This window comes from Nerophis ophidion, linkage group LG23 (assembly GCF_033978795.1).
Source record: "Nerophis ophidion isolate RoL-2023_Sa linkage group LG23, RoL_Noph_v1.0, whole genome shotgun sequence".
In the NCBI taxonomy this organism is placed as follows: domain Eukaryota; kingdom Metazoa; phylum Chordata; class Actinopteri; order Syngnathiformes; family Syngnathidae; genus Nerophis; species Nerophis ophidion.
The window spans coordinates 8084873-8226799 of NC_084633.1; the positions used below are offsets into that span (position 1 = coordinate 8084873).

At 38.8% G+C, this 141927-nt stretch overlaps 13 protein-coding genes across 21 annotated transcripts in view; all 13 read right to left on the reverse strand.

Annotated features, from left to right (window-relative positions):
- Nucleotides 1-5116: 5116 nt before the first annotated feature.
- On the reverse strand, nucleotides 5117-6568 carry LOC133541680 (metalloproteinase inhibitor 2-like). The gene is made up of 5 exons (XM_061885217.1): nucleotides 6348-6568; nucleotides 6114-6193; nucleotides 5931-6033; nucleotides 5415-5527; nucleotides 5117-5347 (listed from the first exon to the last, which is right to left on the reverse strand). The coding sequence occupies exons 1-5, from the start codon at nucleotides 6472-6474 to the stop codon at nucleotides 5180-5182; spliced, it is 591 nt and encodes a 196-aa protein (XP_061741201.1). The 5' UTR covers nucleotides 6475-6568; the 3' UTR covers nucleotides 5117-5179.
- Nucleotides 6569-17420: 10852 nt separating this feature from the next.
- On the reverse strand, nucleotides 17421-18856 carry LOC133541679 (metalloproteinase inhibitor 2-like). The gene is made up of 5 exons (XM_061885216.1): nucleotides 18641-18856; nucleotides 18410-18489; nucleotides 18227-18329; nucleotides 17719-17831; nucleotides 17421-17651 (listed from the first exon to the last, which is right to left on the reverse strand). Exons 1-5 carry the CDS (start codon nucleotides 18768-18770, stop codon nucleotides 17484-17486), a joined length of 594 nt encoding a protein of 197 aa, XP_061741200.1. The 5' UTR covers nucleotides 18771-18856; the 3' UTR covers nucleotides 17421-17483.
- Nucleotides 18857-26829: 7973 nt separating this feature from the next.
- On the reverse strand, nucleotides 26830-44861 carry LOC133541682 (metalloproteinase inhibitor 2-like). 4 transcript variants are annotated; one of them, XM_061885220.1, is made up of 5 exons: nucleotides 44625-44861; nucleotides 27486-27562; nucleotides 27317-27419; nucleotides 27092-27204; nucleotides 26830-27030 (listed from the first exon to the last, which is right to left on the reverse strand). In XM_061885220.1, exons 1-5 carry the CDS (start codon nucleotides 44752-44754, stop codon nucleotides 26992-26994), a joined length of 462 nt encoding a protein of 153 aa, XP_061741204.1. In that variant the 5' UTR covers nucleotides 44755-44861; the 3' UTR covers nucleotides 26830-26991. The 4 variants fall into 4 exon arrangements, with proteins under 4 accessions (XP_061741204.1, XP_061741205.1, XP_061741206.1 ...); XM_061885221.1 differs by having other exon boundaries at nucleotides 27125-27204; nucleotides 44625-44858; XM_061885222.1 differs by lacking the exon at nucleotides 44625-44861 and adding an exon at nucleotides 30055-33288.
- LOC133541678 (metalloproteinase inhibitor 2-like) lies at nucleotides 34035-35398 on the reverse strand. Its single transcript, XM_061885215.1, has 5 exons — nucleotides 35209-35398; nucleotides 34985-35064; nucleotides 34807-34909; nucleotides 34326-34438; nucleotides 34035-34265 (listed from the first exon to the last, which is right to left on the reverse strand). Exons 1-5 carry the CDS (start codon nucleotides 35336-35338, stop codon nucleotides 34098-34100), a joined length of 594 nt encoding a protein of 197 aa, XP_061741199.1. The 5' UTR covers nucleotides 35339-35398; the 3' UTR covers nucleotides 34035-34097.
- A 4937-nt stretch (nucleotides 44862-49798) lies between the features above and the next one.
- On the reverse strand, nucleotides 49799-53782 carry LOC133541683 (metalloproteinase inhibitor 2-like). The gene is made up of 5 exons (XM_061885224.1): nucleotides 53565-53782; nucleotides 50446-50522; nucleotides 50275-50377; nucleotides 50055-50167; nucleotides 49799-49996 (listed from the first exon to the last, which is right to left on the reverse strand). Exons 1-5 carry the CDS (start codon nucleotides 53692-53694, stop codon nucleotides 49844-49846), a joined length of 576 nt encoding a protein of 191 aa, XP_061741208.1. The 5' UTR covers nucleotides 53695-53782; the 3' UTR covers nucleotides 49799-49843.
- Nucleotides 53783-59300: 5518 nt separating this feature from the next.
- On the reverse strand, nucleotides 59301-72791 carry LOC133541674 (metalloproteinase inhibitor 2-like). Its single transcript, XM_061885210.1, has 9 exons — nucleotides 72598-72791; nucleotides 70258-70340; nucleotides 70087-70189; nucleotides 69890-70002; nucleotides 63253-63409; nucleotides 59959-60041; nucleotides 59790-59892; nucleotides 59592-59704; nucleotides 59301-59525 (listed from the first exon to the last, which is right to left on the reverse strand). The coding sequence occupies exons 1-9, from the start codon at nucleotides 72722-72724 to the stop codon at nucleotides 59358-59360; spliced, it is 1050 nt and encodes a 349-aa protein (XP_061741194.1). The 5' UTR covers nucleotides 72725-72791; the 3' UTR covers nucleotides 59301-59357.
- A 3674-nt stretch (nucleotides 72792-76465) lies between these two features.
- LOC133541676 (metalloproteinase inhibitor 2-like) lies at nucleotides 76466-78019 on the reverse strand. The gene is made up of 5 exons (XM_061885212.1): nucleotides 77805-78019; nucleotides 77167-77249; nucleotides 77005-77107; nucleotides 76776-76888; nucleotides 76466-76709 (listed from the first exon to the last, which is right to left on the reverse strand). Exons 1-5 carry the CDS (start codon nucleotides 77932-77934, stop codon nucleotides 76533-76535), a joined length of 606 nt encoding a protein of 201 aa, XP_061741196.1. The 5' UTR covers nucleotides 77935-78019; the 3' UTR covers nucleotides 76466-76532.
- Nucleotides 78020-79863: 1844 nt separating this feature from the next.
- LOC133541675 (metalloproteinase inhibitor 2-like) lies at nucleotides 79864-93716 on the reverse strand. Of its 2 annotated transcripts, XR_009803947.1 has the most exons (6): nucleotides 93492-93716; nucleotides 80879-80961; nucleotides 80738-80819; nucleotides 80384-80543; nucleotides 80155-80260; nucleotides 79864-80095 (listed from the first exon to the last, which is right to left on the reverse strand). XR_009803947.1 is itself a non-coding variant. In XM_061885211.1 (5 exons), exons 1-5 carry the CDS (start codon nucleotides 93619-93621, stop codon nucleotides 91857-91859), a joined length of 606 nt encoding a protein of 201 aa, XP_061741195.1. In that variant the 5' UTR covers nucleotides 93622-93709; the 3' UTR covers nucleotides 91790-91856. The 2 variants fall into 2 exon arrangements, 1 of the variants encoding a protein (XP_061741195.1); XM_061885211.1 differs by lacking the exons at nucleotides 79864-80095; nucleotides 80155-80260; nucleotides 80384-80543; nucleotides 80738-80819; nucleotides 80879-80961 and adding exons at nucleotides 91790-92033; nucleotides 92100-92212; nucleotides 92330-92432; nucleotides 92492-92574 and having other exon boundaries at nucleotides 93492-93709.
- LOC133541681 (metalloproteinase inhibitor 2-like) lies at nucleotides 83405-85094 on the reverse strand. The gene is made up of 5 exons (XM_061885218.1): nucleotides 84866-85094; nucleotides 84109-84191; nucleotides 83947-84049; nucleotides 83715-83827; nucleotides 83405-83648 (listed from the first exon to the last, which is right to left on the reverse strand). The coding sequence occupies exons 1-5, from the start codon at nucleotides 84993-84995 to the stop codon at nucleotides 83496-83498; spliced, it is 582 nt and encodes a 193-aa protein (XP_061741202.1). The 5' UTR covers nucleotides 84996-85094; the 3' UTR covers nucleotides 83405-83495.
- LOC133541677 (metalloproteinase inhibitor 2-like) lies at nucleotides 87362-89057 on the reverse strand. The gene is made up of 5 exons (XM_061885213.1): nucleotides 88842-89057; nucleotides 88079-88161; nucleotides 87914-88016; nucleotides 87672-87784; nucleotides 87362-87605 (listed from the first exon to the last, which is right to left on the reverse strand). Exons 1-5 carry the CDS (start codon nucleotides 88969-88971, stop codon nucleotides 87429-87431), a joined length of 606 nt encoding a protein of 201 aa, XP_061741197.1. The 5' UTR covers nucleotides 88972-89057; the 3' UTR covers nucleotides 87362-87428.
- A 5610-nt stretch (nucleotides 93717-99326) lies between the features above and the next one.
- Nucleotides 99327-119745, reverse strand: LOC133541032 (metalloproteinase inhibitor 2-like). 3 transcript variants are annotated; one of them, XM_061884069.1, is made up of 6 exons: nucleotides 119626-119745; nucleotides 107780-107938; nucleotides 105047-105126; nucleotides 104862-104964; nucleotides 100386-100507; nucleotides 99327-100292 (listed from the first exon to the last, which is right to left on the reverse strand). In XM_061884069.1, exons 2-6 carry the CDS (start codon nucleotides 107904-107906, stop codon nucleotides 100104-100106), a joined length of 621 nt encoding a protein of 206 aa, XP_061740053.1. In that variant the 5' UTR covers nucleotides 107907-107938; nucleotides 119626-119745; the 3' UTR covers nucleotides 99327-100103. The 3 variants fall into 3 exon arrangements, with proteins under 3 accessions (XP_061740053.1, XP_061740055.1, XP_061740052.1); XM_061884071.1 differs by having other exon boundaries at nucleotides 119580-119695; XM_061884068.1 differs by lacking the exon at nucleotides 119626-119745 and having other exon boundaries at nucleotides 107780-108004.
- Nucleotides 119746-128458: 8713 nt separating this feature from the next.
- On the reverse strand, nucleotides 128459-138380 carry LOC133541697 (galectin-3-binding protein A-like). Its single transcript, XM_061885249.1, has 6 exons — nucleotides 138241-138380; nucleotides 136824-136934; nucleotides 136179-136382; nucleotides 130241-130375; nucleotides 129897-130170; nucleotides 128459-129824 (listed from the first exon to the last, which is right to left on the reverse strand). The coding sequence occupies exons 2-6, from the start codon at nucleotides 136924-136926 to the stop codon at nucleotides 128729-128731; spliced, it is 1812 nt and encodes a 603-aa protein (XP_061741233.1). The 5' UTR covers nucleotides 136927-136934; nucleotides 138241-138380; the 3' UTR covers nucleotides 128459-128728.
- Nucleotides 138381-138456: 76 nt separating this feature from the next.
- Nucleotides 138457-141927, reverse strand: part of cant1a (calcium activated nucleotidase 1a) — a 31170-nt gene continuing 27699 nt past the window's right edge. For all 3 annotated transcript variants that reach the window (XM_061885252.1, XM_061885253.1, XM_061885251.1), the window contains exons 3-4: nucleotides 139196-139399; nucleotides 138457-139122 (exon numbers count right to left, since the gene is read on the reverse strand). In XM_061885252.1, the coding sequence (XP_061741236.1) occupies nucleotides 138752-139122; nucleotides 139196-139399 (575 nt within the window). In that variant the 3' untranslated portion in view covers nucleotides 138457-138751. The remainder of the gene's footprint in view (nucleotides 139123-139195; nucleotides 139400-141927) is intronic.

Consider the following 141927-nt stretch of genomic DNA (forward strand, 5'->3'; position numbering starts at 1 on the left):
TTCCACTGCAACTTGGCGCCTATCTCAGCTACAATCGGGCGGAAGTTGTATCCCGCCTTCCGCCCGATTGTAGCTGAGATAAGCGCCAGCGCCCCCCGCGACCCCAAAAGGGAATAAGCGGTTGAAAATGGATGGCTGGATGGATATATTCAATTAGTGCTCATTATCTTGTTTCCACGGCAACTTGGGGTAGAAGGCTCCTTTGCCCCATTGAGCTGAGAAAGGACACAAAGACTCTGTATAGGAATGCAAAAAACAATAGACTAATAATAGTTTACCAATAGAAATTCATCACTCACATTTTTAAATATTACACATTTTTAGATACTAAAGTAACTTTTTTCGCTGCAGTGTCGTTACCTCTCTACCTTTCCATATTTCTGGAGAAATCATGATTTTTTTTCCCTTCTTTCCTGGATGATACAATGGACATGAGTTTGAACCCGTGAGGGTCAGTATTTTTTTTTTTAAAGTACCGGTAATGGAAAAATGTATGCTATTTATATGCTGAATTGTATTTCATGTTATCCATTAAACAAGGGGTTGCCAAACTACAACCCGCGGGCCGAATCGGCCCTCCAGGGTCCAAAATCCGGCCCGTGGGAAGTCCCAAATTAAAAAAATAATTATTATTATTATTTTCTTTTAATCTGTCCATATATATACACTACATACCGTGTTTCCTTGAATTGCCACAGGGCATATAGTATGCGCCTGCCTTGAATTACTGCCGGGTCAAACTCGCTTCGCAAAATAATTAGCGCATGCTTAGTATTACCGCCTGGTCAAACTCGTGACGTCACGGGTGACACTTCCCCTGTCAACATTTTCAAAATGGAGGAGGCTGATTTCAATACCGGTAATTTGAAATCGCATAAAGGGAAGAAAAGTAAGAGCTATTCAGTAGGATTTAAGGTCCAAGCTTACATCACACTCAAATTTTTACTGCATGCCTTTGGTAAGTGCCGGAGTGTGAAGAGGTTTTAAAATAATTAGCGCATGCTTACTTTTACCGCATGCCTTTGATAAGCGCAGGAGTGAGGTTTTAAGCGCCCCGGCAGCAATTCAAGGAAATACGGTAAATATATATATATGTATATATAAACTTGGGGGCCAAAATTTTAACCCAAAATCGGTCCCCCAAGTCAAAAAGTTTTGGGACCCCCGCATTAAACCATACTCAATGATATTTTCAATCCGCAAAACATTTGATAATATTGATTAAACATCCACAAAACGCCACATTGGAATTAGGGGTTGAATCACCATAAATGATTCCCGGGCGCGGCACCGCTGCTGCCCACTGCTCCCCTCACCTCCCAGGGGGTGATCAAGGGTGATGGGTCAAATGCAGGGAATCATTTCGCCACATCGTGACAATCATTGGTACTTCAACTTTAACATTTTCAAGCGGCCATTTTGAATATAACATTCTGAAAGGCTTTGGCAATTTTTATTCTGTCGTCACGGGGAGAACTTCTCCGCACTCGGCCCATATCAGCAGATCCGTCATACTGGAGGGACTGGAGGAGATGCGGATGAGGGGACAGGGCTGCGGAGCTGGCACTGAGCGCTAGGATGGAGAGGCTTCGTGATGTCTTGGCTGGGTGAGCAGGTGTCGGACACCTCAGTCACCTTGGACGTATCCTCGCTCATCCATGCGGTCTGGACACTGGCCGAGAGTGGAGTCGGCTGTCTTGGTTGCTTTGTTGGGTCTGCTCCTGTCTCTGGCCATGCTCCCTCCACCCCAGCGGACGATGGCGTGGAACACCGCAGAGGCCACCACAGTGGATATGTTTATTTTACTTTTTATTCATAGCTGTATGTAGAAGTGTCTGGTTGTATCTGCTGCTTTAATGTCTTTAATGTCCTGTGTTCTTTGATGTTTGATGTTTCCCTCTTACACACATGTAAGAGGGATGTGTTTGTTCTATGCCTATGAATTGTTTTTTTTTTCCCCTTGGCCTCAGTCTGCACCCCCTCTCCGGGGCCCTGGCTAAGACCAATTTTTTTATTTTAATCTTCTATTCCCCCCCGCCTTTGTTTACCTGTATCTCATCTTTTTTGTAAGGGGCGCTGGAAGCCGGCAGACCCGTCAGCGATCCTGTTCTGTCTCTCTGTAATGTTTGTCTGATCTTGAATGGGATTGTGCTGAAAATTTTAATTTTCCTGAAGGAACTGTCCTGACGGAATAAATAAAGTACTATCTAATCTAATACTGGATGCACGCAAAAATGGGAAAGGGATGTGCAGTTTATCATTTGCAATCCGCAATCCTTATAAGTCAAGAACATAGATGGTTTGTTTTTTTAAACATACTAAATTGTAAAAGAAAAAAAAAAAAGTCAGCTAAGTTAGGAGTCAATAGGGTCTTCTCTATTCTGCCAACAAAGTCCACTAAAAAAACCTCCAAAACCCGCCAACAGAATTTTATTTACATCTCATGACTGGAATATAAACCAATTTTTTGTGATAATGTGATTATAAGCGCTAACGTGTACAAGCTATTTTTCAGCAACGCATACACCACAAAGAGTTAACGAGCTTATGCTGCTATATTGACTTACTGGCCGGTGTCCTGCTGCTGGGGCTGCATCGCTTCTAAACTGCTGAAAGTGAATTCCAGAACGAAGTCATGCCTCTCACCTGAATGGTTGAAGGTTGTAGCCATGAACACAGAAGTTGGTCAACTTTGACATCCCACTTACACCCGCTGAGATGCCGAAAAAGACACAAAAATAAGCTTGTTGCGGCACCTTTTAACCTTTCGTGTGGATTACGAAAATGTTTTCATCTGAACAGTAATTGACTAACATCCCATCAGCCCGCATACCAGTGAGAGCAGACATGGTACAGTAAGTGATTGTTTTATAATTTGTTTGTAAATATTGCTCATTACTTGGTAATACTGCCCAAGGATGCTTCGTGTTCCACTAAAGCGGCATCTGTTTAAATCACTTTAGAACGTGTAGATCATCCCCCGTATATTCAGGCTAAAAAAGCATAAGGTTCTGGATCATCATTTGTCCCGGAGTAATGATGAAGTCTGGCGTTAACGTGTGCAGTTAAGTCTCCCTTGAGTCCAGCTAAATCAAAACGTTCATGTCATAAAACTCCATATAAGTCTTGAATACAAAATCAATATGGTTTTATAGTTTAGCTCAGGGGTCGGCATCCCACGGCTCTTTAGCGCCGCCCTAGTGGCTCTCTGGAGCTTTTTCAAAAATATATGAAAAATGGAAATGAGGGGGAAAAAAACATTTTGTTTTCATTTGTTTTCTGTAGGACAAACATGACAGAAACTTCCCTAATTGCTATAAAGCACACTGTTTGTATTAAACATGCTTCACTGATTCCAGTATTTGGCGAGCGCCATTTTGTCTTACTAATTTTGGCGGTCCTTGAACTCACTTTAGTTTGTTTACGTGCATAACTTTCTCCGACTTTCTAAGACGTGATTTATGCCACTTCTTTTTCTGTCTCATTTTGTCCACCAAACTTATAAAGTTGTGCATGAATGCACAAAAGTGAGTTTTGATGTTATCGACTTATGTGGAGTGTGTTAATCAAACATATTTGGTCACTGCATGACTAAGCTAATCGATGCTAACATACTATTTAGGCTAGCTATATGTACATATTGCAGTACTATGCCTCATTTGTAGCTATATTTGAGCTCATTTAGTTTCCTTTAAGTCCTCATAATTCAATTTATAGCTCATGACACTATATGTATGTTATATGGCTTTTAATTTTTTGCGGTTCTAGACAGTTTTGTTTTTGTATTTTTGGTCCAATATGGCTCGTTCAACATTTTGGGTTGCCGACCCCTGGTTTAGCTAAAAAAATCTTTAAGTTGGCTTTTAACAATTAATTGTCATAACGTATTTATGATTGTTTTAATGTGTGGTTTTACCTTATTTGTCCTGTAAAGCACTTTGTGCACCATTGTGATGTAAGGTGCAATACAAATTAACTTTGGAATGATTATGTAATCTGTTCCATCCATCTTACCCCACTTATCCAAAGTCAGGTCACGGGGGCAACAACCAAAGCAGAGAAGCTCAGACTCCCCTTTCCCCACCTACTTTTTTCCTTTCACAAAGCTTGAGTTGTATGTATATGTAAAGGAATCAAGTACTGTAACAGGGTTACTCGACTATATAATGAAGAGGGCCGCAGTTTTAAGAGTCTAAGGGCTCAGGAGATGGACATCGAAATGTGGATATTTCATCAGAAAGTGCCTCTGTGGGTATATTCCTTTGAGACTGTGTGTACTTATTTACAAACTATAGTTTTTACACATCACTGTCAAATTTATTTTGCCCTCACTACTCTATTCCAGCATGTGCAACTCAACAGTTAACTAGAAGAAACAGAAGCTCCAGAAATGGATTAATATTCCTTCTGAATTATTTTCCTTCCTCAGTTTATTTTACACTTTCACAAGTTCGTAAGACTGAAAACAAACATTACAAAAGTATAAAATCTACTTTGTATTTTCCATATAGAAAATAGAATTAAATGTTAATACAAACTACAGATGTTTAAACAGAACATGTAAACAGCTAAATTATCACAATCAAGTCTAAAAAGGTGGTATTATCTCCTTTCAGTGGCCAAATTCAGCACTACATGTATTGAAATCAGCTTTGATCACCATTTACTCAGCCACAAAAACATCCATGATGTGAAAGACATCAAGTGTCAAAAAAATTGCTTAGGTCAGTAAGCTCAACTAAAATACTTTAAGTACAGAGTTAAGTCAGTCATCTTCAGAAAATTAAACGTTTAAGTGTGGAAAATATGACAGCAGAAAATGCTCACATGACATTTAACACCTGTCCCCTGTTAGTTTAACTGTAAAGATGCCACAAAGTAACTTGTCAGTTTTGTGTCAATGACAAACATTTCAAAAGGATTTTACAGGTAAGGCAATACGCAGCTTCAAAGCATGCCAAGAAGTTTTACTGCTGACTAAAAATGTTTTTTTATGACAACACAATAGGTCATAGTTACATTGGTAGGATTCCTTTTTGTTGAAGCATTGCTTTTGTAACCGCTTTACTCATAAGTCATTTTAAAAAACCTCAATGTGGTAAAAAGACAGCATTGATTCAAATGATAAATTTTAATAGATCATTTTAGACATTGAAGTTTTTAGCATCATAAATGTTCATTAACCCTTAGTGGGTGAGGCAGCATCCTTGTACCAAACACAAGAACCATCACTTGTCTTGATGCAAGCACATTGTTTGTCCTGCCCTGAATCACCAAACAGCTTTTCCGTCCACAAGCACTCGGTCGGGCCGCTGATCCCACACGGGACAGAGTCACAGCGAGTGATCTGGAGGATAAAACCCCGATCAGGATTGAACACATCCTCGGAAAGGATGACCGTTAGGTTTGCTTACCTTGCAATCACAGCCCATTGAATAACGATCCACCAGGATCTTGTGGCTGCTTTTCCAGGGAACAATGTAGTCACACAACGAGATGTACAGAGACCCATCAGATCTTATCCGGCCTAAAAAAAAAAAAAAAAAAAAAAAAAAAAAAAAGGAAATATGGGTGACGAAAAAGCTTAAGAGAAATTATGCCCCACTGAGATATCCTCAGCCTATGTTAAAGTCAAAGTTTATTTATTATAGCCCTTAATCACAAGTGTCTCCACAAGTCCACTTTAACTAGGCTTTTATACCAATGTTTACATGACCTTAAATTTAAACTATAGTACGTACATTTCACACCAGCATACTCTACAATGGATATTTGCATCTCGAAGACCCAAATTCCTTCAGTTCTAATTCTAACACATTTGAACCACTCAGTCAAAACAGCGTTAGTTAAAAGTTGTGATGAACAAGTGACTCAATGTCATGCTGGAAAAATACAAGCTTTAGAAATCTACAAGCATATAAGATGCTTACCTGTGATAAAATATTCTACACCGATGGTCAGACTCACGCCACATGCTGCAGAGTTGGATGCAGTGTAGATGGTACCAAAGAGCTTCTCAGGGCCTCTGAATGTCTGGAAAATCAAAATAACCAAAAGAAAAATGTTGATTCATGCATAAACTTCATTAATTTGCATTAATGCCTCATAATCACCGCAATGTGTTGGATGTCATACTTGACGTCGTTAAATTTACCAACGCCGGTTTTTTTGGCAACCACCTTTGCCTTGATGACTAGAAAGAGAGAAAAAGAATTACAACAAACTCCCTGAGAACCAAAACCAGCTTCAGTCAGCATTCATCTGTTTGGTAAAATCATGAATAGGATTGAAATTCAAGCAAAGTCAACTGGCATCAGTCCTAAATTTAAAGGCAGGATTTCACTTACCGACATCTGAGTGGCAAAAAGCGGTCTGTGGATGCGTGAGAGGACAAGTGCAGGCGTGTGCTCCTTCTTGCAGCTGCCACATGCACAACAGCAGCAGTGGGAACACACAACACTTCATCCAACTCATCTTGGAAGAAAATGGAGCTAACAAAGAGAAGATTTTGGGGAAAGAAGTTCAGTAGGCAAATATTCTGACGGCCTGTTTAGATGCAGGTGGATGTGCAGCCTTTTATTGCTGCAGGCTCCTCCCGCACTTGCACAAGTTGGTGATTGATTTCACCTTCGCACACACCTGTCTGTGACGTTTTTAATGAAAATGTGTGCACCCAGCAAGCACTTTCTGTAAATATAACTTAAGAAAACTAGAGCACTTTGTCTTTCTGTGTAACGTGTCTGCACTAAAGCACCCAGACAATAAATGTCATTAAAAACAACACGCAGGAACCAGCGTAGTTTTTTTTACAAGTTTTTTTTTTTTTTTTTACATGTATTCAATTAGTGCTCATTATCTTGTTTCCACGGCAACTTGGGGTAGAAGGCTCCTTTGCCCCATTGAGCTGAGAAAGGACACAAAGACTCTGTGTAGGAATGCAAAAAAACAATAGACTAATAATAGTTTACCAATAGAAATTCATCACTCACATTTTTAAATATTACACATTTTTAGATACTAAAGTAACTTTTTTCGCTGCAGTGCCATTACCTCTCTACCTTTCCATATTCATCTCAGCTACAATCGGGCGGAAGTTGTACCCCGCCTTCCGCCCGATTGTAGCTGAGATAGGCGCCAGTGCCCCCCGCGACCCCAAAAGGGAATAAGCGGTAGAAAATGGATGGATGGATGGATATATTCAATTAGTGCTCATTATCTTGTTTCCACGGCAACTTGGGGTAGAAGGCTACTTTGCCCCATTGAGCTGAGAAAGGACACAAAGACTCTGTATAGGAATGCAAAAAACAATAGACTAATAATAGTTTACCGATAAAAATTAATCACTCACATTTTTAAATATTACACATTTTTAGATACTAAAGTAACTTTTTTCGCTGCAGTGTCGTTACCTCTCTACCTTTCCATATTTCTGGAGAAATCATGATATTTTTTCCCTTCTTTCCTGGATGATACAATGGACATGAGTTTGAACCCGTGAGGGTCAGTATTTTTTTTTTAAAGTACCGGTAATGGAAAAATGTATGCTATTTATATGCTGAATTGTATTTCATGTTATCCATTAAACAAGGGGTGGCCAAACTACAACCCGCGGGCCGAATCGGCCCTCCAGGGTCCAAAATCCGGCCCGTGGGAAGTCCCAAATTAAAAAAATAATAATTATTATTATTTTCTTTTAATCTGTCTATATATAAACACTACATACCGTGTTTCCTTGAATTGCCACAGGGCATATAGTATGCGCCTGCCTTGAATTACTGCCGGGTCAAACTCGCTTCGCAAAATAATTAGCGCATGCTTAGTATTACCGCCTGGTCAAACTCGTGACGTCACGGGTGACACTTCCCCTGTCAACATTTTCAAAATGGAGGAGGTTGATTTCAATACCGGTAATTTTAAATCGCATAAAGGGAAGAAAAGTAAGAGCTATTCAGTAGGATTTAAGGTCCAAGCTTACATCACACTCAATTTTTTACTGCATGCCTTTGGTAAGTGCCGGAGTGTGAAGAGGTTTTAAAATAATTAGCGCATGCTTACTTTTACTGCGATGAGGTGGCGACTTGTCCAGGGTGTACCCCGCCTTCCGCCCGATTGTAGCTGAGATAGGCGCCAGCGCCCCCCGCGACCCCAGAAGGGAGTAAGCGGTAGAAAATGGATGGATGGATGGATGCTTACTTTTACCGCATGCCTTTGATAAGCGCAGGAGTGAGGTTTTAAGCGCCCCGGCAGCAATTCAAGGAAATACGGTATATATATATATATATAAACTTGGGGGCCAAAGTTTTAACCTAAAATCGGTCCCCCAAGTCAAAAAGTTTTGGGACCCCCGCATTAAACCATACTCAATGATATTTTCAATCCGCAAAACATTTGATAATATTGATTAAACATCCACAAAACGCCACATTGGAATTAGGGGTTGAATCACCATAAATGATTCCCGGGCGTGGCACCGCTGCTGCCCACTGCTGCCCACTGCTGCCCACTGCTGCCCACTGCTCCCCTCACCTCCCAGGGGGTGATCAAGGGTGATGGGTCAAATGCAGGGAATAATTTCGCCACATCCTGACAATCATTGGTACTTCAACTTTAACATTTTCAAGCGGCCATTTTGAATATAACATTCTGAAAGGCTTTGGCAATTTTTATTCTGATGTCGTCACGGGGAGAACTTCTCCGCACTCGGCCCATATCAGCAGATCCGTCATACTGGAGGAGATGCGGATGAGGGGACAGGGCTGCGGAGCTGGCACTGAGCGCTAGGATGGAGAGGCTTCGTGATGTCTTGGCTGGGTGAGCAGGTGTCGGACACCTCAGTCACCTTGGACGTATCCTCGCTCATCCATGCGGTCTGGACACTGGCCGAGAGTGGAGTCGGCTGTCTTGGTTGCTTTGTTGGGTCTGCTCCTGTCTCTGGCCATGCTCCCTCCGCCCCAGCGGACGATGGCGTGGAACACCGCAGAGGCCACCACAGTGGATATGTTTATTTTACTTTTTATTCATAGCTGTATGTAGAAGTGTCTGGTTGTATCTGCTGCTTTAATGTCTTTAATGTCCTGTGTTCTTTGATGTTTGATGTTTCCCTCTTACACACATGTAAGAGGGATGTGTTTGTTCTATGCCTATGAATTGTTTTTTTTCCCCCTTGGCCTCAGTCTGCACCCCCTCTCCAGGGCCCTGGCTAAGACCAATTTTTTTATTTTAATCTTCTATTCCCCCCCGCCTTTGTTTACCTGTATCTCATCCTTTTTGTAAGGGGCGCTGGAAGCCGGCAGACCCGTCAGCGATCCTGTTCTGTCTCCCTGTAATGTTTGTCTGATCTTGAATGGGATTGTGCTGAAAATTTTAATTTTCCTGAAGGAACTCTCCTGACGGAATAAATAAAGTACTATCTAATCTAATACTGGATGCACGCAAAAATGGGAAAGGGATGTGCAGTTTATCATTTGCAATCCGCAATCCTTATAAGTCAAGAACATAGATGGTTTGTTTTTTTAAACATACTAAATTGTAAAAGAAAAAGAAAAAAAAGTCTAAGTTAGGAGTCAATGGGGTCTTCTCTATTCTGCCAACAAAGTCCACTAAAAAAACCTCCAAAACCCGCCAACAGAATTTTATTTACATCTCATGACTGGAATATAAACCAATTTTTTGTGATAATGTGATTATAAGCGCTAACGTGTACAAGCTATTTTTCAGCAACGCATACACCACAAAGAGTTAACGAGCTTATGCTGCTATATTGACTTACTGGCCGGTGTCCTGCTGCTGGGGCTGCATCGCTTCTAAACTGCTGAAAGTGAATTCCAGAATGAAGTCATGCCTCTCACCTGAATGGTTGAAGGTTGTAGCCATGAACACAGAAGTTGGTCAACTTTGACATCCCACTTACACCCGCTGAGATGCCGAAAAAGACACAAAAATAAGCTTGTTGCGGCACCTTTTAACCTTTCGTGTGGATTACGAAAATGTTTTCATCTGAACAGTAACTGACTAACATCCCATCAGCCCGCATACCAGTGAGAGCAGACATTGTACAGTAAGTGAGTTTATGATTTGTTTGTAAATATTGCTCATTACTTGGTAATACTGCACAAGGATGCTTAGTGTTCCACTAAAGCGGCATCTGTTTAAATCACTTTAGAACGTGTATATCATCCCCCGTATATTCAGGCTAAAAAAGCATAAGGTTCTGGATCATCATTTGTCCCAGAGTAATGAAGTCTGGCGTTAACGTGTGCAGTTAAGTCTCCCTTGAGTCCAGCTAAATCAAAACGTTCATGTCATAAAACTCCATATAAGTCTTGAATACAAAATCAATATGGTTTTATAGTTTAGCTCAGGGGTCGGCAACTCGCGGCTCTTTAGCGCCGCCCTAGTGGCTCTCTGGAGCTTTTTCAAAAATATATGAACAATGGAAATGAGGGGAAAAAAACATTTTGTTTTAATTTGTTTTCTGTAGGAGGACAAACATGACACAAACCTCCCTAATTGCTATAAAGCACACTGTTTGTATTAAACATGCTTCACTGATTCCAGTATTCGGCGAGCGCCATTTTGTCTTACTAATTTTGGCGGTCCTTGAACTCACGCTAGTTTGTTTACGTGCATAACTTTCTCCGACTTTCTAAGACGTGATTTATACCACTTCTTTTTCTGTCTCATTTTGTCCACCAAACTTACAAAGTTGTGCATGAATGCACAAAAGTGAGTTTTGATGTTATCGACTTATGTGGAGTGCTAATCAGACATATTTGGTCACTGCATGACTGTAAGCTAATCGATGCTAAGATGCTATTTAGGCTAGCTATATGTACATATTGCAGTACTATGCCTCATTTGTAGCTATATTTGAGGTCATTTACTTTCCTTTAAGTCCTCATAATTCAATTTATATCTCATGACACTATATGTATGTTATATGTTTTTGAATTTTTTGCGGCTCCAGACAGATTTGTTTTTGTATTTTTGGTCCAATATGGCTCTTTCAACATTTTGGGTTGCCGACCCCTGGTTTAGCTAAAAACATCTTTAAGTTGGCTTTTAACAATTGCCATAACGTATTTATGATTACGGTTTTAATGTGTGATTTTACCTTATTTGTCCTGTAAAGCACTTTGTGCACCATTGTGATGTAAGGTGCAATACAAATTAACTTTAGAATGATTATGTATCTGCTCCATCCATCTTCCCCCGCCTATCCAAAGTCAGGTCACGGGGGCAACAGCCAAAGCAGAGAAGCCCAGACTTCCTTTTCCCCACCTACTTTGTTCCTTTAAATAAACAAAGCTTGAGTTGTATGTATATGTAAAGGAACCAAGTCCTATAACAGGGCTATTCGACTACATATTGAAGAGGTCCGCAGTTTTAAGAGCCCAAGGGCTCAGGGGATGGACATCGAGATGTGGATATTTCATCATCAGAAAGTGCCTCTGTGGGTTATATTCCTTTGAGACTGTTTTTACTTAATTACAAACTATAGTGTTCACACATCACTGTCAAATTATTTTGCCCTCACTACTCTATTCCAGCATATGCAGCTCAACAGTTAACTGGAAGAAACAGAAGCTCCAGAAATGGACTGACGTTCCTTCTGATTTATTTTCCTTCCTCAGTTTAGTTTACACTTTCATCTAAATTCGTAATATTGAAAATAAACATTACAAAAGTATAAAATCTATTTTGTATTTTCCATATAGAAAATAGAATTAAATGTTAATACAAACTACAGATGTTTAAACAGAACATGTAAACAGCAAAATGAGACTTCCATCCATCCATTTAACGCTTATTCCCTTTTGGGGTCACGGGAGGCGCTGGCGCCTATCTCAGCTACAATCCGGCGGAAGGCGGGGTACACCCTGGACAAGTCACCACCTCATCGCAGGGCCAACACAGAGACAGACAACATTCACACATAAGGGCCAATTTAGTATTTGCCAATCAACCTATCCCCAGGTGCATGTCTTTGGAAGTGGGAGGAAGCCAGAGTACCCGGAGGGAACCCACGCATTCACGGGGAGAACATGCAAACTCCACACAGAAACATCCCGAGCCTGGATTTGAACCCAGGACTGCAGAAACTTCGTATTGTGAGGCAAACGCACTAACCCCTCTTCCACCGTGAAGCAAAACCAGATATCCGGCTTCGACAGGTGTTTCAGTTACTTTCCCCGGCTAGAAACTTATTTTGACTTCCCAGTGCGAGTGCAACGCAGCGTTCTTCGCTTAGCACGCTATATTTATTTTAAATCCTTAAAGCCCAAAAATGAGACTTATCACAATCAAATCTAAAAAAGGTGGTATCGCCTTTCAGTGGCCAAATTCAGCACTACATGTATTGAATCAGCTTTGATCACCAGTTACTCGGGCACAAAAACATGTGAAAGACATCAAGTGTCAAAAAAATTGCCTAGGTCAATAAGCTCAACTACACTGAAAAAAAATATTTTTTGGCCTTGTGATTGTTACCACGGATATTCATTTAAATTTTACAAGGATTTATTATTTCACTTTTACTTTAAAATCTCACCTTTTATTTAATGTCTTACTTGATGGTTGTCTGTAATTTTGTATCCTCACTTTTATATGTAAATTTGATCATTCATTCCAAGTAATATTTACTTAACTATTATATTGATTCTACAACCTGATACCAGAAAGTAAAATATACTTGGGTCAGGGGTGCCCACACTTTTTTTGCAGGCGAGCTACTTTTCAATTGACCAACTCGAGGGGATCTACCTCATTTATATATATCATTTATATGTATTTATTTATGAAAGAGACATTTTTGTAAACAAGTTAAATGTGTTTAATGATAATACAAGCATGTGTAACACATATAGATGTCGTTCTTTCACGAAGACAAGAATATAAATTGGTGTATTACCTGATTCTGATGACTTGCATTGATTGGAATCAGACAGTAATGACGATAACGCCCACATTTTCAAATGGAGGAGAAAAAAAGTTGTCCTTTCTGTACAATACCACATGAAAGTGGTTGGTTTTTGGCATCTAATTCATCCAGCTTCCATACACTTTACAAGAAAAACATTGGCGGCAAATTCGGTAGCTTGCTTGATTGACATTCACGGCACCCGAGGGTCTTGTGAGATGACGCTGGCTGCTGCCAGTTCATTATTATGAAAAAATGACAGAGAGGAAGGCGAGAAACACTTTTTATTTCAACAGACTTTCGCGCCGTCCCTTCCGTCAAAACTCTAAAGGCCGACTGCACATTTCCTATCCTCACAATAAAAGCCCTGCTTCATGCTGCCTGCGCTAACTAAATACAGAGTCTCGGAAAGCTGGCGTGCACAAGTGATGTGCACGCCAGCTTTCTGAGGGATCGCTTGTGCACGCCAGTTTTCCGAGACTCTGTATTTAGTTAGCGCAGGCAGCATGAAGCAGGGCTTTTATTGTGAAGATAGGAAATGTGCAGTCGGCCTTTAGAGTTTTGACGGAAGGGACGGCGCGAGAGTCTGTTGAAATAAAAAGTGTTGCTCGCCTTCCTCTCGGTCATATTTTAATAATAATGATCTTGCAGCAGCCAGCGTCATCTCACAAGACCCTCCGGTACCGTGAATGTCATTTAAGTGACGTCTTGGTGAAGATTGATGATCACTAATTTTTAGGTCTATTTTTTTTAAAAGCCTGGCTCGAGATCGACTGGTAGCTCGCGATCGACGTAATGGGCACCCCTGACTTGGGTAATAGCAGTAGACCTTGCCACCGTGTGGTCACTCAGCGCATGCGTCAGAAGATCGTTTGCACTTTTCCTCTCAGACAAGCCCAGGGGCACCAGGTGTTCACCGGAGGACAGAAGATGGCGTGGACAGTCATTTAACAAGAAAGTTAATGGATATGGAGCCACATGGGTAGGTTACATGCTTAATTAACTTTGTACGTCGCTTTTGCTTATCTGTTCTAGTCGGTTTTGGAATATGGAATACTTAACGTTAGCATTAGCTAACCCGTTTAGCCTGCCAGCTAGCTAGCTAGCTAACAACTGCAAACTTGGCATTGTGGCACCCGGCTACTTTTTTTGGATGTGTTTACGGTTGCAGAACAGGAGATTTGTATTTTCACTAAACCTGTAAGGCTTCATTTATGATATATATTTATAAATTTCTTTGTCCGACAGCATTAGCATCGATTTCTCCTGCTGTTTATTTAATTTTTTGGGCGGCAGTCCAGCAGCGGTGTCCTCTTCCCGCCTCCTGAACCGCTTATACCAACACAAAAATGGGATATTCGGGTCCGGCCCTAGTAGTCTCATGTTTATAATATATAATATGATCTGTGGCAAATATCAGTAATATCTGCTCATAAACAGTTGTTGACATGCTGTTGTAAATTTTAGAAAGTATGCTATTGGTGTCAGATTTGTGGTTATTGTGGGGGAGCGTGATTTATTTTATTTAAAAACATGTATTCCAATGAGAAAAAATGGCAAGTTTGAAACCGAATTGCAGGACCTCAAAATATATCAATTATAACTTAAACCTGTCTGGTGGGATTCGTAATTTTGGAGCAAGGTTAATTTACTATATGGTCATTTTAATGTCAAAAATATTTTAGGGGAACTTTCTGTGTCATCAGTTTTCTTCAAATAAACATTTTCTTTAATTTCTCATATTGCAACACATGGTATTTTAATGATATATCACAATATAATTTCTCAATATATTTCACAGAATATTGAAGGACGTTGACTCTCAGGAATTTGGTCTCAACAGCTTACGCAAGGTAAGATCAAATTAGTGCTGTTGAAGGTTTAGATTGAATTTTTTAATGACACCAATATGATTAAGTTACAGGTGCCTCAACATGAGATGGAGGTGTAAGATGTGTAATTTTGAATCAGACAAGCGAATAGGGTTGTTAAAACACTATAGGCTAAAACATTGAAATGGTGGCCGCAGTCAGTCCCTTGTCTTCACACTGATTGCCCTTGTTCATTCAACACATTTAATGCCCTTATTATACTGGGGAGACTACAATATTAATTGTTCTAGCAAGGTGCGTGTCTTGATCAAGTTGTGTTTTTATCTTCTGTTTCAGATCAAAGAGGAGTTCAGTAGGATAACAACAGTTCATCTAAAGCAAACCTTTTTGTCAAAACTGGACACACACACTCCCAAACTCCTGGAGATATTTAGGACAAAGGGCGGAGTTGCAGGCACGAAAATCAGACCGATGCTGGATTCACATCGCCAGGTAAAGTTACAGGGACAATAATGTCATTTGTGTCAGTCATCTTGTGTTGGGCTCATACACACTGAGCTAGCTATTATCATCTCTCTCTGTTTCTCTATCTATCTTTCTATCTCTAGCGCTCTCTATATCTCTCGCTTTCTCTCTGGCTATCTCTCTCTCAAATTAAATAAATAAATTAATATAATTTAATTACATTGCCTTTTTCCATGGCATAGTGAACTTTGTGTATCTGTTTGCCTATACATGTTTTTTGCAATACATTTGCTTCTCTGTTTTATAGCAATATGTTGAAGGCAGAAGAGATCTCATCATATGTTGCCTAATGGAGTTCCTTGGAGAGTCGGGAGAAGAGCTGATCAAAGACTGCCAGGTACATTTTGGGATTTCCTGATGATTATTCTCACCATAGTAAATGTATCTCTTCTCCACCCTGATACTATAACCTCTGTTATATTAGGCCATTAACTTAAAGTGGCAATTAATTTCAATGTGTCGCAATTTTTCAACTGGTTCTGAATCTGAAATGTTTGAAAAGCAAATGTTTTGAAAGTATGAAAAATGGTATTTCAAACAACCTTTTGGATTTTTTAGACAATCTTGTTGAAAAAAATGGTTGCCTCAGTGACCCAAGTGTACACTGACAAATTAAAGTGCAAACCTGGGTTAACCCAGACAAAAGATCAAATAAAATAAAAAAGTTACCTAAATACTCCCCCAGCACTTAACCAATGCCGTGGTCTCTGTATGTGTCGGTCATATGAACTGGCTGTTTTATCATGAATCACCTCTTGGAAACTTGAGAAAAAAATGTGTATAATATTGATTCCTGAGCACAGAATCACGTGTTATTCACAGGATGTAGGTGAAGAAGACTGTTCACGTCCTCAAGATCCTTGTCATCAGTGGAAATGCAGCACAAGAAGGCCACAATCCTGCCCATGTGTCAGTCGTCGAAGGAAAAGAGGTTCTGGATGACTGCAAAACCGTGGCAAAGGCTTGCCTTCTGCTCATGGGCTTAATCTACGCCATGAATTTGAGTTACCCACTGAAACTGAAATATACATTTGAAGTGTTTCAGAAGCTGGATGTTCTGAAAATGTTGCCCAAGGTACGGTCTTTGCGAAATAAACTTCTACTGTGAGTGTTTCCACAGTGTACATATGCTGTTCTAGCATACAGCTGTTATTTGGTGTGTGTGGAAGCAGTACATGACGCTTATTAATGTAACTTGTTGAAATATTTTGCAGTTGTGCTGAAAAGTTACAATTGAGGACATTTTATTGGGTCTTTTGCCTGTAATTGTCTGCATTATTGTGAATGTTCTAAAACAAAAATTCTTGTGTTTTGTCTGGTAATGCTGCTGGAAAATGTAATAAAGGTGCTCTTGTTTGAAAGTATGTTAACATTTCATATTTGTAGCTGTGTAAAGAGAATTTAATTACAGTAGGCCATGTTAAAAATACAACACATTCATATTACAATGGGGTAGGTGAGAGCTTAAATATTATGTAAATATTGTTCCGAATAAAGTAAAGAAAAACTAGTTAAATTATCCTGAAAATCAAGCATTTTTGTAAGGGTTTTGTAAGTAGATGCAAAAGGTAGTTTTGAGTAAAATTTACTTTTCAAGAGTACATTTTGTCTCTAAGAAAATCTCTAGTAATGTTTGAGTTTTTTTTTTTTAAATAATTATTGCTTTACTCTACTATTTCCTGAGTAAAAGTTAAAGAATTTCTGTGTGGAAATTGTTACCTAGCTTTAAGTAAATGGCACTCTAAATTTTTTTCAGTGTAAAATACATTAAGTACAGAGTTAAGTCAGTCATTTTCAGAAAATGAAAAGTTTAAGTGTAGAAAATATGACGGCAGAAAATGCTCACATGACATTTAACACGTGTCCCCTGCTAGTTTGATAACTGTAAAGATTCCACAAAGTAACTGGTCAGTTTGTTAGTTTTGTGTCAATGACAAACATTTAAAAAGGATGTCTTTACAAGTAAGGCAATACGCAGATTCCAACCATGCCAAGAATTTTTACTGCTGACTAAAGATGTTTTTTTATGACAACACAATAGGTCATAGTTACATTGGTAGGATTCCTTTTTGTTGAAGCATTGCTTTTGTAACCGCTTTACTCAGTCATTTTAAAAAACTTCAATATGGTAAAGACAGCATTGATTCAAATGTTAAATTTTAATAGATCATTTTAGACATTGAAGTTTTTAGCATCTTAAATGTTCATTAACCCTTCGTGGGTGAAGCAGCATCCTTGTACCAAACACAAGAACCATCACTTCTCTTGATGCAAGCACATTGTTTGTCCTGCCCTGAGTCTCCAAACAGATTTTCCGTCCACAAGCACTCGGTCGGGCCGCTGATCCCACACGGGACAGAGTCACAGCGAGTGATCTGGAGGATAAAACCCCGATCAGGATTGAACACATCCTCGGAAATGATGACCGTTAGGTTTGCTTACCTTGCAATCACAGCCCATTGAATAACGCTCCACCAGGATCTTGTGGCTGCTTTTCCAGGGAACAATGTAGTTACACAACGAGATGTACAGAGACCCATCAGATCTTATCCGGCCTAAAAAAAAAAAAAAAAAAAAAAAAGGAAATATGGGTGACGAAAAAGCTTAAGAGAAATTATGCCCCACTGAGATATCCTCAGCCTATGTTAAAGTCAAAGTTTATTTATTATAGCCCTTAATCACAAGTGTCTCCACAAGTCCACTTTAACTAGGCTTTTATACCAATGTTTACATGACCTTAAATTTAAACTATAGTACGTACATTTCACACCAGCATACTCTACAATGGATATTTGCATCTCGAAGACCCAAATTCCTTCAGTTCTAATTCTAACACATTTGAACCACTCAGTCAAAACAGCGTTAGTTAAAAGTTGTGATGAACAAGTGACTCAATGTCATGCTGGAACAATACAAGCTTTAGAGATCTACAACCATATAAGATGCTTACCTGTGATAAAATACTCCACACCGATGGTCAGTCTCACGCCACATGCTGCAGAGTTGGATGCAGTGTAGATGGTACCAAAGAGCTTCTCAGGGCCTCTGAATGTCTGGAAAAATCAAATAACCAAAAGAAAAATGTTGATTAATGCATAAACTTCATTAATTTGCATTAATGCCTCATAATCACCGCAATGTGTTGGATGGCATACTTGACGTCGTTAAATTTACCAATGCCGGTTTTTTTGGCAACCACCTTTGCCTTGATGACTAGAAAGGCAGAAAAAGATTAGAATGACAACAAACTCCCAAAACAAGATTCAGTCAGCCTTCATCTGTTTGGTAAAATCATGAACGTGATTCAAACTTAAGCGGAGTCAACTGGCGTCAGTCCTAAATTTAAAGGCAGGATTTCACTTACCCACATCGGATTGGCAAAATGAAGTCTGTGGATGCGTCAGAAGACAACTGCAGGCGTGTGCTCCTTCTTGCAGCTGCCACATGCACAGCAGCAGCAGAGGGAACACACAACACTTCATCCAACTCATCATGTAGCTCAAAATGTAACTAACAGAGAGAATATTTTGGGAGAAGACGTTCACCAGGCAAATATTCTGGTGTCCTTTGTTGAGAAGGGTAGGTGTGCAGCATTTTATTGCTGCAGGCTCCTCCCACACTTGCACAAGTGGATGATTGATTTCACCTTAGCACACACCTGTCTGTGACGTTTTTAATCAAAAATGTGTGTGCACCCAGCAAGCACTTTCTGTAAATATAACTTAAGAAAACTAGAGCACTTTGTCTTTCTGTGTAACGTGTCTGCACTAAAGCACCCAGACAATAAATGTCATTTAAAATATCACGCAGAACCAGAGTATTTTTCTGGTCAAGTTTCTACATATATTCAATTAGTGCTCATTATCTTGTTTCCACGGCAACTTGGGGTAGAAGGCTCCTTTGCCCCATTGAGCTGAGAAAGGACACAAAGACTCGGCATAGGAATGCAAAAAACAATTGACTAATAATAGTTTACCGATAGAAAATCATCACTCCCATTTTTAAATCTTACATATTTTTAAATAATAAAGTAACTTTTTTCACTGCAGTGCCATTACCTTTCTACTTTTCTAAATTTTCCAGAGAAATCATGATTTTTTTCTTTCTTTCCTAGATGATACAATGGACATGAGTTTGAACCTGTGAGGGTCTGTGTTTTTTTTAAGCACCGGTAATGGAAAAATAAATGCGATTCATATTTTGCATTGGGTTTTATTTTCTCCATTAAAAACCATATCCAATGATATTTGCAGCCCACAAAACGTGTGAAAATATTGTCTAAGCGGCCATTTGGAATTTTCCGCTCAAAAAAGGCTTTGTCAATTTCCGTTCTGATGATGTCATGGTGAGAATTCCTCTGCACTCGGCCCATATCAGCAGATCATTCTTACTGGATGTATACACTATAGACTTTCCCTGGTTACATGACAACAGCTGTTTCTAAGGGATGGGGGTCGTAAACTTCCGTTGCTTTGTTTTCAAAACAGTTCAAAGAAGCGGTGCCTGGAGGGGAGTTAATCCCTGCTTCCTCTCCGCTTTGTCATTCTTGGGTCAAGACAAAATCTTCATGTGGATTACAATACATCAAAGAAACCGACGCCTTCATGTCGCTTCCCATCGTACACAGTGGAGTTCTACAAGCTTTCTGCTTGGCAGGATCAAAGACAGCTTTTGTCCTCTCTCCAGGAACTCATGGCAACACAAAGTTTTGTGATAACTTAGATACAATTAATGTGACACAAATTAAAATAGGGTTCTATGGATTCTGTTCCCTTGCATCAAAATATGGATGTATTAAGATGTTATTTGACATAACATGAGTTGAGGCTGAATACAATTTTAGGAAAAAAACACGATTATTTGACTATAATTTTTCCAAGACTTAGCAAAGTGTTGTGGCTGAGATATTTGACTTAGAAGTGCAGCAACAAGCAAAAGTAGCTGCAAATGCTCAAACTGCATTCAACCCACGTCACCTAGATTGATACATTTGTGTGGCAATTTCACAGGAGCTAAAGTGTACTGGTCAGCTCATGTTTTGAGTCTATGCCAAACATTTGAAAAAAATAAAATATTAAAGGATGTTTTTCCCAGCAAGGAAGGGAAAGCAATACACTGTTTTGAACCATACCCATGCCAAGAAGTCTAATTACGACTGACTAACATCCATTGATGACATGTTTGGTTAAGACAATGCAATAAGTCATAATCTTGAGATGATTCCATTTTGTTTGTTGAAGCAGTAATTTGTTAGCGCTTAACTAAGGCCTGAAGAACGGGGTGGACTTAGCCCCCGGGAGGTTCCTGTGATGTTGCACTTGCAAGATCTTTTCACTCACAACTTTTTGGCACTGTATTAGCATTACACAACACTGAACACATCTAAATGGTTGAAAGAGGACGTGCAAAGAGGCTTCAGTCATCTTTGGTAAGCATGAGATGGCACAAACACAAAGACAGTGTTGTTGCATGGAAAAGCTAGCAGGCAACTTGCAAACAAGGAAAGGTTGCACAGATGACAGCAGTATATACCAACTGGCACAGAACTATAGAGTAGACCTGAAAACAGAGGAGGTTCTGGTGGAAAGAAACGTATCTTGTCTGGAAAACAGGGGCTGGAGGTCCACCCAAAGATATGTTGTCTGTGCACAACCTTTTTGATTCAGAATGTTTGCACTTGCAAGATAGTTCTGCTTACAACTTACTATGTTAGAATTACACAGCAAATACTGAAGACATCGAAATGGCTGAAAAGCAATATTGTTTGTTTCCTGTAATAGTAAGAATTTAAGGCCCACAGGTCACACCTGACAAGTAGGGATAGGTAATACGGACTATCTCAATATCCTGCCAAGTGAATATAAAAAAAAAAAACACCTACAAAACTCCTCCTTTTTTATTATGAGTATGTCAGGGCATCCAGTCTTCAGAACCCCCAAAACACTACTCTAAAATGACACTATGGCTATTAAATTACAGTGCCGTGTTTCCCACCCAGGCCTTCAGCGATGTCCTACTTAGTCCGACTTCAATAATTACCTTCCAAAATACCATAATTTATGTCGCTACATGACCACGGCTTGAAAAATACTATACAGAAACACACCTGCGCACTACTGGGCATTGAATTTGTACAAAAAGGGTAATTTTTGGGCGCATTTAAAAATCAATAAAACTGCATCAAACGTAGTACTGTCATAACAAAACCTGTAAAAAACTTGAATGCCAAAAATATATTTAAACTCATTTAAGTCTCACCTTAAAACTCATTTGTATACTCTAGCCTTTAGATGGACCTCCTTTTTAGACCAGTTGATCTGCCGCTTCTTTTCTTTTTCTCCTCTGTCCCCCCCTCCCTTGCGGAGAGGGTCCGGTCCGATGGCCATGGATGAAGTACTGGCTGTCCAGAGTCGGGACCCAGGATGGACCGCTCGCCTGTGTATCGGTTGGGGACATCTCTACGCTGCTGATCCGACTCCGCTTGGGATGGTTTCTTGTGGACGGGACTCTCGCTGCTGTCTTGGATCCGCTTTGAACTGAGCTCTCTGTGTTGGATCCACAATGGATTGAACTTTCACAGTATCATGTTAGATCCGCTCGACATCCATTGCTTTCGGTCCCCTGGTGGTCCTCTCCAAGGCTCTCATAGTCATCATTGTCATCGACGTCCCACTGGGTGTGAGTTTTCCTTGCCCTTATGTGGGTTCTTCCGAGGATGTCGTAGTCGTAGTGGTTTGTGCAGTCCTTTGAGACATTTGTGAATTAGGGCTATATAAATAAACATTGATTGATTGATTGATTGACAATATCACTGGTAGTTGGTGGATTAGGGAGTGGCAGGCAAACCATTATATCTGCCACCTAATCAACATTTTGCTCTGCTATTTTGTTGGTTAAAAAATTGAGTACCGTTGATTTCTCCGCTGGCCGGGTGTGGCTCCGGCGCCACTTTCTGCTTTTGTAAATCACGACTTGTGTTTGGATACTTGGGAGTGACAAGTGAGTATCCAAACAAAGTCACGTTCAACGTAAGGCTACTGTCAACTATCGCAACTGTCTTTAAAATTATTGTCCTCCGTTGGTTAAACTGCACAGCCGCCACTAATGTTGGGGCTTCAAGGCCTCCGGCAGAATTCATACAACGCTGGCAACAAGCTAGCGGAATTCTGATTGGATAAAAGCTTTAACTTAAAAGAGCAACACTGGAGCCTAATATGACAAGAAGAGAATATGATGAATACTTCTATATATACAGTATATGGAAAGTCAATTCAAAATAAAATTAACTTTTATTAATTAAAGATCGGGAAGAGCTAGACAAAGTGGCTGGGGAGAGGGAAGTCTGGGCTTCCCTGCTTAGGCTGCTGCCCCCGCGACCTTACCTCGGATAAGCGGAAGAAGATGGATGTATAATTAAAGATCATGATTTAAGTTAAGCCACACCACTATTAAAGTACATCAATTAAGTTTAAATAGCACACCTATACTGCAAAGCTGTAGTATGATTTGCTTATCATACGGTATGGAAGTTATTTTTCTGTCAGCAATATTATAAATATTAATTTTATATGACAAATCAATCAGATAGAGTTATGGTGCACTCCTGTCACATAATGGCAAATAATGATGCTTATAAGCACAACAAAATAGACCGATAGAAAATAAATAGTTGACGAATGTGCAGAAACATTCGACACACTCTTCAGAGCAGACATGGAGGCAAATGTCCCCAAAACTGCGAGAGACCCATCCATCCATTTTCTACCGCTTGTCCCTTTTGGGGTCGCTGGAGTCTATATCAGCTGCATTCGAGCGGAAGGCGGGATACACCAATGGACAACATTCACACTCACATTCACACACTGGGGCCAATTTAGTGTTGGCAATCAACCTATCCCCAGTTGCATGTTTTTGGAAGTGGGAGGAAGCCGGAGTAACCCATGCACGCAGTCACGGTGAGAACATGTAAACTCCACACAGAACGATCCCAAGCCTGGAATCGAACTCAGGACCTTGGTATTGTGAGGCACATGCACTATCACCTGTCTACTGTGCAGCGAGAGACGTGTGTCATAAACTTCTCCGCAATTCAGAAAATGTTGACTGAAATTTACACTGCAGGTTAAAGTGGCCCAAATCGGATTTTTGAGATTTTCCTTCCAGCTGACCGTTTACACTGCAAGTAAAATGTGATTTTTACCTGACTCCAGTGTAAACGTGCACAGCCCCAATGTGACCTCGACGTCACTTGCAAGCGCATTTCAATAGTAAAGGGAGGACTTAGCTATAATTGCTACAAAATAAATGTGGCAACATCTTAAAGTGTTTTACGTGAAAATTAAGTAATATAATGAATGAAGTGTAATATTTGGGAGTGTTGTAGTCTTATGGTTAAGTTGAGGAATCAGACATCAGCGCAGATCTACATGAGCTTTATTTTTCAACTCACATTTAAGCAAATGTATCATTTCCAGTCCTTCAACAAATCGCTATGCTTTCAAAATCCATCCATCCGTTTTCTACCGCTTTTTCCCTTTTGGGCCAACACAGACAGACAACATTCACACTCACATTCACACACTAGGGCCAATTTAGTGTTGCCAATCAACCTATCCCCAGGTGCATGTTTTTGGAGGTGGGAGTAAGCCAGAGGACCCGGAGAGAACGCACAGTCACAGGGAGAACATGCAAACTCCACACAAAGATCCCGAGAGCTTGAACCCAGGAATCGATATATTCATAAATAACAGCCTATGTGCGCACTTTTGACAAGTGATGCATCAAAAATTTGGTCTTAACAGAAGCCGCATGTAATATAATTTTGCTGACGATTTCTTCTTTCCGGCGCACACGAGTGATGTAGCTAGCCCAAAGCCATCAAAAATAAAAAAGTCACATTAGAAAAGATCAGATTACAATCAGATGCAGGACTACCGGATCAGATTAGAAGCACTCAAGCATTTAGATTGGCAAAAAAAAAACTGGATTGCAAAATAATGTAATTCGGTTTGCAGTGTAAACCAGTGGCGTCGCCAGACATATTTCATTGGGGCACGTGCCCCACTGTTGATCTGCAGTGCCCCAGTAAAAATTTCACCAATAAAAAAAAAAATGCTTCAGAGTTTTAAGTCTACATAACATAGACAACAGCGCACATACTACTTAGTATGGTAATTGATTGCTACTGTATTCACTCCACGAAACAGTGAGCACATGGCTACTTAATATGGTAATTTATTCACGTGTGGATGAGACTTCGGTTGAGAGAGAGAGGGAGGCGATGCGAAGCGAATCACTGCGTGAGGTAGGTAACGTTAGCCAAAAACAATTTGTTAATAACATTATTTTGATTTTGATTTGACTCAAACTGTAACTCCTAGATGGATATCAGAAAGTTATTCGCCCGCAGCAGGGAAAAAGAAGCGAGGAATGAGAGGTGTAAGTGAAGTCCTAGCTAGCTAGGCAACATCATTGTCTTAAGTTGATGCTAAGTTAGCTAACATTATTCCTTGTATCAAGACAAACATTCATTTGCTGTTCGAGCTGTCAGGGGAATTTCCAATCAATTTGAAACATAATGTTGGTTATTGTCTGCTGGTTCTGCATCAATGATTATTTGGAGTAAGCATGTGTGAGTTGAGTGCTTCTCAAATGGTTTATCTTCAGGAAGAAAAACATTTTTCCATATCAAGTCGTGAGCCAAATGTTTAAATCATTCAATCAATCAATTAATCGTTTATTTATATAGCCCTAAATCACAAATGTCTCAAAGGACTGTACAAACCATTACGACTACGACATCCTCGGGAGAACCCACAAAAGGGCAAGGAAAACTCACACCCAGTGTTTATTTCACAGGAAAATAGCACAGTAGACTTGTCTTGTTAATCGGTGTGACTTTGACTAAAATAATCTTGTTTTGTCACCAGAAAAATGGCTACAGCTAAAGCATCTGGTTTTGTTTCCAGAAAAAATGGTAACATTTCTGTATTTGTTTTCAGAAAAATGGCTGAAAATATCGGGTTTTGTTGCCCCATTTAGATTTTTAAAAAATATACTTCCATGTCTGTCCTGAATCCTCCTCAAACTTGTTAGTCGGTTTGCCTTTTGCTAAAATACTCACTAATAGTCACTAGAAAAATGGCTAAATATATCTGTTTTTGTTGCCACAATTAGATTTTTTTCTCCCTAAACTGTTTTTTTTTCATACAAACATCTGACTGCGACTCACTGAAAATGACACACAATCCACTTTTATGTCACGACCCAGCAGTTGGGAACCACTGGTCAACTGTATAACAGTTACTGTAATATTTCCATGTCTGTCCAGAGTGATTGACCACTTTGCAAAAATGAAAACGAGACCTTACAGTTTACTTCTCAGAAAATGATTCCCTGAACAGACACACAACAGTTGTTCATTTATTCTACTACTGTGGCTTTATTGTTTTGTGTACATTTTATAGTTTTGTGTATCTGAAATAGGATTAGCCACATTGCCATAAATGGAAATTAAATATTATAAAAGAACCCAGAGATTTAGGGGTCCTTTATTTTTTGTTTTACTTTTGTAGATGTTAAATTTGCAGATTATTACTGGGGGGGGGGTTGCCCACATCTGAGGTCCTCTCCAAGGTTTCTCATAGTCAGCATTGTCACTGGCGTCCCACTGGATGTGAATTCTCCCTGCCCACTGGGTGTGAGTTTTCCTTGCCCTTTTGTGGGTTCTTCCGAGGATGTTGTAGTCATAATGATTTGTGCAGTCCTTTGAGACATTTGTGATTTGGGGCTATATAAATAAACATTGATTGATTGATTGAAAAAGATTCATTACTCTTCCTTTTTACTTTTACCAGTAGCAGTTTAGAAGTCTGGAGTAAAAAAGTGCACAAGTAGGTCAAATGCATTAGTTAATTTCAGGTGGTTAATCAAAGATCCATACAACAAAATCTGATATAATTTCATAGTTTAAAGCACTATTTATGTATTTATGATAAATAAGTGCTAAAAATGTTGCTTGTGCGCTTTGCACGCTCACATGAATTATTTGTGCCCCAGGTGTGCCCCAGTACAGTATTAGGTCCAGTGACGCCCCTGGTGTAAAACCCTTTGATTGCACAGAATCCATTAATTAACCAAATGCGCCAGTACTGAGACTAGAATTGAAGCATGTTTACTTCAGTAAACACAGCAGGATGTATGACAGCATACCTCCATGCCTGCAGTCACATTGGAATCCAGACATTTGTCACGTGGCCTACACAAAATTAAAAAAAAAAAAAAAAAAGCTGAGTTGGATAACTTACCCAGCAGTGGTCATCACACTGAATTTAATTTCCTGCTCGACCTTGCTGAGGTAACAGTGAAAAGGCGGACTGGATTTTCCCACACAGTAATACAGGTGTTTCACTATTCAAATAGTGAAAAACAGTTGAATTTAAAATTCATATTCCTGCATTTAGTAAAACTGAAGTTTAGGAGGATTAAGCCCCTGTAAATTAGACCTGACACCAATGGCCATTTTAAAAACCCTCATCAGTAAAATACACACCATTTCTTTAAATAGATTTATTTGTATGACATTTTCTGCTTTGGAGTTTTTAGGGTGTTTGATGTTTATTAGGTTCCTCACTGTACCAGCAACAAGAACCATCACTTTTCTTGATGCAAGCAGATTGTTTGTCCTGCTCGTCAACTGCATTTGTCCACAAGCACTCAGTTGGGCTGCCGATCCCACACGGCACAGCGAGTGATCTGGATAATACAGCGAAGGTTAGGATTTAAATATTATTCACCATAAATGAGTTCTGCTTACCTTGCATTCACATCCCATCATAAAATGTTCTACCGGGGTATCGTGACTGCTCTTCCAGGGTACAACGTAATTACAGGATGAAACACACAGCGACCCGTCAGACTTCCGTTGGCCTGCAATTGAGAAACTTGAATTAAGTCCAACAGACTGAACTGATCATTTTACACTCTTGCAGGACGAAATATTTCAAATCATAAAACCCAAGGATGTTTTGTTTTGTTTTACCTGTGATGAAATATTCTACACCTTTGTCCAAAGTCACACCACATGCTGCAGAGGAGGATGCAGTGCAGATTGTATCATAGTACCTAATAGGACCTTTCAAGATCTGAAAAAATTTATATAAATTAGAGTTTGCATGCAATCATTGACATAATTGAGTATAATCAATAACCTTGGTCAGTTTGATGTCATACGTGACGTCGTACTCAAATTCACCAGCCGCCTCTGAAACCACCTTTGCCTTGATGGCTGGAAAGAAAATGCCAGTCAATCTGTGACTAGAATTGAAGCAAACCATAAAAGGTATCTGCTAAACAGTCATGTGAGAACTCAAATTGACGGGTAGTTTAATTTCTCTAAAGAGGAGAAAACTATATTACAGGTCAGGCTGGAAGTCTATGCAGAGAGTGGCGAGGACGGCGGAAAAGATCAGGACCCCATCCTCCCAACCAGGAAATTGCAAAAAGCCGCTGCCTGACCAGAGCTCAGAAAATCTGTAGAGACTCCTCAGGTAATAAGACGTGAAAGCATAATAATCCCCTCAGTACCGGATTAACTTGCTGGAATATAAAAAAAACATGACTGCAATGCAAAAGTGCAAAATATTTATCTGCACAGTAATCTATATCTGCACCTAATTGCTCTTTTATCCTGCACTACAACGAGCTAATGCAACAATTTTGTTATCTGTACAGAGAAGTTCAAATTTGAATGATAAAAAGGAATTCTAAGGTAAAAAAAATGCTGTTATTTTAATTAGGTTTTATTGAAGAAATGTCCCCGTTTAGACAGGAAGTCAACCAGAAATGTCAAAATATAGTCAGGCTACATTCCCCTACCAAACTTGATAAAAAACATCTACAGTAAAGCAGTCAAAAATATCTTGGCTGTATGTAAAACTAAGAGTGCATGTGCTACTTGCCAAACCCTTATCCAATTTCTCTCTTAAAACAAAAATAGTCATCATTAACACCAAGTTACCGAGCTAGCTGTGAAAATATGGTTCGCTGTAACTTATGAAAAAAAAAATCTTTAAGATGGTTTTGCCAGAATGTTTGGCACAAAGTAGATACAGTTTGAAATTGTTGAACACATTTAATTGTTTAAGTCATAGTTACAATTGCCAACTCCCCGAAAAAAAAAATCATAATCCTCTCAAAACCCCTAAAACAGATTAACTCGCTGGACAATAATATAACACTCCTAAACTGAATTTGAATGATAATAAAAGTCCAAGTTTAAACATGGATGCATACGTAAAAGTGCAATGTATTTATTTGTACAGTAAATCTATATCTGCACCTTATTATATCCTGCAAAACAACCCAATACAATGAAATTGTTTCTTGTTTGTACTGTAAAGTTGCAATTTGAAGGACAATAAAAGGAAGTCTTTAAAAAATTAAAAAAAATACAAGGACACCTTGCAGTGCTGGTCGACCTAAACTGTTTTAGCCTCTGTGTGAAAGGAGTCCATCTACAAAAGGTTGAGTGGAGGCAACTGATCCAATGTTTCACAGTTGCTTCCATTCAACCTTTGTGGAATTCTCACAATTAACCTTTTTTTAAACATTCCACTCCAACCAGAATTTAATTAGATGCACAGGTTTTGGAGTCAGATAAATACATGGCAAACTAAATAATATTTTGCTAAATTACTAAAGGTTAATAGGTGCTGAAGGAACTCTCCACTCTGTGGCTATTGTCTGTATGCTATATTGTGTTCATTTGTCATTAAATGTAACCATCACACACCATTAATAGTTGAAGCCACAGATCTTTCAGTTCAAGTTTATTTCGAACATGCATACGATACAATGTAACTCATCACACTACTCCAGTTGTTTCATTACAGCACGTTCAAAAAAGGAGTAGGAAGAAGCAGAGCTCATTTAATCCTACCCCTTTTCATAGCAATTTTATCCAATTTTCTTGTTTTCTGTAACAGAACAGTGAATAATAAACAAACCATAGTAACTAAACAATGTTCATAATTCTTATTCGCTGTACTTTGTGAACACTTGTAGTTTGAACTGAATCATATTGGTGCTTTGATTCCATAATTTAATTACACATACAGATATGCTAAAAGGTTTTAAGTGTTGTACGAGCATACAAATGTTTATTTGATCATCAAAAGGGTGCAAAGTGGATCCGTGAAAGATGACACGTACCCGACCTGCAGAACCAACTGCACTGAGTGACTAAACAAAATGCACTCCCATAATTATGCATTTTGCAACCATAGACCTCAACTTGTAGTTTAACTTTTATACACTATCTGCTGCACTGACAACACACCTGCTGTGTGTGTGTTTAAGTTTATTTGGAGCATGCATGCATACAACATGATACATCAGTTTCTCTATTCAACATGTTTAGAAAGGAGTTAGAAGAAGCAGAGCTTATTAAATCCTACACCTTTTCCTTTACATAGCAGTTGCTAAAACTTTTGTTCATTTCCTGCTCTCTATTTATTCACAATATACTCCATAAGTAATAAAAGTAAATGTTGGTTATTGTTGCGAAACTGTCAAAACTGACGTGTGACGTCACAATTGACCTTTTTCCTCTACAGGGCCCACAAAACTCAGAACATGAATACTATTGGCAGCTCAATACGGGCCGATTCCATTTTTTGTGGCATTTTGACCACATTTAAGAGCGTTCCTTGCCAACATACACGGACAATTCATGGATGCAAACATTATGTACACCCAAAATGTTAACATTGAACTTACCAACATCTGACTGGCAAAACCGCGTCTGTGGATGGTCATAAGGACACGTGCAGGCCTGTGCTCCTTCTTGCAGCTGCCACATGCACAGCAGCGCCAGGGGAACACACAACACTTCATCCAACTCATCTTGGAAGAAAATGTAGCTAACAAAGAGTACATTTGGGAGAAAGAAGTTCAGCAGGAATATATTCTGGTGTCATTTCTTAAGGGTGAATGAGCAGCCTTTTATTGCTGCAGGCTCCTTCCACACGCTTCATCACTTGCACAATTGGATGATTGATTTCACCTTTGCACACACCTGTCCGTGACCTGTTGTTGTTAAAAAAAACATTTAATGTAGCAATTTTTTCCAATAGAGTGACAATCCCTGTCAACCTTTTCCATTTTGTGTCCTTCTTTTCTTTCGTGTCTTCACAGCCCCATTTTTATTTCCATGTATTCAATATTACAAGGGTCCTCACTCAGAAGTTTTATGCAGGTTTGTGTTTGATTTACATGTTCTAAACCACACAATAAATGTACTTTTAGCAGAGTTTGTGCATCATGTGTGGGTCAGAGTGGATATCACAGTAAAAAATGACTTCATTATTCCATGAATTGATTAACGTGGACCCAGACTTAAACAAGTTTAAAAACTTATTTGGGTGTTACCATTTAGTGGTCAATTGCACGGAATATGTACTGTACTGTGCAATCTACTAATACAAGTTTCAATCAATCAATCAATTCATAGATACGTAACGTTTGAACAAATCTATTTTTTTTTTAAATGGTTTTTAAGTGGACAAGAACTGATATGATGTGAGCCATTTTTCTAAGTAATTTACCCACTCTGCCTTCATGTCCATCCCCCTAACTCAGGGGTCTCAGACACACGGCCTGCGGGCCAATTGCTGCCCGCGAGTCGTTATTTTGCGGCCCCCACCTTAATATGAAAGTTTAATGTTAGTGCGGCCCGACAGTTTTATATGAATGGCGCTTGGCAGCATTGTGTGCGGAGCTGAAAGAATCTACCAATCACGGTGTGGTATGTGGCTCTCGAGGGCCGAACATTGACGTCACTTGCGTGATGCAAGCAGAGAAACGTTTTGCTGCTTTTCCACTAGACCTGCACGCGCTCTTCCTCCCTAAGTCCCTCCCTCTCTCGCCCCCCTGCTCGCTCTCTCTAGCTCCCTCTCACCCTCAGCGCCTCTGTACACAGTCCGGGCTGGGGAGACGAGCGGTCTGGTAGCTTCCGAAGGACCGAGCGACAATACAAAACTGTTGAGCACTGGACCCCAGCGCTGATACTCCGACAGAGTCGCTGGGCAAATCGGACGTGTAAAACGTTAACCATAATTTCGTGATGTTAGCCCGTTCGGGGCTAATTGTGCTACCGTAACTGTAAACTCCACAGCCCCCCCCCACCACCACCACCACCGGGCCGGACGTAGCCCTTGAGCAGTAGTTTTCCCACCCTTGTCTTATGGAACGCTTCCAATGAAAACAAGCAAAAAAAGAGAATCAGTATCGTCAAATACGTCCCTCAAATAAAGTATCAATTGGTATAAATCTGAATTTTTCTAATCCGTTTCCTGTAACTGCTCGTAGTGATTTTTTTGTTGGTAATAACGATAAAATAAGACAAAAAAAAATGTTAGATTTTTGAGCGGCTCTTAAAAAAAGGGAGATCTGGCAATAAATCCCATCTAGGGATTCTGTGATGAAAAGGAAAATCCCGAGTTTCTTACCACTTTCCAAAGGAATTTTTCCATATCTTGAAAGGCAAAAGTATGCATAACACCAAATGTAATAAAAAGTAAAGTTGAAAAACAAGGTCTGATTTACTACCACAAACTTTTCAGGTGGTGTTTTATCAAAAAAGGAACCGTGTATTAGCCTGTGTACTTCGGGCCAGCTAGATTAAGATTTTCATGTCAAAACTCCTGCGATGAGATGGCGACTTGTCCAGGGTGTACGCCGCCTTCCGCCCGATTGTAGCTGAGATAAGCACCAGCGCCCCCCGCGACCACAAAAAGGACAAGCGGTAGAAAATGGATGGATATGGATTTAAAGTGTGATTAATCAGACATTTGTATTAATCCCAGATGTTCTAAACTCACTTGCACAATTTCAGTTACCTTCAAAGTTTCAATCAAATCTAAATAGGTATATACATATGCTATATTGTTTAGAATTGATAGAAAGTAAGGGACCAGAATAAATTGTGATTAATATGTCTAATCTGTGATGAGGTGGCAACTTGTCCAGGGTATAACCCGCCTACCACCCGAATGCAGCTGAGATATACTCCAGCGACCACCCCCCGCAACCCCAAAGGGGACAAGCGGTAGGAAATGGATGGATGTCTAATCACAAGTTTGCGACTTTAATGCACACAATGCATCCAACGCACATCCTTCGATTTCACCAACCACAGCGCTTGCTGGAAAAAGGTTTGAACACCCCTGTTGGAGAATATATACAGGTAGTAATGATATATTGAAGGAATGCTAAAAGCCACTAACCCATATTGTGCGCTGAGTTTAACACTCAGGGCAGCCACTTTGACAGCAAGTTGTCAGGAAATAGAATCAACCCGAACGTGAACTATTCATTAGCAGTACTAATTATAAATATATGCAAGGTGGGGGTCAGCCTTTGATATAACTTCAGTGCTGCCCTAGTGGCTCCCTGGAGCATTCTTGAAAAAGTATTGATGGAAAAGATACAATTTTTGTTTGGACAAACATGACTCAAATCTTCTCAATTATTAGAAAGCCCACTGTTTGTATGCTTCACTGATCAGGATTTGTTGAACATAGTTTTGTCTAATTTCAGCGGTTCTTGAACTCACCATAGTGTGCACTGACACTTTTACATGTAGAATCTTCCACTCCAGGGCTTCACGGTGGCAGAGGGGTTAGTGCATCTGCCTCACAATACGAAGTTCCTGCAGCCTTGGATTCAAATCCAGGCTCAGAATCTTTGTGTGGAGTTTGCATGTTCTCCCCTTGAATGCGTGGGTTCCCTCCGGGTACTCCGGCTTCCTCCCACTTCCAAAAACATGCACCTGGGGATAGGTTGATTGGCAACACTAAATTGGCCCTAGTGTGGGAATGTGAGTGTTGTCTGTGTTGGCCCTGCGATGAGGTGGCGACTTGTCCAGGGTGTACCCTGCCTTCCGCCCGATTGTAGCTGAGATAGGCGCCAGCGCCCCCTAAAAGGGAATAAGCGGTAGAAAATGAATGGATCTTCCACTCCTGTGTCTTTACACAATGACTTTTCACAACCAAATCAAGGTGGTATCACCATCTTTAATATATATATATATATATATATACACACACACGTCTGTTATATAAGGATTTTAAGTCACTGTTGAAACAGTTTCTGATACTGTCGATATTCAGTTTCACTACTTTTAGATTGTTCAGTGTCATGTTTGTGTGCCCTAGCAATTGCTGTGTGCTATTCTTGATTGTTGCTGGGTCAGGTTTGGTTTTGTATTTTGTTTTAATATAACAAAAAAAAAAAACCTGGTTAAATTCAGCACTACTTGTATTTAATAACCTTGAATAGCCAGAGTTACTCATCCCAAAAAAACAGTAAGTTTTAGACAAAGTCAGAAAAAAAGCTTAGGTCAGTAATCACTCATTTTAGAAATTGACAGGATTTTAGGTGTGGAAAATATAGCTTAAAACTACATGGCATTTAACACCCATCTGTTAGTTTGATACTTGTGAGGCCATTTTACAGCAGTAAAAGTTCACTGGTCAGTTTGTTGGTTTTGAGTCTATGCCAAACGTTTAAAATTATGTCTTTACATGATTTCAAAGCATGCCAAGAAGTTTTACTGCTGAAAAAAAATGTATTACGTTTGTGACAACAGGTCATAGTTACATTGGTAGGATTTTTTTTTTGTGGAAGCATTACTTTTGTAACCACTTTACTCATAAGTCATTTTAAAAAACCTCAATATGGTAGAAAGACAGCATTGATTCAAATGTTAAATTTTAATAGACCATTTTATACATTGAAGTTTTTAGCATCTTAAATCTTCATTAACCCTTCGTGGGTGAGGCAGCATCCTTGTACCAAACACAAGAACCATCACTTGTCTTGATGCAAGCACATTGTTTGTCCTGCCCTGAATCACCAAACAGCTTTTCCGTCCACAAGCACTCGGTCGGGCCGCTGATCCCACACGGGACGGAGTCACAGCGAGTGATCTGGAGGATAAAACCCCGATAAGGATTGAACACATTCTTGGAGATGACAGGTTTGCTTACCTTGCAATCACAGCCCATTGAATAACGATCCACCAGGATCTTGTGGCTGCTTTTCCAGGGAACAATGTAGTCACACAATGAGATGTACAGAGACCCGTCAGATCTTATTCGGCCTGAAAATAAAATATAGTTGACAAAAAAGCGGAACAAATTATGCCCCACTTAGATATCCTCAGCCTATGTTAAAGTTTATATAGCCCTTAATGACAAGTGTCTCAAAGAGCTGCACAAGTCCACCACTTTAACTAGGCTTTGCTACATTTTATATCAATATTTACATGACCTTAATTTAAACTATAGCATGTACATTTCACACTAGCATACTCTGCAATGGAATTTTTAATCTCTTCAGTTCTAAATTCAGACATTTGAACCACTCAGTCAAAACAGCATTACAGTTTAAGTTGTGATTAACAAGTGACTCAATGTCATACTGGAAAAATAAAACTTTAAGAGATCTACCAGCATATAAAGAGCTTACCTGTGATAAAATATTCTACACCGATGGTCAGACTCACGCCACATGCTGCAGAGTTGGATGCAGTGTAGATGGTACCAAAGAGCTTCTCAGGGCCTCTGAATGTCTGGAAAATCAAATAAAAGAAAAACCTTGATTCATGCACAAACTTCATTAATTTGTATTAATGCCTCATAATCACCGCAATGTGTTGGATGTCATACTTGACGTCGTTAAATTTACCAACGCCGGTTTTTTTTGCAACCACCTTTGCCTTGATGACTACGAAGACAAAAAAATTAGAATTACAACAAACTCCCTTGAAACCAAAACAAACCATCTGTTTGGTAAAATCATGAATGTGATTGAAATTCAAGCAAAGTCAACTGGCATCAGTCCTAAATTTAAAGGCAGGATTTCACTTACCGACATCTGAGTGGCAAAAAGCGGTCTGTGGATGCGTGAGAGGACAAGTGCAGGCGTGTGCTCCTTGTTGCAGCTGCCACATGCACAGCAGCAGCAGAGGGAACACACAACACTTCATCCAACTCATCATGGAAGAAACTGTAACTAACAAAGGGAAGTTTATGGTGTCCTTTGTTGAGGAGGGTGGATGTGCAGCCTTTTATTGCTGCAGGCTCCTCCCACACTTGCACAAGTGGATTGATTTCACCTTAGCACACACCTGTCTATGATGTTTTTAATGAAAAAATTGTTTGCACCCAGCAAGCACTTTCTGTAAATATAACTTAAGAAAATTAGAGCACTTTGTCTTTCTGTGTAACGTGTCTGCACTAAAGCACCCAGACAATAAATGTCATTAAAAACAAAACACAGGAACCAGAATATTTTTCTGGTGAAGTTTCTACATATATTCAATTAGTGCTCGGTATCTTGTTTCCACGGCAACTTGGGGTAGAAGGCTCCTTTGCCCCATTGAGCTGAGAAAGGACACAAAGACTGTATAGGAATGCAAAAAAACAATAGACTAATAAAAGTTTACTGATAGAAAATCATCACTCACATTTTTAGATAAAGAAACTTTTTTCACTGCAGTGCCGTTACCTCTCTACCTTTCCATATTTCTGGAGAAATCATGATTTTTTTTTCCTTCTTTACTGGATGATAAATGGACATGAGTTTTAACCCGTGAGGGTCTACATTTTTTTTTAAAGTACCAATTATGGAAAAATAAATGCGATTCATATGTTGAATTGTGTTTTATTTTATCCATTAAAAACCATATCCAATGATATTTCCAGTCCACAAAACCTGTGAAAATATTGTCTAAGCAGCCATTTGGAATTTTTTGTTAAAAAAAGGCTTTGTCAAAATCCGTTCTGATGACGTCACCGTGAGAATTCCTCTGCACTCGACCCATATCAGCAGATCATTCATACTGGATGTATGCACTATAGACTTTCCCTGGTTACATGGCAACAGATGTTTCTAAGGGATGGGGGTCGTAAACTTCCGTTGCTTTCTTTACAAAACAGTTCAAAGAAACGGTGCCTGGAGGGGAGTCAATCCCTGCTTCCTCTCCGCTTTGTCTTTCTTGGGTCAAGACAACTTCTTCATGTGGATTACAATACATCAAAGAAACTAACGCCTTCATGTCGCTTCCCATCGTACACAGTGGAGTTCTACAAGCTTTCTGCTTGGTAGGATCAAAGACAGCTTTTGTCCTCTCTCCAGGAACTCATGGCAACACAAAGTTTTGTGATAACTTAGATACAATTACTGTGACACAAATTAAAATAAGGTTTTATGGATTCTGTTCCCTTGAATCAAAATATGGATGTATCAAGAAGTTATTTGACATAACATGAGTTGAGGCTATATAAATTTTTAGGAAAAAAATACGATTATTTCACTATAATTTTTCCAAGACTTAGCAAAGTGTTGTGGCTGAGATATTTGACTTAGAAGTGCAGCAACAAGCAAAAGTAGCTGCAAATGCTCGAACTGCATTCAACACACGTCCCCTAGATTGATACATTCCTGTGGCAATTTCACAGGAGCTAAAGTGTACTGGTCAGCTCATGTTTTGAGTCCACGCCAAACATTTGAAAAAAATAAAATATTAAAGGATGTTTTTCCCAGCAAGGAAAGGAAAGCAATACACTGTTTTGAACCATACCCATGCCAAGAAGTCTATTTACGACTGACTAACATCCATTAATGACATGTTTGGTTAAGACAATGCAATAAGTCATAATCTTGAGATGATTCCATTTTGTTTGTTGAAGCAGTAATTTGTTAGCGCTTAACTAAGGCCTGAAGAACGGGGTGGACTTAGCCCCCGGGAGGTTCCTGTGATGTTGCACTTGCAAGATCTTTTCACTCACAACTTTTTGGCACTGTATTAGCATTACACAACACTGAACACATCTAAATGGTTGAAAGAGGACGTGCAAAGAGGCTTCAGTCATCTTTTGGTAAGCATGAGATGGCACAAACACAAAGACAATGTTGTTGCATGGAAAAGCTAGCAGGCAATTTGCAAACAAGGAAAAGTTGCACAGATGACAGCAGTATATACCAACTGGCACAGAACTATAGAGTAGACCTGAAAACAGAGGAGGTTCAGGTGGAAAGAAACTTTTCTTGTCCGGAAAACAGGGGCTGGAGGTCCACCCAAAGATATGTTGTCTGTGCACAACCTTTTTGATTCAGAATGTTTGCACTTGCAAGATAGTTCTGCTTACAACTTACTATGTTAGAATTACACAGCAAATACTGAAGACATCGAAATGGCTGAAAAGCAATATTGTTTGTTTCCTGTAATAGTAAGAATTTAAGGCCCACAGGTCACACCTGGCAAGTAGGGATAGGTAATACGGACTATCTCAATATCCTGCCAAGTGAATATATAAAGAAATAAAAAACACCTACAAAACTCCACCTTTTTTACTATGAGTATGTCAGTGCATCCAGTCTTCAGAACCCCCAAAACACTACTCTAAAATGACACTATGTCTTTTAAACTACAGTGGCGTGTTTCCCACCCAGGCCTTCAGGGGTTTCCTACTTAGTCCGACTTCAATAATTACCTTCCAAAATACCATAATTTATGTCGCTACATGACCACGGCTTGAAAAATACTATACAGAAACACGCCTGCGCACTACTGGGCATTGAATTTGTACAAAAAGGGTAATTTTTTGGCGCATCTAAAAGTCAATAAACCTGTCAAAACAAACATTGTAAACATTTTTGAATGTGAAAAATATTTTTGAACTCACAATACCGCTGGCAGTTGGTGGATTAGGGTGGAAGTTGCAGGCAAACCATTATATCTGCCACCTAATCAATGTTTTGCTCTGCTACTTTGTTGGTTAAAAAAGTGAATACCGCTGATTTCTCCTGCTGTCCGGGTGTGGCTCCGGTGTCACTTTCTGCTTTTGTAAATCACAACTTGTGATTGGGAGTGACAAGTGAGTATCCAATCACAGTCACGTTCAACGTAAGGCTACTGTCAACTATCGCAACTGTCTTTAAAATTAATGTCCTCCGTTGGTTAAATTGCACAGCCCCCAATAATGTCGGGGCTAGAACAGTGGTCCCCAACCACCGGGCCGCGAACCGATTGGTACAGGCCGCACAAGAAATAAAAGTAAAAAAAAAGAAATACAAAAATGTTTTTTTGTTTTTCTTTTAATTATTAATTCACATAAATAAACAATATATACATTATATATCAATATAGATAAATACAGTCTGCAGGGATACAGTCCGTAAGCACACATGATTGTATTTCTTTATGAAAAAAAAAAACCTCCGGTCCGTGGGACAAATTTTCAAGCGTTGACCGGTCCGCAGCTACAAAAAGGTTGGGGACCACTGGGCTAGAAGGCCTCCGGCAGAATTCAGACGGCGCTGCAACAAGCTAGCTCTCACTTAAAAGAGCAACACTGGAGCCTAATATGACATGGAGAATATGATGAATACTTCTATACATTTATGGAAAATCAACTCAAAATAAAATCAATATTTATTCATTAATGATCATGATTTATGTTAGGCCACACCACTATTAAAGTACATCAATTAAGTTTAAATAGCACACCTATACTGCAAAGCTGTAGTATGATTTGCTTATCATACGGTATGGAAGTTATTGTTCTGTCAATCTATCAATCTATCAATCAGATAGAGTTATGGTGCACTCCTGTCACATAATGGCAAATAATGATGCTCATAAGCACCCCAAAATAGACCGATAGAAAATAAATAGTTGACGAATGTGCAGAAACAGGCGACACACTCTTCAGAGCAGACATGGAGGCGAATGTCCCCAAAACTGCGAGTGACCCATCCATCCATTTTCTACCGCTTGTCCCTTTTGGGGTCGCTGGAGTCTATATCAGCTGCATTCGGAGGGAAGGCGGGGTACACAGATGGACAACATTCACACTCTCATTCACACACTGGGGCCAATATTTAGTGTTGCCAATCAACCTATCCCCAGGTGCATGTTTTTGGAAGTGGGAGGAAGCCAGAGTACCCGCAGGGAAACCACGCAGTCATGGTGAGAACAGGTAAACTTCACACAGAACGATCCCAAGACTGGAATTGAACTCAAGACCTTGGTATTGTGAGGCACATGCGCTAACCCCTGTTTACCGTGCTTTGAGAGACATGTCATAATCCATCTCCATCCAACCATCTTCTTCTGCTTATCCGAGGTCGGGTCGCGGGGGCAACAGCCTAAGCAGGGAAGCCCAGACTTCCCTCTCCCCAGCCACTTCGTCTAGCTCTTCCCGGGGGATCCCGAGGCGTTCCCAGGCCAGCCGGGAGACATAGTCTTCCCAACGTGTCCTGGGTCTTCCCCGTGGCCTCCTACCGGTTGGACGTGCCCTAAACACCTCCCTAGAGAGGCGTTCGGGTGGCATCCTGACCAGATGCCCGAACCACCTCATCTGGTTCTTCTTGATGTGAAAGAGTAGCGGCTTTACTTTGAGTTCCTCCCGGCAGCTCCTCTCTGAGCTGCCACCTTATCGTGGTAGAGGAGTTTGTGTGTCCCAATGATCCTAGGAGCTATGTTGTCTGGGGGCTTTATGCCCCCTGGTAGGGTCTCCCAAGGCAAACAGGTTCTAGGTGAGGGATCAGACAAAGAGCAGCTCGAAGACCTTTATGAAGAAGAAAAAACATGGACCCAGATTTCCCTCGCCCGGACGCGGGTCACTGGGGCCCCCCTCTGGAGCCAGGCCCGGAGGTGGGGCACGATGGCAAGCGCCTGGTGGCCGGGCCTGTTCCCATGGGGCCCGGCCAGGCACAGCCCGAAGAGGCAACGTGGGTCACCCCTCCAATGGGCTCACCACCCATAGCAGGGGCCATAGAGGTCGGGTGCAATGTGAGCTGGGCGGCAGCCAAAGGCAAAACATGTCATAATCTTCTCCGCAATTCAGAAAATGTCGACTGAAATTTACACTGCAGGCCAAAGTGGCCCAAATCTGATTTTTTTCCCAGCTGACCGTTTACACTGCAAGTAAAATCTGATTTTTACCTGACTCCAGTGTAAACGTGCACAGCCCCAATGTAACCTCGTCACTTGCAAGCACATTTCAATAGTAAAGGGAGGACTTCGCTATTACTGCTACAAAATAAATGTGGCAACATCTTAAAGTGTGTTACGTGAAAATAAATATAATGTATTAAGTGTAATATTTGGGTGTTGTAGTCTTATGGTTACGTTGAGGATTCAGACATCAGTGCAGATCTACATGAGCTTTAATTTTCAACTCACATGTAAGCAAATGCATCATTTCCAGTCCAACAAATCGCTATTCCTTCAGAATCCATCCATCAATTTTCTACCGCTTTTTCCCTTTTGGGCCAACACAGACAACATTCACACACTAGGGCCAATTTAGTGTTGCCAATCAACCTATCCCCAGGTGCATGTCTTTGGAGGTGGAAAGAAGCCGGAGGACCCGGAGAGAACGCAGTCACAGGGAGAACATGCAAATTTCAAAGATCCCAAGTCCTTAAACCCAGGAATCTATATATTCATAAATAACTTTTGCCTATCTGCGCACTTTTGACAAGTGATTCATCAAAAATCTGGTCTTAAAAACAGAATCCGCATGTAATATCCTTTTGCTGGCGAGTGATGTAGCTTCACGGTGGCAGAGGGGTTAGTGCGTCTGCCTCACAATACGAAGGTCCTGCAGTCCTGGGTTCAAATCCAGGCTCGGGATCTTTCTGTGTGGAGTTTGCATGTTCTCCCTGTGAATGCGTGGGTTCCCTCCGGGTACTCCGGCTTCCTCCCATCTCCAAAGACATGCACCTGGCAACACTAAATGGGCCCTAGTGTGTGAATGTTGTCTGTGTTGGCCCTGCGATGAGCTGGCAACTTGTCCAGGGTGTACCCCACCTTCCACCCGATTGTAGCTGAGATAGGCGCCAGCGCCCCCCGCGACCCCAAAAGGGAATAAGCGGTAGATGGACGAGTGATGTAGCTAGCCCAAAGCCATCAAAAAAAAAAAAGTCACACTAGAAAAAAAAATCAGATGCACAATTACCACCTGATGTGGCCTTAATCTGATGCCTAAAAATCAGATTTTAAGCACTCAAGCCTTTAGATTGGCAAAAAAAAAAAAATAACTGACAAAAATGTAATTTGGTTAGCGGTGTAAAACCCTTTGATTGCACAGAATCCATTAGTTAACCAAATGCACCAGTACTGAGACTAGAATTGAAGCATGTTTCAGTATACACTGCAAAATGTGTGACATCATACCTCCAGTCACATTGGAAACTAGACATTTGTCACGTGGCCTACATTAAATCATATTTGACAAAAAAAAAAAAAACACTTTGATAACTTACCCACAGTGTTCATCACACTGAACTAGCCTTAAAATCCTGCTCGACCTTGCTGAGGTAACAGTGAAAAAGTGGACTGGGTTTTCCCATACAGTAATACAGGTGTTTCACTATTCAAATAGTGAAAAGAAGTTGAATTTAAAATTCATATTTCTGCATTTAGTAAAACTGAAGTTTAGGAGGTTTATGCCCTCGTAAAATAGACCTGACACCAATGGCCATTTTGAAAACCCTCATCAGTAAAATACACACCATTTCTTTAAATAGATTTATTTGTATGACATGTTCTGCTTTGGAGTTTTTAGAGTGTTTAATGTTTATTAGGTTCCTCACTGTACCAGCAACAAGAACCATCACTTTTCTTTATGCAAGCAGATTGTTTGTCCTGCCCCTCAAATGTATTTGTCCACAAGCACTCAGTTGGGCTGCCAATCCCACACGGCACAGAGGAGCAGCGAGTGATCTGGATAATACAGCGAAGGTTAGGATTTAAATATTATTCACCATAAGTTAGTTCTGCTTACCTTGCAATCACAGCCCATCATAAAATGTTCTACCAGGGTATCGTGGCTGCTCTTCCAGGGTACAACGTAATTACAGGATGAAACACGCAGCGACCCGTCAGACTTCAGTTGGCCTGCAATTGAGAAACTTGAATTAAGTCCAACAGACTGAACTGATCATTTTATACTCTTGCAGGAATAAATATTTCACATTATAAAACCCAAATATGTTTTGTTTTACCTGTGACGAAATATTCTACACCTTTTTCCAGAGTCACACCACATGCTGCAGAGGAGGATGCAGTGCAGATGGTATCATAGTGCCTAATAGGACCTTTCAAGATCTGAAAAAAAATGTATATAAATCAAAATTTGCATGCAATCATTGACATAATTGACTAATCAATAACCTTGGTCAGTTTGATTTCATACGTGACGTCGTACTCAAATTCACCAGCCGCCTCTGAAACCACCTTTGCCTTGATGGCTGGAAAGAAAATGCCAGTCACTATGACGAGAATTGAAGTAAACAATAAAAAGGTATCTGCTAAACAGTCATGTGAAAACTCAAATTGACTGGTAGTTTAATTTCTCTAAAGAAGATAAGTAGAAAGCTATATCACAGGTCAGACTGGAAGTCTATGCAGAGAGTGGCAAGGACGGCAGAGAATATCAGGACCCCATCCTCCTAGCCAGGAAATTGCAAAAAGCCGCTGCCTGACCAGAGCTCAGGAAATCTGTAGAGACTCCTCAGGTAATAAGACTCTTGAAAGCATAATCCCCTCAGTACCGGATTAACGCGCTGGAATATAAAAAACAAACATGACTGCAATGCAAAAGTGCAATATATTTATCTGCACAGTAATCTATATCTGCACCTTATTACTCTTTTATCCTGCACTACAACAAGCTAATGCAACAATTTTGTTATCTGTACTGTGAAGTTCAAATTTGAATGATAAAAAGGAAGTCTAAAGGTGAAAACAGTGCTGTTATTTTAAATTCGGTATTATTGAAGAAATGTCCCCGTTTAGACAGGAAGTCAACCAGAAATGTCAAAATGTAGTCAGGCTACATTCCGCTACCAAACTTGATAAAAAAAAACATCTACAGTAAAGCAGTATAAAGTATCTTGGCTGTATGTAAAACTAATAGTGCATGTGTTACTTGCCAAACCCTTATCCACATTCTCTCTAAAAAAAAAAAATCGTCATTATCATTAACACCAAGTTACCGAGCTAGCTGTGAAAATATGGTTAGCTGTAACTTATGAACAAAAAAATCTTTAAGATGGTTTTGCCAGAATTTTTGGCACAAAGTAGATACAGTATGAAATTGTTGAATACATAGTTCAATTCATAGCGACAGTTAAATGATAAATGGGCTGTACTTGTATAGCGCTTTTCTACCTTCAAAGTACTCAAAGCGCTTTGACACTACTTCCACATTTACCCATTCACACACACATTCACACACTGATGGAGGGAGCTGCCATGCAAGGCCCCAAAACAGATCAACTCGCTGGACAATATTATAACACTCCTAAACTGAATTTGACTGACAAAAAAAATCCAAGTTTAAACATGGATGCATATGCAAAAGTGTGATGCATTTCTGTACAGTACATTTACTATATTTGCACCTTATTGCTCTTTTATCCTGCAAAGCAAACCAATACAATGACATTTTGTTTTTATCTGTACTGTAAAGTTGCAATTTGAATGACAATAAAAGGAAGTCTTGAAAAAAATAAAAATAAAAGACATCTTGCAGGGCTGGTCGACCTAAACTGTATGTCTGTGTGAAAGGAGTGCATCTACAAAAGGTTGAGTGGAGGTAACTGATCCAATGTTTCACAGTTGCTTCCATTCAACCTTTGTGGATTACTCACAATTAACCAATTAACCAGTACACGAAAGATGACACGTACTCAACCTGTAGGAGCAACTGCACTGAGTGACTTAACAAAACACGTTCACATAATTATGCCTAATGCAACCACAGACCAACTTGTAGTTTAACTTTAACACACTTTATCTGCTGCACTGACAACACACCTGCTCAGGGAATGTTTAAGTTTATTTGGAGCATGCATGAATACAACATGATGCTTTAGTTTCCAGTTTCTCTATTAAACATGTTCGAAAAGGAGTAGGAAGAATCAGAGCTTATTTAATCCTACCCCTTTTCCTTTACATAGCAGTTGCTAAAACTTTTCTTCATTTCCTGCTCTCAATTTATGCACAATATACTCTATAAGTAATAGAAGTTAACGTTATTGTTGCAAAACTGTCAAAACTGGTGTGTGACATCACAATTGACCTTTTTCCTCTACAGGGCCCACAAAACCCAGAACATAAATATTAAATAAACCTTGGCAGCTTAATACGGGCCGATTCCATTTTTTGTGGCATTTCGACCGAATTTAAGAGCGTTCCTTGTCAACATACACGGACAATTCATGGATGCAAACATTACGTACACCCAAAATTTTAACATTGAACTTACCAACATCTGACTGGCAAAACTGCGTCTGTGGGTGGTCATAAGGACACGTGCAGGCCTGTGCTCCTTCTTGCAGCTGCCACATGCACAGCAGCACCAGGGGGAACACACAACACTTCATCCAACTCATCATGCAGCTCAAAATGTATCCAACAAAAATAATATTTTGGGAGAAGAAGTTCAGCAGGCAAATATTCTGGTGTCTTTTCTTGAGGAGGGTGGATGTGCAGCCTTTTATTGCTGCAGGCTCCTCCCGCACTTGCACAAGTGGATGATTGATTTCACCTTAGCACACACCTGTCTGTGACATTTTTAATGAAAATGTGTGTGCACCCAGCAAGCACTTTCTGTAAATATAACTTAAGAAAACTAGAGCACTTTGTCTTTCTGTGTAACGTGTCTACACTAAAGCACCCAGACAATAAATGTCATTAAAAACAACACGCAGGAACCAGAGTATTTTTCTGGTCAAGCTTCTACATATATTCAATTAGTGCTCGTTATCTTGTTTCCACGGCAACTTGGGGTAGAAGGCTCCTTTGCCCCATTGAGCTGAGAAAGGACACAAAGACTCTGTATAGGAATGCAAAAAAACAATAGACTAATAAAAGTTTACTGATGGAAAATCATCACTCTTATTTTTAAATAGTGCACATTTTTAGATAAAGTAACTTTTTTTTACTGCAGTGCCATTCTCTGCTTTTCCATATTTCTGGAGAAATCATGATTTTTTTTTCTTCATTCCTGGATGATAAATGGACATGAGTTTGAACCCATGAGGGTCTGTATTTTTTTTTTAAGAACCAGTAATGGAAAAATAAATGCGATTCATAAGTTGAATTGGGTTTTATTTTATCCATTAAAAAACATATCCAATGATATTTCCAGTCCACAAAACGTGTGGACTGTGGATTACAATACATAAAATAAACCGACGCCTTCATGTTGCTTCCCATCGTACACAGTGGAGTTCTACAAGCCTTCTGCTTGGTGGGATCAAAGACAGCTTTTGACCTCTCGCTGGGAACTCATGGCAACACAAAGTTTTGTGATAACTTAGATACAATTAATGTGACACAAACTAAAATAGGGTTTTATGGATACTGCTCCCTTGCATCAAAATATGGATGTATTAAGAAGTTATTTTACGTAACATGAGTTGAGGCTATATACAATTTTATAGAAAAAAAAAAGATTATTTCACTATAATTTTTCCAAAACCTAGCAAAGTGTTGTGGCTGAGATATTTGACTTAGAAGTACAGCAACATGCAAAAGTAGCTGCAAATGCTCAAACTGCATTCAACACATGTTCCCTAGATTGATACATTTGTGTGGCAATTTCACAGGAGCTAAAGTGTACTGGTCAGCTCAAGTTTTGAGTCTATGCCAAACATTTGAAAAAAAATTAAATATTAAAGGATGTTTTTCCCAGCAAGGAAGGGAAAGCAATACGCGGTTTTGAACCATACCCATGCCAAGAAGTCTATTTACGACTGACTAACATCCATTAATGACATGTTTGGGTAAGACAATGCAATAAGTCATAATCTTGAGATGATTCCATTTTTTTTGTTGAAGCAGTAATTTGTTAGCGCTTAACTAAGGAGCGTCACTCAGCCTGAAGAACGGGGTGGACTTAGCCCCCGGGAGGTTCCTGTGATGTTGCACTTGCAAGATCTTTTCACTCACAACTTTTTGGCACTGTATTAGCATTACACAACACTGAACACATCTAAATGGTTGAAAGAGGACGTGCAAGGAGGCTTCAGTCCTCTTTGGTAAGCATGAGATGGCACAAACACAAAGACAGTGTTGTTGCATGGAAAAGCTAGCAGGCAACTTGCAAACAAGGAAAAGTTGCACAGATGACAGCAGTGTATACCAACTGGCACAGAACTATAGAGTAGACCTGAAAACAGAGGAGGTTCTGGTGGAAAGAAACTTTTCTTGTCTGGAAAACAGGGGCTGGAGGTCCACCCAAAGATATGTTGTCTGTGCACAACCTTTTTGATTCAGAATGTTTGCACTTGCAAAATAGTTCTGCTTACAACTTACTATGTTAGAATTACACAGCAAATACTGAAGACATCGAAATGGCTGAAAAGCAATATTGTTTGTTTCCTGTAATAGTAAGAATTTAAGGCCCACAGGTCACACCTGGCAAGTAGGGATAGGTGATACGGACTATCTCAATAACCTGCCAAGTGGAAATAAAAAGCAAACAGCTATAAAACTCCACCTTTTTTACTATGAGTATGTCAGTGCATCCAGTCTTCAGAACCCCCGAAACACTACTCTAAAATGACACTATGGCTATTAAACTACAGTGCCGTGTTTCCCACCCAGGCCTTCAGCGATGTCCTACTTAGTCCGACTTCAATAATTACCTTCCAAAATACCATAATTTATGTCGCTACATGACCACGGCTTGAGAAATACTATACAGAAACACGCCTGCGCACTACTGGGCATTGAATTTGTACAAAAAGGGTAATTTTTTGGCGCATTTAAAAATCAATAAAACTGCATCAAACGTAGTACTGTCATAACAAAAACTGTAAAAAACTTGAATGCGAAAAATATATTTAAACTCATTTAAGTCTCACCTTAAAACTCATTTGTATACTCTAGCCTTTAAATAGACCTCCTTTTTAGACCAGTTGATCTGCCGCTTCTTTTCTTTTTCTCCTCTGCCCCCCCCCTCCCTTGCGGAGGGGGTCTGGTTCCGATGCCCATGGATGAAGTACTGGCTGTCCAGAGTCGGGACCCAGGATGGACCGCTGGCCTGTGTATCGGTTGAGGACATCTCTACGCTGCTGATCCGACTCCGCTTGGGATGGTTTCTTGTGGACGAGACTCTCGCTGCTGTCTTGGATCCGCTTTGAACTGAGCTCTCGCAGCTGTGTTGGAGCCACAATGGATTGAACTTTCACAGTATCATGTTAGACCCGCTCGACATCCATTGCTTTCGGTCCCCTGGTGGTCCTCTCCAAGGCTCTCGTAGTCATCATTGTCATCGACGTCCCACTGGGTGTGAGTTTTCCTTGCCCTTATGTGGGTTCTTCCGAGGATGTCGTAGTCGTAGTGGTTTGTGCAGTCCTTTGAGACATTTGTGAATTAGGGCTATATAAATAAACATTGATTGATTGATTGATTGATTGACAATATCACTGGTAGTTGGTGGATTAGGGAGTGGCAGGCAAACCATTATATCTGCCACCTAATCAACATTTTGCTCTGCTATTTTGTTGGTTAAAAAATTGAGTACCGTTGATTTCTCCGCTGGCCGGGTGTGGCTCTGGCGCCACTTTCTGCTTTTGTAAATCACGACTTGTGTTTGGATACTTGGGAGGGACAAGTGAGTATCCAAACAAAGTCACGTTCAACGTAAGGCTACTGTCAACTATCGCAACTGTCTTTAAAATTATTGTCCTCCGCTGGTTAAACTGCACAGCCGCCACGAATATTGGGGCTTCAAGGCCTCCGGCAGAATTCAGACAGCGTTGGCAACAAGCTAGCTGAATTCTGATTGGATAAAAGCTTTAGCTTAAAAGAGCAACACTGGAGCCTAACATGACAAGAAGAGAATATGATGCATACTTTTATATATACAGTATATGGAAAGTCAATTCAAAATAAAATTAACTTTTATTAATCAAAGATCGGGAAGAGCTAGACGAAGTGGCTGGGGAGAGGGAAGTCTGGGCTTCCCTGCTCAGGCTGCTGCCCCCGCGACCCGACCTCGGATAAGCGGAAGAAGATGGATGGATAATTAAAGATGATTTATGTTAGGCCACACCACTATTAAAGTACATCAATTAAGTTTAAGTAGCACACCTATACTGCAAAGCTGTAGTATGATTTGCTTATCATACGGTATGGAAGTTATTTTTCTGTCAGCAATATTATAGTTTTATATTACAAATCAATCAGAGTTATGGTGCACTCCTGTCACAAGATGGCAAATGATGCTCATAAGCACACCAAAATAGACCGATAGAAAATAGTTGACGAATGTGCAGAAACAGGCAACACGCTCTTCAGAGTAGACATGGAAGCATCCATGCATTTTCTACCGCTTTTTCCCTTTGGAGTCGCTGGTGCCTAACTCAGCTGCAATCGGGCGGAAGGCAGGGTTCACCCTGGACAAAACACCACCTTATGGCAGGGCCCACACAGTCACACACTAGGGCCAATTTAGTGTTGCCAATCAACCTATCCCCAGGTGCATGTCTTTAGAGGTGGGAGGAAGCCGGAGTACCCGGAGTGTACCCACACAGTCACGGGGAGAACATGTAAACTCCACACAGAAATTTGCCAAGCCTGGGATTGAACCCAGGAATCTATATATTCCATATAGCCTATTTGTGCACTATTGACAAGTGATGCATCTAAAATTATGTCTTAAAAACCAAAACCACATGTAATATCCATTTTTGCTGGCGATTACTTTTTTCCCGGCACACTCGAGTGATGTAGCTCGCCCAAAGCAAACAAAAAAATAAAAAATAAATCACATGTCACATTGGAAGAGATCAAATGCAGGACTACCTCCTGATGTGGCCTGAATCTGATGCCTAAAGATTAGATTTGAAGCACTCAAACATTTAGACAAAAAAAAAAAAAAAAGAAGTCAATTGAGAGCAAAATATTCTAATTTGGTTTGCAGTGTAAAATTCTTTGATTCCACAGAATCCATAAAATAGCCACAAATGTGCCAGTACTGAGACTAGAATTGAAGCAAGTTTACTTCAGTAAACACTGCAGGACGTGTGACATCATACCTCCATGCCTGCAGGCACATTGGAATCTGGACTTTTTTTTTTTTTTTACGTGGCCTACACAAAATCAGGTTTCACAAAAAAAAAAAAAAGCCGAATTGTATACTTAACCAGCAGTATTCAACACACTGAACTAGCCTAAATGATATCCTGCTCGACCTTGCTAAGGTAATAGTGAAAGATTGGACTGGGTTTTCCACACTAATGCGGGTGTCTGATGGAACAAATTGAATAGTCACTGATGAAGGGTCTCCAAATGAATAGTGACAAAAATGTTAATTTAAAAATCCTAGTCCCGCATTTAGTAAAACTGAAGTTTAGGAGGCTTATGCCCCCGTAAAATAGACCTGACACCAATGGCCCTTTTAAAAACCCTCATCAGTAAAACACACCATTTCTTTAAATAGATTTATTTGTATGACATTTTCTGCTTGGGAGTTTAATGTCCATTAGGTCCCTCGCTGTACCAGCAACAAGAACCATCACTTTTCTTGATGCAAGCAGATTGTTTTTCCTGCTCGTCAACTGCATTTGTCCACAAGCACTCAGTTGGGCTGCCAATCCCGCACGGCACAGAGGAGCAGCGAGTGATCTGGATAATACAGCAAAGGTTAAGATTTGAATGTTCACCATAAATTAATTCTGCTTACCTTGCAATCACAGCCCATCATGAAATGTTCTACCAGGGTATCGTGACTGCTCTTCCAGGGTACAACGTAATTACAGGATGAAACACGCAGTGACCCGTCAGACTTCAGTTGGCCTGCAATTGAGAAACTTGAATTAAGGCCAACAGGCTGAACTGATCATTTTATACTCTTGCAGTAAGAAATATTTCACATTATAAAACCCAAGGATGTTTTGTTTTACCTGTGATGAAATATTCTACACCTTTGTTCAGAGTCACACCACATGCTGCAGAGGAAGATGCAGTGCAGATGGTATCATAGTGCCCAATAGGACCTTTCAAGATCTGAAAAAAAATGTATATAAATTTGAGTTTGCATGCAATCATTGACATAATTGAGTATAATCAATAACCTTGGTCAGTTTGATGTCATACGTGACGTCGTACTCAAATTCACCAGCCGCCTCTGAAACCACCTTTGCCTTGATGGCTGGAAAGAAAATGCCAGTCACTATGACTACAATTGAAGTAAACAATAAAAGGTATCTGCTAAACAGTCGTTTGAGAACTCAAATTTACGGGTAGTTTAATTTCTTTAAAGAGGAGAAAGCTATATTACAGGTCAGACTGGAAGTCTTTGCAGAGAGTGGCGAGGACGGCGGAAAATATCAGGACCCCATCCTCCCAACCAGGAAATTGCAAAACGCCGCTGCCTGACCAGGGCTCAGAAAATCTGTAGAGACTCAGGTAATAAGACTCTTGAAAGCGTAATCCCGTCAATACCCCCAAAAACTGATTAACGCGCTGGAATATAAAGACAAACAAACATGAATGCAATGCAAAAGTGCAATGTACTTTTCTGTACAGTAATCTATATAAATGAGTCGTACTTGTATAGTGCTTAGCTACTTTCAAGGTACTCAAAGCACTTTGACATTACTTCCACATTTACCCATTCACACAGAGATGGAGGGAGCTGCCGTGCAAGGCGCTAACCAGCACCCATCAGGAGCAAGGGTGAAGTGTCTTGCTCGGGACACAACGGATGTGACAAAGTTGGTACTAGGTGGGGATTGAACCAGGGACCCTCGGGTTGCGCATGGCCACTCTGCCACGCCGTCCCTTCTGCTGCACCTTATTGCTCTTTTATCCTGCACTACAACGAGCTAATGCAACGAAATTTTTTTCTTATCTGTACTGTGAAGTTCAAATTTGAATGACGATAAAAAGGAAGTCCAAGGTCAAAACAGTGCTGTTATTTTAATTAGGTCTTATTGAAGAAATGTCCCCGGACAGACAGGAAGTCAAACAGAATTGTCAAAATATAGTCAGGCTACATTCCCCTACCAAACTTGATAAAAACATCTAGAGTAAAGCAGTCAAAAAATATATTGGCTGTATGTAAAACTAAGAGTGCATGTGCTACTTGCCAAACCCTTATCCAATTTCTCTCTAAAAACAAAAATCGTCATCATTAACACCAAGCTACCGAGCTAGCTGTGAAAATATAGTTAGCTGTAACTTATGAAAAAAAAATCTTTAAGATGGTTTTGCCAGAATTTTTGGCACAAAGTAGATACAGTATGAAATTGTTGAATACATTTAATTGTTAAATTCATAATTAGTTGCCAACTCCCTAAAAATAATCATAATCCCCTCAAAACAGATCAACTCGCTGGACAATAATATAACACTTCTACACTGAATTTGAATGACAATAAAAGTCCAGGTTTAAACATGGATGCATATGTTAAAGTGCAATGTATTTATTTGTACAGTAAATCTATATCTGCACCTTATTTCTTGTATCCTGCAAAACAAGCCAATACAATGAAATTTTGTTCTTAGCTGTACTGTAAAGTTGCAATTTGAATGACAATAAAAGGAAGTCTTGAAAGAAAAAAAAAAAAATAGACACCCTGCAGGGCTGGTCGACCTCAACTGTTTGTCTGAAAGGAGTCCATCTACAAAAGGTTGAGTGGAGGCAACTGATCCAATGTTTCACAGTTGCTTCCATTCAACCTTTGTGGATTACTCACAATTAACCAATTAACCTGTACATGAAAGACGACACGTACTCAACCTGTAGAAGCAACTGCACTGAGTGACTAAACAAAACACGCTCACATAATTATGCATTTTGCAACCACAGACAAACTTGTAGTTTAACTTTTACACATTTTAATTATCTGCTGCACTGACAACACACCTGCTCAGTGAATGTTTAAGTTTATTTGGAGCATGCATGCATACAACATGATGATTTAGTTTCCAGTTTCTCTATTCAACATGTTCGAAAAGGAGTAGGAAGAAGCAGAGCTTATTCAATCCTACCCCTTTTCCTTTACATAGCAGTTGCTAAAACTTTAGTTCACTTCCTGCTCTCAATTTATTCACAATATACTCTATAAGTAAGAAAGGTAAATGTTGGTTATTGTTGCGAAACTGTCAAAACTGACATGTGACGTCACAATTTACCTTTTTCCTCTACAGGGCCCACAAAACCCAGAACATGAATACTAAAACCTTGGCAGCTCAATACGGGCCAATTCCGTTTTTTGTCGCATTTTGACCACATTAAAGAGCGTTCCTTGCCAACATACACGGACAATTCATGGATGCAAATAGTGATGGGTTGATGAGGAGTCATGAACCGTTTCGACACATTGCAAAACTGTATTGATATTGTCGATTCTGATGGGTCACTAAATACTGACATCTGCTGGACATTAAAAATCCCTACAGGCAACCTATGGACCGACTCAACTGACTGATTTTATGACCTAGTATGTACAATAATATAAACCAAGTCATTGTATTTCATATTCAAATAGAAATATATTTGTATCTTTTTTACATAGTCAAATAATGTGAACATGTATCATAATATGGAAATCTATTGTGAGTGAGGATGCTTGTGGACTGGGAATTTAATTTTTTTTTTTTTTACATGCACTCTGAATACGCACAGTAGATTGGCTGTTACCGCTAGTTAATGCAACCAGATGGCTGTGCGGGTGGGACAATGCTGGGTGCTGAGACAGAGGCAGAAGAAGCAAAGCAGCTTGTTGAGACTTTAGCTTAGAAACACCCCCGTACCGAAACAGTTCAATACAAATACACGTACCGTTGCACCCCTATTAACAGATCAAGTGGAAACTTTGAAAAAACAGGATTAAACACAAATACCTTTTTTTCCAATAAATGATCAAAATATTCCCACAGGACGGAAATGATCGACGATAAATTACAAAATGACCAACGACAGAAGTGCGGCGATTCTGTTGGCAGCAGCATCTCGGTGACAGATGCACTTCCTTATAAACACAGTTTGGCACACAGGTGTCAGTTCGACACAGTTCGCGTATCGGTCACGTGACCGAAACCGCTCATGATCGGTCACGTGACTTCCAAAAAGCGGCACAGGGTTTTTCCTCTAAGAGCTCGACGCACGCGCCAATGAATCGGTGTTGTCAGACCCACCATTATATGCAAACATTATGTACACCCAAAATTTAAACGTTAAACTTACCAACATCTGACTGGCAAAACTGCGTCTGAGGATGGTCATAAGGACATCTGCAGGCCTGTGCTCCTTCTTGCAGCTGCCACATGCACAGCAGCACCAGGGGGAACACACAACACTTCACCCAACTCATCATGGAAGAGAATGTAGCTAACAAAGAGAAGATTTGGGAGAAAAGAAGTTCAGCAGGAATATATTCTGGTGTCCTTTCTTAAGGGTGAATGAGCAGCCCTTTATTGCTGCAGGCCCCTCCCACACTCTCCATTACTTGCACAATTGGACGATTGATTACACCTTTGCACACACCTGTCCGTGACGTTTTGTTGTTAAAAAAAAAAATGTGTGTGCACCCAGCAACTATTTACCGGATAAATAAGAAAAACTCTTTCTCTTTGTGTTTGATGTACAGTATATGTTCTAAACCGCACAATGCATGTAAGTTTAAAAAAAAGCAACCAGAGTTTGTGTTAACTAACAAGAAAACTTTTTTTTTTCTGGTCATGTGTTTGTCCAGTTTCTTGTTGCTAGGCAGACATCCATCCATCCATTTTCTACCGCTTATTCCCTTTCGGGGTTGCGGGGGGGCGCTGGCGCCTATCTCAGCTACAATCGGGCGGAAGGCAGGGTACACCCTGGACAAGTCGCCACCTCATCGCAGGGCCAACACAGATAGACAGACAACATTCACACTCACATTCACACACTAGGGCCAATTTAGTGTTACCAATCAACCTATCCCCAGGTGCATGTCTTTGGAAGTGGGAGGAAGCCGGAGTACCCGGAGGGAACCCACGCATTCACGGGGAGAACATGCAAACTCCACACAGAAAGATCCCGAGCCTGGATTTGAACCCAGGACTGCAGGAACTTCGTATTGTGAGGCAGACGCACTAACCCCTCTGGCTAGGCAGACATTCAATTCTCAATCATTAGACTGTTTCCATGGCAACTTGGGGTAGAAGGTTCCACTGTCCCACAGTGCAGTGCAAGGACACGGACACTCAGTATACAAACGCAAAAAAACAACAGACTGTTATTAGTTTACCAAAACAAAAGCATCGCTGGTATTTTTTCATTGGGATTTTTTAAAAATTAAGCAATTTTTTCCAATAGAACGCCAATCACCGTCAACCTTTTCCATTTTGTGTCCTTCCTTTCCTTCTTGTTTTCACAGCCCCATTTTTATTTCCATGTATTTAATATTACAAGGGTCCTCACTCAGAAGTTTTATGCAGGTTTGTGTTTGACTTATATGTTCTAAACCCCACAATACATGTACTTTTAGCAGAGTTTGTGCATTATGTGTGTGTCAGAGTGGATATCACAGTAAAGAATGACTTCATTATACCATGAATTGATTAACGTGGACCCCGACTTAAACAAGTTGAAAAACTTATTTGGGTGTTACCATTTAGTGGTCAATTGTACTGAATGTTTACTGTACTGTGCAATCTAATAATACAAGTTAGATATGTAATGTTTGAACGAGTCGATTTTTTTAAATGGTTCTTTTAAGTGGACCAGAACTGAGCCATTTTTCAAAGTAATTTACCCACTCTGCCTTCATATACATCCCCCTAACTGGACTAGAGCCACAACGAAAAAAAGGGTAAAAAAAATTTAAATAAATAAAGGTTCAAAGAAATATTAAAACACTTGGATGCATTTTACATTTACAATTAAAATAGATAAATAATAAAACTGAGACAATAAAAGTTAGATTTTTCAACGGCTCTTAAAAAAAGGAAGATCTGGCAATAAATCCCATCTAGGGATTTTTTGTATGTACAGCAACCTGTGATGAAAAGGAAAATCCCTAGTTTCTTCCCATCCATCCATCCATTTCTACCGCTTATTCCCTTTCGGGGTCGCGGGGGGCTCTGGCACCTATCTCAGCTACAATCGGGCGGAAGGCAGGGTACACCCTGGACAAGTCGCCACCTCATCGCAGGGCCAACACAGATAGACAGACAACATTCACACTCACATTCACACACTAGGGCCAATTTAATGTTGCCAATCAACCTATCCCCAGGTGCATGTCTTTGGAAGTGGGAGGAAGCCGGAGTACCCGGAGGGAACCCACGCATTCACGGGGAGAACATGCAAACTCCACACAGAAAGTTCCCGAGCCTGGATTTGAACCCAGGACTGCAGGAACTTCGTATTGTGAGGCAGACGCACTAACCCCTCTGCCACCGTGAAGCCTAATTTCTTCCCATTTTCCAAAATAATTTTTTCCATATTTTGAAAGGCAAAAGTATGCATAACACCAAATGTAATAAAAAATAAAGTTGAAAAACAAGGTCTGATTTATTACCAAAAACTTTTTAAGTTGTCTTTTATCAAAAAAGGAACCGCGTATTGGCCTGTGTACTTCAAGCCAGCTAGATTAAGATTTTCATGTCAAAACTCCTGCGATAAGGTGGCGACTTGTCCAGGGTGTACCCCGCCTTCCGCCCGATTGTAGCTGAGATAGGCACCAGCGCCCTCCGCGGCCCCAAAGGGAATAAGCGGTAGAAAATGGATGGATGTCAAAACTCGACATTTGTTTTGAATACACAAAGTACAATATAGTTTTGTCAGTGAGTTTGCATCAAAATAATGTGAGGCTTGAGGGATATACTGAATATATTTATCAATCGATCAATAAAAGTGTATTTATATAGCCCTAAATCACGAGTGTCTCAAAGGGCTGCACAAGCCACAACGACATACTCAGCTCAGATCCCACATTAGGGCAAGAAAAAACTCAACCCAATGGGATGACAACCTTGGAGAAACATGTTTCTACATTGTATGAAAAGTGCCTTGAGAACATGAGTTAATGCCATAAAAATTAAAATGACAAAAATTAAATCATCCTAGGTTCTTTCCTGCAGAACAAGGTGACAGATTGGTGGCTCACAAGTCACCCTCTTTATTTTTTTAATGATATTTATTTATTCATTTGATTGGGAAATCATAATATAGGTACTGCAAATACAAACCTTTTTATGTGTCTTCCCAGAAAAATAAAACAATTTTAAAAAATTGATTAAAAAACAAAAGTAAAATATCACCCCCTACATTTAGAGGTGGGGGTTGCCCACATATGCGGTCCTCTCCAAGGTTTCTCATAGTCATCATTGTCACCGACGTCCCACTGGGTGTGAGTTTTCCTTTCCCTTATGTGGGCTCTACCGAAGATGTCGTTGTGGTATGTGCAGCCCTTTGAGACACTACTGATTTAGGGCTATATAAATAATCATTGATTGATTGATTGATTTCAGTCACAGTGGGTAGCAATGTACTGCCTTCCTCTTCACCACAAGCAGAGACTCACATGGACTAAAAGGAGAAAAAATAACAAATTAAACAGAGAAGTGTCACTGAATAAAAATAAAACAGAACAGAAAAAGAGTTGAGGTAATTGGAAAGGTTCTTGGTCAACAGCGCGTCACATTTATCCTTTAGTCTCTTTAATTTAGCTATGTAATTGATTATGCAGCCCCAGGTAAAGTCAAACTGTTTAGGTGTACCCCTCAGATTATATTAAAATTTCTCTATATCTAAGAATAACATGAGGTCCTTAAACCATAGGGAGGCCTGGCGGATATTGTGATTTCCACTCCAATAAAATCCTTCCACGAGCTATTAAGTCACCCTCGTCAAACATGTCCTAGTTTGACAGTTTTACTGTTACTCAAAATAAATGGTCAGCTCATGTTGGTGTGGGACATTTGAAAAATATTGTAGAAGATGACTTTACTGGCAAGGAAGATAATAGCCTGTTTCATTTCATATTTAGGAATTAACCACATGCCAGGAAGCTAATTTAAGCGTAACTAAGATTCATAATTACATGTTTGGTTTATGACATTAATGCAAAAACAGTCAAAACAATTTTCTTTGAACTTGTACTTTGTGCTGAACTCACGATTGTCATTTTAAAAACATGCAAACTCTACAACAGTGGTTTTTAACCTGGGTTCGATCGAACTGAGTCGGCCTCAGGGGTTCGGCGGAGGTCAACACACACCTATAATAAAAAAAACTTCTACCGATCGGCGTATTATGAATACGGCAACAGCAGAGGTCACACAGATTTGCAGGTGTGTAATGTATTATGAGTTGATGCACTGTGTTGGTATTGTTCCTTGAACAAGGTGATGTTCATGCACGGTTTATTTTGTGCAGCAGTAAAAAAAAAAAAAGAAAAAACATAACTTAGTCTTGAATTTGAAAAAAAAAAAAAATTGTATTTTTCACTAGTGAAGTGAATTATATTTATATAGCGCTTTTCTCTAGTGACTCAAAGTGCTTTACATAGTGAAAGAAGGGTTCAATGAATGTGCATATAAAACTGGGGGGGGGGGGGGGGGGTTCTGTACCTCCAACAAGGTTAAGAACCAACGCTCTACATAGCACATAGTTGCCAACCCTCCTGGATTTCCCAGGAGACTCGCGAAATTCAGCGCCTCTCCCGAAAATCTCCCGAAATTCAGCAGAGCTAAAGGCCACGCCCCTTCCAGCTCCATTAAGACCTGAGTGGGGACAGCCGGTTTTCAGGCCCTCTTTCCCACTATATAAACAGCTTGCCTGCCCAATCACGTTACATCTACGGATTTGAATAAAAAACTGCACACACAAGGAGACGAGGCAGAAAAACGAGGAAGTTACAGCCATGGCGACGCCGTCTGTAATAGAGTGATTCTAAGTTGTCTGTCGCCATCTCCTGGGGAATGTTGGCTATAGCGTTATGGGGTTGCTTTTTGATTGGCCAACGATTTACGTGGTGTTGCGCACCTGACGGCAAGTGACTCTCGCCAGTACGCAAATGGCAGAACAAAGGTTACTGAAATAGTGAAAGGTAAGTGTTGGTTTTATTTTAGTAACCAGCAAGCACAGTACTGTCACAAGGCTTGGACGTGGATTGTTTCTTCGATGCAGATGAGAATCAGCACGAGTGCGGCGTGGACGTGAGTACATGGTTTATTTAAACACTATAATCAAACTAAGGGCGCTCACAAGGAGGTACAGACACTTGGCCATGAATAAACAAAAGACTAGCATAAATGCTGCAAACTACAAACATGAAACAAAAACACTTGCTCGATTGGCATGAATAATAATAAACTATAAACAAAACTAGCACAATGGCATAAATACAAAAACTTACACGGCATGGAACTATGGCCGAGGGCATGAAGGAGGTGCAGCATGGGTAGGGTGCGTGCGCGTGTGAAGGTCCCAGGACGAAGACAAGAAAAAGAGTGACTTAAATAGCTATGATCATTAGTGAAAACAGGTGTGAGGCTCAGAACAGGGACGTGAAAACTAATGAGTTGGCATGGAAACAAACAAAACCAGGAATTGCAAAACGTGACTGAATGTCCAAAATCAAAACATAACATGACAAAACAAAACATGATCCATAGGCGTGACAAGTACAGTTGGTAGAACTGTGTTTTTATTAGTGTATTTGATAGGTGCCGTCTGAAATTAAACTATTTATTTTATTTCTATATACATAATAAAATAAATATACAGCTAGAATTCACTGAAAGTCAAGTATTTCATATATATATATATATATATATATATATATGAAATACTCGAGTTGGTGAATTATACTCCCCTCTTAACCACGCCCCCCGCCCCAACTACACCTGCACCCCACCCCCCAACCCCCACGTCCCGAAATCGGAGGTCTCAAGGTTGGCAAGTAAGACATAGTAAAAGACACTGCATTGCTTCGAATAGATTTGTGAATTTTTTTATTTCCTGCAATGTGGGGATTTTGGAGTCTTCAATCCATTAACCCTTTGTTGGTGAGGCGGCCTCCTTGTACCAGACACAAGAACCATCACTTCTTTTCCTACAAGCAGACTGTTTGACCGGCTGGTTATTCCCCCTCAGCCAGGCCGTCCACAGGCACTCGTCTGAGTGGCGGTCCCCGCACGGGTCACCATAGCAGCGAGTGATCTGAGGGATGAAGCAAAGATGAGGATTTAAATAAAATGTCATTGACAGTCAATCAGGTTTGCTTACCTGGCAATCACAGCCCATCTTATAACGTTCTACCAGGATCTTGTGGCTGCTTTTCCAGGGTACAGGGGGGTTACAGGATGACACGTACAGAGACCCGTTAGGCTCAAGTTGGCCTGCAATGTAAAAAAATAAAGCATTTAAAACAATTTTAGAAACTGAGCCGTTTTTAAATCGTAAATCCATTTATTTATTTTTTACCTGTGATCAAATATTGTACACCTTTGTTCAAATTCACACCACATGCTGAAGATGAGGAGCCAGTGTAGATGCTATTAAAGTGTCTGTTGGGGCCTTTAAATAGCTAGAAAAAAAATAAAAATAAAAATTCATGCAAACATTGACATACAAATTGACTATTATTAACTACCTTGGTCTGTTTGATGTCATACTGGATGTAGTCGTTATATTTACCGCCAACAGCCTTCTTTGCAACCACCTTTGCCTTGATGGCTGGAAAGAAATAGATAAGCTAGTTAATCTTTGACTAAAATTAAAAACAAAAGTCCATAAAACAAACAAAAGGCATCTGCTGATCATAAAATCATGTAGGGGACTCAAATTGAAGCGGAATTGACTGACAGTGCCAGAATTCTTAAACGTAGATCATGCATTGTCCTCAATTCATTATAAAAAAAAAAACACATTTCCACTAGTTTGATTAGATATTTCCAGAATATTGCTCAATTACAATGAATGAATGTTAAGCTACTTAAATGTGGGTTCAGAGCATCACTTTACATGCATTATTTTGGCAAAACACCCATGGCAACCATTTTAACATTTATAACAACTGAGAACTGTAAAACTATCGGTTTACAGTTCTCTTATGTATTTTAAAATGTCTTAAATTTATTACTTTTTTTGAAACTGCTCTGTGACATGTGCTGTCGACCTTTTGGCCAGGTCACTCTTGTGGAAGAGATCTTGATCTCAATTGGTTTCTTTTCTGGTTAAATAAAAGGTTCTATAACAAGAGGAAATGACAACTTAGAGGTAACCTTTCATTATCATTACTTTTCCTTTAAAAAGGTAAAAATGTTTTTGTTTTTTTTAAAAAGTGTTGTTGGGTTATTACATTGAACAGCAATTGTTGCATTTAATTAAACCAGAATGTTGAAAGAGCCAAATTGGACCAAAAATACAAAAAACAAATCTGTATGGAGCCGCAAAAAATAAAGGCTGTATATAAGTCGTATAATGAAGGCAACACATGACGTAAGCGTCCTATAGTAGCCTAATATCAAAATGACCATGTGTCGCAGGCTGAACCTAATCCGACAAATTTTGAATTTTTCTTATTTACTCTACACATTTTGACATTAAAAAACATTAGTAAATCAGAGGCTACTCAGAAGACGAGAAAACTCCTGGAAATGACTGGCTTTTAATGGCCAAAAGGTATAGATGTGTGTGTTCAAGTTATCCTCTTAAGGCCAATGCTGTTTTTTTACATCCTTTTTTTATTCATCTTTGCTATTTGGGCTTATTAGACCCTATTTAGAATAAAAAAAACTAAGAATCATCTTTTTATATGATGTACTTAGTCCATAAGTACCACCTCAAAAACGTGTACTTCATGTTTAGTGACACGCTAATGCTTTTTTTCCAAATTCCATTGCTGTTATACTCTTCTGACACCACAAGATGGCTGTATAAGTGTCCATATAAGCGGCCATAAGACTCCAATTCAGTAGTGTACACAATTATGGAAATAAGAGCTAAAAGGTGCTGTCCACGTAGGTGGCCACTAAACCTTTAGAAAAATGGCAGGCTGTCTTTTAATGGATTTATTACAATCTTTGGAAAGCTAGGTTATGTTTGCTGTGGTCTGGAACAACATGGCACACAAACAACTGTCAGAAATGCAGCCAATATTACATAGAGATAATGTGCCATAAGACATGCAAAACTAAATTATATACAAAGATACAAGTAAGGGATAACAAATGAGCTGAAATATAGCTACAAATGATGCAACATGTACACAAAGCTAGCCTAAATAGCATGTTTGCGTTGATGCACTTGCAGTTATGCACTGACCAAATATGCCTGATTAGCACTCCAACAAGTAAACAACAACGCGCACCTTTGTACATTCATACACAGCATAAAACCTTTGGTGGACAAAATGAAACAGGAGTGGAAGATTTTATATGTAAACAAACTGTTGCACAATCGACACTATGAGTTCAAGAACCGTCAAAAATAGGACAAAACGATTTTCACTAAATACTATCAGTGAAGCATACACACAAACATATTAAACAGTGGGCTTTCTAACAATTAGGAATGTCTATGTCATGTTTGTCCTCAAAAAAAATCATCTTTTTCTATTTTCAAAATATATAAATATGTATTTTTTTTTTCTTATTTTTTAATGCTCCAGGGAGCCACTGGGGCAACACTAAAGAGCTGCGGGTTGACGGAAACTCAACCGAAAGTAGTCAAAAAAAGGTAGGCAACACATTCCCCTAAAAAAAAATAAAAAAAATAATAATAATAATAATAAAAACTTGGATGTGTAATATATAAAAAATAAAAAAAAGTACACAAGCCAATGTGCTACTTTCCGAATCGTGCAAGCCATTTTGGCTGAAGAAAAAAAATCTCTATTACTGACACCCAGTTACGGATCCTCTAAATCAGTGGTTCTCAAATGGGGGTATGTGTACCCCTGGGGGTACTTGAAGGTATGCCAAGGGGTACGTGAGAATTTTTAAAAATATTCTAAAAAGAGCAACAATTCAAAAATCCTTTATAAATATATTCATTGAACAATTCAACAAAATATGAATGCAAGTTCATAAACTGTGAAAAGAAATGGAACAATGCAATATTTATTTTTGTGGACATGTTCCATAAATATTGATGTTAAAGACTTTTTTTTTTATGAAGAAATGTTTAGAATTAAGTTTCGAATCCAGGAGTATCTCTGATACAATCCCCATAAAGGGCACTTTAAGTTGATTACTTCTATGTGTAGAAATCTTTATTTATAATTGAATCACTATTTTTCAACAAGATTTTAGTTACTTTTATATCTTTTTTTCAAAATAGTTCTAGAAAGACCACTACAAATGAGCAATATTTTGCACTGTTATACAATTTAATAAATCAGAAACTGATGACAGTGCTGTATTTTACTTCTTTTTTTCAACCAAAAATGCTTTGTTCTGATTAGGGGGTACTTAAATTAAAAAAAAGGTCTCTGAAAAAATGTTTCGAACCTCTGCTCTAAATGGACATGGGGATTTTTTATTTTATTTTATTTTATTTTTTTTTAAGATATGTATCTCATGCACACAAGAAACTTTTGCGTGCCCTAAAGACACATATGTAAAAAAAAAAAATAATAATAATAATTCCCCCCATGTCCCTTTAGGGGCTCCGTACCAAGTCACTTTGCTAACTGAACATGTTTAGTTAGGAGCTGTAAGTAAAGCAAAAAGTCTTTAAAAGTTGGTTTCACCAGACTTTTTGACACAAATCACACATGCTTGGTAAGAAAAATATACAAAAATTGGTGCATTATTTAATAAATATAGTTAGCCACACTTTGACCACATTCAACATCCCTTCTTGTAAACTTACACAAATAATTAATGGAGGCGAACAATTATGCACAACAGACAATCAATTAACATTTGAAGGTTCAACTTACCGACGTCGGATTGGCAAAACGCCATCTGTGGATGGTCAAAAACACACGAGCAGGCGTGTGCTCCATCTTGCAGCTGCCACATGCACAGCAGCACCAGGGGGAACACGCAACACTTCATCCAACTCATGGAAGGAAATGTAGCAAACAAAGAAAAGATCTGGGGACAAGAAATTCAACAGGAAAAAAATTCTTGAGGGTGAATGAGCAGCCTTTTATTGCTGCAGACTCCTCCCACACTCTCCATCACATGTGGATGATTAATTTCACCTTTGCACACACCCGTCTGACATTTTTGCTTATTTTTAAACAATGATTGTGCACCAAGCAACCACTAACTATAAATTAGAAAGAAAAAAAAAACAGTCTCGTTATGTTAAAAACCAAGCAGAGTTTTTGGTAGCAAACAGAAAAAAAAAGTATTTTTCTCGCTGAATATGCTGTTTCCGTAGCAACTTGGGGTAAAAGGCTCCACTGCCCCACAGAGCAAGAAGGTGTCTATGACAAGAATTTAACCTGCAAAGTTGATCTGACAACAGCAATCAGAGAAAGTTAAAGCAAGATTGACGAAGAGTTGTTTGTCACTCGTTAAGTCAGAGGTGTCAAACTCCTTTTAGTTTAGGGGACGCATGGAGGAAAATCTGTGCACACCTGGCCCGGACTATTAACATCATGGCATTAAAACTAAAAATTAAAGACAACTTCAGATTGTGTTCTTTGTCTTACTTTGGCCAAATATAGAACAAACATTCTGAAAATATTACAATTTGATTTTTTTTATTAAGGATTCCCATTAGCTGGATGCCACAACAACCCACTAGTCCTGTCTGGGGTGGGGGGAGGGGGGGGGCACTAGGATGACGGGGGATGCAAAATAGTGCAATACGTTTTTATAACATGGTCACTACTGCCTAGTTTCTCTTGTTATATTCTTATTTTACTGTTATATTTTATTCCCATTGTTGCTTTTTATTTTTAATCTTACTTTAATATTTTTCTATTTTGTTTCCATTCAAACCCCCATTATTTACTTATTACTTTCTAAATTGATCTCAACTCTGTACACTGCTGCTGGAATTTTAATTTTCCTGGAGGAACTCTCCTGAAGGAATCAATAAAGTACTATCTATCTAGTCTTCCTGGGATCCACAACCTCCATACAATTACAAAGTAAACGCATATAACTATACAATACAAAAAAAAATAAACATTAAGAAAACAAGCAATTTACAGTCACAGAATAATAATTACTATATAAAATGTAACTACACAATACAAAACCAAAAAAAAAAAATCAACAAGCAAACTAATTTAAAGATTCATAAAATATTACTTTCCTTTTAAAAATCTTTTTACTTTCAATGTTGGTGAGAACTCACGGCAGGTTATTCCAGAGTGATACAGATCTAAAAATGAAGAAATAAAAATATAGAAAAAAAAAAATCAGCAGTGGTAAAGTTTAGATCCATGAAGGAAAGTAGTAAGTGAAATAATGTTTATAACTGAATACATTTACATATGCATACATTTTTTTTTTTTAATGAATTAGTGAAGTGAATTATATTTATATAGCGCTTTTCTCTAGTGACTCAAAGCGCTTTACATAGTGAAACCCAATATCTAAGTTACATTTAAACCAGTGTGGGTGGCACTGGGAGCAGGTGGGTAAAGTATCTTGCCCAAGGACACAACGGCAGTAACTAGGATGGCGGAAGCAGGAATCGAACCTGCAACCCTCAAGTTGCTGGCACGGCCACTCTACCAACCGAGCTATGCCGTTCCGATTAACGTTTATGACAACCTTTTTTACAAAACACAATATAGAAAGTGAGATGAAACAGGATAATGCATACATTTATCTTTTGTTTTCAAAACGCTTACAAAAAAATGGGACCCCAATTTTTTTTTACTGTGGGACCCCATTTTTATGACATGATGGGGTGCCTGGGACCCCATTTTGAAAATTCCTAGCGCCAACACTGATGGAGTATTAGTGCGTGCAAAACAGCAGCAGGCAGCTTTAATACTTGGGCCTTGACTTTGACACCCCTGCATTAAGTCCATGCCTCAGAGACTGCAAGCTGTTTTAAAAGCCAGAGGTTGTGCAACAAAGTACTAGTGGTGTGTAGGGGTGTTTTGTCTGCTCGTTTTTAATGATTCCATGCCTTTCTGTTAAAGACATGGTGCCTTTAACCATCCTCTTGTGTTAGCTTTCTGTTACCATCTCTTATGTTAACGGGTCGGTTTTGACCCATGTCTTAAATCAGCTATAAAATACCCCAAAAAACAATCAACCAATTTGTTTCTCATCTTTTGGTTACCTCGTTTGGCTTCCTTATCCTTGAAAATATTGGGTTTAATATTTTTGGTTTGGGCCATTGGGCCTTTTTTTGTCAGTATACCCGTCAATTTAAATTTTTAAAAATGGTAAAACGAACCTCAAGAGAATCATATCCATAAAAAAAGGTTGTTGTGTTACCTAACTATTACTAAGGGGTATTAGAACACATCTCTTAAATAGTGTTTTATTAATTTTTTTCATTTTAAGAATTTTAAATATAGTAACATCTATGGTGTTACAGGTCAATTTCGACCCATATATATTTACTTCAAGAAAAAGGCTAAAAAGTATTTTTTTCAGCAACAGAAATCCAACATCAAACAAACAACCAATCAAGCAAATGAAACCAAGATAAATATATTAGTAGTTCCAAAACTAATAAAAAAAAAAACAAAATCAGAGTGGCAAAAAGTGACATTTTTAGTGTCCATCTTTTGTTTGTTTTTGTACAGTATAACAAGGTAAAATGAGAATCCACTAAAGCTCACATGATTGGGAGAGGAGCTGGCTGTCAGTGTGTTCAGTTTTGGCTCTTATTGCTTTATCATCTTATTTTTATAACTGGGTCGAAACCGACCCTAACAACACCAAGGGCATAATTTCTACCAGAGCATTTTATAATTTAGTGAAAAAAATTTAAATGTTTTATTTTGTTGACAAAGAGGTTCCTGACAAAGTCAAAAAGCTTTGATGCAAAAAAAATAAATGTAGGTGGTGTTTTTATGCATTTAAAAACTAAAACGGGTCGGTGCCGACCCTAACACAAGACAAAGGTTAATTTTTTAATGTTTTCCTTGGTCTACCAGTATGCTTGCCTGCCTTTTACAACCTTCCCATGTTTGTACTTAGTCCAGATTTTAGACACAACATCTTCTGCAACATGGCCTGCTTTCTTCATTGAATTTGGTCGTTAGCTACAGTATGTGTCCAACGCCAACCCGGAGAAGTGGACCTCGACCTTCACACCTGTACAACTTGGGTGTCCAAACCTGAAGACTATGTTCCTGCTGGTGTAGCACTTAAGGTCACTGAGGTATGCAACCCCTTGACCACAATACGGGGGATATCCCTCAGGGTGGAAAATTAAAAATTATAAAATTAAAAGTATCTTTCATTCGCATTTTATCACAGTCCTATATTGTTCATACCCTTCTGCATTGCAAACTCTTGCAGTCTGCTTTTGATGTTCAGTCCCAGCTGACCCAACATAGGCGAGTGCTAAATGCGGACAAATCTAAAGGTAATGCACTGCAAAAACTGAAATCTAAGTAAGATTAGTTAACTGAAATAAGGGTTATATTTCCTTATTTTCTGTCTGATAAGATAATTATTCTCACTAAGCAGTTTTTATGTTAATGTTTTAAGGGTTTGGGTCCTAAATTATCTCATATTACAGCTTTTTGCTGAGATTTCATGACATATTGGTAAAACATGCTTGAAACTAGGATATCAACTGTTGCTAAGCTGTGTCACTCAAGTATAAATCTACTTTTTTTTTTTTTAAGTAATCATTTACTTCGAGCATGAAAAAATACATGTGACATTTCAAACTATTTTGAACAGAAATATAGTTCATGCACATTCAGATAAAATCTTCAAAAGTAAATAAAAATTTGACCGGGAGCCGGGCTGTATATATGGGCACTAATTGACTGAAAGAGGACGCACTTTGCAAGATGTCATGACATCGATGGAAAAATGCATTTTTAGACCAAATGATTTGCCTGAGCGGCTGGCTAGGAGACCGAGTGGTTGCCTTTCCATTAACAAAAAATGTGTTTTTAGTACGTTTGCTGGTTTCAATAAATGTAATGCCGAGCGCATATCAATTATTTCATGCTACAAATTGTGAGTTCAAATAGATTTTTTCATGTTTTTATAGCATTTCTAATTGGCAGTACTACGCAAGATATGTTAATAGCTGAAGCAAGTTTATTGAATTTTAAATGCGCCGAAAAATAGACCCTTTTGTACACCGTTGAGGGGTTTCAATGCGCAGCAGTGTGGTAGTGGGCTTCTGTATATTATCTTCAGCCGTGTTCATGTGGTGACACAAATTACGGTATTTTGAGGTGAAGTCGGACATCACTGAAGGCCTAGGTGAGAACCGCACGACCAGCCCCTGGTGTATCGTGTCCCTTTTTAAATAAATAAAAAATTTCCGTTATCATCCTTGCTCTCAGGCAGAAATCAAACAAAAATCACACGACCAAACTGTAGTACCGCACCACTTTACATTCTCAGTAACGGCAATGGGAACAGTAAATTACTAGTTACTGAAAAAACAAAACCTTTACCACTCATGTAAAGCAGAGTTTCATTTCAGGCAAAGTAAATTAACTTATTGTAAAACCCCAATTAAAAAAAAAAAAAAAAAAACACATGTCAGTTCAGATCAGAGAGGCTTGAGGGGTCTATTAAGAAGAGGCTCTGTATGAAGTTGACATAACTTAGAGTTGATGCTATGTCAATTAAAATTAAACATTTTACAATAATTTCTGCAGAACTTGTCAATCACAAGTATGCCTTCTATCGGTTTGTACATTTGTCAAGAGCATAAAAGTAAAACAGGTATTGTAGGTCAGTGTGTACAAACTAAACATTGTTTGGCATCTTTACAGCAAGTAAAAGTTAGTCAGCTCAAGGTCAGGCTTTGAGTCTTCCAACTAAGGTTTTTAGAAGATACCCTCACTGGCAACAAATTTAAAGCGGTTTTGAGTCATACTAAATCACACCAAAAAGCCCATTTACTAGAAATCAAAATCCCCCAAAATACTTGTTTTGCTTTTGACAGCAATGCAATAAAAAGTTGGAAGTCATGCATGCTTTTCTTGCAAAGATTCCATTTTGTTGGTTGAAGCGCTAACTCCTGATTGTCCCTTTTAAAAAAACATGCAACCTCAACAAAAACAAACTGCATTGCATTTAATTGATTTATTCAAAATTGACATGTTTTGCATGATGGAGTTTTTAGAGTCTATTATGTTCATTAACCCTTTTTAGGTGAGGCGGCCTCCTTGTACCAGGCACAAGAACCATCACTTCTCTTGATGCAAGCACATTGTTTGTCGTGCACGTCACTGACCCAATTCCCAGTCAGCCAGTCCGTCCATAAGCACTCAGTTGGACCAGTGATGTCACACAGGACAGCGGTGCAGCGATTGATCTGGAGGATAAAGCAAAAATTAGGATTTAAAGGCCTACTGAAATTAGATTCTTTAAACAGGGACAGCAAGTCCATTCTATGTGTCATACTTGATCACTTCGTGATATTGACATATTTTTGCCTGAAGGATTTAGTAGAGAACATTGACGATAAAGTTCACAACATTTGGTCGCATCATAAAAGCCCTGCCTTTATCAGAAGTCGCAGACAATGTCACCCGTTGATGGCTCCTCACATTGTTTTTAATGGGAGCCTCCAACAAAAAGAGCTATTCGGACAGAGAAAATGACAATTCCCCCATTAGCTTGAGCGAGGATGAAAGATTTGTGTTTGAAGATATTGATAGCGACGGACTAGAAAAAAAAAAAAAAAAACTAGTTAAAAAAAGATTGCTTTGGGACGGATTCAGATGTTTTTAGACATTTAGTAGGATAATTCAGGGAAATCCCTTATCTTTCTATTGTGTTGATAGTGTTTTAGTGAGTTTAATAGTACCTGATAGTCGTACGGGTGTATCCACGGGTGTCTTGAGGCCAGTGTCTGATGGAAGTCAACGGCAGCTGTACGGACGGCACAAGCTCAGCTGATCTCCGGTAAGTGGCGACTTTTTACCACAATTTTCTCACTGAAAACTGCTGGTTGACATTTGGTCGGGATCCATGTTCGCTTGAATGCTCTGATCCATAGTAAAGTTTCACCTCCGGGAATTTTAAACCAGGAATCACCGTGTGTTTGTGTGGCTAAAGGCTAAAGATTCCCAACTCCATCTTTCTACTTTGACTTCTCCATTATTAATTGAACAAATTGCAAAAGATTCAGCAACACAGACGTCCAAAATACTGTGTAATTATGCGGTCAAAGCAGATGACTTTTAGCTATGTGTGCGCAGCGCTAATATTTCCTAATAGTCCGTGACGTCACGCGTACACATCATTCCGCGACGTTTTCATCAGGACACTTCATTGGAAATATAAAATAGCCAATTTAGTAAACTAAACCGGCCGTATTGGCATGTGTCGCAATGTTAATATTTCATCATTGATATATAAACTATCAGACTGCGTGGTCGGTAGTAGTGGGTTTCAGTAGGCCTTTAATTCAGATGTTAATTACTATAAATTAGGTTTGCTTACCTTGCAATCACAGCCCATCTTATAACGTTCTACCAGGATCTTGTGGCTGCTTTTCCAGGGAACAACGTAGTTACAGGATGAAACGTACAGACACCCGTCAGGCATCAGTTTGCCTGCAATGGAAAAGACGGGTGATTAAAAAAAATGAAATATGAAAATAAGATTGAAGTTATACGATCAAAGTAATAAAATTTTACCTGTGATAAAATATTCTACACCTTCGTTCAGAATCACACCACATGCTGCAGAGGAGGATGCAGTGTAGAAGGTATCGAAGGGTCTTTTGGGGCCTTTCAATATCTGGGAGGGAAAAAAAAATGTATCAAAATATGCATGCATACATGGACATAGACTATAGAATAGACAACCTTGGTCAGTTTGATGTCATACTTGATGTCCTTGTTTAAATTACCACCAACAGCCTTCTTTGCAACCACCTTTGCCTTGAGGGCTAGAAATAAAAAGAAAAGCAAATCTGATCAGAATTAAAATAATTTACCTAAAACCAAAGACATCAGCCAAACAGTAAGGTGGCATTTATTACAAAAAGCCACTTAATGTGACAGACTCTTGCAGATTCAATAGCCATGTATTTTTAGCCAAGATCTCAGGGTAGTCAAAAGTACAAAAACTTTCATTAGAAATACATACATAAAATTTGATTGGGAAGTTATATTACAGGTACTGAAAAAACACTTTTCCCCCCCCCCCTCTCCTCTCCAAAAAAGGTAAATGGAAAGGTTCATTGGCAGTGAGTGTCACATGTCCTATAGTCTCTTTAATTTAGCTATGTAGCTAATTATGCAGCCCCAGGTCAAGTGGAACAGTTGATGTACTCCTCAGATTATATCTATTTCTCTAAATCTAAGAAAAACATGAGGCGCTTAAACCACAGGGAGGCCTTTGGGGAATGCTGTGATTTCCACTCCAATAAAATCCTTCTACAAGCCATTAATGATGCAAAGGCGATACTTTCCCTAAAAGTCTGCTTCATTTGTTAAAAGTTTGGTGGAATTCCAAAAAATATATATATTTAAATTTTGCACGAGGTGTCAACTTAAAATTCAGTGCATCTGCAAAATGTTTAAAAATATTAATCCATGAATACTTTGATAGATTATACATATGTTGAAAACATTACTGTTAATTTAGCTCATGTCTTAAAGTAGTAATTTTTGCACTGAACCAGAAGTGTAGACTTCCACAGGTAGGAATCGCCTGGCATCTACATTTTCTTTAAAAAAAAAAAAAAAAAGAAAGCACAACTTAAAATCTTACAAATATTTCTTGGCTGACATGAAATAAACACTTGAGCGAGAGCGGGGGTGTCAACCGTACGGCCCACAAATAGGTTTTATATGGCCCATCGGATATGTTTGTAAAGTATAAAAATGAGCCGAAATTTTATTTAAAAAAAAAAAATAAAAACTGCTGTTCTAAGTGTCCACTAGGTGTCGCATTAGCAATTCTCTGTAGATGCTACATAAGTGAAAAAATAATAATGTTAGTTCACCATTCGAGGAAAATGAGGAAACTACATAAATAATAGGGCTGTGAATCTTTGGGTGTCCCAAGATTCAATATCGATTATTGGGGTCACGATTAAATAATATATCGATTCGATTCTAGATTCAAAAACTATATTTTCCCGATTCTGTATTCATTCAATACATAGGATTTCAGCAGGATCTACCCCAGTCTGCTGTTATGCAAGCAGAGTAGTAGATTTTTAAAAAAAAAAAGCTTTTACAAAATTGTAAAGGACAATGTTTTAACAACTGATTGCAATAATGTAAATTTGGCTTATTTTATCTTTGTGAAAACATTGGACACAGTGTGTTGTCACGCTTATGAGATGCGATGCAAGTGTAAGCCACTGTGACACGATTCTTTTTTTTTTTATATAAATGTCTAATGATAATGTCAATGAGGGATTTTTAATCACTGCTATGCTGAAATTATAACTAATAATGTTGATCATTTTTGTTTCACTACTTTTGGTTTGTTCTGTGTCGTGTTTGTCTCCTCAATTGCTCTGTTTCTTGCAGTTCTGAGTGTTGCTGGGTCAGGTTTGGTTTTGGAATTGGATTGCATTGTTATGGTATTGATATGTAGTGGTTTGTTGGATTGATAAAAATATAAAAAATATCGATTTTTTTAGAAATGAGAATCGATTCTGAATCGCACAACGTATTTGAATTGATTTTTTTCCCACACCGCCAATTAATAACATCCTGTAATTTGATTTCGATATGTTTTTATCTTGATAGACTGAAAATGAACACCAAGGAGTTGACTGATGATATCACATTTATTCAGAAAGTATAAATAATAAAAAGGTAGACTACCATTAACCGCAACATGTAAGTTTAAAAAAAAACAAAAAAACATGCTTGTTCTATTTTTAAACAAAAAAAAACAACCTGAAGTTGTCTTTACTTTTAAGGTATTGTGCTGCAATTTTACCAGTGCAGTAGATTTTTCTCCATGTGGCCCCCAATCTAAAAATGAATTTGAGTGTTGCTTGCCAGGCTTATAACGAACTATTTTGGCTTTATAATATTTTTTAAAAGTCTTCACTACATTCACCAGCAACACTAAGACATCTTGCAAGAACATATTTAGTTAAGAACTGCATTTACGCAAAAGGACCTTTGAGAGACGCTTTTGCACACAGTGAACTATTAACATTTTAATGTTGAACTTACCGACATCTGATTGGCAAAACTGCGTCTGTGGATGGTCATAAACACAAGTGCAGGCGTGTGCTCCTTCTTGCAGCTGCCACATGCACAGCAGCACCAGGGGGAACACACAACACTTCATCCAACTCATCTTGGAAGAAAATCTAGCTAAGGAGAGAATGTTTGCGAGAAGTAATACTTTCTTGAGAAGGGTGGATGAGCAGCCTTTTATTGCTGCAGGCTCCTCCCACACTCTCCATCACTCTCACAAGTGCATGATTGATTTCACCTTTGCACACACCTGTCTGTGATGTTTTTTATAAATAGATAAATGATCATTGATTCCTGTCTGATCTATATGTACTGACCCACACAAAGAAGGCAAAAGCAACATTCACAATCCAATTTGTTTGGTGCTTTATCCTCCAGCAAATGATGGCTGAGGGATTCACTGCACTATACTGCAGAGAAAGGACAGGGAGAGGTGGCTAATGTGGGTTCAAAAAATGTTTAATTGCTGAACAACAAAAGCAATAACTGTAATTTGAATAACACAAAACAGTTTTTGTTAACCAACAAGAAAAATATATCAGATTTGGATAATTTGATGATTGATTTCGGGCAGCACGGTAGAACAGGGGTTAGTGCCTGTGTGTCAAAGTCCGTGAATGAAATATATAGGGCCCCCGGGATGATATTTGATTAGTTTTAGAACCGGCCCGCAGGCCACAGCCGCCTGCTGCTGTTTTGCACGCACTAATACTCCATCAGCGTTGGTGCCAGGAATTTTCTAAATGGGTTCCCAGAGACCCCATCCATCCATCCATTTTCTACCCCTTATTCCCTTTAGGGTAACGGGGGGCGCTGGTGCCTATCTCAGCTGCATTTGGGCGGAAGGCGGGTTACACCCTGGAGATGTCGCTACCTCATCGCAGGGCCAACACAGATAGACAACATTCACACTCACATTCACAGGGGGCCCTTTTAGACACCATCAAGTCATAAAAAAGTAAATTTTTTTGGGGTCCCACTCTTTTGTAAGCGTTTTGAAAGCAAATGATAAATGTATGCATTATCCTGTTATATCTCTCTTTCTATATTGTGCTTTGGAAAAAGGTTGTCATAAACATTACTTAATTCATTAAATAAAATAATACAAAAGAAAACAAATGTTTATGCATATGTGGAGTGAATTATATTTATATAGCGCTCTTTCTCTAGTGACTCAAAGCGCTTTACATAGTGAAACCCAATATCTAATTTTTTTACATTTCAACCAGTGTGGGTGGCACTGGGAGCAGTTGGGTAAAGTGTCTTGCCCAAGGACACAATAGTAGTGACTAGGATGGCGGAAGCGGGCATCGAACCTGCAACCCTCAAGATGCTGGCACCGCCGCTCTACCAACCGAGCTATACCGCCGTCATGTAAGTGTATTCAGTTATAAACATTCATTCACTTTCTTCTTTCCTTCATGGATCTAAACCAGGGTTGTCAAACTGATTTTAGATGGGGGGCCACATGGAGAAAAATCTACTCCCTAGTGGGCCCGACTGGTAAAATCACGGCACGATAACTTAAAAAATAAAGACAACTTCGGATTGTTTTCTTTGTTTAAAAATAGAAAAAGCACATTCTGGAAATGCACAAATCCTAATGTTGTTGGGTTTGTTTTACACTTACATGTTGCGGTTAATAGTAGTCTATCTTTGTTTGTCGTTGTTTATACTTTCTGAATAATGTATGTGATAATGTTCATCAGTCAACTCATCGGTGTTAATTTTCAATCTGCTGCGATACAAAAATAATTTCAAAATCAAACTAAGGGTTGTTTTTTATGTAGATTGTTCATTTTCATATGGTTTATTTTTTTCCATATGTAGCGTAATCTACTAAAATACAACAAATTGCTCTTGCGGCATCTAGTGGACACATTTAGAACAGCAGTTTCTTTCATTTCAAAATTTTGGCTAATTTTTATACTTCGCAAACTCATCTCACGGGCCGGGTAAAACCTGTTTCGCGGGCCTGATCCGGCCCACGGGCCTTACGTTTGACACCCCTGATCTAAACTTTACTGCTGCCGCTATTTTTTTCAGTATTTTTATTGTAATATTTTCAGAATGTGTTGGTTCTTTTTTTGGCCAAAGTAAGACAAAGAAAACAATCTGAAACTGTCTTTATTTTTTACTTTTAATGCCATTATTTTAATAGTCGGGTCCGCGTGTGCACATATTTTCCTTCACCGGCCCCTGAGCTAAAATGAGTTTGACACCCCTGGTTAGTGCATGTGCCTCACAATACAAAGGTTCTGGCTTCGATCCCCGGGCTTTTCCGTGTGGAGTTTGCATGTTCTCCCCATGACTGCATGGGTTTCCTCCCACCTTCAAAGACATGCACCTGGGGATAGGTTGATTGGCAACACTAAATTGGCCCTAGTGTGTGAATGTGAGTGTTAATGTTGTCTATCTGTGTTGGCCCTACAATAAAATGGCGACTTGTCCAGGGTGTGCACCGCCTTCCGCTGGAATGCAGCTGAGACAGGCTCCAACACCCCCCGCGTCCCTTACAGGGACAAGCGGTAGATCATGGATGGATGGTTGATTTCATCTTTGCGCACGTTACATTTTTAATTTAAAACAAATGTGTGCTGTGTGCTGCAATGAGGTAGCGACTTGACCAGGGTGTACTCCGCCTTCCGCCCGATTGTAGCTGAGATATGCACCAGCACTCCCTGCAACCCCAAAGGGAATAAGCGGTAGAAAAAGGATGGATGGATGGATGGATGGGCTCTGTGCTGTAACCGTACTTGGGAGAAACTGCAGCACATTCTCTTTGTGTACGTACTAAATAAAACACATGGAAGTTTGAAAACTAGAGTTTTTGTTAGCTAACAGAAAAAATTAGATCATTTTTCTGGTCACATGTTTGTCCAGTTTTTTATTGCTTTGGCAGACAAATACTTGCTCATTATACAGTGTCCACTGCAACTTTAGTCCGGTAGTGCAGAGAAGACTTGGAAAATAGGTTTATAGATACATCCTTCCATCCATTTTCAGCCGCTTAGTCCCTTTTGGGGTCGCTGATGCCTATCTCAGCTACAATCCAGCAGAAAGCGGGGTACACCTGGGACAAGTCACCACCTCATCACAGGGCCAACACAGATAGACAGACAACATTCACACTCACACACTAGGGCCAATTTAGTGTTGCGAATCAACCTATCCCCAGGTGCATGTCTTTGGAGGTGGGAGGAAGCCGGAGTACCCGGAGGGAACCCACGCATTCACAGGGAGGACATGCAAACCCCACACAGAAAGATCCCGAGCCCGGGATTGAACCCTGACTACTTCGTATTGTAAGGCATACGCATTAACCCCTCTGCCACCGGAAAGTCCGGTTTGCATATACAAAAAACTAAATATACATTTTTGTTTCAATGTTTTGCAGCTCACGGGTAGATAACTTAAACAATGTATTACATGTCAAACTATATCTAATTAATCAACAGATTTTCTCTTGTTTGACATATAGTACCTAAAATTGGCATTTCAGCTCATGTTGGCTTTGGCTCTATATACATTTTTCCACGATTAACATTTATGTTTTCACTGACGAGGTAAGCTTCAGTTTATTTAGAACATGCCTACGATACAATGTAACGCACATAATTCCAGTTACATTACAGCACTTTTAGGAGTGGTTTGGACTCAGTCCCAAATCATGCCAAAAAGCATTAATCTGTGATTAAATCCACAAATTACAGGTGGTGATTAAGACAAATGCAATAAAAGTTGAAGTAATGCAAGGTTTTGCTGAATCAGTACTTTGTGCAGAAGTGCTGAACTCGTGGTCATTTTAAGAAGACTCAATCTCATACAAACAAACACTGCATTGCTTTAAATAGATTTATTCGTAATTGACATGTTTTGCATGAGGTTTCGAAGGTCTATAATGTTCATTAACCCTTTGTGGGTGAGGCAGCCTCCTTGTACCAGGAACAAGAACCATCCTTTCTCTTGATGCAAGCACATTGTTTGTCGCGCTCGTTATTGAGCCAATTCCCAGTCAGCCAGTCCGTCCACAAGCACTCAGTTGGACCAGTGTTGTCACACAGGACGGCGGTGCAGCGATTGATCTGGAGGATAAAGCAAAGTTTAGGATGTAATTCAAATGTAATTGACTCTCAATTAGGTTTGCTTACCCTGCAATCACAGCCCATCAGATAACGTTCTACCAGGATCTTGTGGCTGCTTTTCCAGGGTTCAGGGTAGTTACAGGATGACACGTACAGAGACCCGTCTGGCTTCAGTTGGCCTGCAATGGAAAAGACAGGTGATCGAAAATGTCAAGTCAGACAAGCGGATTTTTTCTAGTCATCTCCCGGTAGGAAAATAGAATTTTGAAATCAAATGTAAAGATTTTTTTATTACCTTTGATAAAATATTCTACACCTTTGTTCAGAGTCACACCACATGCTGCAGAGGAGGATGCAGTGCAGATGGTATCATAGTGTCTGTTAGGGCCTTTCAAAATCTGGAAAATTACCAAAAATTAAAATGCATGCATATATAGACAAAATTACCATTACTAACCTTGATCAGTTTGATGTCATAGTTGATCACATTGTCAAATTTACCACCAACAGCCTTCTTGGCAACCACCTTTGCCTTGATGGCTAGAACAAGCCAGTTAGACGGGAATTAAAAACAACAAAAGGCATCAGCCCAACAGTAAGGTGATTTTTATTAAATACAATAAGACACTTTTAACGTGACAGAGCTATCGAACTCTAACAAGTATTTCATCTAAACTCAGGGCATTAAAATATATCTCAGATGTAAACTCATTAGCAAATCTTTGAAAGTTACATATATAAAATTGTATGAATAGATGTCAACAGTGCAGTTTTAGTGAATGTTTCTACACTACTAAGACAGGAACTAAACCAGGAAGATGTTTAAAAATAAAGTAGTTATAGCCCAGTATCACAACTTGATAAAAAGCCTATGAATACCTATTGGCTGAAGCATAACATAAAAAGTAGCTAGAGTGTTACTCATTGCTGTGCTTATCAATAGCCATTTTGGAATAATTATTAAATACCATCACAAGCAACACCAAGTCATCTTCTGAGAAAATGTCTAGAGAGTTAATTATGCAGAAAGACCTTTAAAAAGTTATTTTTGCCAGACTTTTTAGCACAAAGTAAACATTTTAATGCTGAACTTACCAACTTCTGATTGGCAAAACTGCGTCTGTGGATGGTCATAAACACAAGTGCAGGCGTGTGCTCCTTCTTGCAGCTGCCACATGCACAGCAGCACCAGGGGGAACACACAACACTTCATCCAACTCATCATGGAAGAAAATGTAGCTAAGGAGAGAACGTTCGAGAGAAGTAATGCAGCAGTCAGTCTGGGGTCTACTTCTACTTTGTTGAGAATGGTTGATGAGCAGCCTTTTATTGCTGCAGGCTCCTCCCACACTCTCCATCACTCTCACAAGTGCATGATTGATTTCACCTTTGCACACACCTGTCTGTGATGTCTTTAATGGGAAAATATATATATATATATATATATATATATATATATATATATATATATATATATATATATATATATATATATGTGTGTATATATGCACCTCGATATCACTTCGAACTAATGGAAAAAAAAAAACACTTTCCCTTGTCTGATCTATATGTACTGACCCACACAAAGAAGGCAAAGGCGACGTCCATAATGCAATTTTTTGGGTGCTTTTTCCTAGAGCAAATGATGGTGGAGGGATTCACTGCACTATACTGCAGAGAAAGGACAGGAAGAGGCGGCTAATGTGGGTTCAAAACATGTCTAATTTATTTCTAATGGTATTTTACTAAACAAACAGTGTCATTTGAATAAAACAATACAGTTTTTGCTAACCAACAAGAAAAACAGATGAAGAATAATTAAATGATTTCACCTCTGCACACACCTGTTACCTTTTTAAATAAAAAATTTAAAAAAGGGTGCAAACTCAGCACGTTCTTTGATTTGTATGTACTAAACCAAACTATTATGTAAGTTGGAAAAGCAGAGTTTTTGCTAGTTAACAGGAAAAATTTATCAGATAATTTATCCTGTGACAGTTCGTCGAATTTTTTGTTGATTTGGAAGACAAATACTCATACGGTTTCTACGGCAATCGGTAGGTTGTGGGTTCAAACCCCGGCCGAGTCATACCAAAGACTATAAAAATGGGACCCAATACTTCCCTGCTTGGCACTCGGCATCAAGGGTTGGAATTGGGGGCTAAATCACCAAAAATGATTCCCGGGCTCGGCCACCACTGCTCCCCTCACCTCCCAGTGGGTGATCAAGGGTGATGGGTCAAATGCAGATAATTTCACCACAACTAGTGTGTGACAATCATTGGTTCTTTAACTTAAGTTCCACAGTGCAGAGAAAAGACAAAATTTCGATTTTGGAAAGTTGACTGATACAAAAAAATTCATTTACTTTTCTTTATGCAATACAGGTTGTCAGTTTTAAGGTTCACAGTTAGACATTTTTTTTTTTAACTATATCCAATCTACCAACTAATTTCCTCTCGACATAGAACTTAAAATTATGTCAGCTCATGTTGGCTTCGGCTACATTCATGATTAATACATTTTAGATCTTTTCACTTGCAAAAAAGGCAGGTGAAAAGGGGCAGCATGGCGTAGTGGGTAGCGCGGCCAGTCAGAAACCTGAGGGTTGCAGGTTCACTTCCCACCTATTGACATCCAAAAAAAATTGCTGCGTTGTGTCCTTGGTTAGGACACTTCACCCTTTGCCACTCACACTGGTGAATGAATGATAGGTGGTGATTGGAGGGGCCGTAGGCGCAAACTGGCAACCACGCTTACGTCAGTCTATCCCAGGGCAGCTGTGGCTACTGATGTAGCTTACCACCACCAGTTGTGAATGAATGTTGAGTCCCACTTCTCTGTGAGCGCTTTAAGTATCTAGAAAAGCGTGATATAAATCTAAGTTATTATTTGGAACATGCCTACAATACAATGTAATGCACATATTTCCAGTTTAATTACATCACATCTAAATAGGAGGGGTTTGAAATCAGTTCAGAATCATGCCAAAAAAAGCCAATCTGTGATTAAAATCCACAGACTACACATGTTAAGATAAATGTAAGAACAGTTGAAAGCATTGTTTTCTTGCTGAATCAGTACTTTGTGCAGAAGTGCTGAACTCATGATAGTCATTTTAAGAAGTTGTAATCTCAAACAAACAAACACTGCATTGCTTTAAAGAGATTTATTCGTAATTGACATGTTTTGTATGAGGTTTCAAAGGTCTATAGTGTTCATTAACCCTTTTTGTGCGAGGCAGCCTACTTTTACCAGGAACAAGAACCATCACTTCTCTTGATGCAAGCACATTGTCGCCCTCGTTATTGAGCCAATTCCCAGTCAGCCCATAAGCACTCAGTTGGACCAGTGTTGTCACTTAGGACAGCGGTGCAGCGATTGATCTGGGGGATGAAGCAATGATTAGGATTTAATTCAAATGTAGTTGACTATGTTTGCTTACCATGCAATCACAGCCCATCAGATAACGTTTTACCAGGATCTTGTGGCTGCTTTTCCAGGGTAGTTACAGGATGACACGTACAAAGACCCGTCTGGCTTCAGTTGGCCTGCAATGGAAAAGACAGGTGATCAAAAATGTCAAGTCAGACAAGAGGATTTTTTCTAATCATCTCCCGGTAGGAAAATAGAATATTGAAATGTCAATGGTAAGGATTTTTTTTTTTTATTACCTTTGATAAAATAGTGCATCTGCCTCACAATACGAAGTTCCTGCAGTCCTGGGTTCAAATCCAGGCTCGGGATCTTTCTGTGGAGTTTGCATGTTCTCCCCGTGAATGCGTGGGTTCCCTCCGGGTACTCCGGCTTCCTCCCACTTCCAAAGACATGCACCTGCGGATAGGTTGATTGGCAACACTAAATTGGCCCTAGTGTGTGAATGTGAGTGTGAATGTTGTCCTGCGATGAGGTGGCGACTTGTCCAGGGTGTACCCTGCCTTCCGCCCGATTGTAGCTGTGATAGGCGCCAGCGCCCCCGAAAGGGAATAAGCGGTAGACAATGGATGGATGGATAAAATATTCTACACCTTTGTTCAGAGTCACACCACATGCCGCAGAGGAGGATGCAGTGCAGATGGTATCATGGTGTCTTTTAGGGCCTTTCAAAATCTGTAAAATTACAAAAAATTAAAATGCATGCATACATAGACAAAATTAACATTACTAACCTTGATCAGTTTGATGTCATAGTTGATCACATTGTCAAATTTACCACCAACAGCCTTCTTTGCAACCACCTTTGCCTTGATGGCTAGAAAAACAAACCAGTTATTAGAAGAGAATCAAAAACAAGGCATCAGCTCAACAGTAACGTGATTGTTATTAAATACAAGAAGCCACTTTTAACGTGACAGAGCTATCGAACTCTATAAAGCATTTTATCTAAACTCTCAGGGCACTTAAATGCAGAATCTCAGAAGTAAACTCATTAGCAAAACTTTGAAAGTTACCTAGTTAAATTGTATGAATAGATGTCAACAGTGCAGTTTTAGTGAATGTTTTTACACTAAAAAGACAGGAACTAAAATAGGTTTAAAAATAATGTATAGCCCGGTATCACAACTTTATAAAAAGCTTATGAATACCTATTGGCTGAAGCATAACATAAAAAGTAGCTAGAGTGATACTCATTGCTGTGCTTATCAATAGCCATTTTGGAATAATTAAACAATGGACCCGGACTTAAACAAGTTGAAAAACTTATTCGGCTGTTACTATCTAGTGGTCAATTGTACGGGATATGTACTGAACTGTGCAATCTACTAATAAAAGGTTCAATCAATCAATCAATCAATCAATACCATCACAAGCAAGACCAAGTCATCTTCTGAGATAATTTCTACAGAGCTGTTAATTATGCAGAACATTTAAAAAGTTGGTTTTGCCAGACTTTTTAGCACAAAGAAAACATTTTAATGCTGAACTTACCAACGTCTGATTGGCAAAACTGATGCAGAGGTGAGTCTGGGGTCTACTTCTACTTTGTTGAGGAGGGTGGATCAGCAGCCTTTTATTGCTGCAGGCTCCTCCCACACTCTCCATCACGCTCACAAGTGCATGATTGATTTCACCTTTGCAAACACCTGTCTGTGATGTTTTTAATGAAAAAAAAATATATACATATATATATGCACCTCTATATCACTTCAGAACTGATGAAAAAAAAACACTTTCCCTTCCTGTCTGATCTATATGTACTGACCCACACAAAGAAGGCAAAGGCAATGTTCATAATCCAATTTGTTTGGTGCTTTTTCCTCCAGCAAATGATGGAGGAATTCACTGCACTATACTGCAGAGAAAGGACAGGGAGAGGTGGTTAATGTGGGTTCAAAAAATGTAATTTCTTTATGATAGTATTTTACTAAACAAACTGTGTCATTTGAATAGAATACAGTTTTTGCTAACCATCAAGAAAAACAGATTCGGATAATTGAATGATTTTACCTCTGCACACACCTGTTACCCTTTTAACAAAAAATAAAAAGTGTGCAAACTGCAGCATGTTCTCTGATTTGTATGTACTAAACCAAACTAGTGTAATTTTGAAAAGCAGTTTTAGTTAGATTACAGATCAAATGTATCAGATCATTTTTCTGTTGACGGTTCGTCCAGTTTTTTGTTGCTTTGGCATACACATACTCATACTATTTCTACAGCAATCAGTAGGTTGTGAGTTCAAACCCCAGCCGAGTTAAATCACCAAAAATGATTCCCGGGCGCGGCCACCACTGTTGCCCTCACCTCCCAGTGGGTGATCAAGGGTGATTGGTCAAATGCAGATAATTTCACCACAACTAGTGTGTGTGTGTGTGTGTGTGTGAGACAATCATTGGTACTTTAACTTAAGTTCTACAGTGCAGAGAAAAGACAGCTTTGATTTTGGAAAGTAGGTTTACTGATACAAAAAAATTCATGTACTTTTCTTTATGCAATACAGGTTGTCAGTTTTAAGGTTCACAGTTAGACATTTTTTTTAAACTATATCCAATCTACCAACTCATTTCCTCTCGACATAGAACTTAAAATTATGTCAGCTCATGTTAGCTTCGGCTACATTCATGAATACAATTCTTTTCACTTGCAAAAAAGGCAAGTGAAAACGGGTGGCATGGCATAGTGGGTAGAGCGGCCAGCCAGAAACTTTAGGGTTGCAGGTTCGCTTCCCACCTATTGACATCCCAAAAAAAAATTGCTGCCGTTGTGTCCTTGGGCAGGACACTTCACACTGGTGAATGAATGATAGTTTGCGCCTACGGCCCCGCCGACCGCCACCTGACAACCATGCTTCCGTCAGTCTACCCCAGGGCAGCTGTGGCTACTGATGTAGCTTACCACCATGAATAGAACAATACAGTTTTTGAATGTTGAGTCCCACTTCTCTGTGAGCGCTTTGAGTGTCTAGAAAAGCACGATATAAATCTAAGTTATTTGGAACACGCCTACAATACAATGTAATGCACATATTTCCAGTTAAATTACATCACATCTAAATTGGAGGGGTTTGGAATCAGTTCAGAATCATGCCAAAAAAAAGTCAATCTGTGATTAAAATCCACAGACTACACATGTTAAGATAAATGTAAGAACAGTTGAAAGCATTGTTTTCTTGCTGAATCAGTACTTTGTGCAGAAGTGCTGAACTCATGACAATCATTTTAAGAAAATGCAATCTCATAGCACAAAACACTGCAATGCTTTAAATAGATTTATTCGTAATTGACATGTTTTGCATGAGGTTTCGAAGGTCTATATTATTCATTAACCCTTTTTGGGTGAGGCAGCCTACTTGTACCAGGAACAAGAACCATCACTTCTCTTGATGCAAGCACATTGCTTGTCACGCTCGTTATTGAGCCAATTCCCAGTCAGCCAGTCCGTCCACAAGCACTCAGTTGGACCAGTGATGTCACACAGGACAGCGGTGCAGCGATTGATCTGGAGGATAAAGCAAGGATTAGGATTCAATTCAAATGTAATTGACTATCAATTATGTTTGCTTACCCTGCAATCACAGCCCATCGAATAACGTTCTACCAGGATCTTGTGGCTGCTTTTCCAGGGTTCAGGGTAGTTACAGGATGACACGTACAGAGACCCGTCTGGCTTCAGTTGGCCTGCAATGGAAAAGACAGGTGATCGAAAATGTCAAGTCAGACAAGCGGATTTTTTCCTAGTCATCTCCCTGTAGGAAAATAGAATATTGAAATCTCAAATGTAAGGATTTTTTTATTACCTTTGATAAAATATTCTACACCTTTGATCAGAGTCACACCACATGCTGCAGAGGAGGATGCAGTGCAGATGGTATCATAGTGTCTGATAGGGCCTTTCAAAATCTGGAACATTACAAAAAAATAAAATGCATGCATACATAGACAAAATTCACATTACTAACCTTGATCAGTTTGATGTCATAGTTGATCACATTGTCAAATGTACCACCAACATTCTTCTTGGCAACCACCTTTGCCTTGATGGCTAGAAAAACAAGCCAGTTATTTGACGGGAATTAAAAACAAGGCATCAGCTCAACAGCAAGGTGATTGTTATTAAATACAATAAGCCACTTTTAACGTGACCGAGCTATCGAACTCTAACAAGTATTTTATCTAAACTCTCAGAGCACTTAAATGCAGAATATCAAAAGTAAACTCAATAGTAAAACTTTAAAAGTTACATATTTAAATTGTATGAATAGATGTCACCAGTGCAGTTTGTTAGTTTTTACACTAAAGACAGGAACTGAACCAGGAAGATGTTTAAAAATAAAAAAGTAGGTATAGCCCGGTATCACAACTTGATGAAAAGCTTCAAAATACCTATTGGCTGAAGCATAACATTAAAAGTAGCTAGTGTTACTCGTTGTGCTTATCAATAGCCATTTTAGAATAAAACAATGGACCCACGTGGACCCGGACTTAAGTTGAAAAACTTATTCAGGTGTTACCATCTAGTGGTCAATTGTACGGGATATGTACTGAACTGTGCAATCTACTAATAAAAAGGTTCAATCAATCAATACAATCACAAGCAACACCGAGTCATCTTCTGAAATAATTTCTACAGAGCTGTTAATTATGCAGAACAACATTTACAAAGTTGGTTTTGCCAGACTTTTTAGCTCAAAGTAAACATTTTAATGCTGGACTTACCAACGTCTGATTGGCAAAACTGCGTCTGTGGATGGTCATAAACACAAGTGCAGGCGTGTGCTCCTTCTTGCAGCTGCCACATGCACAGCAGCACCAGGGGGAACACACAACACTTCATCCAACTCATCATGGAAGAAAATGTATCTAAGGAAAGACTGTTTGAGAGAAGTGCTGCAGTGGTGAGTCTGGGCTCTACTTCTACTTTGTTGAGGAGGGTGGATGAGCAGCCTTTTATTGCTGCAGGCTCCTCCCACACTCTCCATCACGTTCACAAGTGCATGATTGATTTCACCTTTGCACACACCTGTCTGTGACGTCTTTAATGGAAAAAAAAAATATATATATATATATATATGCACCTGGATATCACTTCGAACTAATGAAAAAAAAAAAACTTTCCCTTGTCTGGTCTATATGTACTGACCCACACAAAGAAGGCAAAGGCAACGTTCGTAATCCAATTTGTTTGGTGCTTTTTCCTCCAGCAAATGATGGTGGAGGCATTCACTGCACTATACTGCAGAGAAAGGACAGGGAGAGGCAGCTAATGTGGGTTCAAAAAATGTCTAATTTATTTCTAATAGTATTTTACTAAACAAACATTTAGTGTCATTTGAATAAAACAATACAGTTTTTGCTAACCAACAAGAAAATCTTCAGATGAAGAATAATTGAATGATTTCACCTTTGCACACACCTGTTACCTTTTTAAATAAAACATTTTAAAAAGGGTGCAAACTCAGCACGTTCTTTGATTTGTATGTACTAAACCAAACTATTATGTGAGTTTGAAAAGCAGAGTTTTTGTTAGTTAACAGGAAAAATTTATCAGATAATTAATCTTGTGACAGTTCGTCCAGTTTTTTGTTGCTTTGGAAGACAAATACTCATACGGTGTCTACGGCAATCGGTAGGTTGTGGGTTCAAACCCCGGCCGAGTCATACCAAAGACTATAAAAATGGGACCCAATACTTCCCTGCTTGGCACTCGGCATCAAGGGTTGGAATTGGGGGTTAAATCACCAAAAATGATTCCCGGGCACGGCCACCACTGCTCCCCTCACCTCCCAGTGGGTGATCAAGGGTGATGGGTCAAATGCAGAGAATAATTTCACCACAACTAGTGTGTGTGTGACCATCATTGGTACTTTAACTTAAGTCCCACAGTGCAGAGAAAAGACAGAGTTTCGATTTTGGAAAGTAGGTTTACTGATACAAAAAACTTCATGTACTTTTTTTCTTTATGCAATACAGGTTGTCAGTTTTAAGGTTCACAGTTACTTTTTTTTTTAAACTATATCGAATCTACCAACTCATTTCCTCTCGACATAGTACTTATGTCAGCTCATGTTGGCTTCGGCTACATTCATGATTAATACGTTTTAGATCTCTTCACTTGCAAAAAAGGCAAGTGAAAAGGGGCGGCATGGCGTAGTGGGTAGAGCAGCCGGTCAGAAACCTGAGGGTTGCAGGTACACTTCCCACCTATTGACATCCCAAAAAAAATGCTGCCGATGTGTCCTTGGGCAGAACACTTCACCCTTTGTCCCCAGTGCCGCTCACACTGGTGAGTGAATAATGGATAGGTGGTGGTAGAGAGGCCGTAGGCGCAAACTAGCAGCCACACTTCCGTCAATCTACCCCAGCGCAGCTGTGGCTACTGATGTAGCTTACCACCACCAGGTGAATGAATGAGTCCCATTTAGGGACGGCGTGGCGCAGTGGAAGAGTGGCCGTGCGCAACCCGAGGGTCACTGGTTCAAATCCCACCTAGTACCAATCTCGTCACGTCCGTTGTGTCCTGAGCAAGACACTTCACCCTTGCTCCTGATGGATGCTGGTTGGCGCCTTGCATGGCACCTCCCTCCATCAGTGTGTGAATGTGTGTGTGAATGGGTAAATGTGGAAGTAATGTCAAAGCGCTTTGAGTACCTTGAAGGTAGAAAAGCGCTATACAAGTACAACCCATTTATCATTTATAACCCATTTATTTCTCTGAGCGCTTTGAGTGTCTGGAAACGCGATATAAATCTAAGTTATTTGGAACATGCCTACAATACAATGTAATGCACATATTTCCAGTTACATTACATCTAAATTGGAGGGTTTGTAATCAGTTCAGAAACATGCAAAAAAAAAAAGCCAATTTGTGATTTAAATCCACAGACAACACATGTTAAGACGAGTCCCATTTCTCTGTGAGCGCTTTGTCTAGAAACACGATATAAATCTAAGTTATTTGGAACATGCCTACAATACAATGTAATGCACATATTTCCAGTTACATTACATCTAAATTGGAGGGGTTTGGAATCAGTTCAGAATCATGCCAAACAAAAGCCAATTTGTGATTTAAATCCACAGATTACACATGTTAAGACAAATGTAAGAACAGTTGAACGCATTGTTTTCTTGCTGAATCAGTACTTTCTGCAGAAGTGATGATCCCATGATAGTCATTTTAAGAAGATGCAATCTAATAAAAAAAACACTGCATTGCTTTAAATAGATTTATTCATAATTGACATGCTTTGCATGAGGTTTTGAAGGTCTATATTGTTCATTAACCCTTTTTGGGTGAGGCAGCCTCCTTGTACCAGGAACAAGAACCATCTCTTCTCTTGATGCAAGCACATTGCTTGTCGCGCTCGTTATTGAGCCAATTCCCAGTCAGCCAGTCCGTCCACAAGCACTCAGTTGGACCAGTGTTGTCACACAGGACAGCGGTGCAGCGATTGATCTGGAGGATAAAGCAAAGATTAGGATTTAATTCAGATGTAATTGACTCTCAATTAGGTTTGCTTACCCTGCAATCACAGCCCATCAGATAACGTTTTACCAGGATCTTGTGGCTGCTTTTCCAGGGTTCAGGGTAGTTACAGGATGACACGTACAGAGACCCGTCTGGCTTCAGTTGGCCTGCAATGGAAAAGACAGGTGATCGAAAATGTCAAGTCAGATAAGCGGATTTTTTCCTAATCATCTCCCTGTAGGAAAATAGAATTCTGAAATCAAATGTAAAGATTTCATTTTTATTTATTTTTTTACCTTTGATGAAGTATTCTACACCTTTGTTCAGAGTCACACCACATGCTGCAGAGGAGGATGCAGTGCAGATGGTATCATAGTGTCTGATAGGGCCTTTCAAAATCTGGAAAGTTACAAAAAATTAAAATGCATGCATACATAGACAAAATTGTTTACAGTACTAACCTTGATCAGTTTGATGTCATACTTGATCACATTGTCAAATTTACCACCAACAGCGTTCTTTGCAACCACCTTTGCCTTGATGGCTATAAATACAAGCCAGTTATTTGACGGGAATTAAAAACAAAGGCATCAGCTCAACAGTAAGGTGATTATTAAATACAATAAGCCACTTTTAACATGACAGAGCTATCGAACTCTAAAACGCATTTTATCTAAACTCTCAGGGCACTTAAATGCAGAATCTCAAATAAACTCATTAGCATAACTTTGAAAGTTACATAGTTAAATTGTATGAATAGATGTCAACAGTGTAGTTTTAGTGAATGTTTTTACACTAATAAGACAGGAAATAAACCAGGAAGTTGTTTAAAAATAAAAGTAGGTTCAGCCCTGTACCACAACTTGATAAAAAGCTTATAAATACCAATTGGCTGAACATAACATCAAAAGTAGCTAGAGTGATACTCATTGCTGTGCTTATCAATAGCCATTTTGGAATAATTAATAAACAATGGACCCACGTGGACCCGGATTTAAACAAGTTGAAAAACTTATTCAGGTGTTACCATCTAGTGGTCAATTGTACGGGATATGTACTGAACTGTGCAATCTACTAATAAAAGGTTCAATCAATATCAGAAGCAACAACAAGTCATCTTCTGAGAAAATGCCTAAAGAACTGTTAATTATGCAGAACAACATTTAAAAACTTGGTTTTGCCTGACTTTCTGGCACAAAGAAAACATTTTAATGCTGAACTTACCAACGTCTGATTGGCAAAACTGCGTCTGTGGATGGTCATAAACACAAGTGCAGGCGTGTGCTCCTTCTTGCAGCTGCCACATGCACAGCAGCACCAGGGGGAACACACAACACTCTATCCAACTCATCATGGGAGAAAATGTAGCGAAGAAGAGAAGGTTTGAGAGAAGTAATACAAAAGGTGAGTCTGGGGTCTACTTCTAATTTCTTAACGAGGGTGGATGAGCAGCCTTTTATTGCTGCAAGCTCCTCCCACACTCTCCATCACTCTCACAAGTGCACGATTGATTTCACCTTTGCACACACCTGCCTGTGACGTTTTTAATGGAAAAAGAAAATATGCACCTTGATATCACTTCAGACCTAATGAAAAAAAAACACATTCCCTTCCTGTCTGATCTATATGTACTGACCCACACAAAGAAGGCAAAGGCAACGTTCATAATCCAATTTGTTTGGTGCTTTTTCCTCCAGCAAATGATGGTGGAGGGATTCACTGCACTATACTGCAGAGAAAGGACAGGGAGAGGCGACTAATGTGGTTTCAAAAAATGTCTTATTTATTTCTAATGGTATTTTACTAAACAAACATTTAGTGTCATTTGAATAAAACAATACAGTTTTTGCTAACCAACAAGAAAAAATCAGATGAAGAATAATTGAATGATTTCACCTTTGCACACACCTGTTACCTTTTTAAATAAAAAATAAAAAAAAGTGTGCAAACTCAGCACGTTCTTTGATTTGTATGTACTAAACCAAACTATTATGTAAGTTTGAAAAGCAGAGTTTTTGTTAGTTAACAGGAAAAATTGATCAGATAATTTATCTTGTGACGGTTCGTCCAGTTTTTTGTTGCTTTGGAAGACAAATACTCTTACGGTTTCTACGGCAATCGGTAGGTTGTGAGTTCAAACCCCGGCCGAGTCATACCAAAGACTATAACAATGGGACCCAATATCTCCCTGCTTGGCACTCGGCATCAAGGGCTAGAATTGGGGTTAAAGGCCTACTGAAACCCACTACTACCGTCCACGCAGTCTGATAGTTTATATATCAATGATGAAATATTAACATTGCAACACATGCCAATACGGCCTTTTTTAGTTTACTAAATTACAATTTTAAATTTCCCGCAGAGTTTCTTGTTGAAAACGTCGCGTAATGATGACACGTGTTTGTGACGTTATTGGTTGGAGCGGACGTATTAGCTCAGCACATCTTACGGCTAAAAGTCGTCTCTTTTCGTCACATAATTACACAGTAATTTGGACATCTGTGTTGCTGAATCGTTTGCAATTTGTTCAATTAATAATGGAGACTATAAAGAACAATGCTGTTGGTGAAAAGCGGTGGATTCCAGCTGCCTTTAACACCGAGACACAGCCGGTGTTTCTTTGTTTGTTGTGATGCTTTAACACAGAGCGGTCGAGCGGACATGTTTCTCTACGTCAACCAGCATGTTTTTGGATGGGAAAATTGTGATATATATCTTACCGGAGACATCAGTGGATTATGCGTCCTCCTGCAGTAGCTGTCAAAAAAGGCAGCTGTGAGCTTGGCTCCTCAGCTTCTCTCTGAGGCACTGGCGTGTTCACCGCAGCCATCCGACCTCTTTAAAATCGCAGTACAACACTATTAAAACAATAAACAGATAAGGGATCTTCCAGAATTATCCTAGTAAATGTGTCTAATTACATCTGAAACGCTCACACTGCCGCCACTTTTTATTTTTTTTCTAGTCCTTCATTATCAATATCCTCATCCACGAATCTTTCATCCTCGCTCAAATTAATGGGGAAATTGTCGCTTCCTCAGTCCGAATTGCTCTTACTGCTGGTGGCTCACATTATAAACAATGTGAATATGTGTGGAGCCCTCACACCGGTGACGTCACGCGCACATACATCCGGTAAAGGCAAGGCTTTTTTATTAGCGACCAAAAGTTGCGAACTTTATCAATGTTCTCTACTAAATCCTTTCAGCAAAAATATGGCAATATCGCGAAATGATCAAGTATGACACATAGAATGGACCTGCTATCCCCGTTTGAATAAGAAAATCTAATTTCAGTAGGCCTTTAAATCACCAAAAACAATTCCCGGGCGCAACCACCACTGCTCCCCTCACCTCCCAGGGGGTGATCAAGGGTAATGGGTCAAATGCAGAGAATAATTTCACCACAACTAGTGTGTGTGTGTGACAATCATTGGTACATTCACTTAAGTCCCACAGAGCAGAGAAAAGACATAGAGATTCAGCTTTTGAAAGCAGGTTTACTGATACAAAAAAACTTCATGTACTTATCTTTATGCAATACAGGTTGTCAGTTTTAAGGCTCACAGGTAGAATTTTTTTTTCAAACTATATTCAATTTACCAACACATTTCCTCTTGACATAGAACTTAAAATTATGTCAGCTCATGTTGGCTTTGGCTACATTTATGATTAAAAAATTAGACCTTTTCACTTGCAAGAAAGGCAAGTTTTTGTAACGCAGTTAAATTCCAGAGGGCCGCGTGGCACAGTTGGGAGGGTGGCTATGCTAGCAACCTGAGGGTTCCTGTTCAATCCCCACCTTCTACCAACCTCATCACATCTGTCCTTGAGCAAAATACTTCACCCTTCCCCTGATGGGTTGTGGTTAGCGCCTTGCATGGCAGCTCCCACCATCAGTGTGAATTGGTGAATGTGGAAATAGTGTCAAGGTGTTTTGAGTACCATGAACGTAGAAAAGCGCTATCGTGTATGACCATTTATCTAAATAGTTTGGAATCAGTTCAGAATCATGCCAAAAAATATTTGTGATTAAAATCCACAAACTACACATGTTAAGACAAATGCAATAAAAGTTGAACGCATTGTTTTCTTGCTGAATCAGTACTTTCTGCAGAAGTGATGAACCCATGATAGTCATTTTAAGATGAAATCTAATAAAAAAACACTGCATTGCTTTAAATAGATTTATTCGTAATTGACATGCTTTGCATTAGGTTTTGAAGGTCTATATTGTTCATTAACCCTTTTTGGGTGAGGCAGCCTCCTTGTACCAGGAACAAGAACCATCTCTTCTCTTGATGCAAGCACATTGCTTGTCGCGCTCGTTATTGAGCCAATTCCCAGTCAGCCAGTCCGTCCACAAGCACTCAGTTGGACCAGTGTTGTCACACAGGACAGCGGTGCAGCGATTGATCTGGAGGATAAAGCAAAGATTAGGATTTAATTCAGATGTAATTGACTATCAATTATGTTTGCTTACCCTGCAATCACAGCCCATCAGATAACGTTTTACCAGGATCTTGTGGCTGCTTTTCCAGGGTTCAGGGTAGTTACAGGATGACACGTACAGAGACCCGTCTGGCTTCAGTTGGCCTGCAATGGAAAAGACAGGTGATCGAAAATGTCAAGTCAGACAAGCGGATTTTTTCTAGTCATCTCCCTGTAGGAAAATAGAATATTGAAATCTCAAATGTAAGGATTTTTTATTACCTTTGATAAAATATTCTACACCTTTGTTCAGAGTCACACCACATGCTGCAGAGGAGGATGCAGTGCAGATGGTATTAAAGTGTCTGTTAGGGCCTTTCAAAATCTGGAAAATTTCAAAAAAAATTTAATGCATGCATATATTGACAAAATATTAACATTTACCTTGATCAGTTTGATGTCATAGTTGATCACATTGTCAAATTTACCACCAACAGCCTTCTTTGCAACCACCTTTGCCTTGATGGCTAGAAACAAAAAAAGCCAGTTAACCTTTGGCTGGAATTAAACATCTCCCTGAAACCAACAAAAGTTATCAGTTAAACAGTAGGGTGATTGGTATTAAATAGAAAAAGGCACGTATAACGTGACAGAGTAAGCACTGACAGAGTCAATCTCTAACCAGTATTTTATCCAAGCTCTCAGGGTAACCAAATGCATTATCTCAGAAGTAAACGCTAATACCTTGAACATTTTATAATTGTATAAAGGTGTCAAAAACATGCTTTTATCCTAAAATGCTTCTTAAAATATTACCTAAAAGCCTTTAAGGCAATGTTTTAAGCAGCCTTTTACACTAACTGAACCAGATGTTAAGTGCAGATGTTAAAAAGTAAGTATAGCCTGGCATCTACACTTCATTTAAATAAAATAAATCTTGAATACCTTCTGGCTGATGAGTACAACCCAAAAAAATTGCTAAGCGTTTAATATATTGGCAACACTAAATTGGCCCTCGTGTGTGTATGTTGTCAGTCTCTATGTTGGCCCTGTGATGAGGTGGCAACTACTCCCCGCCTTCCGCCCGATTGTAGCTGAGATAGGCACCAGCGCCCCCTGCAACCCCAAAGGGAATAAGCGGTAGAAAATGGATGGATGGTTAGTCTAAAATCTTCATTAGTGTCATTAGCAACACCACTTTGCTATCTGAGAAAACAAGAGCTGTAATTTACATGAAGACTTAGAAAAGTTGGCATTGCCACACTTTGGCTCAAATGTACAGGAAATCATTGAGGGGGGAAAATAAAAGACAGCAAATGTACACAGATTCATATTAGCAACACTTTCTAAAAGGAGTCCCTCTTAAAAAGCAGGGATGATTCACAGATGCAAACAATAAATATGTACAACCAAACATGAACTAACATTTTAAGGTTGAACTTACCGACATCGGACTGGCAGAACTGCGTCTGTGGATGGTCATACACACACGTGCAGGCGTGGGCTCCTTCTTGCAGCTGCCACATGCACAGCAGCACCAGGGGGAACACACAACACTTCATCCAACTCATCATGGAAGAAAATGGAGCTAACAAAGAGAAGATTTGCGGGGAAATAGAAGTTCAGCAGGAATATATTCTGGTGTCCTTTCTTGAGGGTGGATGAGCAGCCTTTTATTGCTGCAGGCTCCTCCTACACGCACAATTGGGTGATTGATTTCACCTTTGCACACACCTGTCTGTGGCGTTTCGAATGAAAAAAACTGTTGAGTGCCCAGAAACCACTTGATAAATAAATAAATACCAACACTTGTTTTGTTCTTTCTGATTTATATCTACTGAACGATACAAAAAGGCAAACCATCAAAAAAATTAAGCAGACCTTTAGGGATAGTATCACCTTTGTATCATTAATTGCTCGTAGACGGATTTTATTGGAGTGGAAATCACAGCCTCACTATGGTTTAAGGACCTCATGTTTTTCTTAGATTTACAGAAAATTAAACATAATCTGAGGGGTACACCAAAACAATTTAACTTGACCTGGGGCTGCATAATTCGTTACATAGCTAAATTAAAGACACCATAGAATAACCGTGACTCACTGTTGACAATGAAGCTTTCCACTTACCTCAACTCATTTGTTGTTGTTTTTATCTCATTTGTTGTTGTTTTTATTCAGTCACGCTTCTGTGTATGTTTGTGATTTTTATTTTTGTTGTTATTTTTTTTCCTTTTGGTCGGTTCGTGTGATTCTCCATCTGCTTGTGGTGAAGAGGAAGGCAGTACATTGCTACCCACTGTGACTGAAATGTAGGACGGGGGGTTGGGGGGGTATTATTATTTTACTTTTATCCATTTTTTATTTTGGTATTTGTTTGTGAGGGGGGCAAAAAAAAGTGCTTGTTTTCTCAGTGTCTGTATTATGATTACCCTGTCAAATGAATAAAGTAATAAATATATTTTTTTTTTATAAAGGCAAAGGCAACATTCATAATCCAATTTGTTTGGTGCTATCCCCTCTTTACTTTTTCTTCTTTACTCCCCAATACAGCAGTGAAGGGACAGGGAGAGGCAACTAATGTGCGTTAATAAAACGTCCAATTCTGTACTGATAGTAAATAACTACTCTAAATCACACACACAATAAATACAACATAATAAAGTTGTGCATATGTATATATATATATATATATATATATATATATATATATATATATATATATATATATATATATATAAACAGTAGAGGCATTCAATGCGTTTTCTTTATTTTTATGAGTATTTACCTTGTAGATTGTCAATGAAGGCATCAAAACTATGACACCTGTGAAGTGGAAACCATTACAGGTGACTACCTCTTTAAGCTCATCGAGAGAATGCCAAGAGTATGCAAGCAGTAATCAGTAATGTGGAGTTACTTGTTGCTAGGCAGAATGTATAAGACAGACAGGTGCTGTTTTTTTGGCATCAAGGGGATCAGCAGAGAATACAAAAAAATGTTTTTTTTTAATTGAAATTTAAAATGAAGTTACTTTTTCACAAGACATATTTGTGAAGTTTCCGGTATTAAGTTTTCCATTACTTTTTTTTTTGTTTTTTCAAGTGCGTCTGCCTCACAATACGAATTTCCTGCAGTCCTGGGTTCAAATCCAGGCTCGGGATCTTTCTGTGTGGAGTTTGCATGTTCTCCCCGTGAATGCGTGGGTTCCCTCCGGGTACTCCGGCTTCCTCCCACTTCCAAAAACATGCACCTGGGGATAGGTTGATTGGCAACACTAAATTGGCCCTAGTGTGTGAATGTCAGTGTGAATGTTGTCTGTCTATCTGTGTTGGCCCTGCGATGAGGTGGCGACTTGTCCAGGGTGTACCCTGCCTTCCGCCCGATTGTAGCTGAGATAGGCGCCAGCGCCCCCCGCGACCCCGAAAGGGAATAAGCGGTAGAAAATGGATGGATGGAAAATAAGTGCAGCTGATTCTCACTTCAGTCCAGCAAGGTTGTCATAAATCTCTCCAATCCACAATTAAATTGTTTTAAATACGCAAAAGTTTTAAATTTTCTCTCTTATTGTCTGCCTCAAAATAACAGTGGACTCCAGGTTTCCATTGATTGTGAAGGACCATGGTCTTACACCAGGGATATTGAACTGGCGGCCCGCGAGCCACATCGGGCCCGCCTAGCTTCTCATTTGGCCCACCGGACATCACCCAAATACCGTATTTCCTTGAATTGCCACAGGGCATATAGTATGCGCCTGCCTTGAATTACTGCCGGGTCAAACTCGCTTCGCAAAATAATTAGCGCATGCTTAGTATTACCGCCTGGTCAAACTTGTGACGTCACCAGTGACACTTCCCCTGTCATCATTTTCAAAATGGAGGAGGCTGATTTCAATACCGGTAATTTGAAATCGCATAAAGAGAAGAAGATTAAGAGCTATTCAGTAGGATTTAAGGTCCAAGCTTACATCACACTCAAATGTTTACTGCATGCCTTTGGTGAGAAGTGAGAAGAGGTTTTAAAATAATTAGCGCATGCTTACTTTTACCGCATGCCTTTGGTAAGCGCAGGAGTGAGAAGAGGGTTTTAATTTAATTAGCGCCCCGGCGGCAATTCAAGGAAATACGGTAGTTCAAACTCTAGTGGCTCATGTACTAATTACAGTACTCCCGCCACCCGCAGGGGGCAACAGTGGGGCAATGTCAGAATGACAGGAGTGGGGTGATTAGAAGAAGGCTACTCCAAAAATGTCACTATCAACCCTGAAAAAATATAAATAAATTGTGAAAATCTGACTTTTACAGAAAGTGGACAACAAAATATGAATGTTCGGCCCTGGTCCGCAGCTCGAGTCACGGATTTCTTTCTGATGTTTTAAGTGGCCTACACGCTGTTCCAGACCAGCAACAATGGTAAAGATCCACAAGTGTAAGCGTTACCACGAAATTTGGTCAAATCTTTGTAAGTAGATATTGTGCATGAATATATTTAGTTGGGTTTTTTTTTTGGTATTGAAATTGCTGACTTTGTGATGTCTTTAACATTTGTGGTGGTGTTATTTTATTTATTTATCATCTGGCGAGCAGTACATGTAGTAATAAATTTAACCACTAGAGGGCAATAACGCTACACCTTAGCTTTATTTGTACTGAGCCACATTTGTGTTTTTTTGTTTGTTTTGTTTTTTTTATGTATTAACACTAAACCTTCTATAGCAGTGGCCCCCAACCATTTGGAGCTGCGGACCGGTCAACGCTTGATAAATTGTCCCGTGGCCCGGCGGGTTTTTTTTAATTATTTATTTTATTTTATTTGTTTATTTATTTTTCTTTGTCATGAAAAGGGTGCACTAATTGTAAGTGTATCTTGTGTTTTTTATGTTGATTTGATAAAAAAAATAAGAAATAAAAAAAAATTATAAATATTATTATTTACAAAAAAATTGCGGCCCGGTGGTTTTGGACCACTATTTTATAGTAATTGTGTAAAATACAAAATGACATTAGTTAAGTACAATACACAACAGAGATTGTTATGTAATGTTTATTTTGTGTATCTCCTCTCTGAGACCCCCATTTACACCAAGGTTATCCAGGGTGAATCCCACCTAACCTTATCCGTGTCCACACACACAACAATGCCGCCGTTTAAGACCCCCTGCCTGCTCCGTCCGCCGGCGCATCGCGACCTTGTACGCATGCGCGGAAAATGCACACGTCATAATCACCTCCAGTGTTGCTTTGTGTGCAAGTTCTTAAATTTAACTTATCTGAACAATATCCAGTGTTGTGATATTTCAATTAACTGGAATCCAGTGTGCTGTGGGGTCCAATTGTAGTGCATCGACCCCGTTAGTCGAGGAAGTGAAGATATCCACCTATTCGGACATCTCATGATTGTAGTAAGCATTGCTCTGGTTTATCGACAAATTGGAAGTTGCTGGCAGTCTTCAAAGTACCCCAAAGCTGCCGCAAATGATTGAAGGATGCGGGAAGAACTGTGAACACTTTGTGATTCCGATCACATCGGAGTGTTTGCCCCGCAGGATGAATTTGAGGACCAGCAAATTTTATTTTCACTCGCATGCAAAACATTCTAACTTGGATTGTTTCCCTGGCTTCGAGACTCTCCCGAAGGACAGTGCGGCAAAGACAAAACAAACTCCCTTCTTGTCTCTAGGGGACACATACCTGTTGTTGACTTTGGACTGACTAGCCACTGCACGACACCAAGGGTGCAGAACAGAGACATGCGGCAGCCTTACACACACACACACACATGCATCCACAAAAAAATATACGCCACTCACACATACCCCACCCCACTCCCCCATCCAACGCCCTTGACGCAAATCCCTTAGGAGTGACAGACGGCTGGGCAGCACCTGAGGCGCTGCAGCCTGCCACCTTAGTCCCAACTCCCTCCCCTCTGTTGCTAGACATCTCGAGATGCATGTTGTAATATGTATATGTGCTTTGCTATGTAGGTTTTTCCCACACCAGACTGGGCCCCCTTAGGATCCCAGTCTAGATTGTATTTTTTTTTTTTTACTCATCCTTCCCCAGCGTTTACCTTTTTCCCATCTTTTACATGGTGCCTTCTGGCGACCCATCAGCGTTCCTGTTCTGTAACCCCGTACACTGTTTGTCTAATCTTGAACGGGTTTGTGCTGAAAACAAAGTACTTGTGCAATGACAATAAAGACCTACCTACCTCCCAATCACACGACGTAAATGTCACGTTCAACGTGAGGCCATCTAGAAGGCCTTACTGAACAACAACCCTTGATTTGATTGGCAATCGCAACTGTCTATCAACTGTATGTGTCCATTCGCTTACAGTACACGGACGCCCGCATTGTTGATTCTGAAGGCCCCGGGCAGATTTCATACAGCATGACAACATAAGCTAGCTGATTTTTGATTGGATACAAACTCTAACCTAAAAACAACAGCACTGGAACAAGCTTAATATGACATGAAGAGAATATCAATACTTTCAGATATTTAGGGAAGTACATTAAAAAATACTTTTATCTTTAATAATGATCATGATTTCTGGTTATGTTAGGCCAGCAGCTGGCCCACCACTGGTTTTGCATAATGGGCCCCCTTTAAATCACACCTAACAATTAAGTCCATAAACTATACACACTTGGTTTTATGACATCAATGCTACAAACGTTGTCATGCACGATTTTAAAATAAAACATTTCAAAAACAGCTTAAATTTACATGATTGACTTAACAGCTGAAACTTGAACGTAAACAATTCCAACAGTACAAACTACAATGTAGTAGGCAGTTGCTAATGGCAACAATAAATGTAGAAACTCAGATAAAGCAATGTGTAACATGAACATGACACGCTGCATGAAATCATGTGATCATATTCTTGAGGGCTCCTGCATGCTCAGTCATTTAAATGCCAGCCATCAACAGATGAAAATACCAAGTAAGCATGGTGACATCATCCCGCAGACTTGTCTGTGGAAAACATTCTGTTATGGTCAAATTCTTTACGTCCTCCGCCTTGACTCTGGCACACAAATCACACTTTTGTTCTTTAGAGCCCATTTATACTAATGTTCCGGTTGCCTTGTTAACACAACAGTAAAAGTTTGATGCTTTAAAAATACAATTGACCAATCGGTTGAGAAAATGATGACCTCTGTTTCCGTTGCAAAAGTTAAACTTTAAAGTGTCAAAATATAACGGCGTCAAAACCGCAATGGAACACAGGCCTGTAGTAGACAGCAATAAAAGAAAATGAAGCTTAATACAGTCTTAATTATTCCATTTATTTCTGTTGAACAGCAGTTTGTACAGATGTGCTTTCAGTAAAAAAGTTCTGAACCGTACTTTAAGGCATCATCAAGGGAAAAAAAACACTATTGCTTTAAATAGGTTGGACTTTCTCTGCACAGTGGAGTTTGAAGGGTCTTTAATGTTAATTTAAAAGCAGAACGATAAAAATTCTAGATAAATGACATCACTGTAAATCAAATGCATGAGTTTAAACTTCTAGGCATAATGCTAGATTATATATTTTTTTAAACAGTAGTGATATTGTTGCAAAAATGGGCACAGGCATATGTATCATGTAAAAATGAGCTCCCTTTCTGCATCCAAACATTTTGAACAATGCAATGCAAACACGAGCAATAACATATCTTAACTATTGTCCGGTAGTTTGGTCAACTGCCACTCGAGAAATGTTAAAATAAAACTACAACTTATGCATCATAGAGCTGCGTGTATCGCACTATAGGACATTCCATTTGTACGCACTTATCTCTTTCACTGGAAATATTTCTCAAAATCATCTATTGTACCTTTTAGTACCGGAAATCATAAATACATTAGCAGACATACAGCTGTGGGAAACTGACACATTTAAAATATTTTTAAAACAGTGATTATCAAAATGACAAATCTGGGGAAAAAAACGTGAACTATGTATAGGTTTTGCAAGTATATGCAAATGAAGGACAGACTGTATGTATGTTGAATACTGAGACAATATGAATGTTTTGAACTGCTTTCAGTTGGGGATCTTAATAAACAGATAAATCATTTTTGAACGAGGCAGCCCCCCAGTACCAGGCACACGAGCCATCACCTCTCTTGATACAAGCAAAATGGTTGGCCTGCTCGCCGTAGACCGAATTCTCTGTCAGCCAGTCCGTCCACAAGCACTCAGCTGGGCTTCTGATCCCGCACGGGACAGATGTGCAGCGAGCGATCTGTGGGATAAAGCAAAGATCAAGATTTCATGAAAAAAAAAATGTAGATCAGGTTATATCTACATGTCTTGTCTGTGCGTTAGTTGTGCTTACCTGGCAACCGCAGCCCTTTTCGTAGCGCTGTACGAGTTTCTTTTGGATGACACTCATGCTTTCCCAGGGTTTGACGTAGTTGCACAGTGAGACGTGCAGTGACCCGTCAGAGTTCAGTCGGCCTGCAATTGAGAAAAATAGGGAATGCAATAAGACCAGAAAACTAAAGATAGGAAAAATGAAAAATGTTACACAAGATGGATGGACTTTGATAAAAGATAAACCGGTGAGCCTATTGTATGTTATATCTCTGGTTGTGCTTACCGACGTCAAATAAATGTTATTTAATACAAGGTGTAATGATAAGTGTGAGCAGTACATGGCAGTAACACATAGGCTACGTGTGTACTGCAGGTTGAAGCCTGTTCAATAAATGACAATGGCAAGTACCTGGAGGCAAGCAACACCAAGAATTTGAGGTTTTATCGAGATTTTAAAACATTCCACACAGCACTCCAAAATCTGTCGAAATGTTTTAGTACGATTCTGGTAAGCTACGAGGCCATAGTGAGACGTAATGTGCTTCAACATAAGAGCATGTGCTTCAACATAAGAGCATGTGGGCAACCCCCCCTAGAGGAGGGGGGTTGCCCACATCTGAGGTCCTCTCCAAGGTTTCTCATAGTCAGCATTGTCACTGGCGTCCCACTGGATGTGAATTCTCCCTGCCCACTGGGTGTGAGTTTTCCTTGCCCTTTTGTGGGTTCTTCCGAGGATGTTGTAGTCGTAATGATTTGTGCAGTCCTTTGAGACATTTGTGATTTGGGGCTATATAAATAAACATTGATTGATTGATTGAAGAGTACTATTATGGTGTGTGTATAAGAACCCCAAAAAGGCACCAATTAAGAGACATTGTCTGGCGTTTTGTTTCTCAATATTATGCAAAATTAACTTTTTCTTACCTATTGGTACCTGCTGATGTGTATTTTGGGATTTGCATAAGTCCCACAAATTTCCGCGCATCCGCCATTGCAGTCTGTGACATGGTCTATAAGCTCCTTTTTTCTCGATCCTCTTGTTGCGGGGCTTTCATCCGCCGCTGTTGCCATTTGTAATATAAAAGTAGTGTACAGTTCTAATGTATCGGTCAGTAGACTCGCTATGGAAGCGGTAAAAACTACCACTACAACTAAGATGACGGGGAGAAGACGCTGTTGAAGCACAGCCACGTAAACAGAACCGCCCACAAAACGGCGAAATCCTGAAGAATGATCAGAAAGCGGCCTGAAGACGGTCTGTAAAACTTCGTCAATGCAACATTTTGACCAAAGAACCACCAATACATATTATGTAGACCCCAAGAAAGTGTTTTAAATGTATAAAAACAACATAATATGACCTCTTTAATGTGCCTTTTTGATGACAATAGACCTGAATAGACCCGCTCATCGGAAGTGCGTCTGCCTTACGGTCTGAAAAATACAATACACAATAACTAATAATCTACTTTTATTTACTACTCATTTAATTCAGGGTTATCGCATTGTATCAGCAGCTCTATTCTAATTCTTTTTACATGCAACTTGAAAAAAAATTAATGCCCATCTAATACTGCAAATTGTGAATAGTCAAAAGCATACTATTGTCTATGAAGACAAAATAATGTCAAATAGTTGAAAAGTTTACATTAACTGTGGCAAAATTAAGCACTAATGTAATCATAATATAAATAATTTTTAAAAAAGCAATTTATTCTTTCAAATGCAACAATCATTTTTCATGACGGTGGTATTTTTTTTAATAATTGTAATTGAAAGGTGAATAAGTTAATTATCCTAAATAGGTAAACAAACAAAAATATAAAACAGACTCTTAATATTGTTAGCAAAAATTGCACTTCAATAAATATTGAACATCTTGAAGTGCAGTTTTTCCCCAATTGTAAAAACTGGGTTGGGTGGTTAGTTTTGGTGTCTTATTTGTTGCTTAATATGTTTTTATAAATGCCTTTTTTACATTGTATTTTAATGCCTTTATTTAGAAATCTATTACTACCCCTTGGTAACGACACCACCAATTTATGGATCAATCCAACCTCTCTTACGTGTCGTGTACGGACTCTCTCTAGACCAGGGGTCACCAACCTTTTTGAAACCAAGAGCTACTTCTTGGGTACTGATTAATGCGAAGGGCTACCAGTTTGATACACACTTAAATAAATTGCCAGAAATAAACAAATTGCTCAATTTACCTTTAATAAATAAATGTATACATATAAAACAAATTGGTATTTCTGTCTGTCATTCCGTCGTACATTTTTTTTCCTTTTAGGGAAAGTTTTTTGTAGAGATTAAATGATGAAAAGAACACTTAATTGAACGGTTTAAAAGAGGAAAAAACATGAAAAAAATGTGGAAACATAGTTTAGCTTCAATTTCGACTCTTTAAAATTCAAAATTCAACCAAAAAAAATGAAGTGAAAAACGAGCTAATTTGAATCTTTTTGAAAAAATAAAAAAAATAATTTATGGAACATCAGTAATTTTTCCTGATTAAGATTAATTTTAGAATTTTGATGACATGTTTTAAATAGTTTAACATCCAATCTGCACTTTGTTAGAATATATAACACATTGGACCAAGCTATACTTCTAACAAAGACAAATCATTATTTCTTCTAGATTTTCCAGAACAAAAATTTTCAAAGAAATTCAAAAAACTTTGAAATAAGATTTAAATTTGATTCTACAGATTTTCTAGATTTGCCAGAATAATTTTTTTAAAATTTTAATCAGAATAAGTTTGAAGAAATGTTTCACAAATATTCTTTGTCGAAAAAACAGAAGCTAAAATGATGAATTAAATTAAAATGTATGTATTATTCTTTACAATAAAAAGGAAAGAAGAGGAAGGAATTTAAAAGGTAAAAAGGTATATTTGTTTAAAAATCCTAAAATCATTTTCAAGGTTGTTTTTTTCTCTAAAATTGACTTTCTGAAAGTTATAAGAAGCAAAGTAAAAAAATAAATGATTTTATTTAAACAAGTGAAGACCAAGTCTTTAAAATATTTTCTTTGATTTTCAAATTCTATTTGAGTTTGTCTCTCTTAGAATTAAAAATGTCGTGCAAAGCGAGACCAGCTTGCTTATAAATAAATACAATTTTAAAAATAGAGGCAGCTCACTGGTAAGTGCTGCTATTTGAGCTATTTTTTAGAACAGGCCAGCGGGCTACTCATCTGGTCCTTACGGGCTACCTGGTGCCCGCAGGCACCGCGTTGGTGACCCCTGCTCTAGACTCTCATTAACTTACTTGTGAATTTCCAGATATTATCTACAATTCTTGAAGTTTGCTAAGCACTTATTTCTTGTGTTGTGTAAAACTAACTTAGCCATTAGCATTCCTGTCCTGGCTTGCTCTCCATGAGTAACATATTTGGCCTTGTCATCCAGTGTTGATGTTACTTGATGTACCAAGAAATGCAGTGTATTTTCCGTAATGGAGGTGATTACTATTAATTTAGTGCCACACTATGTATGGAGACAATTCGCTGCTAGCCACTTTTCAGCCGGGCGACTAAAGAAAAAATGGTTTCAAACCGAGAAGGAATCGTTGTTTGCGATCAGCTTAAAATAAGCATTGCGGCGAACATAATCATGAAATCGGCAAATCCCTCATCAAAGTCCAATACCGTCTTCCTCTTGGACAAACCACATTTTCTAACCACTTCAAATGACAGTTTTGTGAATCAGCAGGCTTAGCTACACACGCAAAGAAAATCTACAGCAAAATGTGTTTTGCAGTGACTAAGTTAACATAGCATGCTGCTAAATATGCAACTAATGTTAGCACTGTAGCTTAAGTACAGGTGCATTTCAATAAATTTGAATATTGCGAGTAGACTTTATAAGCAGTAAAGCTACAAACAAGTTTTACCAGTGGGCTTTACTAAAAGACTAGGTCTAAATGTCAGCATCAAGGCTAAAATCTGACCAAAATAAAATCAATTGAACTACAAAAGACACTGAACCCATAAGGATTTGTTTTAAGGCCATGTCCGAACTAACAATGACATTTTCAAAAGGCACAATTTACCCATTATGGTAAAAAAAAAAATTCAGAGCAGTTTAAAAAAAAAGTTGGCTTAAATATTCACAGGCTGTAACTTATTTGGTTGCGTTGTCAATTAGTACAGTCGTAATGTAATAGGAGCGTATTCTCTAAAATCAATCAACCTTCGAAAGTCCTTTTTTGTCATTTTTGGCTGCATGAAATTAAAAAATGAAATCAATTTATGTATCATATATATATACATCATATCATGTACTTGTTAAGCAATTCCCTGCTGTAAATATATTTTGATCAGTTTTTAAAAAGGTCAAAAACCTACATATATATGATCATGCAAAAAAAAAAGGCATTTCTAGAAAATCTGTATTCATCTTAACATGTGGCCCCGGAACTGATCATTTGCATCTACTACTGTCCAAATCAGGAATCATAATAACATTAAAAAAAAAAAAGATGTTTACCTGTGATGTAATATTCTACACCTTTGGTCAGAGTGACTCCACATGTTGCAGGGTTGGATGCGGTGTATATGGCATCAAAGTGTCCGTCATGGCCTTTGAACATCTGAGGAAATCAAATAACCAAAAATAAAAATTGCATAAATACACGCATTCATAACTGAATAGTATAAATCCTTTATACCAACCTTTGTCTGTTTGATGTCATACTTGATGGAGTTGTTAAATTTACCGTCAACCTTCCCTGCGACCACCTTTGCCTTGATGACTAGAAAAACAAAAAGAAAAGCAGCGGTCAACAATCTTTGAAGAGCAAAAATAAACCATCCCCCAAAACCCACAAAAGGTGCCTCTGCCAGCTTCTCTCGGTTTGGTTAAATTTAATAACGTGCAAAATTGAAGCAGAGTTGTGTGGCATCAGTACCAAAAAAGGGAAAAAACATAGGGTGGTTGGCATGTATTGTCAATTTTAGGATAAAAGTCAAAACTATGTGTACCAATTTGATAAAAGTAGAGGCTTCCTAGTGTGATATTTAAAGATTGCTTAAAAAGCTCCTTATCAGATAAGCAACATAATGTTTAACGCATTCAATTTAACATCATTAAAGAGTTGTCAGAGTAAATATATTGACACTAAGTAGCGCATGTAAAATGTCAACGAATGGCAGACAGGGTGCTTTATATGAATTTTCACCACTTTCATATTGATAAGAATATTGTAAAAATTGTAATATAATTGCAAATTTCTTGTGGCGCACAGTGTCAGTGCTGGAAATGGGATCAAACTGCATCTGGAGACGTGCCAGGATTATTCCAAACACATATGCAGTCACAATGTGGAACATCATTCCAGTTACTTATTCTCATTTTTTCTTTGCAACATGTCCTAAAATGAGTAAGAAGAAGCAAATCTTATTTAATCCTAGTCCTTTGACACATATGAACAGATCCTGTTCTCATTTTGTAACACAATTCCAGTTGCATCAGTTAAATACGATAGTTGTCTTAATAAATACTTAAATCAGTTATAATTCTCATAACCGGATGAATAATATACTGATTTCAAGAAGGTTCGAGATGTTTTTTTCTTCTTTGTATTTTGTAAACACGGATTTTAAACAGTTTCTTTAACTGGATCATATTAGTATTTTGACTTAATTGCTAAATCCATTCCATAATTTAATTTCCACATACATATTTACTAAAGGTTTTAGTGTTGTACATGCATGCAAATGTTTTAAATGGGATGTTTTTTTACAGTTATATTTTTCCTGTTTTGTTGAGAAGAATTGTTGTACATTTTTGGGTAGCATGTTATAGTTTGCGTTGTACATAATTTGAGCGGTTTGCAAATGCACCAAATAATTAATTTAAGTGTTTTGGCTTCAATAAATAAAGAGTTTGGATGTTTTCGATATCCAACGTTATGTATGATTCTGACATTTAACACGGTTAGTGTAATTTTATTGTTATTTCCCCATATTTCTACACAATAACTCAGATATGTTAACACCAGTAAGCAGCAAAAACATGTCGTAATTTGTATTTCCAGTACATATTTAGCTTTATTCATTACTGAAATATTTCTTTCCACCACGTGTTGTATATTTTTTATTTTCTCATCTATTATTACAACCCCAAAAATGTGGTTCCTTTTACGTTGTTAATATTTTTTATATAAAAAAAAAAATTTAACAGTTTATTTCCCGTGAATTCACATCAAACAAATTAAATTCAAGTTTGATTAAAATTATATAAAAAACGGTTACATAAATAGAGCAAGAATTTAGAATAGAATAAATGGGAACATTTTTCTTATAAAGAGGGTGTCTAAAAAAAAATTCTGCCTGGGGACTACAAAGGCAAATTACCGTATTTCCTTGAATTGCCGCAGGGCATATAGTATGCGCCTGCCTTGAATTAATGCCGGGTCAAACTCGCTTCGCAAAATAATTAGCGCATGCTTAGTATTACCGCCTGGTCAAACTCGTGACATATGCGGTCCTATCCAAGGTTTCTCATAGTCATCATTGTCACCGACGTCCCACTGGGTGTGAGTTTTCCTTGCCCTTATGTGGGCTCTACCGAGACACTAGTGATTTAGGGTTGTATAAATAATCATTGATTAATTGATTTTTCTTATAAAGAGGGTGTCTAAAAAAAAAATTCTGCCCTGGGGACTACAAATATTTGTATATTATATTATATTTATTATATTTGCATTTGTATTTGTATAAAAAAAATTATATTTGCATATTATATTTTTACAGTGTGTACAGTAGATTTTTAATTAATGCACACTGTCCCGAATAAAGTAAGTTTGCAACTTCCGGTCCGAAAATGACAGCAAATTTTATCAGCAATATTTGTCTCTTATTTTGAAATATAGCTCCACTGTCCTTGAAACGACAACTCTAACCGGAAATGACATAAGGGCGTAGCAATAAAACAATTAAGACAGTCCAGAGACTGTGCTTTAATTAAAGCTAAATACTTCTTAAATGATACTTTATAAAAGATAAATAACTAATTTTTTTTATTTTGCGTTGAGCTTCTGCACACAATAAACGCCTTTATTACTGTTATTAGCAACACCGCCTTGCTAGCTAGCTGTAATAACTGTAATGCTAAAAATAACTAAAAAGCGGTTTTGCCCAACTTTTTTTTAGTATGGAGTGAAAGGAAATTCTTCGAAAAAGACCTGTCAAAGGTAAGCACATTTTCATTGTCATTAGCAACACTTTTACCACTTAAAGAAAATATTTAAAAATCTATGTATGTTCCTCCTTGTCAACATGTCTACCTCCAAAACATTGTAAGGAAAATTAATGGCGGCACATTGCATATTCAGCTACACATCTCGCCATTCAAAACGAGTTACACAATAATAACAAAACATAACATTTTAAAGTTAAACTTACCGACATCTGCTTGGCAAAACGCCATCTGTGGATGCAGAGGAGCACATGAGCAGGCTTGTGCTCCTTCTTGCAGCCGCCACATGCACAGCAGCACCAGGGGGAACACGCAACACTTCGTCCAACTCATCGTGGAAAGAAATGAAGTCAAGAAGAGAGAAGCTGAGAGGGAAGTAATGCAGCAAGAAGATGTGAGTTTGCTTGCTGTCCTCTCCACTTTCTCCAGTGGCTTTTTATTGCTGCAGGCTCCTCCCACATTGTACGTCATTTGCACGTCTGGATGATTCGATTTCACCTTTGCACACATAACACCCACACACACACACACACACATGTATTTGTTGCCTTCTTGAGATCTCCAAAAAATGCATACCTCTTTAGGATCACCCTTTGTAGATATATAAAGATTTGTATTTACAATATTAATAATATATACATACTATGCAAAAAAGGGTCATTAGAATAATACACAAAGTGTGCTACTATGAATATACCAATCCATTATTTATAAATTCAAATGTATTAAAATTTTCAGACATTGTGTTCATAAAAACAATGGAAATTATGTTTCGAGTAAAGAACAACAGCCTTCCAGCTTGTATTCTTAGGTTATTTCATTTAAGAGGAGAAAACTATCATTTACGGGGGATATTGATTTTTGAAATAGGTAAAACGAGAACGAATATAAATGTATTTCAGTTTTAGGAGTTAAATGGTGGAGCAAGCTCAGTGATGAGCTGAAGACACACACTTTTTTGGTAAGGTTTAAGAAAACCTTGAAAGGTGAAATAATTGAAAATTATAAAATATAGTAACAATTACTTTCATCCCATTGATTTTTTTTTTTTAACGTTGTTCCAGGCAATCAAATTTTCACTGAAGGTTTAGGATAGGCAAATATAAGCTTTGGCTTCAGCCTATTCCTTTTTCAGTCATTCTTTTTCTTTTCTTTTGTGTGTGTATGTGTATGTGTATGATTGTTTATGTATAACCTGTAATGTAAAACTGATCACACAAAATGGTTGATTGATTGTATGACCGAAATAAACTTATTTCATTCATTCATTCATTTAAAAAAGCTTGTTGTGAAAAACGAGTTGCAATTTCACAGGAAAAATGTCACAATTTCACAAGAAAACATTTTGGCAGTATTATAACAAAAGTCGCAATTTTACTCAACGCAAGTCAAATGTATACAAGAAAAATTGAACAATTTTGCAATATTATGATAAAAGTTGGAATTTTACTCTGTAACAGTTGCAATTATACAAGAAAAGCTTAACATTTTGGCAATTTCATGAAGAGTCGTAATTTTACTCGACAAGTCACAATTTTATAAGAAAACTTAAAAATGTTTGTAATATTATAATAATCGGAATTTTACTCCAAAAATATGACAAGTCATAACTTTGCAAAGTAAAAGTCATAATTTTACTCAAAAAATTGCACTATTTTACAAGAAAAACAACAATTGGCAATGTTGTGATAAAAGTCAGAATTTTATGACAAATGTCACCATTTTGCTTTAAAAAGTAATGATTTTAAATTAAAGTAATAATTTTCAGAGAAAACTGTGCAATATTGAGAAATTTAGAAAGTTTTCCCATTTTTATAAGAAAAAAGTCGACATTGTGAAAAAGACTGCTTTGTTAATATTTTTTTTTAATTATTGCTTGTAATTTTTTTTATTCTTCATTATTCACTTCAAAATATTACAGTATGTCTCAAAATAAATAAAAATTGTTTTTTTAATTAATTTTGGCCAAACGGCGCATTTCAATTTCTTACACACACTTGTTTTTACATATGTTGGCCAGAGTGGAAGCACTTCAGATTGCACTTTTTCTTGGAATTTTGCCTGTTATTCACAAACCTTATGTAAGACAAGAACACATAAGTTTTTTGTTTTTTTAATGCATTCAAAATATTAAATAAATGCTATCAAAAGTCTGCTTGCAATGGAGCCTAAGAGAGTCTCTATTTGCCTCTAAAGCACTTAAAAGCATCCAAACACCTTCAAGGTTTTTTATACATGATGTAAGTATGTATGTAATGTAATAACAGGCATAGTCATAACATGTAATATTTACATATTTTGCTCATTTTAAGCATACGGTGGTGCAATAATTTCTAAACGCATCACACCGTTCGCTTCTTCCTTCGACAACATCACTGACTCCTACTCTCTGCGGACACCGTGAGCGCCATCAAACATAATAAAACATCACTTACTGTACAATGTCTGCTGACTCATAATCCTCGCAAATAAATAATGGTATGTACCCAAGTGCAGACCAAGCAACTTTTCGTGTCTTTCTCGCCGAAGTTGACCAGCTTATTGGAGCTTGCTGCTGTCCTCATCCTTCCACTATCAAAGTAAGAAGCATTATTTACGATATAGAATCAACTTTCACCAGCCCCTAGGCGAGAAAGCAGCTCAACCAGTCGATGATTTCAACATCGCCACACACAGCTGTCTGTGATCACGGTGCCACTATAAATAGTTTGTCTGCGAATGCGCTTATAATAACAATATCACAAATACTTTGGTAATATTCAAGTCAAAATCTAAATGGAGTATTGTTGGCGGTTTTAGGTTTTTTTTTTTAGAGGGAAATAAAGGCGGAATAGAGGACCTCTGATTGGCTCCATTGTAAGCAGACTTTTAATATAATTGAAACATGTATTTGCATATCTTCCTGACACTGGGATTTTATCCTAGTAGAGTTGTTTACCAGCCCACTACCAACACTGTTCACCACCAGGAACTATGAAAGTATTCGGGGTGGGAACCTAATCCACTCCTGATTTAAACAGACTCTCGCAATTTATTATTTGGTATAATAAAGAAACTTTTCAAAAACAGGTAGGCGATACTGATAGCGGATACTTTTCACTTGTAATTTTACGGTGGTTAAATCATTGTCACTACTGCACAAAGATGACAAAAAAAACAACAATATAACCAAAATATAAATATTGTGTAAATAATCATTATGACAAATATTATAGTTTGGAAAGCCTTTATTTTTTGTGAAGCTTTGATAATGACACATTTAAACATTTTTAAGCATGTAGACCCCATTAGTCAAGGTCCAAATAAAAAATAAAAAAAACACTATTTATAGTTCTCAAAACTGGACTAAAATAGAATAGAAAGTACTTTATTGATCCCTGGGGGAAATTCAGCACCACAGTTCGCTCACAATAGACAATAATAATAATAATAAATAATATATATTACATATATTATATATATATGTTATATAAAATATAAATATAAATATATTCTACATATATTCTACATTTAAGTGCAGTCAAGGAAGATATGCATTATTATATACTAGATTATCCCACAAAATCTGAATCTTCATAAAAACACAGTTTGTGATTTGTGAAACTTTTGTTTCATGTGTGAAAATGCAATAGAAGGCACACTTAACCTTTTTTTTTTTTTTTTTTAAATCACCATGTAGACCACAACCCAGGTCTACATAAAAAAAAAAAAAACACTCCACATAGAGTTCTTACATCTGAACGGGATGAATCTATGGAACCTAAACATTCATGAAAATACAAGTTGTGATTTGTGAAACTTGTATTCAATAAATACACATTTAACCCTCTTTTCACTATGTCGACCACATAAGTCCAGGTCCAGATGCTGAAGAATCATAAGATCTGTGAAACCTTTTGTCTATAAGTAAAAAATAATAAATACACATTTAACCATTATTTAGGCACGTATACCACATTATTCTCAAATAGATTAAAGGTTATCCATAAATGATACTATGATTATTTACACATGTATTTATATTTTTGTTCCCTTGCCGTTATTTTGCACTACTGACAAAATTATTTGATGATCATGACATTTCAAGTAAAAGTATCGACTATCAGTATCGTCCACCTTGGAGGCTATTTCAACCTTGTGGTAAAATTTCTTATGAAGCGCCCTGTCATTCATGAATTAACATTTTATGTGCGATTATTCACGCAAAACGGGGCCCCGCACGGAATGTGGGGCCCTATGTGTGTACTTAACCACACAGAAAATAAAAACATATTTACAGTAACTGGTTAGAGTTAGCTGGCCAGCTAATGTTGGCTTTCCGTGGAAATGTTAGGGGTGTTCCACCCACCATTACCGTAAAATTATTAAAATAAAAATAATATTTTCTGGTCTTAGGTAGGTGTTAGGTAGGTTGTTTAGAACCATGTCCAAGAGTTAAGAAATATCATGCCAAGAAGCATAATTACATCAGTGACAAAAATCCATAAACTGTTCCATGCTTTGTGATGACATCAATGTAATAAAAGTTGTCATGCTTGTTTAAAAAAAAAACTTCACTAATAACACTTCACTAAAATAAAAAAAAATGTAATGTCTTGATTAATATAAATCAAATAATATACCTGATTGATTTAACAGTTTGTTTGAATGTTAACAATTTCAACAGGACAAAATGTGATGTAGTAGTAATGAGGTGGTCGTCAATAGCAATAATAAATCAATGCCATAACCGTGGTATGTAAAAACTCAGATGAAGCAATGTGTTACATAAACATGGAGGTGACACGCTGCCTGTAATAATGTGATCATACTCTGAGCACGCTCAGTCATCAACACTTGAAAATACCACGTAAGAGGAGGACCATGGTGACATCATTTGTCCTCTGCCATGATTAAGTGATTTCACTTTTTACCCGAAACGTTACTCAACCAATTTGTTATACTTTTGTGTGTTTGTTTTAATAAATGTTAATTTGTCTAATAATATATATTTTTTTTTTGAACAATTATCAGTGATCTGGTAACAAATGTGGTGTCCAGTTGCTATATCTTGTTTTCTTACACTTCCGAGTCTCATTTTAAAGTATAGTAAATTAGACTTTGCATGCAGTTGCAATTCCAAGACATTAGATGGCAGTAGTGTGTAGACTACAGTGTTGCTGAGTAGTTTGACATTAGATTGAATATTTTTGTTAAGCCCAACAAAGTGTTTATACAATAAGTATTGTATTTACTGTATTGCAGACCAGATGTTGGATTGTACATCTGAGTTGTAATTTTCATTAGTAAATTTGCCATGTAAAATTGCAGATGCTAATTAGTAACATGTTTATAGAAATGCAAACATAATTAGCATCAAGGTAGCGCATTTTGAAAATTGGAGCTTTAATGGACTTTCAACCAGGCAAGTTTGCTTTGTTGGCATGGAAAATTGCAACATTATCTAGCACTCATAGTTTTCTCTGAGTGCTGCTTGAGTGATTTTTTTACCCCGCCAAGTAGTTTGGCCGGACGAGTTAGCAACCTGAAGTGACGTCATTTGCAACAAAGGTATTTGAAATATGGCACTGTTTGATTTCATGTGAATCTATACCAGTAGTACTGAAGGAATTCGGTCTATACCTATAAAAGTACTGAATACGGTACCTATACTGACACAGACCAATCGGTTTTTGATTTTTAGGGCCTGTTCACACAAGACCATTTCTGACTAAAACAAATGAAAATTGTGTTCTCTTGCTATCCGGAAGTAAAACTGTTCAATTTGAACTTTACACTGCGGCCCGATATTGCAGATGTATTTGTTTGTGTAAGCTCACTCCTATTATTTTTCTGACTCCTATGAAACTCTAAAGTTTGACCATTTAAACCACGCTGACTTGAAATTTTCCACAAAATCAATAAAACATCCACAGCAGATAGAGTAGTACCTCAAATTTCAAGCTTATTTGGTTCTGTCTCAGAGCTCTTAGCTCAAAACACTTGTCTCAACTCAACGTCTCCCTTAAAAAAAACTAATTTAATTGGTGTTTGGGCCACCAAAACAGCACAATTTTAACATTTAACATTATAAAATAAACAACTAACTTTTAGATAATAAATATTGTATATAGACAATACACTGTAATGAACTACTAACAACTACTATAGTTTTATAAAGTCATGTATTAATAATGTGCAATATTTATTATATCCTTACCGCTGCTTCTCCGTCTAACACAATCAGCAGCTTCTCCACATGTTCATAGAAAAATGTGCACCATTTAGATACTATTTTAACGTCTTGGCTGGCATTAGACTCATTCTGCTTCAGTATTGTGCAGACTAGCAGTGATGCCCTCAAACTGCTTCACCAAATAGGCGACATGCTCGGTCAAGTTTTTAATGAATAATTCCTTTAATTGAACGAGTGTGCTACTTCTTCTCAGCACTGTCTTTCGCAATCACATTTTTATTCCCATGGTTGGAAAACCATAAGCTAATGCTAGCGAGTAAGATTGGATGTTTTGGAAATATCTTACAGGGTTCACTGTACTGTGAACAGTGTCACAGCTGTGACATTTGCTATGCCAGCGAATGGCGGGGATGCTTGTAAGTCAAAGGAAATGCTCGTGTGGAGGGGGCGTGGCCTGCAGGCCTGCAGCAGAACGGGGTGTGCCAGGACCGGCCTCGAAGTCAGCGACAGGTGCGTAGATGGCTAAGGTGGGCCTTGTTGTCTAATCACATGTCACTCTGTATAAGCATCAGCCGGAAGGAGAGACGTTGTTGGAGCTGAAGCAAGAGCGAGAGCGACAAACAAACAATTGCTCGAAAGTAACCCACAGCCTTATTGCAAAATAAAACTGTTGTGAACCTGAACCGGGTTGTCATGTCGATGTTTGGTGGTCCCAAGAACCCACTGGGGGGGACAACCTCCACAACTTGTAACTCAAATTTTTGCTTGCAACATAAAGCCTAACAATTACCCAAGTGATTGCTCATACCTCAAAACACTCTTAAATTGACGTACAACAGTACTGCCACGCTAACAACTGGCCAAATATGCAATTTACTGCATTTGTAGTAATTAGTTTTCAATTCAATTCCAACAATTGTATGTTTTTGCGCTACTGAGCACTTTGACAAGCGTATTATCTGTAAAAAATGTAAACAGAAGGCATACGATAGATAATTTTGTATAAAATCCATGTTTACAAAAAAGTGGCATCACAATCTACTGTCCAGACATGCCTATTACAGTATTTAGTGGTTTTTACTGGTATGTTTGAATCATACTACTTGAGTGCAAATTATCAAAACACAAAGAAAGTGCAGTAAATATTTGATGAATATACAGTGGGTAGGAAAAGTATTCAGAGCCCACTACATTTTCACTCTGTCTCACTGCAGCCATTTGCTAAAATGTAAAAAGTTGAATTATTTCTCATTAATGTACGCCCAGCACTCCATCTTGACAGAAAAAAAAACAGAAATGTAGAAAGTTTTGCAAATGTATTAATGAAAACATTCATGTGCATTAGTATTCAGACCCTTTGCTCAATACTTTGTTGATGCACCTTTGGCAGCAATTATAGTCTCAAGTATTTTTGAATACGAGGCCACAAGCACATCTATCTTTGGGCAGTTTCACTCATTCCTCTTTTCCCATTCCTCTTTATAGCACCTCTCAAGCTCCATCAGGTTGGATGGGAAGCGTTGGATTTTATGTAGGATGTCTCTATATTGCTGCATTTATCGTTCCATCTATCCTGATACGTCTTACAGTTCCTAGTTCTGAAAACCATCCCCACAGCATGATGCCGCCACCACCACGCTTCACTGTAGGGATGGGATTGGTCTGGTGATGAGCGGTGCCTGGTTTCCTCCAAACATGATGCCTGGCATTCATGCCAAAGAGTTAAATCTTTTTCTCAGCAGAACTGCGAATTTAGTTTTTTCATGGTCAGAGTCTTTTCAGGTGCAATGTGGGAAACATTTTACTAAGAAAGGCTTCCGTCTGGCCACTATACCATACAGGACTGATTGTTGGTTTGCTGCAGAGATGGTTGTCCTTCTGGAAGATTCTCCTCTCTCCACAGGGGAATGCTGTCGCTCTGACAGAGTGACCATTGGGTTCTTGGTCACCTCCCTGATATGAAAGATGAATGCAGCAATATACAGAAAAATCCTGGATGAAAACCAATGCTTCCCATCCAAACTGATGGAGCTTGACAGGTGCTGCAAAGATGAATGGGCAAAACTGCTCAAAGATAGGTGTGCCAAGCTTGTGGCATCATATTCAAAAAGACTAATTGCTGCCAAAGGTGCATCAACAACGTATTGAGCAAAGGGTTTGTGTAGTTATGTACCGACTGGGATAGGTTTCACCCCCCTCAACCCCGAAAGGCTCAAGCAGTAGAAAAGGGAAACTGTAATTTTTTTAGTTGTTGTTTTTTTTTTTAATACATTTGCCAAAATTTCGAAATGTGTTTTTTTTTTCTGTCAAGATGGTGAGGGGGAGTGAGAAAAATAACCTCTTTTGATTTTACCAAATGGCTTGTCCAGGGTGTACTCCGCCTTCCGCCCGAATGCAGCTGAGATAGGCTCCAGCGACCCCAAAAACGGACAAGCGGTAGAAAATGGATGGAAGGATGTGCTGGAATGAAGCAAAGAGTGAAAAATTTAAAAGACGTCGGAATACTTTCCGTACCCTCTGTAGCTGACAATGTATAACAACGGGAGAAGACTATATTTGACTTGGCCGCCCTGTTGCCTGACATCATACTTGGCCACCTACTCTTTAAAGCCGCATTGTGGTAAACAGTATTTTCCACTGTTGAGCATATTAAAAGCGCAGCTTGACTTCATGTCCAAAACAGTAAAAAGACATTTCTTTTTCAGCGCTAAAATGACTGTGTCTCTCTGTGCACTGGAGGTCAGGGTTCAGGACGGGGATATCATCTCGAAAAAGGAAAGTTCCCAAATGCGTGCAGATGCCGTAAACCACGATGACTCGTTAAGACTACTGGGATTTACCAGATGTTGGCTGCAGGAAAACATAATAGGAGGAAGTGACACATCTAACATGAGTAGTAACTATGCAGTGTTTACCCAACGTTTGGCATTAGATGAATACCAGACAACTTTAAACAGCCCACTTCATTTTTAGCACCTTGACTGTTTTCCACTATGTGCTCAGTTTCTGGGCATTTGTGACATGACCTCACAGCCTCTGTCTTTTTCTAAAAAGTCCGTATTGTTCTATGACAATACATGACCATGATAAACACTTTCCACGACCGTAGCGTGGATGTCCGAAGGCCTCAAAATCATTCCCAGAAAGTTTCCATTCATCGGGTGTTGTTTACTGTGAGAGTCATCCAATTTCTACCGCGGGCTTGTCGGAATCCCTCAAAGACAAAACCCGACATTTTCTGCCGGGTCACCGTTCATAACCACGAGTGGGCAAATGTCTCGAGTGACCTCAGGCTACTGCGGCAGGGTTGTGCAAATGTTCGTTTTCCACGACCTTTTCAACCCGACACAAATCAGGAAGAAGAAGATTCATTTCCTTTATCTGCGTCATTTGGGCATCTGAATGTGAAATCAGGTTGTGAAATATTCGTTTGTCCCCGGTGGAGGCGCACAAAAGGCTGAGGAGTTTTTGTGAGAAATGTACTGCCAGTACTTAATGTAAAGCAGTGTATCTTTTCCATTGTTGCGACTTGTCCAGTATGAACACTGCCTTCCGCTCAGGTGCAGCTGGGATAGCCCCTCCACGCGACCCCAAAAAAGACAAGCCGTAGAAAATGGATGGATTGATGTTAGGCCGCAACCGCCCCCCTAAATGGCCGACGAAAAATATAGTTTATATTTATAATCAGACTTAAACTGGGCCATCACGTGGACATAAATGACGACATGGAAAAATTGGTTCATGAATCTGCACAAAATAACACTCGAAGAAATGTGGACTAAGAAAACCACTAAGAAACCAACAAAAAAAAAACAAAAAAAAACAATGAATCAAACAATATATATCCATATTGGTGTATGTATACAGACATTATATGTTATACTTGTTCTGAAATTGTCATGTATCCATCAAATCTTCTGTTGAAACTTGGACTATATAACCAATATATATAAACAACATATAAGTGGATTGTAAATTAGAAGCGGGTCATGTATAAGCATTCTCGCTTCCCCCCGTGTAATTTTTCGGTGGATGCCGTTGCATGTCTGCAAATTACGAGTGATGAAGTGTTATATATGTCTGTCTGCCGGAATAAATAAATGCATTCATTCAAATATGAAATGATTTTACGGGAGTAACGAATGTGTTGCGTTTCAGGTGTAGGAATTTTCAACATTTTATTTGTTAAAATACCAGTTGATAACTTGGTTTTCTCTCGGCTAATTATTATGCTTTTGGTTGCAAGCATGTTTTCAGATTACAAGCCTCCCCGCAGCCTGTTGGCATAGCGCAGGGGTCACCAACCTTTTTGAAACCAAGAGCTACTTCCTGGGTACTGATTAATGCCAAGGGCTAACAGTTTGATAAACACTTAAATCAATTGCCAGAAATAGCCAATTTGCTCAATTTACCTTTCATAAATAAATCTATATACAAATATATAAAATATGGGCATTTCTGTCTGTCATTCCATCGTCTTTTTTTTTTTTTTTACGGAAGGTTTTTTGTAGAGAATAAATGATGAAAAAAACCCACTTAATTGAACAGTTTAAAAGAGGAGAAAACACGAAAAAAATTACAAATTTTGAAACAGTTTATCTTCAATTTCGACTCTTTAAAATTCAAAATTGAACCGAAAAAATTTAGAAAAACTAGTTAATTTGAATCTTTGAACAAATTTAAAAAATAATTTATGGAACATCATTAGTAATTTTTCCTGATTAAGATTAATTTTAGAATTTTGATGACATGTTTTAAATAGGTTAAAATCCAATCTCCACTTTGTTAGAATATATAACAAATTAGACCAAGCTATATTTCTAACAAAGACAATTCATTATTTCTTTTAGATTTTCCAAAAAAAACATTTTAAAAGAAATTCAAAAGACTTTCAAATACGATTTAAATTTGATTATACAGATTTTTTAGATTTGCCAGAATAATTTTTTTGAATTTTAATCATAAGTTTGAAGAAATATTTCACAAATATTTTTTGTCGAAAAAACAGAAGCTAAAATGAAGAATTAAATTAAAATGTATTCATTTTTTTTTACAATAAAAAAAAAAAAAATACTTGAACATTGATTTAAATTGTCAGGAAAGAAAAGGAAGGAATTTTAAAGGTAAGAAGGTATATGTGTTTAAAAATCCTAAAATAATTTTTAAGGTTGTATTTTTTCTCTAAAATTGTCTTTCTGAAAGTTATAAGAAGCAAAGTAAAACAATTAATGAATGTATTTAAACAAGTGAACACCAAGTCTTTAAAATATTTTCTTGGATTTTCAAATTCGATTTTGTCTCTCTTAGAATTAAAAATGTCCAGCAAAGCGAAACCAGCTTGCTAGTAAATAAGTAAAATTTTAAAAATAGAGGCAGCTCACTGGTAAGTGCTGCTATTTCAGCTATTTTTAGAACAGCTAGCGGGCTAGCTGTTCTAAAAAATTTTAAACATCAGTTCCTTGCGGGCTACCTGGTGCCCGTGGGCACCGTGTTGGTGACCCCTGGCATAGCGAATGTCACAGTGAACCCAGTCAAATCTGACCTAAACATTCAGTCTTACACGTACAGAAATAAAGAATGTGAAAGACAGTGCTGAGAAGAAGAAGAAGGGGCGGATGATATAATTGAATTAAATAAATAAATCATCGAAAACATGGCCGACCGCGAAACAGTGGTGAAACAGTTGGAGCATATCAATACTAGTTTGCGCAGTCTGAGTGACTCAATAACACCAAAAACGTTAAACATATTTTTAAACAGAGGACATTAATACATGAAAATATAGACAAGATGCTGATGTGGTTGACGGCTAAGCAGCTCAAAGGCGATACCGTAAATGTCGGATCTTCAAAGTCACAGGAACTGCTGGTCACGAACCCCAAAATGCAGAGATGGCAGGTGTAGCGCAGGAAAATATGACTTTATTGTCAAAATGCAGGGAAAACAGGAACCAGGAGACAGTATACAGGACACTATCATCAAACACTCACTGGAGGGCAAGGCAGGCATAAATAGTTGCCTGATTGGCAATTGCAACCAGGTGTGCCAGGCTGCCAATCAGGGACAGGTGAGGGAAACGAGCGCTCAGGGAGACATGCAGGAAATGGAACCAAAATAGGAGCGCTGACAGGAAATAAGCCAAAACTCAAGAGGAAACCCCAAACATAACCAAACTGTCAGTGACAAGCCTGACACAAAGTAAATGCTTTTTAAAAAAAGTTTGAATATTTATCAGGATTTTTCTTCTTTGTAGTTTGCAAACATTTGTAGTTTGAACAGTTTCTTTCACTGCATCATATTAGAGCTTTGTTTGAATTCTTTGCTTAACCACATACTGATATACTGAAGGTTTTAAGTGTTTACATGCATACAATTGTTTTAAATTACATTTTTATTTAAGGTTATATTTCTCCTCTTTGGTTATGAAGAATTGTCGGACATTCTTGGGTAACAGGTTACAGTTTGCTTTGTATATAGGTTTAGCTGTTTGCAAACGCACCACATCATTGAAATATAAAGTTTTTGAATCAAGACATGAAGAGTTTGAGTGTTCTCTATATCCAACATTATGTATTTTAATAAGGTTAGTGAATAAAGTGTACTTTTGTAGTTATTTTCCCATATTTATACACAATAACTCGGATATTGCCCTTTGTCACCAATTCTGTTCATAACTTTTATGGACAGAATTTGTAGGCCCAGTCAGGGCGTTGAGGGTATCCGGTTTGGTGTCTGCTTTTTGCAAATGACGTGGTGCTGATGGCTTCATCTGGCCAGGATCTTCAGCTCTCACTGGATCGGTTCACAGCCCAGTGTGAAGCGACTGGGATGGGTAATCAGCACCTCCAAGTCCGAGTCCATGGTTCTCGCCCGGAAAAGGGTGGAGTGCCATCTCCGCGTTGGGGAGGAGAGCCTGCCCCAAGTGGAGAAGTTCAAGTACCTCGGAGTCTTGTTCACGAGTGAGGGAAGAATGGATCTTGAGGTCGACACGCGGATCGGTGCGGTGTCTTCAGTAATGGGAACACCTCAGGATCCCCCGGGAGGAGCTGGACCAAGTGGCTGGGGAGAGGGAAGTCTGGGCTTCCCTGCTTAGACTGCTGCCCCCCGCGACCTGACCTCGGAATAAGCGGAAGAAGATAGATGGATAGATGGATGGATGGATGGATGGATGGATAACACAGGTATGGTAACACTAGCAAACAGTAGCGATTGCGGAGTGATTTTTTTTCATACAGTACATATTTTGCTTTATTCATTCTTGACATAGTTCCTTTTACTCTTTCGACATGTACTTATCTTTTTTATTTGTACATTTGTGTTTGACTTTCTTGTCTGCTGTTACCGAATAGCACTATTTTAGTTTTACTGAGATTCAAAGATATTGTGTTGTTTTTCTAAACCATATCTTTAACGCATTAATTTCCTCAGTTATTTTTTTGTATCAGCTGCTGTTGACCAGGTTCTTTATCACGTGCACTCTGTTCTTGTCGGTTCCGTCGATGTAATTTAGTTCATATCCTTCTACATAAGATATTATATTACACATTATTATTTTGGTAACATTGCAATGGTTCTTTGAGTATTTAATTCTACAATTCTGACAGAAACTAACCAACCGTCATGGTTTATAGGAACAATTGGCACATGAATCCAAAAACAGTCAGTTATTATTCACAGATAAGTTAGTCAGTTGCGTGAAGAAACATCAATGATTAGACTACATGGTGCCGCATCCGTGTGGTGGCGTCATCTTGCCGTGGGACACAGACGATGTGTTCCAAAACCCACCCGCCCAGACATGTTAGTGCAGGCTGACTGCAGCATGACGTGTGCTGAAAACATCATTACTGAGGAAAAGTGCATGACTCATGTAGAGAAACTGCTATTTTCTTTGATGAAATACACAGTTAGAGCACATCCTCTCAATGTTACACGTAAATTGAGCTACTTATGCTACACCAAAACTTTCCACTGCCGTGCTTGACACAAAAGAAACAATAAAAGTGACTTAGAAAGTCTTGATGACCACATGACTTCTGGGATGGAATTTACTAAATATGCATGAAGTTAAAGTTAAAGTACTACTGATAGTCACACACACACGAGGTGTGGGGCGGTATAGCTCGGTTGGTAGAGTGGCCGTGTCAGCAACTTCAAAGTTGCAGGTTCGATTCCCCGCTTCCGCCATCCTAGTCACTGCCATTGTGTCCTTGGGCAAGACACTTTACCCACCTGCTCCCAGTACCACCCACACTGGTTTAAAAATGTAACTTAGATATTGGGTGTCACTATGTAAAGCGCTTTGAGTCACTAGAGAAAAGCGCTATATAAATATAATTCACTTCACTACGTGTGGTGAAATTACCCTCTGCATTTGACCCATCCCCTTGTTCCACCCCCCCTGGAGATGAGGGGAGCCGTGAGCAGCAGCGGTGGCCGCGCTCAGGAATCATTTTGGTGTTTTAACCCCCAATTCCAACCCTTGATGCTGAGTGCTAAGCAGGGAGGTAATGGGTCCCATTTTTATAGTCTTTGGTATGACTCGGCCGGGATTTTAACTCACGACCTGCCCATCTCAGGGCCGAGACTCTAACCACAAGGCCACTGAAAACAGCTATTAATTGATCCAAACACCTCATGGTGGTTCTTTGGTCCAAATGTTTCACATATTTTGTTTTACGGACCATCTTCAAGCAGCTTTCTGACTATGCTCTTCCAAATGAGCCGTCTTGTGGGCGCTCTTATTTACGTACCTTCTCCAAGTCTCGCCCCCTCATAGTTTTAGCGGCACACTGGCATGGAGTATACCGACAAACATAAGTTAGACCTGTGCAGTAGTTGTTCTTATTAAAAATGGCAACGGCAAAGGATTGTAGCATTTAGCTGTACATGCACGAGCCAGTCTGCCCCGCAACAAGAGGATTGAAAAAAAGAAGGAACTTCAGAGAAGTGTTATCGTAAATTCCAGGCTATAGGCCGCAACTTATTTCTTATACCCTTTGAACCTGGCGTCTCATAAAACGGTGCGGCTCGATTATGGATTTCAGTAGTGGGCCGCCAGGGCCAGCAAGGCATTCTCTGCTGGCCTAACATAACCAGAAATCATGAACATAGTTAAAAATAAAAATATTTTTTTATTTACTTTCCCTAAATATCGAAAAGTATTCATAGTCTCTTCTTGTCATGTTATGCTCTTTACAGTGCTGTTGTTTTTAAGGTTAGAGTTTGTATCCAATCAAAATTCAGCTAGCTTATGTTGCCATGCTGTACGAAATCTGCCCTGGGCCTTCAGAATCAACAGTTGATAGATAACTGCGATAGCCAATCAGATCACGAGTTGTTGTCTCATGTTGAACGTGACATTTACGCGTCTTGTGATTGGTTACTCACCGGGACCGTTAGCGGATGAATTTGAAAACACATACAGTTGATAGATAGTTGCAAGGCCAATCAGATCACAAGTTGTTGACAGTAGCCTATCTAGTTAGCCTGATGTTAACGAGACTGTGATTGGATACTCACTTGTTATTCCAAAGTGAGTATCCATTCACAAGTTACAATTTAGCAGGAAGTGTTGCGCTGTAACCCACAAAGGAGAACAAAACGTTGATTAGGTTGCATATTTTTTTTGCAAGGCCATTTTCAAGAAGGATATTTAAAGAGAAACTACATCTTGTGAGCCGATGTCGGCCAACCCCAGAAGGTAGCTCAGCTGTCCCGGCGATGAAACTGGGAAATGCTCGCTATTTCCACTCGAATCAAACAACTTCAAGGGATACCACCAGCTTATACTGTACGGCGTTGAGTATATTGTGAGTATTTCACGTTTAATATTTTTGTTTCCAATTTTTTATTTTGACAGTACCAAATAAGATATGTTTTAATTGCTGATGCGGGTTTATTAATATATAAATGCGGCAGAAAATAACCTGTTTTTGTACAATGTTGAGGTAATTTAATGCAAAGTAAATGCGTTTCTGTATAGTATTTATCCAGCAATGGTCAAGTGGTGACAACAACTATGGTATTTTGAGCGGTAACCATTAAAGTCCGACATCACTGAAGGCCTAAGCGGTTAATGCACAGCCCCTCACTGATGCAATTTTTTTGCTAACGCCATAATGTTTTAAATTCAACAAATAGCTTTCAACAGACACTGAAATTGGTGTTTTTTTTGTGCTATGGCGCCATCTGTTGGATGAGTTTGCTCAAAGCAGGTGCTGTGGGGTGATTGGCCACAGCAGTGGTGCCAATTAGGAGCTACCGGTCATTTGCGGAAGGTGTGTCAGACTGTCAGTTGTTGGCCAGCTAGGCATTCAAAAATAAATAAGTCTAAAAATGGGCGATCATCAATTTTCAACACCAAGTCACATTTGTTACTTAATTGACATTCGCGGCACCCCAGGATCTTTTGAGATGACATTAGCTGCAGTGAGCTCAGTATGCAAAAAATACCATTTTAACAGACACTCTCGCTGTAGCTGCCATCAAAACTGTCAAAAAGACAAATCGCACGGTTCCTGTGGTCCCAATGGAAGCAGTGCTCCAAGATAAGGGTCTCTGAAAACTAGCGATCTATAGAGTTGGCCTCCAAGGGATTTCTTAGAAACAGGTATTAAAACAGAGTATGGAAGCTTGACAAATAAGAAGCTAAAAACAAACACTTTCATGGGGTATTGGAAAAAGCAGAGGACTCTTTTTCCCTCCGCAATGTCAATTCAAAGTTGTGGAATTTAACATCAACTACTGTAAATCTCTTCTGATTTCAATAAATGCAAGTCAATAAATTATTTTCTTATCTTCAAACATGAAGGGAATCTATATGTGTTAAACATGCTCATATTTTTATGAAAGACCTTTTACGTTTGTTTAGTAATAAATAAATCAATATTTATATTTATAATATACAAACCCCGTTTCCATGAGTTAGGAAATTGTGTTAGATGTAAATATAAACGGAATACAGTGATTCGCAAATCATTTTCAACCCATAATTAGTTGTATTTGCTTCAAAGACAACATATTTGATGTTCAAACTGATAAACATTTTTTTGTTTCAAATAATCATTAACTTTAGAATTTGATGCCAGCAACATGTGACAAAGAAGTTGGGAAAGGTGGCAATAAATACTGATAAAGTTGAGGAATGCTCATCAAACACTTATTTGGAACATCCCACAGGTGTGCAGGCTAATTAGGAACAGGTGGGTGCCATGATTGGGTACAAAAACAGCTTCCCAAAAAATGCTCAGCTTTCACAAGAAAGAGTGAGGCGAGGTACACCCCTTTGTCCACAACTGCGTGAGCAAATAGTCAAACCGTTTAAGAACAATGTCTATCAAAGTGCAATTGCAAGAAATTTAGGGATTTCAACATTTACGGTCCATAATATCATCAAAAGGTTCAGAGAATCTGGAGAAATCACTCCACGTAAGCGGCATGGCCGGAAACCAACATTGAATGACCGTGACCTTCGGTCCCTCAGATGGCACTTTATCAAAAACCGACATCAATCTCTAAAGGATATCACCACATGGGCTCAGGAACACTTCAGAAAACCACTGTCACTTAATGCAGTTTGTCGCTATATCTGTAATGCAAGTTAAAGCTCTACTATGCAAAGCGAAAGCCATTCATCAACAACATCCAGAAACGCTGCCGGCTTCTCTGGGCCCAAGATCATCTAAGATGGTCTGATGCAAAGTGGAAAAGTGTTCTGTGGTCTGACAAGTCCACATTTCAAATTGGTTTTGGAGACTTTCGACATCGTGTCATCCGGACCAAAGGGGAAGCGAACCATCCAGACTGTTATCGACGCAAAGTTCAAAAGCCAGCATCTGTGATGGTATGGGGTTACATTAGTCCCCAAGGCATGGGTAACTTACACATCTGTGAAGGCACCATTAATGCTGAAAAGTACATACAGGTTTTGGAACAACATATGCTGCCATCTAAGCACCGTCTTTTTCATGGACGCCCCTGCTTATTTCAGTAAGACAATGCCAAGCCACATTCAGCAACAGCGTGGCTTTGTAAAAAAAAAAAGAATGCGGGTACTTTCCTTGCCCGCCTGCAGTCCAGACCTGTCTCCCACCCAAATTACTTAAACATTTCACCAAAGCCTATCTAATACATATTATCTAGACCATAAGGAAGTACTTTAAATGTAGATTAAAATTACCATAGGTCATCTTTCCCTCATGATCATTTCAACAAGTCCTCCCTCCCTTCTCACGCAATGAACTACCGTAAATTCCGGACCTTAAGCTGTACAAAGCGGTGCAGCTAATTTATGGATTTTTCTTCACTAACGACCATAATAAAAATAGTTTTCATAAAACACAAGCAGATACATTAAAAATGTGTGTTATGGTTTGTGCTACGGCACCATCTTTTGGACAAGTTCGCTAACTGTAGGTGTGGGGTGGTGTGAACATCTACAGTATTTCCTTCTGTTTAGTGTTTTCAACCGGAAGTACAAGTGTTGTACAGTGAAGTACAATTCTGTTCAGTCTTCTAGTTGTCCATAGCGTTTCTACCTGTATAGATTCTTCATGCATCACTTCATGCATTTGTACGTTTTAAAATACAACTACAATTATTCATACTTACTAAACCGTCCAATGTGCGATGTCGGTTATTATTATTTATCAGATTGAATTTTTCTATTATCTATAGCAGGGATGTCAAGAGTGTGCCCCGGAAGCCGTTCATTTGCGGCCCACAGCTAATGTTTTAAAGGCCCACGGCACATTCTAAAAATACTATTAAAATAAACAAAAACATAACAAAAGTGAAATAAAAAAGCTTAAAAGGTGAAATGTAATTTAGAAAAAGTTGCGATGTTGACTAATAAAACAAAGCTGTGTTTTTTCTTTCAAACTGTCATTGCTCAAAACATAATATTGAATCAAAACCAATGTTAATTGAATTATTGACTTATCCAAGGTTCGGGCTCCAGTACTCTGGAATGCCCTCCCGGTAACAGTTCGAGATGCTACCTCAGTAGAAGCATTTAAGTCTCACCTTAAAACTCATCTGTATACTCTAGCCTTTAAATAGACCTCCTTTTTAGACCAGTTGATCTGCCGCTTCTTTTCTTTCTCCTATGTCCCCCCCTCCCTTGTGGAGGGGGTCCAGTCCGATGACCATGGATGAAGTACTGGCTGTCCAGAGTCGAGACCCAGGATGGACCGCTCTTCGGGACCCAGGATGGACCGCTCGCCTGTATCGGTTGGGGACATCTCTACGCTGCTGATCCGCTTGAGATGGTTTCCTGTGGACGGGACTCTCGCTGCTGTCTTGGATCCGCTTGAACTGAACTCTCGCGGCTGTGTTGGAGCCACTATGGATTGAACTTTCACAGTATCATGTTAGACCCGCTCGACATCCATTGCTTTCGGTCCCCTAGAGAGGGGGGGTCGCCCACATCTGAGGTCCTCTCCAAGGTTTCTCATAGTCAGCATTTTCGCTGGCGTCCCACTGGATGTGAATTCTCTCAGCCCACTGGGTGTGAGTTTTCCTTGCCCTTTTGTGGGTTCTTCCGAGGATGTTGTAGTCGTAATGATTTGTGCAGTCCTTTGAGACATTTGTGATTTGGGGCTATATAAATAAACATTGATTGATTGATTGAAGGTTCCGATTACTTCACATCAAATATTCCACTTTGAAAAATTGTTTTGGTGGAAGATGTTGCATATTTTGTGTGTTTTCCATTAAAAACATAGTTTTGTTTGGCAAAAAAAGGGCAGAAAACAAACAAAAAAACAACATAACAAAACATAAAACATTTGAAATGGGGGATAGATCTGAAGTTGATGTAAATTCTAGAGATTTAAGCGTTAAATATAAAATGTATGGATGCCCTGGTACACAATTATCCTCATTTCATGACCAAAGCAAAACACTTTTTACACTTTTATACTGAAATAAATACACCTACAACTTATTAAATAAAAACATAGAAAAAACTACCAGCAGCGGTAAAGTTCAGATCCATGAAGGAAATAAGAAAGTGAATGAAGGTTTATAACTGAATACATTAAGATATGTATACAAATGTTTTCTTTTTTTATTATTATTTTTTAATGAATTAAGTAACGTTTATGACAACCTTTTTCCAAAACACAATATAGAATGTGAGATATAACAGGATAATGCATAGGTTTATAATTTTTTTTCAAAACGCTTACAAAAAAGGTGGACCCCAAAAATTTACCGTGGGACCCCATTTTTATGACTTGATGGAGTCCGTGGGACCCCATTTTGAAACTTCCTAGCGCCAACACTGCTGTCAACAGAGGAGGAAAAATACTTTATTTAAAAAATATATTATTTATAAAGCAAGTTCGAGTATCATTGGCAAATTTTCACCTTGTCCCCGCCTTGGCATGTGTCCTCTTTTTGGGATTTCAGATTATGGTCAGCCTAGGTAAACATCTACCATGTATGGAGATATCCGCTGACGTAACCATGGCAAACTACGTCAAAATCCTCTTAAATTCCAAACGGCTCGTCTGGAGCTGGAGCAGCGTCAGTTTTTTTTAATATCACCGTGAAGCCTCCATGGTTTGAATTTAAACTTTTGGGTATCCCAAATACACGAAATCAGGAACATTTGCTTTTGCATAACATGACCCCTTTAAGACATGTGTGCCAAGGACAGAGTGCGTTGAAGTATTCTGAATGCAGAGCAGTAAATACAGAATACTGGATTAGGAATGCCATTTATTTACTGATAATTCATTACAAAGGATACAGCAAAGTATAGACATATTAATAAAAGTGCAGAAAAAAGGTAAGTTAATGTTAACAATTGTAGTAATTTTTGGTCATGTTTCCTGAAAAGGTAACAACGCAGTGATGGCTTGGTATGCTTGGAACCCTGGCTGACTGAAGCACCTGGTAGTAGCGTCAATGTGTATAGCTGTGTCAAACTAGCGTAGATAACATACAGCGGAAAAGAACAAATGTTTTGTTTTCAGACGAATTCCGGCCTCACAACGAAGTGGTAGAGGTACTTTTCACCGAAGCAAGGACAGGCCAGAACCTTGGTACCGTTGGTGGCCACGTACGCCATGTTGTTTTTGAAGTCCTGAACATGGCAGATGTACTTGTCCTCACACTCGACTACGAGCTTGTTGCGAAAGATGATGTTATTCCGTTGAAGCGCGTTTCGGCCAGACAGTCTGGCGACCGGGACCGAGTCGCAAGAGTAACCTCTACGCGCACACTCACCTTTTGTCCTGATAAAGTACACTTCCCAATCTATTTTGTCAGCTTTAAAGAGCAAGCTTTTGTGAAATGGCGTACTGAACCTCTTCAATCCGGTTTCCAAGCGTGGGCCAATAGTGGGAGTATGATAGTATCCATTACCGTAACGGGGAAACGACCTCCTGTGGTAATTACTTTGGGAAACATACAGTATTTCATCTTCTCTCACGCTGTTAAACAGAATGCTCCATGGCTTGGCGGTGTAGATCCTGGGCTGGTAATTGTCATTTTCACTCAAATCGGGTTGTGAGGCCTTCGTACTGAAGAGCAGAACATTGAACAGCAACGCCTTGAACATCTTCTCCCGATACACGTTCTTATGAATATCATAGAGGGACGAGTTGACCTCCAGCTCATACAGTTTCTCAGCAGAGATCATTGGGAAGCGGACAAGATTTAGCAGCTCAACCTGGTCTTCCAAAGTGGACGAGTTGCCCTTCTCTTTGACCCAGCTCTCCACGGACCGAAGCAGAAAATACTCATCTGGCACCACCAGGTCTGTGCGGAATAGAAGGGTTGCGAGGATTCCCTTGGAGACGGTGAGCCAAGCAGGCGACTGGCTCAGTTTCTGGAAGTTCCAAGCCAGATACTGTATGCAGTTCTCCTGCAGGACAGGGTCTTCAGTTTCAATGGCGTACTGAAGAAGGGACACCTGGGTGTGAAATGTGGCATCCTCCGTGAGGATTTGGGTAAACATTCGGCCTATGTCCTCCATCAGTTGCTTCACCCTAAACTTGGAAGCCATCCAGTGTAGGCATTGCGCCGAGGCGAAGGTCACATCAATTTTACGAGTGTACAGGTACCTAATGACACACAGATTGGAGAAGATTCTTCAGGTAAACCATTACAGTCCACAAACGGCAAATCGTGGGTACCTCACAAAACTGGTGAAATGAGGTTGGCAAGACAAGTTGATGTCGACAATGGTAGCCTCCGACGTATTAAAGGACGGGAATTGCAAGAGGATGAATTTGTGAGCGCAGACGGTGGTCTCAGTCGTCTCCCAGGTGCCGTTGGGTCCAGTGATGCTCCGAAGGACGATCAGGAAGTCACAGCCTGTCCCGCTGTCAAACAGGGCGCCGAGCTCATCCTCCAGGTTGATGCTGTGGTCCAGCGAATGTGTGTAGTCCAGAACAGTAGCACTTCGATCTGGAATCATGACCCGGTGTGTTCAACTATGGGATGTTCTCGTATCTTACCTTGTCGGTTTAATACTTACTCCATGATTGGCAAATAACGCCAACGTCTTCCTTGTGGGTGCAGTCGCTCACCCCCCACTTGTTGATATTACAAGCAAAAAGACTCTTCTCTGTGCCGTCACATTTCACATCATCCAGCCAAATAGGCCCAGGTGCTGTGGCGAAAAATTAATGGGTACCATTTCAGAAGAGGTAAGCGCACCGATCCATTAATGGAAATTCCAAGTACAAAGTATCAGTATCAGCAATACTAGTCCTGTTTTTACCAATTGGATCAATATCTAAATTTGCAGCATCCCCCAACCATACATTTCAGTAGAGTAGAGTACTATGGAACCTCGATTAGTCAACTCATTATACAAACTTTTCGATTTACGAACTAACGTCCGGATAAAAAAAAAAATCTATGCTTTGTCGTACGAACCTTGTCTCTGAGTAAAAACATTTCATACACCCATCGTGTGCCTGCAGCGAGGCCATTTTGTGCCAGGCAGCACATCCATTGTGAGCTGGCTGATCGATATACTTGCCAACCTTGAGACCTCCGACTTCGGGGGGTGGGGGGCGTGGTTAAGAGGGATGACGTATATTTCACCAACTCGAGAATTTCATATATGAAATACTTGAATTTCAGTGAATTCTAGCTATATTTATTTTATTATATATATATAAATAAAAGAAATAGTTGAATTTCCGACGGCACCTATCAAATACACAGTAATAAAAACACAGTTGTTTTACTAACTGTACTGTGCTTGCTGGTTAGTAAAAAAACAACAACAATACTTACCTTTGACTATTTGAGTAACCTTTGTTCTGCCGTTTGCGTATTGGCGAGCGATCTCTGAATCCGGAATATCCTTCACGGATTTGTTGTAGACATCCGCAAATGAAAACGGGATGTTGCTTCCAGCTATCAGCATAGCCATCTTTGTCTCAGCATAAGTTACACCATCGGGTCTCCATTTTGCGAGGTGGGCCATAATACTGGGTTGTGAACGATGTTGCGCTGCGGACGCTTTGTGCTTCGCTGACCGTTCATGGCTGAGTATATCCGTTCGGCCGCCGTGTTCAATGGAGAAGTCTGTTCTACAAAATTTACAGGCAACATGCCCCTTCCTCTTCGAACTCTCCTGGATAAACTGAAATTCTTGTTTCCAATCGTTCTGGAACTTGAAAGCGTATTTCTTCATTTTGCCCGTCGACGGTGTAATATATTGGGTTGGAGTCAATAACCAGGCGACGTGATGAAGTTACGTCTCTTTACTGTGGGCTTCAGAACAAATGGAGAATATATTTACTTTCTATTCTATGTACACTAGATGGCAGTATTGTCCTGTTTAAGAGGGTCACAACATTGACTCAGGTCTGAATCAATGTTGGAGGGCGTGGCCTCCAGCTCTGCTTGAATTCCGGGAGATTTTCGGGAGGAAATTTGTCCCGGGAGGTTTTTGGGAGAGGCGCTGAATTTCGGGAGTCTCCCGGAAAATCCGAGAGGGTTGGCAAGTATGCTGATCGATATCCGTGCTCTTTCAGTCAGCAGATCATTGCTTTTTCTGTTACGCGTTGTTTTAGGCTTTTTACTTTTGCGAGCTCAATATGAGTCCAAAGAACGCAATGGACTTGCGATGTTTGCTTTGAAACATTCAAGAAGTATCCACAGCATTGACACCGCCCTTCCGCAGCCCGGCAAGAATAACAACCAACAAAGTAGATTTTATTTTTTATTCCGAGTACACCTGGCTGTTAAAGTTAAGGAGTTTTGTGATTTCAAACTGAGTGCACCACAGGGCTAGTGACAGCGTGTGTGCTTGTCGGAAGGGTGGCTGAAAATAAGGATAGTTCCGCTTCGTGTTGTTTTGACTTTGTATTTCAATAGAAAGTTTATCCATCACATTCTTGTTATGTTTGTGTGATTATACAGTACTGTATAGCACTTTAAAGTGTGGTCCAAGTGTAAAAACTTTTACAAGAATATTGACTTTTGTCAAGGCTGTTTACATTGTTTCTTATTGTTGGGTGAAATATTTTCTTCTTAAGGGGTGGGGCGCAACTGAAAATACTTGGGAAGCTCTGCTGTAAACTGTTCAAAATCAGTGAACACATAAAATTATATAGTAAAAAAAAACGTTTAAGGATTGAGTATTGATTGGAAAAGAATTGCATGATTTGGTCATTGAGGCTAGTAGCCATACAACTTGCAAAAAAATTAAATAAAAAAATAACACATTCTACTGTTTTACTGTGTGATCAGGAGAAGTGCTTCCCAACCACTGTGCTGCGATTCATTAGTACCCCGTGAAAAATCATCTGGTGTATCGAAGGAAATTACCCAGCTGAAAAAAAGTTAATGGATTTAGTATATATATATATATATATATATGTATATATATATATTAGGTGTGTGGGAAAAAATCCATTCGAATTGTGCGATTCAAAATTGATTCTCATTTTTAAAGAATAGATTTTTTTATTTTATTTATTTTAATCAATCCAACAAAACAATACACAGCAATACCATAACAATGCAATCCAATTCCAAAACCAAACCTGACCCAGCAACACTCAGAACTGCAATAAACAGAGCAATTGAGAGGAGACACAAACACGACACAGAACAAACCAAAAGTAGTGAAACAAAAATGAATATTATCAACAACAGTATCAATATTATTTATAATTTCAGCGTAGCAGTGATTAAAAATCCTTCATTGACATTATCATTAGACATAAAAAAAAGAACAATAGTCTCACAGTGGCTTACACTTGCATCGCATCTCATAAGCTTGACAACACACTGTGTCCAAAGTTTTCACAAAAATAAAATAAGTCATATTTTTGGTTCGTTTAATAGTTAAAACACATTTACATTATTGCAATCAGTTGATAAAACATGGTCCTTTACAACTATAAAAGCTTTTTACAAAAATCTACTACTCTGCTAGCGTGTTAGCAGACTGGGGTGGATCCTGCTGAAATCCTATGTATTGAATGAATAGATAATCTTTTTAAATCGGGAAAAAATAGTTTTCGAATCGAGAAACGTGTTGAATTGAAAAAAAAAAATCGATTTTCAATCGAATTGTGGGACACCCAAAAATTTGCAGCCCTAATATAACGCATCTTTGGCAGGGCCCCAGGCTTAATTGGGCCCTACCTAAGCAGAATTTTATTTGGAGCCCCCAATTACAAATTGTCTTCACACTTTTTTATTAGATTAAAACAAGATTTTTACGTTTTCGATCAAACGTAAATATTTTTTTATGTGTGTTTTTGTACTAAAACTAATTCCTAATAATGAATCATCATAACATCATTAAAATGTACAAACCTTCAGAACTCAACTCCAACCGGGATTTGAACCGCAAATGCTGTGCGACACAGGAGCCAGTTGGGACATATGGGTACAGCCCAAAAGAAGGAACTTATTGACAACTCTTTGACGTGCAGAAGGCACTCTGGGTAAAGTTGTACCTTATATGGACAATCCGCTGACGTCACACATGGCAAACACGTCACAGAGGGAGCCGATTACAAACAGCTTGTTTGGAGGAAGTATGAAGGAAGGCAACATTGTTTTATAAATATCTCTATCACGGTTTGATTTCAAGCTACTGGCTGAGCTTTATAATAGCTGATAAGAAATCAATAATAGAAGAATTAAGCGCTTTGTAAAGTTTAAGAAGTGTAGATGAAACCTTTAAGTAGAATAATAAGAGTCGAGAGAGAGGATAATGTAACAACTGTTGATGTGTCTGCATTGTCACTGTTAGTACATGACATGTGAGAGGGTGGATCGACCCATAAATAAGTGGTGTAATATCAAGATTTAGAGTGATTTAAAGTCATTTTAATTTTCGCACAATAATTTTTGTTTATTTTTGTTCACATTTTCAGAAAAAAAAAATGTCTGCACACAGGAGGACTTTGAGGGCAAAAGGTATTTCAATGAGTAGTTTTGAAATTAAATCAAACAATAGATGGCCGCTAACTTTTTGCAACTGAACGCTAAGAAAACGGAAATGCTGATTATCGGTCCTGCTAGACACTAACCTCTATTTAATTAATACCACCTTAACATTTGACAGCCAAACAATTACACAAGGCGACTCTGTAAAGAATCTGGGTATTGTCTTCGACCCAACTCTCTCATTTGAGTCACACACTAAAAGTGTTCCTAAAACGACCTTCTTTCATCTCCGTAATATCGCTAAAATGTGTTCCATTTTGTCCACTAGTGACGCTGAAATCATTATCCATGCGTTTGTTACGTCTCGTGTCGATTACTGTAACGTGTTATTTTCGGGTCTCCTTATGTGTAGCATTAAAAGATTACCGTTGGTACAAAATGCGGCTGCTAGACTTTTGACAAGAAGAAGAAGTTTGATCATATTAGGCCTACAATGGCTCACCTGCACTGGCTTCCTGTGCACTTAACTTGTGACTTTAAGGTTTAACTACTTACGTATAAAATACTACACGGTCTAGTTCCATCCTATTTTGCTGATTGTATTGTACCATATGTCCCGGCAAGAAATCTGCGTTCAAAGAACTCCGGCTTATTAGTGACTCCCAGAGCCCAAATAAAGTCTGCGGGCTATAGAGCGTTTTCCATTCGGGCTCCAGTACTCTGGAATGCCCTCCCGGTAACAGTTAGAGATGCTACCTCAGTAGAAGCATTTAAGTCCCATCTTAAAACTCATTTGTATACTCTGGCCTTTAAATAGACACAATTTTTAGACCAGTTGATCTGCCGTTTCTGCGCTAGCTGTCCAAAGTCAGGACCCAGGGTGGACCACTAGTCTGTGCGTCGGTTGGGGACGTCTCTGCGCTGCTGACCTGTCTCTGCTCAAGATGACCTCCTGCTGGCCCCACTATGGATTGGACTCTCACAATTATGTTAGATCCACTATGGACTGGACTCTCGCAATATTAAGCTAGATCCACTCGATGTCCATTGCACCGGTCGGCCAGTCGGGGGTCCCCACATCCGCGGCCCCCTCCAAGGTTTCTCATGCATTGTCCCATTGGGTTTAGTTTTTTTCTTGCCCTGATGTGGGATCTGAGCCGAGGATGTCGTTGTGGCTTGTGCAGCCCTTTGAGACACTCATGATTTAGGGCTATATAAGTAAACATTGATTGATTGATTGACTGATTTTGCCCTTGTTTAATTATTGTGTACTATTGATCTTGTTTTGCTGAAACAATTGTATGTAATCAAAGAGAATAAAGAAATAGTTTAAATATTGTGTTGATACCGTTAAACTGTCAATAGCACTCACCATAAATACATGTAAAAATGTACAGTTAATGAATGTGATCGGTATCGGTATTGGAATGGGTAGCATACATTTTTTCATTGGATGCCATTCATACAAAAGCAAGTCACGCCAGGTTTTTCTATGTAAAATGTGAATTTCATCCCGATAAAGAATGGGAAACACTGGAAAAAACACCTCCTCAAATCCTGTCAATATAATGATTATTTCACGAGATTTTTACGTTGTTATAATTTCCGATCATATAATAGTGTGGCACGTGATAAAAACTACCATGACTTGATTAACGTGGACCCCGACTTAAACACGTTGAAAAACGTATTCGGGTGTTACCATTTAGTGGTCAATTGTACCGAATATGTACTGAACTGTGCGATCTACAAATGAAAGTTTCAATCAATCAATCAATCAATCAAATGTTTAGGGGAGGTGTGTTGCTTCCACTTGGGGGTGCTAGAAGACTACAATAAACATAGTTTTAAATCCACTAAAGCCAGTATAAGTTTTCAAACAATGAGGCATCATCAGGGGATGTCAGAGGACACATTCTGTTGCAGGTTGAGGAGAAAAAAAGGAGGCAAGTGGAAAAGGTACATACATATATACATACATACACTGTACATGAATCTGCTGCCCTCTAGTGGACAATGGCATGAAGTGCAGCTTACAATACCAGTACCTTGTCCGTAGTTCTTCCCGATGACGACAGAAACAGCCCCGGGGAAATTGAGCTGACGACACACCACCTGAGCCTCAGCCATGTCCCAGCCGTCGTCGCACACGGTTCCCCATTTGCCATCGTGGTAGACTTCCACTCGGCCTTGCCACGGACTATTCAAACCAGAGAGCTTGATGGCGCCTTCTCGTACATCCGGGACACTTTCTGTTCACCACAGCACAACAGTCACGAGTCACCAGTGCGAAATGTTGAGTTGAAATATAAAAAATATATAATAATAATTTGTAGTAAATCATTATTTTTCCCAAAGGCATTTTTTCTTGCACTTATTTTTTTTAACTGTCAAACGGTTTTTATTTTTAGCTTCATTTTTTTCAGTCAATGGTAGTTTCGACACGAAAGGAGAGGAGCATTGGGGCGGGGCCTGGAGAACGACAACCCACTTCCTGCTTTTTAGATATTCTCAGCTATAGAAATATATATTTGTTCCCTAAGTGTGTGCGTTTTTGTGTGCATGTGTGTGTGAACTGTGAAGTGAACAAATTAATTTCAAAACCAAATAAGGGCCTTTTCTTTTCAAGTCTACCTCGACCAATGCACACAAAGCAGTGTTTAAGCACCGCCTTCCCCCCAACAACAACTCACCAAATAGGTGGAAATCGAAAGCGCTTCCAGAGACACTGAAAAGCAGAAGTGGCCAAAGAAGGGTAAGGACATTTCCACGTGAGTGCATTTTCACTTCCTCCATCTGGAAACCTGGCAATGAAAACAAATAAATGCAAAACTTAACTTGTGTTTAAATGCCTTAGATGCTAATGGAACAAAACATGAAAGCCATTCACACATTAAAAAAGGGTCACATGGATGACTTACATATGGGGCCATACATTCACACACACACATAAATATATATATATATGTGTGTGTGTGTGTGTGTATATATATATATATATATATATACACACACATATATATATATATATATATACATACATACATACATATATATGTGTATATATATGCGTGTGTGTAAGTGTGCATAAACTTGTGTATATACACTTACACACGTGTGTGTATATATATATATACACACACACACACACAAACATGTATATATATATATATATGTATATAGACACATATATGTATATATTATATACATAGGTGTATATATATAAATATATATACACACACATATATATATACACACACATATATATATATATATACACACACACATATATATATATACACATACACATTATATATATATATATACACACAGACAATATATATATATATACATATACACATACACACACATATATATGTATATATATACACACACACCCGTGTATTTATATATATACATTCATACATATATATGCATACACGTCTGTGTATATACACATACACACATATATACACACACACACATCCGTGTATTTATATATATACATACATACATATATATGCATACACGTCTGTGTATATACACATACACACACATATATACATATATATATATACATATATATATATATATATATACATACACGTCTGTGTATATACACATACACACATATATACACACACACACACCCGTGTATTTATATATATATACATACATACATATATATGCATACACGTCTGTGTATATACACATACACACATATATACACACACACACCCGTGTATTTATATATATATATATACATACATATATATGCATACACGTCTGTGTATATACATACACACACATATATATATATACATACATATATATGCATACACGTCTGTGTATATACACATACACACATATATACACACACACACATCCGTGTATTTATATATATACATACATACATATATATGCATACACGTCTGTGTATATACACATATACATACATACATATATATATATACACACACATATATATATATATATATATATACATACATAAATACATCTAAATATATATATATATACATACACACACACATGTATACATACATACATATAAATATATATATATATATATATAGATTTAAATCATATTACCTGTGTCAGCCTGCCTGCAAAGTCCCCTGGTCTCAAAGTGAGCTTCTCCTTTTATATCCTCTGCTAAGAATGCGACTCCTGCTGCTTTCCTTAAGTTTCATTTGGCTGAAAATGATGTTGCTCAACAGTCTTGTGGGCTCGGTTGAAAAACCGCCTAGGGGGCTCGGTTTCTTTGGAAAACTGAAAAGATCCTGGAGCATTAGAGACAAGCTGATGTGGTGTATCCGCAAAGTAGGTGTTTAATGTTGGAGCCAAGAGTAAAACAACAGACTGTACATACAGTATGTGCTGGAGGAACAAACAGTCGTATTGTAATCAGTGTCTTTTACATTCATGATGACAAGAAGACTGTGCTGTCCTGGAGAGGAAGGTACTCCTCATTGCTACTTTACATTGCTTCTGCTGGTGCTCATTGTCCAGCAGTTGATCCATACGGCCGTCCTTTAGAGAGAGGAAGCTGCGACAAGAACAGTGACAGGATTGTAAACAACATGGAACATCAGTGCTGCTTCTAGATGAACTCCAAGCCTTCGTATTTCACGTCCCCGATCTTGGTCTCCGGTAGTAGGATGCGTCCGTCCAGCGTGAAGGCCATGATGTACGTGGCAATTTTCCCGGCGTCTTCCTCTGACTTGAGCGCCAGGATGATCTGGTCGTCCGTGTTGGGCACGAACTTAAACGAGGAGAAGCCGTGGGTGGGGTCCAGCGGGCCCACCTGGCTAACGGTCACGTCTTTGAAGTCTGGCGAGCAGCTCAGGACAAGGTTGGTGCCCCGGCGCTCGTCCGCCGTCTCATCGTAGCGCTCCGTGCTGGCGCGGCGGGGCAGGAAGAACCAGCGCTGCAGCGTGTCGCTCCACACCGCCGACTCGTGAATGAGGTAACCTGCAGAGATGGGAGAACACGCAACCGTCAAGAAACGGGCGAGAAGAACCGAAGCCTCGTCAGAAAAACCGACCTGGAGGTTGTATTCCCGCTGCGGACTTCAGTGACTTGTACATGGGGACCCAGTTCTGGTGCTCCACGTCCCCGCGGAACCCCACCAACTTCACCCACTCGGGGTTGTCGTTGACAAATTCCCCAGACGTGGTGGTCCACTCCTTCCCCAGACCTCCAACGTACAGATGCTCGTCCTTCACCGCCAGCCACTCGGCTTTGAAGCCTGGCAAGAGAAGACATCCCCACCACGTTCAAACTACAACACGTCCAACGCAGACCTTTACCAAAATTAATAATCCTAAAATTCTTCTATCAAAAAAGAAATAAGTATTGCATTAACCATTGAAAAATGGCTACATAGCACCAGCATATTCATGAAAGAGAAAATTAGTTTTCTATTATTCCTCAAAATTAAATAAAGCAACATTTGATTCTTGGGTTCTTTAGGGTTTCATCCTGGGACTTCTTATTTCTAACCCATATAACTGATTTCAAAGATGTTTGTAGGATTGTACTAGTGTTGTCCCGATACCAATACCAAAATATTTCGGTACTTTTCTACATAAAGGGGACCACAAAAAATGTCATTATTGGCTTCTTTAAAAAAAAAAAAAAATCTGAGGGTACATTAAACATGTTTCTTATTGTAAGTTTGTCCTTAAATAAAATAGTGAACATATTAGACAACTTGTCTTTTAGTAGTAAGTAAATAAACAAAGGCTCCTAATTTAGTCTGCTGACAGCAACATAGTGTCATTTTCCATTTTATTATTTTGTCAAAATTATAAAGGGCAAGTGATAAAAAATGAATTATTCATCTACTTGTTCATTTACTGTTAATATCTGCTTACTTTCTCTTTTAACATGTTCTATCTACACTTCTGTTAAAGTGTAATATTCACTTATTCTTCTGTTGTTTGATACTTTACAGTAGTTTTGGATGATACCACAAATTTGGGTATCGATCCAATACCAAGTAGTTACAGGATCATACATTGGTCATATTCAAAGTCCTCATGTGTCCAGGGACATATTTCCTGAGTTAATAAACATAATATTAATGTTAAAAAAAGACGAAAAGATGTTGTGATGCTAAAAAATACTTGATGTAAACATAGTAGTATAAACCAGATACACATCTGTACTTGGTATCATTACAGTGGATATTAGGTGTAGATCCACAACATAATTTAAATTTAAAAAAAAAGAAGATTTTGTGATATTTGAAAATATCGATGTAATTATAGTAGTATCGACTAGATACACACCTGTACTTGGTATCATTACAGTGGATGTTAGGCGTGGATCCACAACATAATATGAATTTAAAACAATTTTAAAAAAAAGAAGATTTTGTGATGCTAAAAAAATATCGATGTAATCATAGCAGTACCGACTAGATACACACCTGTACTTGGTATCATTAAAGTGGATGTTAGGCGTGAATCCACAACATAATATACATTTTAAAAATAGAAGAAAAAAAAGATTTTGTGATGCTAAAAAAATATCGATGTAATCAGTAGAATTGACTAGATAGGCTCCTGTATTTGGTATCATCACAGTGGATGTTAGGTGTAGATCCACCAATGGCGTTTGTTTGGGGCGGTATAGCTCGGTTGGTAGAGTGGCCGTGCCAGCAACTTGAGGGTTCCAGGTTCGATCCCCGCTTCCACCATCCTAGTCACTGCCGTTGTGTCCTTGGGCTAGACCCTTTACCCACCTGCTCCCAGTGCCACCCACACTGGTTTAAATGTAACTTAGATATTGGATTTCACTGTGTAAAAGCGCTTTGAGTCACTAGAGAAAAGCTCTTTATAAATATAATTCACTTCACTTTGTTTATATTGTAGGGTCCCGGAAGAGTTGGTGCTGCAAGGAATTCTGGGGATTTGTTATGTAGTGTTTATGTTGTGTTGCGGTGCAAATACTCCTCCAAAATGTGTTCGTCATTGTTGTTTAGTGTGGCTTCACTATATAGCACATGTTTATGACAGTTTTGTAGTTGTTCACCTTTTGTGTGACATGTTGCTTAAGTATACTCTTCATTCATATGTGATTAGTGTGTTCAAAGTCAAGGTTTGTCTCGACGTTTTCAACTATAGACAACATTTTACTCACCCATTTTCATGGCTTCGATATACTGCGGTGTAAAGGGAAGCATGTAAATCTATCACGTGTTCTACAGGGACGATACCTAAAGGCATACTGAAATTAGATTTTCTTATTTAAACAGGGATAGCAGGTCCATTCTATGTGTCATACTTGATCATTTCGTGATATTGCCATATTTTTGCTGAAAGGATTTAGTAGAGAACATCGACGACAAAGTTGGCAATTTTTGGTCGCTAATAAAAAAGTCTTGCCTTAACCGGAAGTACCAAACGATGTGCGCGTGACGTTACAGGTTGTAGGGCTCCTTACATCCTCACATTGTTTATAATGTGAGCTTCCAGCAGCAAGACCTATTCGGACCGAGAATGCGACAATTTCCCCATTTATTTGAGCGAGGATGAAAGATTTGTGGATGAGGAAAGTTAGGGTGAAGCACAAAAAAAATAAAAATAAAAAGCGACGGCTCCAGGCGGCGTTTCAGATGTAATTAAGACACATTTACTAGGATAATTATAGAAGATCCCTTATCTGCTTATTGTTTTAATAGTGTTTTAGTGAGATTGTAAAGTCATACCTGAAAGTCGGATGGCTGCGGTGAACGCCAGTGTCTCTCATAGAAGCCAATGGAGGAGCCAA

Bases quoted from the DNA above. Each gene is read 5' to 3' on its own strand.
- LOC133541676 (XM_061885212.1), bottom strand. From the start codon at position 77,934: ATGATGAGTTGGATGAAGTGTTGTGTGTTCCCCCTGGTGCTGCTGTGC. The intron at 77,108-77,166 runs GTTAGTAATGGT...GTAATTTTCCAG, and splicing joins ATGACATCAAACTGATCAAG to ATTTTGAAAGGCCCTAACAG. The intron at 76,710-76,775 runs GTAAGCAAACCT...TTTATCCTCCAG, and splicing joins TGATGGGCTGTGATTGCAGG to ATCAATCGCTGCACCGCCGT.
- LOC133541683 (XM_061885224.1), bottom strand. From the start codon at position 53,694: ATGATGAGTTGGGTGAAGTGTTGTGTGTTCCCCCTGGTGCTGCTGTGC. The intron at 50,523-53,564 runs GTAAGTTTAACG...TTTTCTTTCCAG, and splicing joins GTTTTGCCAGTCAGATGTTG to CCATCAAGGCAAAGGTGGTT. The intron at 50,168-50,274 runs GTAAAACAAAAC...TCTCAATTGCAG, and splicing joins TGTAGAATATTTCATCACAG to GCCAACTGAAGTCTGACGGG.
- LOC133541032 (XM_061884069.1), bottom strand. From the start codon at position 107,906: ATGAGTTGGACGAAGTGTTGCGTGTTCCCCCTGGTGCTGCTGTGCATG. The intron at 100,508-104,861 runs GTAAACATCTTT...TCTCAATTGCAG, and splicing joins TGTAGAATATTACATCACAG to GCCGACTGAACTCTGACGGG. The intron at 100,293-100,385 runs GTAAGCACAACT...TTTATCCCACAG, and splicing joins AAAAGGGCTGCGGTTGCCAG to ATCGCTCGCTGCACATCTGT.
- LOC133541675 (XM_061885211.1), bottom strand. From the start codon at position 93,621: ATGATGAGTTGGATGAAGTGTTGTGTGTTCCCCCTGGTGCTGCTGTGC. The intron at 92,433-92,491 runs GTAAATGTTAAT...GAAATTTTCCAG, and splicing joins ATGACATCAAACTGATCAAG to ATTTTGAAAGGCCCTAACAG. The intron at 92,034-92,099 runs GTAAGCAAACAT...TTTATCCTCCAG, and splicing joins TGATGGGCTGTGATTGCAGG to ATCAATCGCTGCACCGCTGT.
- LOC133541697 (XM_061885249.1), bottom strand. From the start codon at position 136,926: ATGGAGGAAGTGAAAATGCACTCACGTGGAAATGTCCTTACCCTTCTT. The intron at 136,383-136,823 runs GTGAGTTGTTGT...TGTGGTGAACAG, and splicing joins TTTCGATTTCCACCTATTTG to AAAGTGTCCCGGATGTACGA. The intron at 129,825-129,896 runs GTACCCACGATT...GTGTGTCATTAG, and splicing joins CATTTCACCAGTTTTGTGAG to GTACCTGTACACTCGTAAAA.
- LOC133541674 (XM_061885210.1), bottom strand. From the start codon at position 72,724: ATGAGTTGGATGAAGTGTTGTGTGTTCCCCCTGGTGCTGCTGTGCATG. The intron at 60,042-63,252 runs GTAAGTTGAACC...ATTTCTTTCCAG, and splicing joins GTTTTGCCAATCCGACGTCG to CCATCAAGGCAAAGGTGGTT. The intron at 59,705-59,789 runs GTAAAAAATAAA...TTTACATTGCAG, and splicing joins TGTACAATATTTGATCACAG to GCCAACTTGAGCCTAACGGG.
- LOC133541682 (XM_061885219.1), bottom strand. From the start codon at position 44,754: ATGATGAGTTGGATGAAGTGTTGTGTGTTCCCCCTGGTGCTGCTGTGC. The intron at 42,251-42,357 runs GTAAAACAAAAC...TCTCAATTGCAG, and splicing joins TGTAGAATATTTCGTCACAG to GCCAACTGAAGTCTGACGGG. The intron at 42,077-42,137 runs GTAAGCAGAACT...TGTATTATCCAG, and splicing joins TGATGGGCTGTGATTGCAAG to ATCACTCGCTGCTCCTCTGT.
- LOC133541677 (XM_061885213.1), bottom strand. From the start codon at position 88,971: ATGATGAGTTGGATAGAGTGTTGTGTGTTCCCCCTGGTGCTGCTGTGC. The intron at 88,162-88,841 runs GTAAGTTCAGCA...TTGTATTTATAG, and splicing joins GTTTTGCCAATCAGACGTTG to CCATCAAGGCAAAGGTGGTT. The intron at 87,606-87,671 runs GTAAGCAAACCT...TTTATCCTCCAG, and splicing joins TGATGGGCTGTGATTGCAGG to ATCAATCGCTGCACCGCTGT.
- LOC133541679 (XM_061885216.1), bottom strand. From the start codon at position 18,770: ATGATGAGTTGGATGAAGTGTTGTGTGTTCCCTCTGCTGCTGCTGTGC. The intron at 18,330-18,409 runs GTGATTATGAGG...TGATTTTTCCAG, and splicing joins ATGCCATCCAACACATTGCG to ACATTCAGAGGCCCTGAGAA. The intron at 17,652-17,718 runs GTAAGCAAACCT...TTTATCCTCCAG, and splicing joins CAATGGGCTGTGATTGCAAG to ATCACTCGCTGTGACTCTGT.
- LOC133541680 (XM_061885217.1), bottom strand. From the start codon at position 6,474: ATGAGTTGGATGAAGTGTTGTGTGTTCCCACTGCTGCTGTTGTGCATG. The intron at 5,528-5,930 runs GTAAGCATCTTA...TTTTTTTTTTAG, and splicing joins TGTAGAATATTTTATCACAG to GCCGGATAAGATCTGATGGG. The intron at 5,348-5,414 runs GTAAGCAAACCT...TTTATCCTCCAG, and splicing joins CAATGGGCTGTGATTGCAAG to ATCACTCGCTGTGACTCTGT.
- LOC133541678 (XM_061885215.1), bottom strand. From the start codon at position 35,338: ATGATGAGTTGGATGAAGTGTTGTGTGTTCCCTCTGCTGCTGCTGTGC. The intron at 35,065-35,208 runs GTAAGTGAAATC...TTGTCTTCGTAG, and splicing joins TTTTTGCCACTCAGATGTCG to TCATCAAGGCAAAGGTGGTT. The intron at 34,439-34,806 runs GTAAGCTCTTTA...TTTTATTTTCAG, and splicing joins TGTAGAATATTTTATCACAG to GCCGAATAAGATCTGACGGG.
- LOC133541681 (XM_061885218.1), bottom strand. From the start codon at position 84,995: ATGATGAGTTGGATGAAGTGTTGTGTGTTCCCCCTGGTGCTGCTGTGC. The intron at 84,192-84,865 runs GTAAGTCCAGCA...TTGTTTTTCTAG, and splicing joins GTTTTGCCAATCAGACGTTG to CCATCAAGGCAAAGGTGGTT. The intron at 83,828-83,946 runs GTAATAAAAAAA...TTTCCATTGCAG, and splicing joins TGTAGAATATTTTATCAAAG to GCCAACTGAAGCCAGACGGG.